Source organism: Lytechinus pictus, chromosome 12 (assembly GCF_037042905.1).
Source record: "Lytechinus pictus isolate F3 Inbred chromosome 12, Lp3.0, whole genome shotgun sequence".
Lineage (NCBI taxonomy): Eukaryota > Metazoa > Echinodermata > Echinoidea > Temnopleuroida > Toxopneustidae > Lytechinus > Lytechinus pictus.
In genome coordinates, this window is record NC_087256.1 from 25,027,162 (window position 1) to 25,148,661 (window position 121,500).

General features: G+C 36.7%; 3 protein-coding genes and 1 long non-coding RNA gene across 5 annotated transcripts; 2 read left to right on the top strand and 2 right to left on the bottom strand.

Annotated features, from left to right (window-relative positions):
- Window positions 1-11,323: 11,323 nt before the first annotated feature.
- On the bottom strand, window positions 11,324-23,799 carry LOC129272312 (uncharacterized). Its single transcript, XM_054909463.2, has 2 exons — window positions 22,068-23,799; window positions 11,324-15,239 (listed from the first exon to the last, which is right to left on the bottom strand). The coding sequence occupies exons 1-2, from the start codon at window positions 23,491-23,493 to the stop codon at window positions 14,308-14,310; spliced, it is 2,358 nt and encodes a 785-aa protein (XP_054765438.2). The 5' UTR covers window positions 23,494-23,799; the 3' UTR covers window positions 11,324-14,307.
- Window positions 23,800-39,684: 15,885 nt separating this feature from the next.
- Window positions 39,685-44,308, bottom strand: LOC135156182 (uncharacterized). Its single transcript, XR_010295325.1, has 3 exons — window positions 44,086-44,308; window positions 40,649-40,752; window positions 39,685-40,073 (listed from the first exon to the last, which is right to left on the bottom strand). It is a non-coding gene; the product is annotated as an uncharacterized LOC135156182 (long non-coding RNA).
- A 2,092-nt stretch (window positions 44,309-46,400) lies between these two features.
- Window positions 46,401-82,195, top strand: LOC129272615 (poly [ADP-ribose] polymerase tankyrase-1-like). Its single transcript, XM_064107196.1, has 22 exons — window positions 46,401-46,446; window positions 47,367-47,591; window positions 48,157-48,365; window positions 49,178-49,272; window positions 49,802-49,939; window positions 51,622-51,737; window positions 53,228-53,349; window positions 54,999-55,090; window positions 55,827-55,905; window positions 57,633-57,804; window positions 59,010-59,092; window positions 59,997-60,148; window positions 60,869-61,034; window positions 61,390-61,609; window positions 62,131-62,240; window positions 62,963-63,085; window positions 63,521-64,069; window positions 65,001-65,216; window positions 65,906-66,086; window positions 66,629-66,815; window positions 67,457-67,613; window positions 78,756-82,195. Exons 1-22 carry the CDS (start codon window positions 46,401-46,403, stop codon window positions 78,813-78,815), a joined length of 3,498 nt encoding a protein of 1,165 aa, XP_063963266.1. The 3' UTR covers window positions 78,816-82,195.
- Window positions 82,196-84,231: 2,036 nt separating this feature from the next.
- On the top strand, window positions 84,232-120,901 carry LOC129272313 (uncharacterized). Of its 2 annotated transcripts, XM_054909464.2 has the most exons (17): window positions 84,232-84,732; window positions 90,415-90,476; window positions 99,981-100,167; window positions 101,536-104,553; window positions 106,191-106,646; window positions 107,293-107,443; window positions 107,989-109,435; window positions 110,696-110,934; window positions 111,322-111,444; window positions 112,827-112,937; window positions 113,353-113,506; window positions 114,928-115,068; window positions 115,826-116,032; window positions 117,751-118,011; window positions 118,698-118,820; window positions 119,843-120,054; window positions 120,369-120,901. In XM_054909464.2, the coding sequence occupies exons 1-17, from the start codon at window positions 84,495-84,497 to the stop codon at window positions 120,595-120,597; spliced, it is 7,359 nt and encodes a 2,452-aa protein (XP_054765439.2). In that variant the 5' UTR covers window positions 84,232-84,494; the 3' UTR covers window positions 120,598-120,901. The 2 variants fall into 2 exon arrangements, with proteins under 2 accessions (XP_054765439.2, XP_063963385.1); XM_064107315.1 differs by lacking the exons at window positions 84,232-84,732; window positions 90,415-90,476 and adding an exon at window positions 95,267-95,623.
- Window positions 120,902-121,500: the final 599 nt, after the last annotated feature.

A 121,500-nucleotide genomic window follows, 5' to 3' on the forward strand; every position in this document is an offset into this window, starting at 1 on the left:
TCATCAGCCTTGGCAATCCCAGCACTCTCTTAAACAGGAATGTTTGAGCCTTGTTCAGAGGGTATAGCACGTCGCCAGTAAGATGTTGAACTTGAATTCCATATAGCATCCTGGGTATGCAGAACATTTTCCATAGATGAGCACATATTGGTGGGAGCAGGTGTAGAGTTCTTTGAGAGAGAAGAAGCTATGATATCCTTTTGAAATGATGTCATTGGTGTGGTCAGTATTGCATCTGCTTTTAACTATGCCGAGGTCTGGATGCATTTTGCTTTCCTTGATCATCCCCCCAGATTCTACTTGGCTGATCTTACCATGTAAACATGTATTTATCGTTCCATTTCCTCTCCCACCAGGGAGGCCGAGGTGCCAAGAGATCTGCCTTGTCCTCATCTAAGATCTTTCCATATGTCCTCTTCCCTCTCCTTGGAAATTCCAGTTGGTAGCTTAACTGGGAGCATCTGAGATAGTATGTCAGCAGAGTTCACCAAAAGGGATAATTTTTCTTCCTCTGCATTGTTTGCTTTCTTCATGTTCCAGTCTTAAAAATGCCATGTTCCGATGCCTCGAATCTGCATGTTTGACGAATGCAAATGAAAAGTTCACCGATATTAATGTGTTATAAAAACAGTCACATTACTCTCTCATTTCTTCACGATTCATAGACATTATCAACAACATAATATTCAACATACATTAACTTTCCACTTTTTGATTTATGTAAATTTTACTTGTATATATTATAATAAAGGTGGAAGTACTCCCTCTCATATTTTTCTATTAAAAATTAATAAGATTAAACTATTGGGTTAAAAAATCCTTCAAAAAGTCATATGAGATGTTCATATTCAAATGTTTAATTTTGATATGTAACTTTTTTATATAATTCTGATTTTATTGAAAAATTCAAAAAAATCACAATATTTAAAAGAAACTTGCAAATAGTTTTCTCTGATCCTTTGTCCAAATTCTATATTTTGCCATTTTTATGGTTCATCATTTTATATTTGTCTATTTTCTATGATTCTAGATTTCATTTACTAGTAAAATTAATTTTAAATCAATATCTTACAAAACGTCAATTAACTGAATTCGTGGAGAAACCGGTTACAACTGACAAGACAAAGTTAAAACTGGCACACTATTTCTATATAGAATATGGATAAAGCATGGAAAGCTACCTGAAGCGGTGGTATTGATGAATCCCATATCAGAGTCTTGAAGAACTGCTTGAATTGCTGCTGTCAGCTATATGTTGGTACTGAGATGTCTTGTCCTCACTGCACTAATACAGTTGCTCTGTGGATCCATGATGTGCCTTTAACACAACAAAATAAATCGAGACCAATTAGTAAACAAATTTTCAGGGTTAAAGATTATTTTGAAAAAAACACTATGTAAGAAAAAAACTTTTCAAAAAAACTTTTAAAACTATTTAAAAAATTATTTTTTATATTTAAAAATATTCCTTTTTTAATTTTTTTGAAATACAAATAAATCAACGAAGTGCCAATTTTTATTTCAAGATCGAATGATTTTGTGTAGAAAGTTTGTAATTTAGCTGTACCAGATGGTAGAAAAAAATGAAGTCTGTTCCAATTTTTTTGTTTTAATGTCCAATTAAAACGTTCAACCAAGCCATTACATTGTGGGTGATACAGAGTCATTGTATCATAGCGGATTGAGAGAAGTCGGCTGACTTCCTTCATTACCTCTGACGTGAATTGAGTTCCTCTGTCAGTCAGCGTTTCTTTAGGGAATCCTAGCCTTGAGTAGATGCTCAACAATGCTTATGCTACTGTAGCAATGTCAATCTGACAAAGAGGTACTGCCTCCGGGTACCTTGTAACGTAGTCTACCAGCGTTAAGATGTAGTGGTGACCTCTTGATGAACATGAGGTAATTGGCCCAATGAGAACGACAGCAACTCGTAGAAATGGTTCCTCGATGATTGTCGTTGGTCAGCGTTGATCCAAACGGGACCTTCTTCACTTTAAGAGAAGGCTCATCTCCTTCAGAGCGCACTTCTCTACGGTCCGAATTATGAGCTGCTGATGGCTCATAATCAAAAGCATAGACTAATAGTTCTGCCTTGCGTATATGAGGTATTGATAAGAAAGTCTCTGGAGTAAAGTCGGCTTCCTCCCTCGCTTGCAGAATGCGAGTACTCAGTAGCGGTGGCCGTACCAACTCGACAAGTACAAATACAACGGCAGCAGCTGCAGCAAATTTGTGATGTTTTTCTTTCACAAAACACCCAGAATTCTAATCACCACAAAACTAATAACATTTGCAGCAGCAGCAGTACAGCGGTCCAAGGAGATAAGCAAATTCAGACAAAATGCATTGTAACTTGGTTCCAACAAAGTTTATTCCAAGTCCAAATTTTCGACGTAAACCCACGTCTTCTTCAGGGATACAATAAAGCTCACAGTGACAAGATATTGAAATATAGATGCATTTATGATTATGGTAGTCATGGAAACGCGCAGGTTAAAAAAGCATCACCATCATAATGAAAGCATACTTGAGGCGCAGGCTGTAAATATTATTGCGTAAGTGAGGACATCATTGTTATGTCATAATCACTTGCTAATGACGCAACCACAAGCATGAAAGCGCATGAAAATTATAAGATAATGGATAAAGGCCTGTATATCATGAAACTAATTTACGATAAAAGGAGGTGACAATGACCTCCAAAATCACTCTGAAAATCAACTGTTAATATGTACAGAGGAGAGTAGAGCAAGAGTAATTAACTTATGAGATATTCCTGAAATTATTTATAAAAATTGTATTTGTCCAGCCAAGACAGATCCTTGTTTAGGCCATACTGGAAATTTGGCTATGAATAATGGCTCGAAGTTCAGCGAGTTTCCTCTCTTCTGCGGATTTATAACTATTTTGAGATCATCGATAGAGTGATTTTCTTTGTTGAAGTGCTCAGCTACCGGGAAACCATCGTGGTGTTGTCGGATAGTAGACCTGTGATTATTGAATCTTGTCCTTAATTTTGTACTGGTTCCTCCAATGTATGTTACACCTGGGCATTTGCTACAGAGGAAGCAATAAAGAATATTGCTTGAATCGCAGTTGTGGTTGGGAGGTTTGATGGCATAACCAGTAGGGAGATGTACTGAGCAGTCAGTTATGATGTGCGGACATATTTGACAACGGGCTTTTCCACAGGGTTGGTTACCCTTAGGTTGAGGGGGTCCTGGTAGCCGACTCTTCATGATCAACCTGTTAAGACTGGGAGGCTGCCTCTGTGCATGCAACGGGGCCTTTGGCATGACCTTAGTGAGATGCTTGTCCGCTGTGATTTCACTCCACTCTATCTTAACCGTCTCGGCAAGATTTTTAGTTTGAGGGTGGAATATGGAAACGAAGGGAATTCTACCTTCATTTTTGATCTTCATTTTGGATTAAGTAGATCTTCTCTATTTTTCTCTTTAACCCTTTTCATTGCCTTCTTTACCATGTTAACGGGGTATTAACGTTCGATGAAACGTTTGCCAAGTTGAATGGCATCGGCTTCATAGATCTTGGGATCGGACGTGATGTGTTTGTATCTGAGGAGCTGGCTGTATACAATCGACTCCTTTATGTGTCGAGGATAAAACGAGTTGAAATTGAGATAGGTAAACGAGTCGGTTGGCTTCATGTACACCGACATTTCAATTTTGTGCCCACTGGTAGAAAGAGTGACATCAAGGAAGTTTACTTTCTCTCTCGAGCTCTCTATAGTGAATTTGATATTTGGATTCTGTGACTCAAATCTGTCATGAAAAGATTTAAGCTCATCAAACCCATGAGGCCAGATAATGAAAATGTCGTCAATGTACCTGAGGTACAGAGTCCGTTGGAGCCGAGAATTTGAGAGAAAGTCTTCTTCTAGAACAGCCATGAATATGTTGGCAGACGCTGGCGCCATTTTGGTACCCATGGCTGTGCCTTTCTTTTGTAGAAAGTATTCATCATCAAATTTGAAGTAGTTATGCTTGAGGATGAAGTTAGACACTGATGCTAAATCGTCAATTTCAGAATTAGAGTACTCAGATTGACGGCGCAAGAAGGATTGTATAGCCTGTATACCTTCTTCGTGAGGTATATTGGTATACAAGCTTTTGACGTCCATAGTTACGAGCAAGGACTCATGAGTGATTTCCGCCGATTTGAACTTGTTCAAGAAGTCAGTGGTATCTCTCACATAACTTCTGATTTTGTTTAGGCACGCCTGAAGTTTCTATATATAGGCCTATAGATATAGATATATAGACATATGATTAATGACTTACATATATATATACATGGATATATAATTGTGATGAGCAAGGACCTAAACATTGCGTGGGTGCTTCAGTGAGTAATATATTGGCGAAGAAGCTCAAAAAGCATTGAAGCTAGAGACGTAGCCTGGATTTCTTCAACTTTTATTAGTACAAGCTTTCGGCCATTTAGTTGGGCCTTCTTCAGGTATCTGAAGATGTAAAAGACATAATGGCTTTACAGTTACCATGCATATATTTGGATTAATTTACTAATTATATATATATATATATATATATATGCCTACATCCTATGAAAGGGTGAAGTCTATGAATGGGTTTATTCCGTCATAATACACATATAGACGTATAGAAGAAGGTATTAGGTGTTCAGGCGCATTACGAACATTGAAAGAAGACCAAAAAAAATGCCTTAAACACAGATGTAGAGAAATATATATATATATATATACATGTATATGTGTGTGTGTGTGTTTGTAAGTCATTAATCATATATTACATTCCTCCTCACCTTTACAACTTTGACTCGTGGTTTTCCTTTGGGAAAATTGTTAAAATGTTTATATACAATGTCAAATTTTACCTTTGTGACATCCTAAAAGAGATCAAACAAAAAGTAAAGGTTATTTCATTAATTATTACAAATTAATTCATTTCTATACTTAATACAATGACTAAAGGGAATTCAACGTTTTGCAGACTTTCTACAACTGTTTCAGCATGGCTCATGCAGTCTGTTCCAACGTTTTTGTTTTAATGTCCCATTAAAACGTTCAACCAAGCCGTTACATTGTGGGTGATACAGAGTCGTTGTAACATAGCGGATTGAGAAAAGTCGGCTGACTTCCTTCATTACCTCTGACGTGAATTGAGTTCCTCTGTCAGTCAGCGCTTCTTTAGGGAATCCTAGCCTTGAGTAGATGCTCAACAACGCTTCTGCTACTGTAGCAATGTCAATCTGACAAAGAGGTACTGCCTCCGGGTACCTTGCAGCGTAGTCTACCAGTATTAAGATGTAGCGGTGACCTCTTGATGAACATAAGGTGATTGGCCCAATGAAATTGCTGGCAACTCGTAGAAATGGTTCCTCGATAATTGGATTGATCGAAGTGGAACCTGAGTCACTCTCCCTTTCGGTATTGCCCTCTGACAAGCATCGCAGGACCTGACATATCGCTGAGCATCGGCTTGCAGACCTGGCCAAAAGAAATTAGAGAGTAGTTTATCAGCTGTCTTATTTGTGCCCAAGTGACCACCCATTATGGATTTATGAGCTATGGTCAACATTTGAACCCTAAACTTCTTGGAACGATCAATTGATCTGTTACGTCCCTCGGCCTTGCCGATACTGTGAATTCCCTGTAACGTAGACCATCATTTCTTTTGAACCTTGACCTATTGCCCTTACGGCTCACCTTAACTTCTCCAGATGACATCGAGTGTTGGGTCCGTTTCTTGTTCCCTTTGGAATTCTTCTGGTGTGACATCTCCGATCTGTTCCCGAACCTTCATTTAACGTAGAGGTCTCCCAGCATCCTTCCGCTGTTGCGTCTCTACTGCTAAGCCTGTAGAAAGTCTTGCCTCTGGTGGCTGTTGAGATTGTGAACCAAATTGGTGGAAAGGGTTCCGTTGTGATTGGGGTCCTAGCAGGGAAGCTAATGGAGATACAACTTGGGGGCAAAAAGTCAGGGCCAAAAAGCTTAAAATAAAACTTGTTTCACCAAAATACTAAAATTTCCAAGATGGCGGTGGCTTTTTCGTATTCAGCCACGCCCAATGCAAATTCTGCAACACAGCGTTGGCGATGGCCAAGTACAAAAGTATATTGTATGGGGCCGGTGAACATTACACATACACACATTCAGTCATCAACATATAATGAAGGGTGTCCTACCTTACAATTGCTCTTACTATCTTTGCTTAGTCTCGACCTTTCTCTAGCATACGTCTACTTCTGTTGAAGGCCTAGTCAGGAATGAAGATTGCGTTGTGTATTGCTGTGTATCGGTTCGGTATGTTCGTGTGTCCTGCCAGTCGACTATTCCTGTGAAGTGTGTTATCATGTGACTATATGTACACCCCTTACACCATAGCACTGAGCATGATTATTAAAGGGATGGTCCAGGCTGGAAATCTTTACAACTCAATAAATAGAGTAACATTCACAGAGCAAAATGCTGAAAATTTGATCAAAATCGGATAACAAATTTATTGAATTTTAAAGATTTGCATTATTCGGGTGAAACAGTTCTATGCATGTCTTTATGAATATTTATTAGGTTGGCTGATGATGTCATATCCCCACTTGTTCTTTTATATTTTATTATATGAAATTAGGTTTATTCAAAACTTTTCTACCAAGAACTAAAACAATTGGATTGACAACTGATTAAGTGCATGAGTTATTTATTGCCGCAACTTATTTTATCATAATGGAGACATGCCATTTACACATGTATGAAAAAATCATGGAGTGTTAATAGCTCTATGGAAAAATGAAACATTTATTATTTCATGTACTAACATTAGAAAAAGGAAAGTGGGGATGTGACATCATCAGCCCACCTAATGAATGTTCATGATGACGTGCATATAACTTTTTTTTCACAAAATTTTGATAAACTTTAAAATTCAACAACTTTATCCGATTTTGATGAAATTTTCAGCATTTTGCTCTGTGAATTTTACTCTATTTATTTAGATATAAATATTTTCAGCCCGGACCATCCCTTTATTGCAAGGAGAGCAATTTCCAAAATATGCTTACTTCTACTTCCCCCCTCTTAATTATCACTTTCATGAGGGATTCTCCTAGATAGATGCCTAGCGAAGGTCTCTGAGACATACATTGTAGGTAGCCCATTCATGGTGGTGATCATGTAGGGATACACAGTTACCCTGTGTCCTCAACACCCCCAGATCATAGTATTGGCCCAAAAGGCATTCACTTTTATAGAGTGATTGTTTTCTTGGAGAGCACATTCTCCCTCCTGCGACGGTCAGCCCTCTAAATGGTGATTGGTCTGCAAGATTTATTATTTTTTGCCTTTTTACATGATGTTCTTACCCTCTGCAGTCTTGCTCTGAGCCCCTGTCACCGCCTTGTTTAAGTCTTCCTTCTTTAGTTGAGCTTCGATTTGTTTAGTTTTTGATAAATTTTTGCATTGTTACTCATTTCCTTTCTTCTTAAATTTTAACAGTCAGTCCGCAAGCCCCTGTGTTAATGAGCAAATGAGCAAGATTTATCCAAGTCCTCTCGTGGCTGAATTCATGTCCCTGCAAAATCTCGTGAATTGTGAGACTTTCTTTCTCAAAGAATTTAACCACTTTCTCCTTGAGTAATATTGATTATTTTTGTACCATGGGCAAGAGTAAATGTTACCCTTTTATATTGGTCATTTCTTTTGAATGAAATATTTTGATAAATAAGTGAATTTTTTACCTGAAAAGATGCATCAAACAAAATTTTCTTCCTCCGTTTTCACTTGCAAATTGTGCAACATTTTGTGTTTTAGGCACCAACATTATTTATGTCATCAGAAAGCTCAAACTTTATACTTTCTTACAATGTCACTCTTGATATGTGGCATCTTTTAGATGGGTCAGCAGCCAGTTATTTCCATCAAGATGCAAGACGAGATTTCTGAAATTTCTGAGTAACATAAAATCCAGAGTTCTGATTGGCTGAATACTGTTTTCAAAACAAACAGGCGCGGGTAATTTGAAGAGATTACCACATGGTGAGTGTGACCTTGCAGAGGCCCAGTGTGGGGAACATTGGAATTTGCGTGGGTGTGTGGTCTATGACCAATCAGAGCGCAGTATTCTTGTTTTTGAGCTGCAAAATGTACTTGGTCTATGAAAAGCTGGCTGCTGACCCATCTAAAATACATCTTCTTATAAAAATTATATCATATTAAAGCTTAGATCTTCAGCTTTATCATGATTTAAAAATCATTTGTGCCCAAACAGAAATTAAGTGTGAAAACAACAACTTTTGTTGCATGAAAAAAAATATTTTGTTTCATGTTTTAGATCAAAAGTTTTTCCTATATTACAACATTCTTTTAAAAATCCAAACACATGACCTAAAAGAATGATTCTTCTTCTTTACAAAGATACCAAAGACATGAAATTTGGTCAATATTTAGAGCAGCAATGGCCGAATAAAAAGAGGTGTTTTGGTTCGCACCAAGCTCATTAACTATGCAAAAACCCTCTTGTCATGAATATCACTTGGATAAAAGAAGCTACTTTTTCAGGGCTTGCGGACTGACTGTTAAGATGAACAATCTCCTCAAGTTTGAAGAATTGTTTCTTGTTCAAATTTTTCTTTAGGATTTGTTTATGTCTTTTGTTCTAGTACGATTCTTATGGTATGCAAATGCTTTATCCTTCTGAACATCGATTTCATTCAAATGAATAAAAAAAATTGTTTGAATTTGTCTTTACTTGTATTGCTTCTTCTCTGTTAGGTGCGGTCTGTCTGATCTGCACTCAAAACGCCAATGCCCAAATTTCCCGCAGGCGAAGCAAGCCCCCTTCTCTGAAGTCCCACTGACTGTCGGTGCTTGGTCTTGCGTTTGATGCCATTGCCTGGGGCGTTGGTTGCTTCTCTGTTGATGTCGCTGGGTAAGGCCAAAACTGGTTTCAAGTGGACATCTTCCTGCTAGGTGTTTTTGACCGAGCTTATGTTTAGCTCGCCCATGAAGTCTTCCTTTTTTCAGCTTCATTTAGTTTTTGATAAATTTTTGAATTTATCATGTGTTGGCCCTCATTTCCTCTCTTTTTTAAGTATGAACAGGCTTTCTTCTTGAATTTGGAAATTTGTTCCTTGTTCAAACTTCTTTGTTTTCATCGCCATGCAGGAAGTCTGCTGTCTTGTTCAGCTCCATGTCAACGTGTCGGCTTGTTCCGTTCTCTCCGACCGTTTAAAGTGTTGTATTTGGGCTGTCTAACAAAGCTAGGATAGAGTACCGAAGTGTGACGTCAGTTGCCATGGTGGGCTGGTTCTAAAAAAGAGTCGCAGCAGACAATCGTCTGTACACATGCAAATGGCTTTGTCTTGTCTGAAAAAATAGGTTGCAAGCGATCAAATTCTGATAGCAGCCATTTTCTCCTCTGAGAAACACACACTTTCATTCGGCAGGTTCATTTGTTTAGAACCAGGCTGCCATGACACCATGTCAACTGACGTCATCTTTTCGGTACTCTATAGCTTACAACACCTTTCATTCCCTTCTTCATGCCCTTCTGAATATTCATATCCTTCACGATTCAATAATTTTAGACTGCCAAAGTTCTTCTAACAATACCTCTTCACAGACCTCAGCCCACCTCAATGTTACCTAATGTTTGTAATATTTGTATACAACTTTTTCTAGCTATACGTTATGCCTCAAGAAAATGCAGTTATTTTGCCAAAATTATTTTCTTCTGAATTTGAATTTCCAAATTCCTCTTTCATCAAACTGTAAAAGAATGGACTAAGAAAGTACATGAGACAAATGACTTTAGGATATCGTCTATTTTCAGGAATTGTTTGTTAGAGAGTGGGTATCCATGTTCCAGGATGTTTTTTTTGGGGGGGAAAAGCAAACCACCCTGGGATTTGTGTGGGATAACATCTTTTACCTGGGATACCTCGGAACCAGCATACAGATGGGCAGTCATGGAACTGCTTACTCAGTTTTCGCCAAATTCTTTCAAAACTTTGCACACACCTTGGTATGGAGTGAAGACCTATAGGACAAATTTATTTTGATGTGTCGAGAACTGCATTGCCATGGTATTGGCATATTATATAATGTTCCTCAAAAAAGGAGCGCCACTCTGAATGACAATAGCCCCTTTAAGGATTGTTTAACTTCATGCAGGATTTAAAAATATTTTTCTCTTGTAGCTAATGCTACAATCATAATGGCATTTCTTTAGGTCAGACAGGAATAATCTGTGAGTTATAAGCTACTTGGTCACTTAAAATGTTGCGATAATGTTGACTCCAGTTAAAAGCATCCATTTCGGATACTTAAGTTAACACTGTAGGCTTTGGAGGGACAATAATCACTTTTTACAGAATTCAAAACATGTAAAAATGCTTGTGAAATAGCATTTTTGGGATTTCCTCTTCAAAACATTATAGCCCCTGTATTCTAATTCTCAAATTCCAATCTTGAATTCATTAAAATATATGGTTTATGTGGCTGTCACATCACAATGTCCAGGGGTGGATCCAGGATTTTCCAAAAGGGGGGGCAAATTTTTCGGAGGAAAATTTTGACAAGCCCCCCCCCAAAAAAAAAAAAGGTATTCAACCACAAATGAAAGATATTTCGTACCCAAAAAGATTTGACAAGCAAAAAAAAAAAAGGTCTTCAATTTCTAAAGAGCAGGCACACTTATTATGTTTGGATGGCATTTTTACATTACAAATGTTTAATTTTGCCCCCCCTGTCTAATACCATCCTGACCAGTGACCAATCTATTAAGATATTTCAAATGAATTTTTATCTATTTGGGGTATAAGCCTCATTGGTGTGGCTACCACATTGCCATTCATTTTTATCATAAGTGTCTTATTAGTACGGATTGTAATGCAAGTCGATACTGGAAATGACATGTCAGGCAGCCTCAAAGTATATCATTTTGAAATTCACAGTATTCAAACTGTTCTTGCCGAGTTTATATTACACTTTTAATATTAATTTCAAAAGTACAATGAATTTTGCGAAATTTTGTTGAACACTGTCCTAGAGCAAATGCGGTTATTAGAAATCGTCTGAATTAGTGTATCATGTCGACTCCATGGAATTACCAAGGTTCAACAGGGGCCTATATGTCATAAAGACTTCCAACTAATGTAACTTTGGCATTACAACAACTACCATGGTAACGGGGCTCATCAGCCAATCACAATCACAGGTTGCCATGTTTGTTACAATAATGACAAAGTTTAGTTGTAAGTCATTTTTTGAACTGGCACCAAATCTTTATCTGCACATTCAAATGAATAAGGAGAATATACATCACTGTTATTTTTTTGTCTATTGTTTATTTGTACAAAACCTTGCAGAATGGGTTTTGCCTGTCACAAAATAAATAGATATACTTGTATTTCTGAAAATATAAAGCATATCATCTGTATTTGCATAATAATTTATAAAATGTTATACAGCTCAACTTGGCTGTCTTCTAGCAATACTCTTTGAGTACAAATAAGAAACTTCTTGCAATCATTATGCAATCAAATTGACTGAAAACAGTTACATTCTTGCAAGCATTTCTGAAATCAATTAAACATGCAATAATTTCTGAAATAATCATGAAAATGACATTCATGCTATCATTTCTAAAATCAAATCAGAATGAAAACTTTCATTCATGCGGTACTTTCTGAAATACTGAAAGATTTTTGGTTTCATTTCTATAACATATTGTCATGCTGTATCTTTTGAGAGTTCAGGAAATACAAGATTTAAATTCAGAAGTTATTTGAACATTGAAGCCTTGTTGAGACATGACAGCAACATTTTTTTTTTATTGTTGAGACATATTAGCCCGAATTCACAAAGGTGGTTTGGAAAACCCACGTTTGAGTCCATGGCTTTTGCAGATTTCCTGTATAAATTACGCTTATTTACTGCGAATATTGAAAAATGTCCAATGTTGATGCGGGCTTTTGTCACTGTGCGCGGAATTGACACCTGTTGCCGTGGTTATCCACACTATTTTATTCATGAGTCCACTGTTTTGAATTAATGAGTCCACTCTTCAAACAGTGGACTCATGAATGAAATAGCGTACTTAACCATGGCAACAGGCATCAATTTGGCGCACTGACAAAAGCTGCATCAGCATTGGACATTTTTAATGTACACGGTAAATAAACGTAATTTATACAGGAAATCTGCATAAACCATGGGTTCAACCGAGAATTAAAAAACCACCTTTTCGGGCCAATATGACCAAAGTCTGATGTTTGCTGCTGAGTTTCTTAGGCTATTCATCCAACGGTATGCACTATGCAGGCAAAGTCATTACATTTTTGTGCCACCTTTCCTATGAACTTGATTTGCACAGATGCAGGAAAATGTCTCATGCGTCTGCGATATTTTTACACACCTCATTTCTGTTGATTACTTGCACACCAAACATGTCGCTGAGCTTATGTTACACCATTGGCCTGTTTTACAAAGAGTTGCAATAGATTTATAATATCAAACTGAAAATGAAATTGAACTCAAATTGTGTACATAAGATAAAGGAAATTATACCAATCTCAATTTGAGTTTGATTTAAATCCATCGCAGCTTTTTGTAAAACAGGTTTCAGGTTTGAACAACTTGTTATTAAAAAGGAAAAGTATATCTGTTGAGTAATGCTCAAAGTAGAAAATTCACAACATATTTCATGAAATCAGCTGCATTGTATATATAAATGATATAGAGAATTAAATATCATTTGAATTTCAAAGAGTAATTTCATTTATAAAGATATTTAGTACATATACCAATTCGAAAGTAATTTCCGATCCATTCTGTGATCATGTATTGTAGGCCTACCATTAAGTTGGTTTGTTGTTATTGTTTTATGAAGATGAATTGTAGATTGATACCCTTTTCTGTGATACTTTCTTATTAATTCATTTGGTTTCAAAGTTTTGTAATGAAACCATGAACTGAAATATTGATAAATAATCTAAACCATGAGCAAGAAATATATACTATTGATGCAAGTGTGCCCAGTAATGACAAATTCAGTGAGTATTTTACATTTCAAAGAAATGTAGTCATATTATACATAAATGCATGTATAATGCATAATCATAAAAGAATTATACAGGTCATTTTTCATGCATAATATGGAGGTCTCAAAATAAACATTGATTTACTCAATAGATGCTTATACATGAAGGAATAATTATCATAACAGTAAAGATTACTTGCCATACAGTTCAGATTCATTTAGATGATTTTGATTTTCAATGAGTGATGTTTGAAATTTTACTATCAACTCATCTTTTTGTTTATGAGTAAATTATTGATTACTGTTCTATTTCAGTGTTTTTAATCTATAAAATATTGTATTTTTTATGGTTATATGACTAATTTAATGAGTAGTGTGTCAATATCAGAGATTTTCCATGGACTATATGTCATATTAAAACCTCCAAAGCAATATATCATTGTGTCAAGTGTCACAGCTTGATGTTCGTAGTAAAAATAATATCATAATGGGGGCATGGTGGCTCAGTGTATATTGGTAAACACCAGATAAGTGTTGAAACAACACTGGTTTGGCGTTAGGCTGACACCAGATGTAGGCATTAAAGCAACACCAATAGTGTTAAAACAATATCAATTTGATTCTAAACTGGTGTTGTTTCAGCACTTCCTTGGTATTTACAGATATAGATACCAGGCTGGTGTTAAATGAACACCCGCATTTTTTGCAGTGCAATGACTTACAGAAATGAGACCCTCTGCCATCTAACTAGACTCTGTGCATATTAGAATGGAAAAGGGTAGTTATCGTATGCATGGTCAGAAAACCACCAGCTAATAAAGTGGTTACCCTGGGTGAATATGCCATTAATGTGAAGAATTAAATTGTAACTCATTTAAATTCAATTCTGATACTAGAGCAATATAAATATAGATATGTTTGGTACTTTTTACAACAGTATCTAGAAATAGAATGTAGTAAATAAATACTCAAGCATTTTTACTGATGAACACGTAAAACTCTTAATTTACATGCAGGTGCCATTTTCCTTTGTTCAACATAACCTTCTGATCTCTCTTGCAATGGTTCAGTTGAAGAGCTTATACTTCTCATAGAGGTCATTTCATAAAATGATAGTTCTGGTTTATATCCTCGAACAATAGTTGGTAGATTCTGCATGTCATCATGCTTATGTCGCCTTCCTCTCTGTCTAGGGTGCATACAGCCATTGTTCGAAGGTACTGTAGATGAATTGACACCTTCAGTACTTTGACTGTTCTGGTCAAGGTTCTTACACAACCGTTGTTAGATTCTGCATGCCATGTTTATGCCGCCTTCTTGGTCTTGAGCGCGATCTTCCATTGTCTGAAGGCACTGGAGAAGATTCACCACCTTCAGTAGTTCCCCTGTTGGACAGTCCCGAGTTGTCCATGATCCGTGGAGTCAACTTCCCAGACCTGTCACTTCCTCGTAAGAGAAGGATCTTGTTGCCATCAAAGTCTGTAGTCTGCCATCTCTTCTCACTGATCGGACTGCAGACGTTTGGCAGAAGAGGAACTAAACTTCCCATATCACCAATCTTGAACTGCAGGATGACGTCCTCCATGGGTTGAGGTGTGTACCCAGACGGCAACCTCTTCAGGGATAATTGTATCTCAAGATTTCTTGTTGGATCGGAGTAGATGTTAAAGAAGCAGAAATCCTCTTTTTGGTACTGGACACCATGTCCAAGTATAGTGGCATAGAGTTGGATGGAGTTAAACCAGTGCTCATCCGATACAAAGAGTTGAAAGCGTAGTCTGTCCAATCCGCAGTGGACCTGACGAACGGCCCAAAGTGGCATGTTGTTGGCATGAGCATAGTAGTCCTGATTGTTTGTTGGGTAGGGTACCGCACTGGGTCCTAACTCTGACCGATGATGCAGGGCCCAGGGTTCTTTCCTTAAGAACCCTTGAGCATCCTCCAGTCGATCCGCTCCCAGTTCCTCCTGGATGAAGACCACGATGGCTAGAGCAGGAATCTTGGTGTGATCATCATCGTCGGGTTCGGGTGGATGAACGCTGATGCTCCGTTCGGCGTAGTTGAAGATGGCGAACTGAGGCACTACGGCTGATGTGATTGGTCGGAGGAAGTTCCGAAGTTTGTCTGCTTGGCCTGGGTCTGTGATGAAATGGACTGTGATGTGGTATGGATCGTGTGATGTAGTTGCATTCCACTGGCTCTCTGGATAGAAGAAAAAATGAGAAGGAATCCAATGAATACAGAATAAAAATGTTGTACTGACTGTTTGGACTCACAGAACATCTCAAGCAAACTTTATTTCATAATTAAATTACTAAAACGGTGGAACAAAGAGAGAAAAATAGACATCTAAACTTAAGAAGCTGAAATTATTTTGTTATCACTATTGTCTGGGTATAGGCAATATTTTATTTGAATTTGTTTGTCATCAGTCTGAAATGAATGACATATTGTCTCCCTAAAATGAGAAAAGCAAAGACCCCCCAATGAAAATAAACAAATGAAGGAGACATGGCGTTCTATGGGTGCACCATTACATTTTCAAATTTTACAGGGTGCGCCTGCACCTTACGCCCCACCCCCCCCCCCCCCCCACCCACCCACTGGATCCGCGCCTGGATGGGGTTACGGTTGTCTGGTTTAATGTCTTTTAACGATTTCAATGGATCTAATTGCTATAGAAAAAATTGGCAAATGAAATCATTTTAAAAGTGGAATGATGTGAATTTCAAGACAAGATGGCGCAGATAGGTTTACAAGAGAGTGGAGGAAGAAGGAGAAGGCGGAGGAGGATAAGGAGTAGAATGAAGAGGAGTTAAAAGGAGGGGAAAAGAAACGAATGAGAAGACGATAATAGAACAATTAGATGGAAAAGAATCAAAAGAAGAAGGACTTGAAAGGGGGAAGATGGAGGATTATAAGAATAAATAAAAGAAGAACCTAACAAGGAAAATAAAAATAAGAATAAGAGGGTGGAGAGGAGAAGGAAAAGATCATACTAAAGAGAAGGAAGGAGGAGAGAGAGGAGAAAATATGATGATGAATACGTCAAGTTAAACAAATAGAAGAGGAAGCAATGAGATGAAGGGAAGAAAATGAAGAGGAGCTAGGAAGATTTTTTTTTTAAAGAAACGGTCCCTAAATAAGCCAACACTTAATATAATCGTTTGAACGATCGAGTCGGTTCAATCCATTCGTATTGACTGGACAATACGATTAAATTAAAAACTGCTGAGAATTCACGGTTTTATATCACGGCCTTGGCGTGTTACCATTACATAACACCATCGATTACTCCGACAATAATGGCTGGCGATAAATCGTTTGTTTCACTCATTCTTTTTTAACTATTTAATCCATAGTTGTTCAGATCGATGTTTACGACTCTCGTCGATAACAGATGAAGGAACAACAAATGTCAGAAATATATTGATCGTATTGGTAACAACTGACTCTTTTTTGAGCTGTTAATGGACTAGTCCAGTCAATATAGGGTTTGACCCACCACTAATTGCAACACGAGATATTCCACTGCAATGCTTTCAAGGAAGGTCCCCTAAACAACATACTAAAAGTCCCAAGAAATCCAAGCAGTGGAAATTTATGAAATTTGCATATTATGCAAATTAGCCATAAAAAGTTAGAAAAATAAGGAAAATAGCCCAAAGATTACAAATTGAGTGTCCAAAACAATTCAATTTGAGCGAGAATTCATGATAAATAACTGTATTCAATGCTTTTTGTCAAACGTGCAAAAAAATCTACCTCATTTGCATAATATGCAAATAAGCATCCTTATATGGAAAAATGTAAAGGTATTGTGATTTTTCTCTCATTATCTGCTTTAAAATTTCATTAATGTTGGAATTTACATGCTGCTATCACTAAGGACGTTGAATACATTTGTATTTAGCTTAGTGTCTGTAGTGTAATTTGCATATTATGCAAATAAAAGTATCTAACATGTTATAAATATTCAAGAAAACACTCTGGTGATACATCCCTCAAAAATTGCAAGTATTTTATCTATTGATATTGAAATATGGCAATACCTTACAGGAAGGTTTCCTAAACACCATATTAAAAGTCCTTAAATATACAATCATATAGGAAAATCACAAAATTTGCATTTTATGCAAATTAGCCATAATAAATTACAAATAAGGAAAATAATCAAAATATTGGAAATCAAGTGCAGAAATCAATACTAATTGAACTGAAGCCCATGATAAGTTTTACAAATTTATTTATTTTTTAAATAAAAAATCGTAAATAAATCTACCTCATTTGCATATATGAGCATCTTTATATGGAAAAAAATCCAGAAATTTTGATTTTTCTCACAAAAACAGTTATGAAAACATTTCAGTCTGGATCAATATGATGTGATCACTAAGAATGGCAAATACATTAATAATCAGCTTAATATCCGAAGTGTAATTTACATATTATGCAAATAAGCATCCGACATTTTATAAATATTCAAGGAACACATAAGTGATACTTTCCTCTAAAATTCCATATAGATTATGTGTATTAACCATGATGACCTTCCCTACACTTCTTGCTTGGTTGATGTTGACTTTTGTCATGAGCAGTTACCCCACTCATATTGTACAATGATGAGTCCATTCTACATAGATCCCACTGCTTGAATGCTTCATTATTTCCATCCAAGTCTTGCTCTCTTCTTGACTTTGTAGAGACTTTGCGTTTCTTGCGAGTATAGTCCACGCTAGCAACTCCTGGATTGCCAAGTGATCAGCACAAGATGTCACACCCGTACAAATAAAAGCCCATTAGCTTCGAATATTTGGTCTTTGTAGCCATGGACCTATTGTAATAGGTCCATGTTGTAGCACACCATTAGCTTATCAACTTGGGGTCCTTGTATTTAAAGCGTTTAACGATAAATCTCCACCCTATACATCTCAGAGCTCTTATCTCAGCATAGACCAACACGCAGTCTCAGATCAGCAGCTCAAGCATTGCTGAGGGAATCTCTCAGCCACACAACCTGGGGTGACAGAGCCTTCTACATCTCTGGACCTAAGTTGTGGAATAGCCTTCCCCAATTTATCAGGAGAGCAGAGACCCAATCAACTTTTGAGTCTTACCTGAAGACCTTTCTGTTCCCCACTCCAACATTATCCCAATACAAGAATAACTCACTTGTAGCATTACTAGGACAGTACTTGAACTGAATGATGATCCTAAGCACTGTTTGAAGACATTGAAATTTGTGAGATATTTCCTATTTTTGAGCAAGCGCCATGAGCGCCCGGCTGTGGCGGATACCGGCGTTTACAAGAACCCATCATCATCATCACTTGTCTTGGTGGTGAATATGAGTACTTGCTTTGATCACAAGATCTCTGGGCATGCTTAATAAGAGTAACAATGGGCATTTGCCTATACGAGCGACATGAAAGCCATAAATTCATGATGAAGGCCTAAAGTGCATTATAGGCATCTTTCTCAGATACAGGAATCGAGATTAGACGTTCTTGCTGAATCCAGTTGCTGCTTCATGATGAAGCATCCATGTTCTGTTCTTTCCTCTTTGATAAATCTCCTATGGCATCCATCTCCAAATATCAAAGCTATAGTTTCTAAGTAAGTCCTGATATTTATGATAAACAGAAATTCCTCAGTGAGACAATGAACAAACCAGATGGAGGACTAAGCCAGATTATTGCCTTTCCAACAAGAGGACACAACATAATGGAACATCCTTAACATCACCATCAAATACCATCCAACATTGATTAGACAGTGTGTACCACTTCCAGGATTTATTTGCCACAATGTGCTACTCATGGGTATACTGTGAGGTTATCCAGAGGAATAAACATTTTATGGTACGACTAAGGATGTTCTTCTGGAGGAATGCTGACTTTAATCACGTTAATAGTGTCATGCAGATGTACTTTGTACAGTCATACAACTCTCTGTACTGAAATCCGATAAGTCGAGCATAGGAGACTGTATGCCAATCAAGAGGACTTTAACAAGAACACACCGTCAACCATGTCTTCTTCCGACACAAGTTGCCTCAATGAAACAATGGACATAAGTTGTGTCGGAAGATGTCAAGAGTTTTAGAGAAAGGCTAGGAAGGCTTGCACATTTTAGAGCTCCAAAAGCATCAGTAAGGTAAAGCTCAGAATTGCTACAATGCATTAAAGAGGACCATAAGAGGGTTTGTAGACAAGCCTATAATACATAATTTGTTGACCGGGTTGACAATGATCCAGGCTGTAACAATTAGCATGTTGGGAGCCCTTAATATCAATAGCTATGACTACATTGGAATATCATTATTAAAGGAAGGCAAAGATTTTTAGTCTTAGTATTCACCACTGATCATGATGATGATGACGCTGAAGTCCTGGGACCCAGTCCTGACCCAAATATGGCCAGATAACATATTGTTTAGTCAAGCAGGTGTAGCCAGACTACTGAAGAAATTGTTAAAGAAAACAACCTGCATGAAGCTACTAGGCCAGACGGAATCTCTGCTGCACTTCTTAATGAGACTACTCATCAGACCTTACCTGCCATAAGTTTGCTTTTCCTGGCCTCCTTTTATCATGTTTATGCGGTGAAATTTCAAGAAAGTCTAAGTCGTTCCCAACCATATATGAAAGGGTTGTCAACTCTAACAAACTACGCACCAATTCAAACACTGTGCTTTGTTCTTGCCAATCCCATCATCTTGTCAGACTAACGCTTAGGAAGCAAAGAATATATTTCCAGTATTTTTCCTTGAATATAAATCATATTAGGATAGATTTGAATGCTTAGTGATAGCAGCATATTAATTTGAAAAACTGAAATGTTTTCACTGCAGTCAATGTGATAAAAATCAAAATTTCTTGACATTTTCCATATAAGGTTACTTATTTGCATAATATGCAAATGAGGCAGATTAGCTAGCTTTCTTAAATAAAGACATTGCACTTATTTATTCATCATGAACTTTTGTTCAAAATTACTTGCTGTGGACATTTAATTTAAGTAATCTTTGGAATAATTTCCTCATTTTCTATTTTTTTTTAAATGGCTAATTTGCATAATATGCAAATTAATTTTCAGGCATTGTGATGAATTATCATGCTTAGTGATATAGTAGCATATTAATGTCAACATTAAATAAATGTTTTCAAGCAGTCTATATGAGAAAAATCACAATATTTTGACATTTTTTCCATATAAGGATGCTTATTTGCATAATATGTAAATGAGGTAGAATTTTTTGCACTTTTGATTAAAAACATTGAATTCAGTTATTTATCATGAATTTCCATTCAAATTAAATTGTTTTGGACATTTGATTTGTAATCTTTGGACTATTTCCCTTCTTTTTCTAATTTTTCATGGCTAATTTGCATAATATGCAAATTTCATAAATTTCCACTACTTGGATTTCTTGGGACTTTTAGTATGTTGTTACGGGGACCTTCCTTGAAAGCATTTCAGTGGAATATCTCGTGTTGCAATTAGTGGTGGGTTACCCCCCTATTCTGGCTAGATTGACTGGACTAGACTGGGAGATAGATGCGATGACCATCGATTCGCTATAGCCTAAAACCTTGACACCTTTTTTCCTTTTGCCCCTTCCACTTCATAAAATGTAAGAAACAGAATATATTTTGGACGTCGCAAACTAAATTTTCATAGAGGATAGTTTTACCGCTGTAACACACTGACTATTCGAGTTTGATCAAGACGGTGGCAGTTTTGTTTCGATTTCCAATGTTGATTTGAGTCTGAGATGAGAGACTACTACCCGCATCCCAATCGCAACAATTGTCTTTTGAGAAAATGATGGAGGCGTTAGTAATATCTGTTATCGGCCGTCCACACAATCGACTTCTTTGGCGAGACTCGATCTATGTTCTGACAATAGTCCGTTTGAAAGTTTAGATAATACAGAATGGAAAGTTTGGTACATAATTATAGGGTTCTAACGTTCCCTTTATATAAATTACACGCCAGTATATTTTTACAACCAAAAGCAAATCGTACTAGGTTATAAATTTTAAACTAAGCACACCCGATCTGAATCTAGATCTATCGGGGAATAATTATGCATCATTGGGGGATTCTACTCAAATATGAATTAACTCACGTTATAGTACCTTATCAATATTATTGCAGAGAGTTTGCACTGAATTGAGTAAAAGGTCATGCACAATTTATATGATCTATTAAGTAAGAACGGAGTATGATCAACATTTGAAAAGAAACTTAGTAAATCCCAGCTTGAATTTAGATTCGCTCCTCTTTTTGTCCAATCTAAATGTATATATACCAACTTATTGCTCCACTTTCTACCAACTTGTCAAAATATTATATGTGCATACAGTGTAGATAAAATACCATTCGGAGTTTTCCTTAAAAAATACATGCCTAAACCATGTTAAAACTTGCCCCAAATTCTTATCTACTTTCAGAAAACTATTGTTTAGTACCTCCATATTGAGATTAAGTTGATTCAAACGAAAGAATTGAAATGAAAGAAACCGAAAGTGAGGATGTTATCGAAATCAGGTGAAAATTGCATATTGAAGTTCCCCTATCTCAGTAAATGGCCGTTTTTGGTGATCATTATTTCGTCACCTCATCCTCGGTGGAGAAGGAGAGAATAACTTTTATTTATATTTATTTATTTGTTTATTTTTCTATTTACTTATTTATCTAGTTATTTATTTATTTATTTACTTATTCATTATTTATTTATTTGTTTATTATTCATTCCTTCATTTATCTATTTGTTTATTTATTTATTTATTCGCTTATTAATTAATTAATTAATTTACGAATTTACTTCTTTATTTATTAAGTCATTCATTCAAACAAACTTATTTAGGATAACAAGATTAGTTTAAGATCTGTTTTACATTATGGTCTTGCAAAATTAGAAACATCAGTAAATATCAATACTGGATCATCTAAAAAATTAGGTATAAAAACCAATACATCATCCAAGAATGAATTCTATATTTCAAAAATTATGTATTTTACCTTGAGGAATTGTACTCTGTCTCAGTAGATCCAAGGTAGAAATTGGTTTGACATTGGGATGAGTTCCAGTACAAGCCCAGGATGACCGTCTCTTGTTTCTCCTGTAAGCTTTCAACCGCTCAGCATGTTCACTTTCAGACAACGTCGACTCGTCCTTGGCTTCTGATGCCGAAGTCGACGCCGACGGCGCGCCCTTGTCATATTCATGATCATCGCTCGCGACGTCGAGTTCGGGCGTGGTTGACGGATTGTAAACCACACTGCTTCTAGGAGAACGAGGGAGATGAAGGCTTGGTAGGATAGGAGCGATGGTCCCTTGGGATGCCCGTCGACGTCGAAGATACTTGGCTCGCTCTCGAGGAGAAGTCAGGTCCACCGACGACGACGAAGTCTCCGCCTTGTTTGCTTCATGGACGTCATTACCGACTTCATTGTTGGCTTCGATGATCGGATCTTCGGCGATTTTACTCTGTAAGGAAATCTGGTGCTGGCGGATCTCTCGGGCAAAGGCTTTGTCTTCCAGCACACTCAAACCCATGTTGCTGACGTCTGCCAAGGAGTAACGCCGTGGTCGTCGGGAATTGCCACTTAAAGAACTGCTTGAAAAGGGACACGGTGGGGTCAGGAGTCGAGGGGTGCTAGGCAGAGATGATGGAGCCTTGGCTTTAATGGGGTCTCTGGTTTCAACTTCCATCAAATTCACCACATCCCGATTGTTGTTTTTCTCTACCTTCTGATCGCCATCCTCCAGTTTTAATTTATTTAACTCACCATCAGCCGAATGATCCTTCTTTACTCTCATTTCATTGGTTATATTATCCAGCGAATGTCTTCTTTCTTTCAAGTCACTTTGTTGATTCTCTGCTATCCTTTCGTCACCAGGTCCGACCCCGTCTAATGAAGCAACATCATTGGTTGCATTTTCATTACTCTTAGGATGTTCAGCAGTTTGTTCGGGCTCATATTCTGATGTGGACTTGTCTTCAACAGTTTCTTTGTCTATCACCACCGTAGGGACCACCAGCTCCTCGTCATGTTGCTTTGCGAAAATGTCCTCAGCTATTACCGGAATGGCGGGTTTATAACCAGACCTCGGTTTCACCCACGATGGCAAGTATTGGCTCGGAATCCAGGTGTTTACAAGATTACAGTTAGGATCCTCTAAATCATTTTCATTTAGGAGATCATCCTTAAGATCTTTATCAACATTGACAATGCCAGTTATATAGTCTGATGGTTTTCCATGATCGGGCGGTCCTATCTCAAAGTCATTTTTATCGTTGTTCGTAGAGTCGGAACCATTATTAGTTAATCCCGCATTGTATCCTGCAAAGATTTTGATGGCCTCATCAAGCGTAGGGGCAACGTCAGCACGATGATCAACATCTAATGAAGTGATGTCTTTTGTTTCAGTAGAGTCAGCCATTTTGCGCCATTAATTGATATGCGTAGTTACGATTAAATTTGTGAAATGATGTTGCTTCACTACCAAACGCTGCTATATATTCCGAATAATGCTCAGCATCGCACCTCTCACATTCTACCACTTTTAATCAAATCTCTTTGACACCGAAGCCCAGTGTTCGTGTCACTTAATTTCAGATGTCACGATGCCATTCAGACAATGCCACTGATCACCTAAACATATCTTGACACGATGAAAGATCGAGAGAATAAGATGATGAAAACTTACAAACCCCGACCGCCAACCTGAATAGGCGCTCTCCTGAGTGAGAATCCTTTGAATAGCGCTTGGTGGCGGAGTTCGGCCCATTGATTTTTACAACCCGGATAAGACGCTTTTAAGAGCCTTTGACACGGTGGACAATTCTGATAGATGGAAGCTTGGAAGGAATGAACAATGAGATGGGTATCGCAGTGGCCTTTACCGAGTCGAATTACTTTCATTTCAACAACTAAATTGAGCACCGTTCTTTTGAAAGAAGAAGTCTGAAACCAGTTTGGCGACGATTGGTGTTATCAGCGCTGGTTTATGAGTCCCGCCTGACTAGTTTTCTTACCATGATTACAAAGTAGAAAACATCATCTCAAACAAAAGTTACCAATCTTAACAAAATGCAAGCAATTCGAACAAATCCCACCGATCGGAACAAATGCAACAAATTTGGACAAATGATGCGATTTTGGTACCAGTGATTTTGTTATCAAAAGACACCACGGTCGATAACAATGATATTCTTGGATTTAAATTGGGTTCAATTAAAAAATGGTAAAGTTTTGAATCCCCTTTGCCACAATGATCTAGATTCTATAGGCCCTTTCTATGAATGGATCACTCAATACTTAAAAATGGTATGCTAGATAGAGATGGCTTGGTATTTTATTTACATATCTGAATCTGATCCTAACATATGTAATCGAAGTAACTTCAGATTTGTCTAGAAATAAGATGATGATGATGATGGTGGTGGGATCTTATACCGTATAACGCCAGCATCTGCCTCTGCTGGGCGCCTGTGGCGCTTGCTAAAAAAAGGGAAATGTCTTCCAAATTTCATTGTCTTCAAACATGACAAAAATCATCATTCAGTTCAAATACTGTCCTAGTAGTCCTACGATTGGAGTGGGACCAGTAAGGTTTTTTTATTTAATTTTTTGTTGATAAGCTCCGAATTACTCATGAATCGTGCGCAATAGGCGCAGAGGAACTCATCGCCCCAACTAATATTTTTTCTCAGATTTTCAATTTTTAGTGCTTATTTTTATTACGAACCCATAATTCTTGTCCCCGAAAAAAAAATTCTGGCATACTTGTGATCTGAATTTAGATATAGGCCTAAAAGAAGGAAACACAGGGGCGGCGGAACGTATTTTTCGTGGGGGGGGGGGGCAAAGCCAAAATGAGCACTTATATGTCAAAATGGGCATTTTGGTGCAAACGGATATTTTCACCATGAGATTATAATTTTGTGTAAAGAAGTTGTGTGTTAGTAATTAAAGGGATGGTCCAGGCTGGAGATATTTATATCTCAATAAATAGAGTAAAATTCACAAAGCAAAATGCTGAATATTTCATCAAAATCGGATAACAAATAATAAAGTTATTGAATTTTAAAGATTTGCATTATTCCGGTGAAACAGTTCTAGGCATGTCTTTATGAATACTCATTAGGTAAGCTGATGATGTCATATCTCCACTTGTTCTTTTGTATTTTTAGGTTTATTCAAAAAATTTCTAGCAAGAACTAAAACAATCGGATTGAAAACTGATTAGTGCATTAGTTATTTATTGCCACAACTTATTTCATCATAATGGAGACACATCATTTACACATGTATGAAGTAATGAAACATTTATGATTTCATGTAATAACATAAGAAAAAGGAAAGTGGGGATGTGACATCATCAGCCCACCTAATGAATATTCATGACGATGTGCATATAACTGTTTTCATAAAATATTGATAAACTTTAAAATTCAATAACTTCGTTATTTGTGATCCGATTTTGATGAAACTTTCAGCATATTGCTTTGTGAATTTTTCTCTATTTATTTAGATATAAATATTTTCAGCCCGGACCATCTCTTTAAGTTGAACAAAGTTTTTTTGAATTAATTTCTGATTGATGACATATAAATTTAGGTTTAATATTTCCGCGAGCGAGCGGTTTGGAAAAAATTTCAAATCTGAAGTTGTAAAACTCGCATTTTGGTCAATTATGGCACTGATTACTGTGCCATAATTACTGTTCCATCCTTGCGAGATGTTGCGAGCGCGAACCACGAGCTCAAAACTATTGGACATTTCATGTAAAAACATGAAGAGTAAACATTCCGAGCAGGTTTTGTAATCATGAAAAAGGTGTGTATCTAACTAAAGTATAAATGAAGTGCGAGTGAGGCACTTACTGAATTCATGCCCCTCCAAGGTGTATAATATCTCTCAGAAGTACATGGTGTCCAGCACGGTCTGGAGTTCCTCCTTGCTGCTGCTGAACACGTACTTGACTTGACCTTAACTCTCCAGACACAGAACTCTCACTGATTAACCTTGACACTGACTGACTCTTAATTGGTCATCGGGGTACATATTTGGGGGTATTGCGGGCGCGCCGTGCGTAATGTTCACTCGACTCATGCACGGAGGTGAGTGCAGGGCTATTAATCGTCTATATGGCCGGTTAAACCCAGGCGACATTGTTTAATGACCCTTTATGCTACATAACTAAAGAAATAACGCGAGCGCGAAGCGCGAGCTGAAATTTTTAATATACTGACCAGAAAAGGAACGTGTTAAAGACTGCATTTAGTGACTCATGAGTAGGATACATATCTCACATATAGAACAATGTGAGTGCGAAGCGCGAGCTGAAAATTAAATTTGGTGATATTCTAACCTGAAAACTGGACATTCTAAGCATTTTTTTTGTAACCATGCAGGATCAGAATTGATGCGAGCGCGAAACAAGAGACAAAAATGTGTGATATTCAAACCTGAAAACTGGACATTCTAAGCATTTTTTTTGTAACCATGCAGGATCAGAATTGATGCGAGCGCGAAACACGAGTCAAAAATGTGTGATATTCAAACCTGAAAACTGGACATTCTAAGCATTTTTGTAAACATGAACAGGATGAGTACCTTACTAAATAATAATTGAGGCGAGCGCGAAGCGCTTGCCAATATTTTTGTGATTTTCTAACCTGAAAACTAGCATTTTTGTAACCATGAACAGGACGAGTACCTAACTAAACATTGTGATTCTCTAACCTAAATGCATTATGTTTTACTTAAAAAAGGGTATTTCATCTTGAAAAAAGGGAATTTTTTCCAATTTGAATATATATATATATTTTTTTTTTGGGGGGGAGGGGGTCGCAAGTGCCCGGTTCTGCCGCCCTATGAGGAAACATGTCTCTGAATAGTTTAATATGCGCATTGAATTTTATTTGATATAGCCTATGGCGGATTGACCTTTATTTCAATTGAACTCACTTTCAGAAATCCGCTCAATCGGACACTGCAAGAAGGTTTACCAAATAAATACGCTTCAAGGTGTAGTCAGAAGGATTATTTATGTTTCAGAAAGCCAAATTCCCTCCGTATTCTGATAGTATAAATGAAATTGATCGGAAGACCGTTGATTGAGCGTCATATTGCTGAAGCCATTGGTTTATCTAGGAACCAGGGCCCCGTTGCATAAAAGTATTATGGTAACTTTGCCATCCAATGGTAACTTTCATGGACTCCTTGATTTTGATTGGCTGTTAAGCATGACTTTTATGCAACGAGACCCTGGGCTCCGTTGCACCCAATGATAATTGCCATGGTAACAAAATCGGCCAATCAGAATCAAGGATTTCAGGGAAAAGTTACCATATTAGTAACTTTTATTATGTCACAGGGCACTAAAAATTAACCTCTGACACCGGGGGCTGCATGGCGCTGTAATAGTCCCCTGCCAATATTTGAAGTCGATGGCTTCATTATAATAATAATAAAAATATGCAACATTTATATAGCGCTTCTAAGCGCTGCATACTATTACCTCGGCTTTAGCACGGCTATCCTGATCGGACGCTCGTGCATTCAAGGAATTCCTTCTTACCGGGTACACATTTACGACACCTGGGTGGAGAGTGGCAAATGTAGATAAACGCCTTGCCAAAGGACGCGAATGCTGAGGTGGGATTTGAACCCCGGTTATGGGTTCATCTTCATCACCATCATGACCATAAACACTTGCTATATATATATATTATTTTTCCTCTCTCTCACCGCCTTTTTTTTTTCTTTTATTATATTTTTTTACATATCCTCTTTTGACATTCTTCTGAATGTGGCGCGTCGGGGGCACATGCCCCCCCCCCGTACACCACTACACAGGTGAAGTCGTAAAGATCCTGCGGTTTCCAAATTTGAAGTCCCGATATAACGGTGTCATTAATGACAAGGTTTATTATAAAATCAATAACACGTCGAAGTTCTCTTTCTTTCAAAGATTCGTTTTTAATTAATTGTGTAGAACACTGAACAATATGATGATTCCCCGCCATGCTTTTGTTTCCTTACGACGGTTTTTAGGTGAACGAACTTTAAGACCCTGCCACTACTGTAATTAACAGTCTCTCCTGCAGGGCGGCAGGGGCGGATCCAGGATTTTCAAAGGGAGGGGGGGGGGGCAAATTTTCTCGGGGATAATTGAAAAGCAAAAAAAAAAAGTTGGAGGTCAATTCGTCCACGGAAAATTGACAAGCAAAAAAAAATGTGTGTATGAACGACGTTTAAAAAATATATATGCTGTGACTCAAAAGGGGGGCAGGTATATAAGAACGGCATATTTACATTAAAAATCTTTATTATGACTCTCAAAGGGGTGGGGACGGGCCGGCCCCCATGGATCCGCCAGTGCAGGACGACACTAAGGTATTTTAATGGGGGGGGGGGGGCAAGAGTAAAGGTGACGTCAACTTTTTTTTCAATTAAATAACAGGGGTATAATACGACCGAGTATCCAATGTCAAACCATCTGATACTGCAAGGAATTTAGGAGTTTATTTTGATACAAACCTTAATATGGAAACCCAGGTCACGAATGTATGCAAATCAACATATTATCTCCTCTATAACCTTCGGCGCATTCGCAAATACTTTGATCAAGAAAGTATCAAACTGGTGGCGCATGCTCTGATTACAAGTAAGCTTGATTACTGTAATGGTTTGTTGTTTGGAATGCCTGATAGTCTCATTTCTAAGCTACAAAGAGTCCAAAATTCATGTGCAAGACTTATCTACCGTGTCCCAAAGTTCAGTTCCACTACACCTCTTCTGAGAGAACTCCACTGGTTGCCTGTACGTCAAAGAATTTCATTCAAAATTCTGTTAATTGTATATAAATCATTAATCGGTCAAGCCCCACATTACATTACAGAATTACTCAAACTTAAAACCCAATCACACAGTCGAAGCCTGCGAAGTTCCACAGATAAATTATTGTTTCAGATCCCATTTCACAAAACAAAAGTCACACTTGGTGATCGTGCATTTGCACTTGCTGCCCCCAAACAATGGAATAGCCTGCCAATTGATATAAGAAGCTCTCCATCCTTGGCTCTCTTCAAATCAAAATTAAAAACATATCTCTTTAGTTAAGAAATTATGCTGTGTAGACATAAGTAAAAAGAGCTCTGAACAAGCGCAGCTGAATATATCCATATAAAAGCTGCGCTATATAAATTAATGCTTATTATTTATTATTCTTTCCACTTTTTCTTTATCTTCCATTCCTTTGTGGAGAAATATAGGAGGGAACAATCAAAACATTATTTAAAAAAATACCTCGGTGAGCCCTGCCCTTTATTATCAACCTACGACCAAGGGCAGGTTATAGCGGTTCGTTCATCAACACTTTTTGTTTGAAAAGTATTCAGATCTGAAAACTGTCCTTGATTTTGATTGGCTGACAAGCACTGCTACTATGGTAACTATGTGATAAAACCTCCGACCAGTCATGAAACGCCAACCAGAGGTTTTCCTTGTTAACTTATCTTTCACGTTAATTCCCCCTCTTTCGTTTCTTTATATTTTTTCAGCGATTATTTCGCCTTTAATATAGATATCCTATCTCCATTTATATTCCTTTCATTCCGCTTTCTTTTTTCTGCTTCCTATCCTTTCTTTCTTTTTCTTCCCTTCTCTCTCTTTTCTCTTCCTTTCCCTTTCCCTATTTTCCTTTAAGATTTCAAGGGGCATGGGCTGGAGTGGGTAAATTGCCGATTCGTCTACTGCCAACTCGTCCACTCATCACATGGTCTACTTTCATTTAGTCTAATGCCATTCCGTCCATCAACATTTCGTCTATAACAACCGTAGTGGTCCAAACATCACTTCGTCCAATCACCATTTCCATTTCAATTTCATTCACTTTTGCACAATTAACACTAATTTAGTCCAACTAGACCAAATGGTATATGGACTAAATGGCTATTGGACCAACTGGTTATTGGACGAAATGGTGAGTGGACGAATGGGCAATTAGACCATGTGGATCGATAGTGGACCAACTGATGGTATAGACCAAATGATAGTAGACGAGTTGGCAATTGGACGAATTGGCATTACCGAATTGTAAATTAACCGCCGGATGTGCCTCCTGCATGCATGATCCGCCACTGAATCAAAATTAAAGGTCACGATGACGTTTATGAAACAAAGTTCAAGTTCACACAAGAAAAATTTTGACTTTAATTAATAGAGAAAAATCAAACAGATTAGCGCTGAAAATTTCATCAAAATCGGATGTAAAATAAGAAACTTGTGACATTTTAAACTTTCACTTATTTTTCACAAAATAGTTATGCACAAATCAGTGATATGCAAATGAGTGAGTCGATGCATGATATCCCTCACTATTTCTTTTTTTTTAAAGTTATTTAAATTATAAAATAATTCAGTTCTTACAGATTTGGCAATAATGACCAACTCGACTGAACCAAAAAAATGTTGAAAAATGGTAATCGCATTTGCAGAGAGGAATAAATCTAATTTGTTTTACATGACAATGAGGAGCAAATTGAAGTATTTTATGTTTCATAATGAAATACAAATGAAATAGTGAGTGGGTGACGTCATTGGTCCATAGGCGGCGTAAGCGGGGGGGGGGGGGGGGGGGGACGTGTCCCCCCTAAATTTGAGGTGAGGGGGACGATCCCCCCTAAATTGTTCGTTGATGGCCTTTTTTTTTTGCTTGTCAAATTTTTTTGTCAGTTCCCCCTAAAATTTTGGTTGATATATAACCCTTTTTTTCTTTTGCTTGTCAAATTTTTTTTGGTGGTCCCCCCTAAATTGTTTGGCTAATTCCGCCGCCAATGCATTGGTCCCCTCATTTGCACACCGACCAGGATCGATGTGTATATAATTATGTGATTTTCCTTCCCGGGGGGGGGGGGGGGGCACTTACATTGACGAGTGGATACCATGCGCGACCAAAAAAAAACACGTAAAAAGGATGTCTTTATGTCTTTTTCAAGATAGGGCACGTTACGTACGTAACGTAATAAGGGTGTCAAAAACACTAAAATAATGAAAAAAGGGTATCTATTTTCGATAGGAAAGCTACGTGTTTAGGGTCAAATTTGCGAGGGTACAAAAAATCAAGACTAAAATGTCTTATAAAGGATGTACTTTTTGCCGGGGGGGGGGGGGGCACTCAGTATATAATGCATAGTGGGTATGTGCCGCGGAGGGGACCCCCATTTTTACACTCAAATTTCCGTTCCAAGGCATAGCATTAGTTGTCTTATTGAGACGAAGAACAAAGAAAGTCGCTCCAAAGCATAGCATTTTCTTCTTATCGAGGGAAAAGAAGAAAGAAATCCGCTCCAAAGCTTCGCATATTTTCCGTTACGCCGTTCCGGCCGTATTGATCTGCTACGATGAGCCGCAATTTTGGTGAAAAGCGGCCGCAAAGCGCTGTCCGACCATCGCCTCTGCGCTAGTGCACCCGGCGCCCGTGCCGCCGGGTGCACGTATGCCCGTTCCACAGGGATGAATACGCACTCACGAGAAGGCGACCCGTTCCAAGGACCCCCGTTTTCACAAACATTTGTAGTTCCGAAGCCCGTTCCGAGGACCCTCCTTTTAACAATAAGCCCGCTCCAAGGCCCCCGTTTTTTGTCTCGCCCGCGGCACAGGCCTACTACTTTTTTGGTCGAGTGCCCCCCCCCCCCGGGACTTTTTGCCCCAAGAGTCAACACTACGTCTTTAGAGTATGATTTGCGCGAGTGGGGCTGTACTAAACCCAACGATGTAGGTAAATTAAGGTAAAACCGATGACCGACGTCCGTAACATAACAATTGAAATATCGCTGTACTTGTTTAGGGGTTCAATTCGGGATCAGGGACTACTTGCCAATTATCGTTTTGTTTCCAATACTTGTTAAGGGTAGGGTTTCACACGCCAATACTTGTTAAGGGGTGCATTTTCAGAGTATGGAAAATACGTGTTTATGGTGCTTTCTGTCATGGTCGCGCATGGTATCCACTCATGATGCAAGTGACCCCCCATCCCGGGTTTCCTTCCTTAATTTCAAACAGCGCGTAAAACGTTCAGGTCATCAAATCAAAAGTTCCATATTTCACTCGCTTAATTGTTTAGAAAAATAATTCCTCGCACTCGCATTATATGTTTATGAAATATCAAATATTAAAGAAGATACTGAAATTCCATGTTAGTTATTATTAAATAATAATTAAATGCCCTCTTCGAACCGCCTCTGAATGTCGATGATTCCCCCCAAACCCCTCACGCCACCCCTATTTCACAAAAAAATAGACTCCTTTTCTAGTTCAGCAGTTCTAGTTTCCCCTTATTTGTATTTTTTTTAATTATCATCACTATTATCATAGGCCTATCATCATTATCATCATCATCGAGTCCCCGGCCCCCGCCCCCACCCTATATAGGCACCACCATCACAAGTATTTTCATTCTCCTCCCTCTTCTTCATCATGTTCATCTTCTAGCTCCTTATTCTACTCCTCCTTCTACTTCTTCTCCTCATCCTCCTCCTTCTTCTTCTTCTTCTTCTCCTTGGCCCTTCTCCCCCTTCACCTTCTCTTCTTCTCCTTCTCCTCATCCTCCTTCTTCCTCTTCTTCTTAATCTGCTCCTTCTTCTTCTTGTTCTTCTAGATTCTTCTTCTCCTTCTTTTCTTCTTCTTCTTCTAATTCCTCTTCCTCTTCTCCTTCTCTTTCTTCTATATTTAAAGCCGTTTGAAGATCAGGACAAATCGAAAGAAGATTACATATATCATTATTTTTTTAGCATCATGATAATGTTTGTTTATGTCAAAAATACCAATATTATAACCAGCAATATTATTGCTATCAACATAATTATTATCATAATTATTACTATCGTTATCATTATTGACATTTTTATTCCCAAATCCTTGCAGTCCGTACTCTTAAAATTGGCATCCCGGGAAATGGGTCAGAAAACATCGTCTTATTTCTTTCATATACCATTCATTTTGTACACAAATTTTTACCATCGACAAACAACATTGGGTGATTGTCAAAATGGCGACAAGAAGAATACCTTTGTCGTCATTTTTGCCAGGTAGTAGCAGTCAGCACGGCGCCCTTACTGAACCGAATCGTGAGCTGTTTGAGGCATGTAGAAATGGAGATTTGACCAGAGTAAAAAAGTTTGTCTCTTCAAGTAACATAAATGCGAGAGATACTGCTGGAAGAAAGAGTTCCCCTCTTCATTTCGCAGCAGGTAAGGTTATGAATATGAATAATGAGCTTGTTGAAACTTGCATGCTCGGGCGATGTCGGGTGGTATGGTGCCGGTGCGGTACCACGGGTGGCCTACCCTAGTACTACTAGTACTGGAAGTCTGCTGGGCCGGTGCAGCGCAGGATCAGGATCCGGCCTCACATTGTATCATGTATGATGGTGGGCCCCACTCACACAACATGCGAGGTTAGTAATTTTAATAGTATTACTAACCTCGCACAACACATGTGATTTCATAGTGCATTTTGACGTTTTCATTCATCACACGAATGTGAGGGACTAAACTACGCCTAGACCAAAAGCTTCGGTCTCTGTTATGTTGGTTGTTCAGCTGAACTCCGTTGGCTTCACTCACCAAATACAGAGACCGAAGTTCTAGCGCGATCTGTACAGGGGACTCAATGGCCATATGTTTATGTACTTAAGATCGGATAAAACGGGGAAGTGAATTTGCGCGACAGCCGAGGTAAGTCACTGTTTTTGTTCCTTTTAACTTGATTTTTCTCCGTTTTTTAGCAATTAATGCCAAGAGGGAATATTAATTTGCATTTTGGTCGCGTTAATTTTCAAAATGTTTATTCATTAAAGACAAAAATTGAAGAGCCCCGACGGGGGGATTTTGCATTGCAAGTCCCCTAATGGTGGCTGCACGCTAGCGAGCCGTCTGTGTACGAGGAGAAATTAAAAAAAAAAAAAAATGTTAAAAAACTCCTCGAAACAGACGGCTGCCAGCTGTCTAAACTACGCCAAGCCTTTCAATATTTGTCCACTATGTTAATCTTGATCGTATTATTCGAAAAAGGAATTATAAATTATTTATTAAGGTGTTTTTATCGCTTACCTCCAAATCTCAACCAGGATACTTCGTTCGATCCGTCCTTGGTCATCCTCATACTGCGGTGGAAATTACGCAAACAACAATCGAAATGCGAAATTTTCCTATCGAACATTCTCGATTCAAGTCGTAGGGGAGGGAGAAAGGAAAGAAAAGAAGGGAAAGGAAAAAGCGAGAAAGGGAATGGAGGGGGCGGTAAAGGAAAGGAGAGACAATGAAAGACAGATCAGGGGAGGGGGAAAGGTAAAGGAGAGAGAGGGAAAAGGAGACCATAAAATAGAAAGAAAACAAAAGAAAGGAAGAGGGGAAGGGAGAGGGAAAGAAAAATGGAAAGAGCGAGAAAAGAGTAGGGGAGGGAGAAAGGAAATAAAAGAAGGGAAAGGAAAAGCGAAAAAGGGAAGGGAAAGGGAGAGAAGAAAAGAAGGGAGAACGAAAATGGGGAAAGGGAGAAGGAGAGGGGATGATGAAGGGGATAGGAAAATGTCAAGTTTGAAGATCTGAATATATTAACACTAAAACAAAATTAGACTCCCATGTTTTATTTATAAAAATACCATCTTTTTCATGATTATAAAGGTTCAACGTCCCTGTTCTAGGTCTAAACTTCAACATAAATCTACTGGCGCTTCGCGCTTGAATTCTGGAGGTCATTCCTCTTTTAAAAGTATAGGTAATCTGTCGGACTTTTCAAATCCCAAATTTAAATCTTAAGCGCAAATGCCGCTCGCATTATTTTTCATTTAGATACAGTCCTGTCATCAATATCAAAAACTCTAAGCGCGAGCTTCGCGCTGGCATCATTTTTGTAAGTGACATTTATGATGTTGTTCATATTTTAAAAATGTCCATTTGTTGAGGTTTAAATGTCCAAAAGTTCAGCGCTCGCATAATTTGTAAGGTAAATAGGCCTACCCTTTTAATTGTTATACAAAGGCGCTTATACAACGGCCAGAATGCAGTTCGGAATATTGAAAATAACTATTGGTCCCGCTATTTCTGCCCGTGCGACAAGCATTTATCATTTTGAATCATGAGATTCACCTTTAAAATATGATGAAAAAGTATCGTTAAGACTGAATTAAGAAAAAAAGAAGCTCACGTTTCACGCTCGCATTTTGATCCGTTAGCTTGTGATAATAATGGTGACTTCGTTAATATATCTTAGCGGACATGTCCACCTTTTGGTGCTTCAAGAAAAATAAACACAACACACAAATAATAATAGAAAACGAACAAGGATAGAATAGATAGTTACCTATCCCACTCATGAATTCTTATTTAACAGTCCCCAAAACGTCTTTTTTTCGTGTTAGCTTATTTCATATACATACATATATATATATATATATATATATTTATATATATATATATATATATATATATATATGTATATATAGGTCTCCTCATCATGGTTATAAAAAGTGCTCAGAATGTTTTATTTTCAAGTCCTTGTATCAGAATTTTCAGCTCGGGCAGCTCTATCCTATTTTGATTACTATCCTGTTGATTTATTTACTTGAACAAAATATTTAAAATGTCCAGCTTTTAGAACAGATATAAAAAAAAGGTATTCACCTTTGATCATAGATGAGGAAGAAGAAAAAAGTGCAAAAAAATAGGAAACAAACTAACGAATTAATGTGACATAATTTTTCTTCATTTCAAGGCGACTCTTTACATTTCATCATCGCTGATGGCGCTACAATAGAAAATACCGCTTGACAGCAAAAAAAAAACAGAAAGAGGAAAATAATGCTGAGCGTCTAAAATGCAGCTAGCAGTACAAGCTGCAGAACCGTAAACAAACATCTTGTGAATAATATCGCGCGCCCTCTTTAAGCAAAAGTTTACAACCACGATTACCCTGCGGTATCTACGTGAAGATCACGAGAAAATGCTTTTTTTTTCTTAAAAACACACCAAAGAGAAGAAGAGAAACGATCCATATGGTTCGGTAAGTGTCATAGCACAATTAGAAACATTATTTTAAAAGCAATGGCATAGTTATTTTAGTAAAAAGGGTGTGAAAAATTCGCGTGCACATGTGCATATGAATCCTTCGCACGCGAGATGCATTGATCCCATGAGTGGGTGGGCCCCAAGTCTGCGCACCTAACAATTTGAGTTAAGATTTAACATGAATTTCTTCTTATTTCACAAAATCTTTTGGTTAATAGTGTTCCTTATATTATTAAGAGTAAGTGTACCAAATTTCTCATTAAAAAATGAAAAAATATAAGATTTTCTTGAAAAACCCCGGGCAGTCATTTTCAGATTGAAAAAAAAATGGTATAGGCCTAGTCACGTATTGTATTACCGGACACTATTATTACCTTTATTACCGGATCTACTGGAAAAATTATGATTCCGGACGCGCATATTACTGCGTTCTAAAACAAATTCGTACCGTAAGACTTCCGCAATTCGATTTCACAGAGCAATACATAGAACAAGATTGCAAAAACAAGGCAAAAAATCCAACTTTTACCTAATCTCGAATTTCAATCTCGTCCACTCCTTCGATCGAATGATGAGGTGTGGTGAATTGTGGGTGATCATTGATGGCTAGTTCTCAAGGTACCCGTGCGCGAGGTTTACCGTGAGTAGAGCCGTCGCTCGGCAGCGCATCGATAGAACTTGATAAGCGTCACGATACGAACGCGAGCATATTATTATTGGAAAGTGCCATGGAACATGCAGCTAACGTTAGACAAAATAAAATAAGTTATCAAACAAGAATTTATTACCAACATCTGCTCAGATTCGATATAAAAAAAAACAAATAATACTTAGAATTTACTCATGATATGATATAAGAAGAAAAAAATCACACAAATTTGCTCTTACATCATTAAAATCAAGGATATCTTTACCCGTCCGGCGCGCGTCCGGAATCATGATGTAATTTGTCGCGCACGAAAATAATTGTTTTTCGTGGAGGGGTATGCGGCAAGTGCGATGCAAAGAAAATTGTTGGTAAATATAAAATAATTTTATCATATTCATAATTTTCATAATATTTGGAATAGCAGGTGTGAATTTTTCTTGATTGTATTTCCTCTAGTTGTCATTTTTAAAGCACTGAAATAAAGGTGTCCGGCAATAGGATACACTGCCATACCCCATGTCTGCGCACTCATTCACAGTGCATACGATTCGGGGATTTTGATAACAAAGGCTGCATTTTGAGGCCGTCACATGAAATGCCCTGAATTCATTATTTTTCCACCATTTTGAGTCAGATTTTTTTATGAATACCTGTCTAAAGTTATGTATTGCATGTGTAAAGTTCGTGCTCGTGGCGTATCTTCTTTTACTAGAATCGCGCAGATACGCGGGTGCGCAGACTTTGGAGACCGCGCAGACATGGGGGAACTGACCATAACTAGCATGACAAAGATTTATATTTAAGTAAACAAATTAAAGAATGATGGGGTGACCATAATTTGCGCACATTTAAGAAATTATCATGAAGTTGATTTTCAATCCAAAATTTCTCACACAGTCACACTCACAGTTCACACAAAATTAGTCAAAATCCACTCACACGTATTGCGAGGTTAGTATTTATTAGTATAGTGAGACCACCACATATCGACCACCTCTTTTGAAACCGACCACCTTGCGCGCATTAAAATGATTGCGTATTACAAACGATACGCGCGGGAGTGTAGGCGCAGTTTCCATAGGAACGGTAAGAATCGATTTTACGAGAGAAAAAGAAGGGAAAAGGGCAAAAATTTAGTAGAATTTATCAAAATTGTTTTGACAAGACCCGAACTCGCCCCGTTTCCGATAGGAAACGGCTTTAGAACAAATATCCGTCGTTAATCGTGGAATCATGCGCCGGAGCTCGCAGTGGAAGTAGTGAGACGATGATTTAGCATTTTGACATCATTGAACTGATTTGGAAGAGTCAAAATATTTCGCCACCGCGACAAAAATCGGCCGTAAACTTAGTGTATGGTGGGTGGTCGGTTTCAAAAGAAGGGTGCAAATGTTAAACCGTCGTATATGTTGTTCGCCGATATATACGCGAATTGAATTGGAGTTGCCGATCGCAACATGGGAATCTGATCTGCTCAATTTTCTGCACAAATGAGACGAAAACTGGGTAAGACTGATAAATATTTTCGCAGATATGATGCTTAGAAAATTAGGTGGTCGATAAGGGGTAGTTCCAACCATATACTAACTAATCTAACTGGTCAAAATCATAGGATGGGGGGTCGGGTGTCCGGACACTTAATATTTTTGAAGCCTTCTTTTTTGTCTTAAGATTACACTAAAAATATGAATTCAATAGTTGTAATCATCTTTTATTTTATTCTCTATAATATTTTCTAAAATTTTGTACTAAAATTTGATGAAACTTCGCTTGTAATTTTTTCCAAATGACTTTCTAAAATTGATCGTCCGGACACACAACTTTTCCGGACACACGACAACTGGGTATACTACTAATGGGGTGTTGCAAGAAACTTGCGATTGAACGCAAATCGAACGCAACTCCCAAAATTGAGCGTAAGTCCTCCGATTAAACGCAAATCTGCAATTGAACGCAAGTTACGTTCAATCCTGTTGCAAGAAGAAGTTGCGTTTGATCAATTGAACGTAGATCAAGCGCAAGCTTTGCGATTGATTGCAAATCGAACGTAACTTATGTGAGATTTTGGAGGACGCGCAAAATTTGCGTTCGATTTACGTTCAATCGATTGTCCATAGGCTTGTGTACTAAAAATTCTGCAAAAAAAATTTTTTTTGTATTTTGTTTTGAAAACTTGTGTAAATTATGCCATTTTCAATTTTCCATGGGTTTTTTTCAAGAAAAACTTGAAATAATGTTATTTTCAATCTTTATAGGCCTCTTCAGCAATTATGCCATTATTTTCACACAATTTCAGTACATTCTCTCCTAATATCATTTTAAAATGTGTCAATCATCAAAAATATTCTGCTCTTGTTATCAGAGGTCATGGAATATTCAAATTGTGATTTCTGAAATAATTTGTATGAAGAAATGTTGAAGAAATAATAACTCTCCATAGGCACAAAAGCCACTCTTTATTAAAACACTTCATGCACTGGCAAATGCTTATAAATATATCTGAGGGTTTGCAGTAAATACAACTCAGAATTTATTTTGCAAGAGCACTAAATTGCTTAAATGCTTTCATTCATACATATCATAATGAATAACATGCCCAATTAAGTTATTTTAGTTTGATTTTCAAATAAAACATACATTTCAGGAGATTGCTACACTTCAAAATCTGAAGCTCTCTTTAATCATAAGATTGCATCGTAGATATATATCACACTTGCATACAGGGATGAGGTCGAGGCTGATTCTTCCGAGTCATGAGGCAGCTTGAGAGAACTTCCCATAGATTCTGTACAGTGACTCGGACCAAGGCCAGCAAAATGTTGCCTCGAGGTCAGCATTGACTACATCCCTGCTTGGACTTGAAAAGATCCATTGATCTGTGCACAAAAAAAGAACACTGCTCAAGACATTCATTATTGATGGACCTTTTATTTTTATTTTTCAATGTTTCTTGCTCCCGAGGAATTACTTCTGAGATTCAGTTATATGAAATAAAATTTCATATCATCTACATCAAGTGTTTCACCACAGAATGTCTTGTTTGAAATTGACGTATCATGCAGAAGACCACAGTCCTTAAGGTTGGCATGAAGAATCCATAGAAGTCCAGTCAGGAAAGCCATAAGCGTCTCTGCTTGAAGGAACAAATCTGGTTTCCAGAAGCAGTCTAATTTGAGATGAATTTGGAGAGCTTCATGGAGTGAAGATTTTAAACAAGCAACGCCCTCATTCTGAAGTCCACTCTAAATGATCTTACTACAGACAGGAGCAGCTCTGAATTCAGTTCTGATAATCAACCTGTCCATAAAAAAATAATAATATAGGAAATAATGCAAGCCCATAACTATACATACATGTAGCTTGGGTTAGTTCAAATTTTGTCCTTTCAGTGCAAAAACGCCCTTAGCAAAACATTTTTGTGCACCCCATTGGTGCAGAAATGCCCCTATGCCTGCTGGTAAGGGCGTTGTTTGCACCGACATGATGATATGATAGAGGGAAAGTGGCTTACTCCTGAGACCATAGTAATTGGCAATTTGCCATGATGTAATCTAAAAAAGTGTGAACTGATTGTTTTTCCCCAAATAAATGAATCATGGAAATTAAAATATGCAATAAATTAAATCAATGAAAGCAAAATACACACTTTCATACAGTACACCTTGGATGAGCACAACAACCGCCCCCTCCCCTCCCCCCCCCCCCCATCAATGGGATGTCTTCATTGCTGAGAAGTCCAGTCAAGATAGAGATTTGTGTTTGCCTTTTTTTCATTTTGCATTATCCTTTGGTCAATGTGTACAGATTTCACCCCCATCCGCATTACAATCATGGTGAATTATTAATAATAATACAGTTTACATGTAACCTACCATTCAAGAGTTGATAAAATGAATCAATCAGCTGGTTGCAAGAACACACATGGTAGCAGACACAGTTATGGTGGTTCGGTTTATTCCAGACTTCCTTGTCATAACTGTAGTAAGCAATTAAAAGCAAAAAGCAAAGAGATAAAACATGTTCATGAAATTAATATACAAGTTAAGCTCAGTTGCCAGTGTGTTAATCATTATAGTAGTCCCAGGGTGTTTTGATTAAAGTCACTTCTGTCCTGGGGAGGGGTACTATGGTTCCTCAGCTATGGGCGGCGCAATAAAAAAATTATGAATCATACCTTTTGCTTTAATTTACTAAAAAAAGCTTGTAATAGAATGCTAAACTGTGGTGTACATATTCCTTTCTAGAGCATTCCTAACAACTTTACTTTAAAAAATCTGGTATAAAAAAAAATCCTTCCATGTTTTTTTTTAAATATTTTTTCTTAACTTCTTAAATGTATTTTTTTTTTTTTTTTTTTTTCAAGACAAAGTTCATCAGTGACATTAAATTACTATTGTCAATAAAAAAAATTACCCAATTAACTTTTTACATGTAATCATGTTTTTGTCTGACATGTACTTAAACAAACACAATGTTGCAAAATTTCCTGACCCTGTACCTGGGAATTGCAAATTTGGTCTCAAAAGTTGCGCGAGACTTGAAAGTAAAACGCCAGTCAGTGGTGCGGTAATAAAATTTTGAGTGGCAGATTTATTCTGAAAAATGTGAAGGGGGACCATATGCCCCCCCCCCCCCCCGAGTATTGTGCTTGATGTAAAAGGATGTAAAAAAAAAATCATGATTATGCATTCAATATTAATAAAATGATAATGATGCACCATATGAGACACCCTTTTACTGCAAGCACCTGGAAAAGCATTGTAATCATCCATTAAACAATTTAAAGTGAAAAAAAATCTGTCATCTATATAGCACCTCATGTGCTTGCATAAAAATCAAGTTAAGACTAGAGTCAGTTAAATAGTAGCCCGGGGGGGGGGGACTCACAAAATAATGCATATGGGGATGTGCCGCTGGAATGGGTCGCCTTTTTGGAAGAAATCCCTAAACATGGGGTATGATTTTATGCTGGAAAATCCCTAAACATGGCCCAATTTTTAGATACTGGCCTTAAACATGGGTCCATATTCTACTCTTGTCTTTGGTGCAAATACAAAATTACCTTACCTTTTGGGCGATAACTTTTTTCTTTTTTTTTTGCTTGTCAAGTTTTCCAGGCGAAAATGTGCCCCCCCCCCCTTGTGGAAATCCTGGATCCGCCCCTGTAATGAATCCCTAATAATGGGTACCTTTTTAGCCGAAATGACCTGTAAATATGGGTACGGGTTTCAAACCTTCAGCCGCACACCTTTGTCCAAACCAAATCTAAGTACCTTCCCCCCGGCATAGTAGACCTCCATATTGAATCTAAAAAATAGATTTATTTAGGCTTACATGTAGGCCCTATATCTTTTTATATTTATATGTGATGGATATTAAAAATGTGACTCATACGGCACATCATTACAAATCAACGACACAAATAGACTGTCCTTGCAAAGAACCTCTTGTGCAATCTCCCCGTAAGAAATTTTAAAAAGAGCCCCGGGCGGGCAACTCCCTGTTCAATGTTAAAACTTCCCAAAGAATGTGGCAGATGTGGCCAATAGGTTTAATAGCCAATAACATCTTTAAAAATAATTAATAATATAGGCCTACATGTAGACCCCCTATACCTTTGTTTGTTTTTTTTGGCCTGGCGAAAAATGTGGAGAACCCCCCCCCCCCCCTCCAAAAAATTAAAAATAAAGGAATAAATAAATAAAATAATATTAAATAAATCTAAACAATTCCTCCAAAGTCAAGACTAAAAAAGAGCAAAATTTTCATTCTATCCCAGGCCAGGCAAAGGAAAGTCATAAAAAGGGAGGTTAGACAGACTCTTAAAAAAGAGAGACTAATGGAGAGGATCTAATAATGGAAGTCTTTGATTTAAAGCCTAACGTTAGATTAAAAATCCTTTAAGTTAAAAACAAAAAATTGCTTTCTGTCGAGTGTTTCTCAAAAGTTGTGGCCATTCGACTGCATTGAATCCATTTACTGGATGGTTATTAGCCGTTGAAACTTATATAACTTAAAAATCATTTCAAATATGAACAATAATAATCTTTTAAGGACGTTCCACAGTTATATTTGTGCGCATTATGATCTGGGCATAGTTTACACTCTGCGCGCTGACGTCACAATGGATGAACAGGTATTAATTAGCTGCGGGTATGAGCTGATTTTTCTCGTCTTCTGCACTTTAACTGCAGATCCGATGCGTTATTTCATGAAGCTAAAAAATTGAATTATTCCATGGACCATTCAAAAAAATATTCTCTACAATTTCAAAATACTTTACTCTGCATCACGAATATATTAGCCCGAGTTTGAATAAATGGTAGAGTGGTTTTGATTTTTTCTTCACATAGATACTAAGCATTCGGCCCATTTTTGGTGTTTTAAAAAGCACATTTGCTCTAATAAAAATGCTGATAGTTTAAAAACAAGCACATGAACCCCTATTTTTTAACGTTTCTACCTCTTAGGTATACCTTCCTCTACAACTCTGCAAATTTTTGTGAAAATGACATGGATTTTGAATAAAGTGCAGCATTTATTGTACGTTTGTATTTTGTTACTGAAATTTTACATTTTTCAGATTGGGATTTTGTTATCTTTTACGCCATTTTTAAGAACTGACAGTGCTGTTAAACTTAAAATTGCAAACAAATAGCACTATTAATAGATTCTCCATTCTAACGATACAATTATTACTCTCTTGCGAAATTTGATGACTTTTTCATGTATTTTGAATGAGTAATGGAGGTTTAAACTCATTGTAGTAATCTTGGGCGGTCTAAAAATGCCAAATTCTTTTGAATGCGCAATTCTTAAGAACATCAATTTGGGTGAACTTTGAAGCTCTAGGCCTATAGCAAAAAATCAAGCACATGGACCTATGTTAATTTTTGCATATTTCGAATATTAAGGTTCTAAAGTATCTATGTGCAAAGTTTGGTGAAAATGACATGGATTTCACTTTAACTGTGGAACGTCCTTAAGGTCATTTTCGATGTTTCATACATAATTAGAGCCTACAAATTTACTTGCTTCAGGGTGATTTTTAACAGCACTGCACCGGGAATGTCCTGCCGTGTTGTTGGTACAACAGTGCATTACCGACACAAAAAGTCAAGTGTGGGACTGGGTTTAAACTGTGTGGTAAAAAAAAAATTTGAAGGTGAAATTTCGACTGGCGATAAAGATACATTTTCACATTTTACAAAATAATTTTTTCCCTGGCATAGGTCTAAAACATATAAATTCTCTGAAAACATACATAATGGAGAAAGAAAGCAGTGAAAAATGAATATTTTCTACTTACTCTCTTCCACAATCACGATTATTGCAAGGATTATTTTGCTTCATCAGCTAGTCTTGTGCTGCAGACCCTGTTTACAGCTGCAAATCGTCTGCAAATCAGCTGCAACTTGCGTTCAATCGCAAGCCTTTTTCTTGCAACGCAAATTGGCGATTGATTGCTAGTTGCAGTCGATCGGGATCGGCTGCAAAGTTGCAGTCGATTTGCAATCAATTGCAACGTAACTTTCTTGCAACACCCCATAAGTCTCATAGACATGATAGACACAGACAGTTTTTTAGTAAAGAAGTGCCCAAATATCGGACACTTAAGCGTATTAGACCAAAACAAAAAATACAATCATTGAATCAAATAAAAATCATGTTTATTTCCGTATTACAAATTATGTGGAATATTAATGTCATAAAAAAATAGAATTGAAAAAAATTATGGTGAACGGAAATTACTTAATACCAGAAGTTTGTTTTTTGCCAAAAATCGGACGCAGTTTCCAAATGTCGGACGCGCAGAGTTGTGCGCTGCGATCAATTTCGGCAATCTAAATCGCATTCTAGACCCCAAAATAATTGCTTAATTGTTGATAAAATAATTTCTTTTAGCTGTGCATATGCTGACTTTAATTAATTTTGATATAGAAATCGGTAAGTAATGATAATTAACCTACCAAACGTACCTCTTTCGGCTCTGAACATCAGTTTGTTTCTCTTGATTTTATTTATCTATAAACCTTTATACGCCTAATGCGTCTGAAGGGGTTAAAAATATGTTATTATAAATATGAAAAATGAGAGCTTTCTTACCAGACCGATCTCATGTAGATCCCTCGATCCATTCGCAGGGACTCGGTTTTATAATTATAAGGGGAGCAATAAAAAGCTCTCCTAGAACTTTTAAGGAGAGCGGTAGAGGAGCACTTCAAAAAGCTCTTCTTCAACATACAAGGGGAGCTTTTTGCCCAATTAACAAAATGGATGGAGGAAATGTATGTACTATAAAATTACAATCAAAGCAACCAAAGGAAGTATTTATAATTGTTTTACAATGTATTGTAATTAGATTGTGTGTTGTAAAACCTGTTTTAGTAAGGTTTTGACTTTGGCTAAAAGTTAAGTCACTGACAATTTTATTTTTATTTTTTTTTGTCAAATTTCGGGGGCTCTTTTTAAATGCTACTTTTTTGTATTTTGAGGAATACCTGTTCACTTATTAAGGAATTATTACTTTTTGTTTAATATTGTATGATTTTTAAAGTTATTTATCATGTTTAGAATCTTGGATGTGGGTGTGTGTGGATGGGTGGGTGTGTGTGGGTGTGTGCGTGTGTGTGTGACTGTGAGTTGGACTTGGATATAAATTAATTCAATATCTAATTTCTACTCCATTTATTCCAGTACAATAGTACCCTAGTCAGCCATGTACATGTAATAAAGGCCCCCTTACCCTAACTTTTCCTGAAGTTCTTTGAAAACGCAGATCTCCATGAAAATTTAATTTCTCTATGGGGGAGTCTAAATTTGGTGAGAATGTATTCATTAAGAACTTAAATATACATGACAATGAAGAAATCATCAAACTTTATTGGCAGTTTTGAATAATATTCCTGAAATGTAAACTCTGTCTGAAACAGAAAATCACCATCATTGAGGCCTTTACTGAGCGAATTGTCCCCCAGAGCTCTGGCAGAGAGACAGAGCTCCAACTGGCTAGCTAGTAAAAGCGCCAATGCGTGAGCCTGCCGCCGTCCTTGTAAAAAAGATGGAGCTTTGTTTGATGATTTATTGTCTGATATAATACCTCATCCCCTAGAAAAAGAAAACAAATGATTTTTTAGTTATAATTGATAAATTAGATAACTTATTTTGGAAGTTAATAAGCCGTTTTGAAAAGCAAAGCCGAATGACAACTCACCAATGCTAGGTTACTAGACTCTGGGATTTATTTCCTGTGTAATTCGAATTATTTTGTCACAGAATTGTGATATCTGTAGGGGAAACATGTGCATTCGAAATGGCACACGGTGGTAGTCATAATGGACCCCTATACATGCAACTCTTTCCCGACCGTTGCGTTGATTTTTTTTCCATACCTGGTACCATGTGTATGGAAATACGTGGTACAGAAAAAATAACGCAACTTCGGAATTTGAAACTGCACTACTCGCTACTTTTAAGGCTTATTCGTGATTTTGAGTGTGGATTTTGGATGGTTTTTAAATGGTAAGCGGAGCTCGAGCATATGGCACTAGTGGGCCGTTGAGTTGTTATCACTCGGCAATAATTTCGGGGGCGACATTCAGATTTTATGTCGCCCCCGAAAGCATGATTTTGGGTGATTTCGAGGGCTACTTTAGGCATTTTCGCGCAGGTCAGCTATCGCGAGGCGCGCTATTAATCGCGCTACCAAAAATGGATTAAGGCGCGCATGTAGCGCGCGATCGCTCTCGCGCGCCTTAAAATCGAGTCCCTGCATTCGTAAACACCACAAATACAATAGGCTTGACCCTTGAACCGCTTTGATGTGACATAGCTCCGATGAGCCATGTTACGAAGTGCCGTTTTGAAGAACAATTCATAGAGTAAAATTATTATTTATTAAATAAAATTTGAATATTGATTTCAAATATTTATTATTTTACGATAAGTATTTTTTTATGACAAACATTCAGGATCAACCAGGTTCTTCTTTGATCGTTCGCGTCATGTTTGTAATACAGCAGAGCGTATGAACGCACCAGCCAATGACTTTCATGTTACCTTTGTCAGTAAATGAATGGAAAATGGTAACAAGAACGTGATTGGCCGGCATGTCTGTACGCTCAGCTGTATTACAATTTACAAAAATGATGGCGAACGATCGAGGAAGAACCTGATCCTGAATGATTTTCATATAAATTCAGTATTTTGCACCATATATTTCGGGCAGGTAACTCTAAGGCAAAGAATAATTTCACCAAAACAAAAATGTAATTATTGAATTAGAATTATATTTTTGTTATGAAAGTTTTGAATATTGATGGCATAAAATATTGAAAAGATATGGTAAACAGAAATTAATTACTTACTACCAGAAGCTTATGTTTTCCCCAAAAAATGAGGACTGATGGGTGGGGAATGAAAGAGACGAAAATGAAAGGCAAGAATGAGGAAGATGAGATTGAGCAGAATCTTTTGTGATATATAAGAATAAAAAATGTGTGCGTACAAAATGTACCCTGTTACTTTAGCATTGGTGGGTGATCATGAATTTTATGTCATTTTTCTTCTTTTCCCTGTGTTTTCATGTAGGATTTGGACGTAAAGATGTAGTGGAACACCTCTTACAGAGTGGTGCTAACGTTCATTCCCGAGATGACGGAGGCTTGATACCGCTTCATAACGCATGCTCCTTTGGGCATGCAGAGGTCGTAGTGATCCTTCTGAGGAACGGTGGTGATGCCAATGCCAGGGATAACTGGAATTATACTCCTCTCCATGAAGCTGCAATTAAAGGGAAAATCGATGTGTGCATTGGTAAGTGTAATGGTGGTGATGATGATGACGGTAGTGATGATGAAGAAGATGATGGTGATTAAGGAGATGATAGTGATGATGATGATGTTTATGATAGAGAAGAAGATGATGATGATGATGATGATGTTGATGATAGAGAAGATGATGATGGTGAAGATGATGATGCGGATGATGGGGATGGTAGTGATGAAGATGATGATGATTATTATGATGGTGGTGGTGGTGGTAGTGATGAAGATGATAGTTCTGGCAATGAGGATGCTGTTGTTGATGATGAAGATGATGGTGCTGATAATGATTGATGGTAATGATGATGATGATGGTCGTGATGAATATGTTGTTGAGGATGATGATGATGTCAATGATAATAATCATAATAGTGTTGACTGAAGTAATAATAAAGATGCATTCTTAGAGAACCTTATTTACATGGACTATCCATCTTCAACTTTTAAAGAAATTTTTAAAAATGAAACAAAATCAACATATTAAAAAAAAAAGTGTAATTCATTCCATCCCCTTCTTCCCCAAACTTACTACCTTTTACTATTATCGCCTTGATCAGTTTTGCTACAGCACGGTGCTGATCCCAATATACGCAACACCGACGGGAAGACACCTTTAGATTTAGCTGATCCTCCAGCGAGGGCTGTATTAACAGGAGACTATAAGAAAGATGAGCTTTTAGAAGCAGCGCGAAGTGGAAACGAAGACAAGCTGATGTCTCTGTTGACACCTTTGAATGTTAACTGCCATGCGTGTGATGGGAGGAGGGTAAGTGATTATGATCAGTGATATCACATAACTTGTTCTAATCAATCCTGAGCTTTTGTTTGTTTTTAATGGGTATTCCAGGCTTAAAATAAAATGATTTGACTTATATCCTGTAATGTGAGAGATCGATTTTTAGCTTTGATTAGATGAAAATGCTTGTATGAATGTTTGACATGGATATGTCGTGACCATTAGGCTTTCTATTTAACTGAATTTGCCTTACACTTTGAGTAAAATATGGCCAGTATAGATTGTTGTATGAAAAGTTCACTCTGATGAAATACATGTAGGTTTAAGAAAAAGCAGAAAAAAAATATTGGTGGTTTGATAAAAAACCCTTCAAAGAATAGTGGATTCATGAATTTTTAAATTTTTGCTTTGTGACGTCACAAACGAGCAGCTTCTCCATCTGTCCTGTGAATATAAATTCCACAAATTGCCATTTTCTCAAAAAATTTAAAGTGCTTTTATTTGTGCGGTGTATATATCATCAGACACATCATTTCATGCCCCTTTCTATAAGAAATATATTTTTATTGATCATGTTCCTAATAAAATGCCCATCATGTCACAAAATGAAAATTTAACAATCCACAACTCTCTTTATTCTTTGTGGATTTTCATCAATTCTTCACAAATATTTTTCTCAATTTTTTCTGCTTTTAAAGAAACCAACTTATTGCCAGGGTTAAGTTCTCCTTAAAAAAAGATATGTGATCATAAAAAAAAATAATAGTGGGTTCAAGATTGAATTTCTTGTGTTTTGTTTGTGATTTACTAAAAACCGAGACTCTGTATTTTTATCTTGACAGTCAACACCTTTGCATCTTGCCGCTGGCTATAACAGGATCTCCATAGTTCAGATGTTACTACAACAGGGTGCTGATGTACATGCCAAAGACAAAGGGTGAGTTAATCTATGATTTTGATAAGGCATTAAGGGTGACGTGAAGTCATCTTGTTAGTTTCAAATTCAATCTTTCTTTTTTTCTACTTGAAGAGTGACATCGTTTCAAACTGATGATATATTTCCCGCAGTTTCAACTTAGAGAAATTTCACCATTGAATGTATTTGATTCAACTTCAATTCATTTTTTGTTTTGCGTGAACATGTGTTTGAAAATCCACAATGTAAAGTTCTATAAAATATCTACCAATAATATAGTCACTGTATGAATCATAATCATCATCATCATTGTCATCATCACCCTCATCATCATCATCATCATTGTCATCATCACCCTCATCATCATCAACATCATCATCATTGTCATCATTATCATCATCATTCATCAACATCATCATCATCATCATTGTTGTCATCATCTTTATCATCATTATCATCATTGTTGTCATCATCATCTTTAACCTCCTCCTCCTCATCCGTCCATCCATCCCGTCCTTCATTGATTTCAACCTTCATATTGTTGTTTCAGGGGTTTGGTTCCCTTACACAATGCCTGTTCCTACGGCCACTTTGAAGTGACCCAGCTGTTGATCAAGCATGGTGCCAGTGTGAATGCGGTAGACCTGTGGCAGTTCAGCCCTCTCCATGAAGCAGCTTCAAAATCAAGGTACGTGTACTCCTGAAGCCATGTCGGGGTAGTGTTTTATAAAGCATGCCAGTTATTTTCACTGACTAATTGGATCTGAGCCAATCGCATACAATCATTTGAGTAGCGTATAACAGTGGCAGTCATAATTACACAGGGATGCCACTTTTCCGTCTTTATACGGAATTCCGGCTTTTTCCCTGCTATCTGCCTTATTTCCGACTTTTCCTGTTTTCTGTGTATTAAAAAACCGGAAAGTCCTCCTTTCCCCCCTCTCTCTCATGCATGTCGATTGACCGAGTGAGAGATTTCCCTGAGATATTTGCTATTATTATAAACGCGCGCACTACCCACTACGTTCATTGAGTTATGCTTTTATCGAGGCTTTTCGATTAGAATAAATCCTGGCCAATCAATGCGAGCGACAAGTTCCGAACGCACGCACATAGACAAGCGCAAAGCAGCGGCACGAATCGTGGTATAATAGCGACTGGTAAATACGTCTGTAAAGATGATGACGTCATCCAAGATGGCAACTTACGATGACCAATGAAGGAATCGTGGATGACTAAGTTTTGATCATCATTTGAAAGGAATTAGCGGTAACTGCGGTCTACGGTACGATGTTTCTAAATTTTATATATTTTCTCGTAAGTTTGGATGTAATTTTTTTTTTTATAATGTGACATTTTATGTACCAAAAACGATCCGAAAATTGGGTTTCCGCCGAATGTTAGATCTAATGTTACTGCTGCATGCTGATACGGAACCCAGGGAGCTCCGGCCCGGAAAGCGGGCCGGAGCTCCCTGGGTTAGCTGATACGTTGTCTTCATGTACGGGCCAACAACTTTTTAGTCTATGTATTGGTGAGTGGAGCCAACACGGTTCAGCTGAACAACCAAAATACAGAGACTGAAGCTTTTGGTCTAGCGTTCTATGAGAAACACACAACAACTAACTACCGTCAGTTTTTCAAACCTAATTGACTTCAAAGTCATCGATCACAAGGTAAGAAGCCACTTGGTCCTCCCCCCCTCCCCTAAATTTGAGGTGGGGGCGGACCCCCCCTCCTAGTTTTTTTTTTTTTTTTTGGCTTGTCCAATTTTTTTACCTGTGTCCATCCCAAAATCTAAGGTGGACCCCCCCTAATTTTTTTTCTTTCTTGGACACTGTCCCGGCCCGCGATAAGTTTCAGTATTTTTGGAGGACATCTAGTGGCATCCCTGATTACAGACTATTTTTCATGAAATCTTCCTGAGATATGGTCTGACAATGCTGAAATTTTCATGATGCTCAAACATGGCAAGACAAATTGCCCGATGTACATGTTAATAAACATGTTATAGCCATAAAATACTGCATGATCTGTTGTGATCCGATTTTCAGAGAAATTTTAACAGACTTTGATATGAACGGTACAACCTATAACATCGTGCAGTCAATGATTTTAATACTGATGTTTAACTACCAGTCCATATTGGCTTTTGGTAACACATTGTGGTCTCGGGATGTTAGTGAAAAAAAAGGCTGGGACGGGCAGAGAGAATCTCCTGAGCCGGGCCAAATGTGCAGCCACTTTGGTTCCGCATTTGGCCTTTCTTTCATTGTACATGGGGTCTATGTCTAGGTCAATGCTCAAAGTTCCTATTCACAGTGTTAATTGTCCTGATTGCTTTGTTTCTCCACTGATTGTGTATGACAGGGTTGAGGTTTGTTCCTTCTTGATGAGCAAAGGAGCTGATCCATTCCTGATGAACTGCCATTCCAAGAGTGCTGTTGATGCCGCTCCTACTAGAGAACTCAAAGACACTCTACAATGTAAGTCATGCTTACTCACAGAAGTTTCACAGAGAGTTTAAGTCTGACTAAAAGTCTTGCTCAAGTGCTTAAAGGAAAATGAAACCTTTGGAACAAGAAAGCTTATGTAAAAACACAAAAATCAAAGAAACATATCAATGACAGTTTTATAAAAATCAGACAAATAATGAGAAAGTTATGAGCATTTGAATATTGCGATCACTAATGCTATGGGGATCCTCCCATTGGCAATGTGACGAAGATGTGTGATGTCACTTGTGAACAACTCTCCCATTTTGTATATATTTCACGTAATCTGCCTCTTCTATCACATTTATCAGTAGATTATGTATTCTTTCTATAGAAGAGCATGTAATATATATATCCAAAGAATACATTATGGTTAAAGGGTTTGTATCACCATATGAAAGAGCAAAAAGATACATTTTTGGGATATTTTAGAGTCCATCAAAGGGAAAGTTGTTCACATGTGACATCACACATCCTTGTCGCATTGCCAATAGCATTAGTGATTGCAATATTCAAATGCTCATAACTTTCTCATTATTTGTCCGATTTTTCTCAAACTTTCTTTGTTTTTATTCTTTGATTTTTCTGTTTCCACACAAACCCACTTGTTCCAAAGGTTTAATTCCTCTTTAAGTGCACATGATATCAAACATGCAAGATCATTGAACAGTATGCGGAAGAGCTCATTCCGTGACCATGATCTGACTTCGCACAACTGGACATTGAAGTGCAATTTTTAGTCACTCTTAAATCTGTGTGAAACACCCCCACAGACCCATTGCACAAATCACATTGATTTATGATCATATTTGTTTGATTGTAACATTTGATTGCATTGTTCATTACATACAATCATTTCAAATCAACTGTTTGATTAATCTCTGCTTTCTTTTTCAAACAAATCTCATATATGAAAACTGCCATGTTTAAGGTGAAGTCCTTCCTTTCCACAATACAGAAAATGGAAAAATGTAAACAGAATTTGGTGAAGGCACCTTACTTTTGTATCTTATCAAAACTTGTATAATTGTATCGTCATGGGTTTTAATAGAAATGCTGTAGTTTACAGATTTGTTAGGAAACCTACTTTTCGGAGACAGACAAAAAAGAGTTTGAGTTTTAAAAAATACAGCTAAAACACTTAAAACTAAATACTATTAAAAAAATTCATGCGGTAGTCAAAAATCTGGGTCAAACTATATAGCGTTTTCTCAAAAGAATATGTAGAAAATGCTGATTTTTTTTGTGCAAGCATTATTGCTCTAAATGATATACCATCAACCATCTAGGTTAATGTAAAACTGGGTATGTGGCAACATCTAGACATGATAAAGTGAATAATGTTTGCAGGTATTTCTGCATCTGAATGTGCAGTGATTTAAATTCTGATATGAAAATAAATCTTTTAACTTAAGAATAGTTAATTATCGCCAGGTTGTGTATAAAGTTTGTACTGATCCCACTTTTCTTTATTCGTTCAGATGAGTTTCGAGGACACCAAGTGCTCGAAGCATGTAGGCAGGCTGATCTGGCCAAGGTTAAGAAGCAATTAACTGCTGACGTGGTCAACTTCATGCATCCGCACACTATGGACCGTCCTTTGGTAAGTTAAGTAGTTGTGTGTAAACACGTTGGCCCGTATTCTGAAGTCGGGTTTAACTTAAACTCAGGTTTAAAGTTGTGGTTTAAGTATGTATAGCCAATTGTTACATAAATCACTAACAGTAGAGATACCATATTTCACCTCATTTGGCTCACAAATCATTCATTATTGTCCAGTTGCAGAAAGAGCTGCTATCAAATGCAACTAAAATAATCTTGCGCAACTTGATTTTCAGCCAATGAAGCACCAGTATTCGGGACTTGCGCTTGATATTTTGACTTGCGTGTAAACGCAACTCTTTCTGCAACAGGCCCCTGGAAGTATAATAGATGATTTTCTTTACCATCCATGAATCAAGAAAGAGCACAGTAAACGTAAGAAACGTACAACTTATTAAACATTTTGACACGTTTGGCTCCCTATAATTTTAGCACAGAGTTAGACCATGGTCTAAGTTAAACCTGACTTCAGAATACGGGCCTTTAGGTGCATCAATAATCATAAGTTATTTTGCTCCTTTGTTAATAACAACAACAGTTGCTGCTCCTTCTGCTGCATTCATGAATATTCTGGGTAGGTTTCAGTGTCATGTGGAAATCAGCTGACCCTTTTATAAGGCCGAGCTCACAGGCCACAACACATCTATATCTCTGGCAACAATGCCATTTTGTGCTCATAATAACAGTCTCGGTTTGGGATATCTGGTGTGTTTACGGTTTTAGAGAATGCACTTGTTTTGAGTTTAATTCACATGACATGTTGCATGTTGGAAAATGTCATGTCTGTTGTGGAACATCATGTCTGTTATGCTTATTAAACAAGGGCATTCTCTATAACTGTTCAATCATTTTTTTAAAAACTCATTGAGTATGTAACTGAATGTTAAATACCCTGATAAACTCATAAGAACTGGTTAGTACTGTAAGTGTGATGCATTGAAAACTGTTCGAATGTTACAAATATGATAAAGTAGTAATCCAGTAATCTATATTTTACGGTTCGAAATAGAAATCAGAAATAGAAATCCTCCAAATATTCATTTTGCCCAATAGCTGGCTGTCTAGGCAGCCACTTAGCAGCCCCAGATTGATGTTGCTCTATCCAACCGAGCCAACGCACCGGTCCGTTACGCTGAAATTACACATATGAATTTGCTGCACTGGCTCCCTATCAAAAATCGGATTATCTTTAAGATTTTGTTGCTTGCTTTTCATAGTATTCTTGGATCAGCACCACAATACAGTCTTTCATTTATCTAATATAATTACTACAGACCAAGTAGGTCTTTGCGCTCATCCACTTCTGGCTACCTTGTTATTTCAAAAGTTTCAAAAACTTGGGGGAAAGATCATTTGCTTTTGCATGCCCCACTTTGTGGAATAGCCTTCCTGAAGACTTAAAAAATGTACCTCTATCGAGACTTTAATAAATCTTCTAAAAACTTTTTTATTTAACTCTTAGCTCTTTATGCGCCTTGAGCACTCTACATTCATGCTACAGAATGACGTACAGTTGTGAATCATGAGTTATCATAAAATTCATAGATATGTTCATCTGCTTTCTATCATTCTACTCTGAGAAATCCTGTGATGGTCCTTCAGATATTTTCATGTCATAGACTGTTCATCTTTCTATATTATCTGTGACAGCATTGCGCATCTGGATCAGTGTTTCCCAAACGCAGGCAGGTCGTCGACCTCCTCATCAGGAAAGGAGCCAATCTTCTTGATAAGAATAGCGAGTGAGTCTATTATCATTTCATGCTGCTATTTATGTTTGCCCTCCTAGTCTATGACCTTTTTGCATAAAGTATACAATCAATTCTACAGTTGACTTTGATTTTATGTCTATGAAAAACCATGCACAAAAAATTGGAATGAAGTCTGTGAATATTGATTGTATCTGATAAATGTTACACAGCCCGAAGATATTCATTCTATAACACCTGATTTGCGGATTTGATGTATATTGTTTTGAAATTATTGAAAAATCAATAAATACATTTAAAAGTTTGTACATAGTACAAATTTGATGATTTATTGCATTGACCAAAATAAACAGTTCATAGATTTCTTCTACGATGCCAAATTTTATAGAAAAAATTGATGGTACCAGTTGTACGATCAGTATCTTTTTTTTTTGTAATGGGACCCACGAAATATGATTCTTTTTTCGCTAGTAATTTTAGACCATATTTTCATTATTGTTAAGATGTAATGAGTCAATATAGATCATATATTTCATATGTATGGGAGAATGATTTGGTCAAAGGTCAAATGTGTGTTAATGTTTTGTTCAAGGATCCTATGATTTAATAACCTCTGTACAAATTGAGCTCTATATTACTATCGTTAAACTTGTTTTACGATTAAGGGAAAATCATATGGGATTAAAAAGAGGGAGTTGTAAAGCGAACATGTAAGTATGTTATTTGGTGAATAATGATTTTCTGTGTTCTTTTTGTACTTTTTGTATAGTGGTTTATCACCTCTTCACACGGCAACCACAAAATCCCACCTTGATGTAATGGAAATCTTACTAAAGCACGATGCTAAGGTGAGTTCTATTGACGATACCAATTTTGGTAGCATGATATTTACATTATATTGGATGGCTCAGAATAGAATACCAGAAATACTCTAAGAGTTTGGGGAAATTTTCCAAGAGTCACAGATGAGTGGAATATTGGCTCCAACGAGTGGAATATTTCTGGTATTTCATGGAATAAAGCCATCCAATATAATTATTATCATCTATCCCATTCCCCCCCCAAAAAAAAGAGGGAGCAATTTAATTTAGCAAGCCATATCACTTATTACATTATGCCATTATCACTTCATAAGATCAAATTTGGTTGTTGACATGCGACTTGCATGTAGTTCATTATGAAGTCATTGAGCGTAGTTGTGCTCTTGCGGCTGCGCATCTCATTGCTTTCATTGGTTACGCATTGTATATTATACGCATTCGTGCACGCGCCCTAAACTGCACTGTTGAATATGCTCTCATATTCAATAGCAAATTTTGTACAGGAGCCTATGGGATATTCGTCGGATTTCAGTCCTTTTTAGGGATACGCTCTGATACTGCACGGGCAATTTATGCAGACCAAAATATGTGTTTTTAATGCATCGCTAAAACACTCTATATAGATGATAATGGATGATATTGGAGGTTGTACCTTCAAAACATGTTCATAATGCTTGATATTTTCATGCCTCTGCACGCCTTTGATAGTTACCAGAGGCATTATATTTGTGGATGTCCATCTATTGATCCTGTTTTAGTTCGTATTAATTTTCAACAACTGGTTGACTGGTAAAGAGGCTTCATGTTTATGTATCGTAGTGCTAGTGATCCAACTAATTTGAGGGATTAAAGGTAACAGAGGTTATCGCATAATTGAAAATTGCATATTAATGCAATATCTAAAGAATCATTTGAGAGACTAACTCCAAGCTTAGTTATTTTATGAATATTGGAGTGACGATCTGACAAGGTATTCAAAGCATATGATTTTATTTTTGTGAAATTAGTTATAATTTCAGATCCATTAATAGTGGAAGCAAAAAATTAGAATTTGTGCAGTCAAGAATCTAACTAGTTTTGATGTTTATATCAGAACTAAATATAGAAGGAAATTTCAACCTATTAGAATACAATTCAGGGTGCCGTTTCATAAAGATGTTCGTAAGTTAAGAGCGACTTTAAGAATGACTGGTGAACCTTTCTTACGCGCTTAACCATCGCCAATGAATATACCATTTTCCACAAGGAAGGATCACCAGTCGTTCTTAAAGTCGCTCTTAACTTACGAACAGCTTTATGAAACACCCACCAGTAACATTTTAAAGATTAGTGCAATGTGATGGCCATGCTACATAGCATGTTTGATTATGCGTGAATTATACTAGTAATATATTTTGATTTTCTGTATTTTCCATATTTCATTTTTATATTTTTTGTATATACTGTGATTTGATTGTTGTATATGTACAGGGCTCTATTGAAAACAAGTTTTTATATGAACAGGTGGCTGTTTCATAAAGCTGTTGGTAAGTTAATAACGACTTTAAGAATGACTGGTGATTCTTTCTTGTGGTAAATGATGTTCACCATAATATGTTCATTGGTGATTATCTAGCACGTAAGAAAGGTTCACCAGTCGTTCTTAAAAGTCGCTCTAAACTTACAAACAGCTTTAGGAAACACCCACCTGGCCTCCCTGTCATAAGAAAATCAAAATGAATAAATATGATTTTCTGAAAATGTTGTTTATTTAGGTGAACTCAACGGATAACCTCGGTCAGACACCTCTCCATCATGCTGCTCGGGATGATTTGACCGAAGCCTGCAAACTACTCTTATCCTACGGGGCCGATACTGGTGCATTGTGCAGGCAGGGACTTTCCCCGAGTCAGCTGGCTTCAGAAAATATTCAAAAGATTCTGCAAGGTATGTCCAAAATGGTCTCCTCAAATCTGCTGTCATGATCAATTAGTTTCTCTCACATTTGACATTTTAAGGCACAGGTTTTGGTCCCTTTGATGCAATGAGGAGGTATTCTGTTAAACTTTAAGTAATGAATAATGAAGTGCAGCACTTCATTATTCCAGGTTTATGTATTTTTTGTTCTGTTAGGCAACGTTTAGGCAAGTATTCACTCAATCTCATGAGCATAATATAGATGTTGAAAGAGGAACCAACATTAAGCAAGTAGACAGTGGCATCAAGAACAAATTCCAGTGGAAGTGGTTGGAGAACAAAGATAATAGTGGAACGTTTCTCTCGGATTATTTTTCATGAATTTATTGTAAGTTGAGGCTCTGCAACATAAAAAAATGCCCAAAACTTGAGCTAAATTTTTGGGAAAATGATCCCTAAAATAGGCTCAGATTGCATCAGAGACCATTTAGAACCCCAGAGCTGGACCCCGGCCGAATGGGACTTCGCGCTTTGCGCTCGTCATGTGCGCTTCCCTTCCAAAAAAAGTTCAGGCCCTGGGACCATTTGCCACTGGCATCCCTGACTCATTCTTAAGAGCCAAATATAGATGTAATTGGCTGCGAGTGCAATTCGATTGGTGTTAAGAAGCTGGTGGGTTGGCAATGTTTTCAACATTGTGATTAAGTTATCATGTAAGCTTTCACTATATATACTGTTCTGCTTTCACAAAAGGAAGCAAGGTCGTATCGGTGAAATTTCTTTTAAGAGCTACTAAAGGTGTATGTAGTCTACTTAGATGCCAAATAGGATATGAACGTCAATGTGATTAGATTGGCACGTGTGCACCAATAAACGGTTGCCTGGCCAGGATACTCCCCAGGGAGTAGAGATGGTGCACTTTATGTGTGGAACAGTGATGGGTCCTATGGATCCTATTGCATATATATGTAACTATTAGTATTATTGTTATAGCATGGTGGTTAACTAGTCATATCTTCTAGCAGGTGTAGCATCTTTTCTAAGAAGTTTGACGTGGAAGAAGGAATAAATTTGTAAAGTGCAAACACATCTAAAATCCAAGTTGGGGTGAATATGTAACTCGCTTTCCCTTTGTCAAAGTGGGGCAGTATAGATTTGAAGTTTATGGTGAATAAGATCTTCTCTTTTTACCCTGAATTTGCATCTTGCTGTCTGTTCATTCATTTCCTATTCAGCTGAGGATCAGAGGATGTCGATGACAGATGAAACTATGCAATTCTTAGAAGCTGCCAAAGCTGGTGATTTAGATAAAATGAAGGTAAAACTCATTGAAAAAAATCATTTCATAACCACTCTTGGACAATTTTGTGTTTTCAACAAATTCTGGCTGGCATGTTTGGTGGTGCTGTTGTACTTAAATCGACCATCAATTGACAAATCATGGGGAAATCAAGGCTAATCTCAAAACAGAGAAGGGATTCAGTCTTTCACTCGGCTGCATGCCTGGGGGTGTTATGTCATAGACGCCTGCATGTCTGGGAGGTCTAATACAGGAGAGCGATAGTTAGTAGACTAACCAACCAGAAGAAAACTGCACGTTTTCACTTTGAGACATAACTTCACAGAGGTTATTTATTTTGGTTTAGCAATCAACAGACCTGCTAACGATCACGAGTTTGGTCAAAGTCGTGCTGTCAGAACTTTCATCGCATTAGTCCGACGGGCTCTCATGACGGATGGATTATATTATGCGAGTCAATTGGCCTTTTGCAAATTTCGTATTGATTCAATTTCCCCATGATTTGTCAATTGAAGGTCGCTTTAAGTGTTCTGTCAATTTGCATTACATTGCAACATATAATCTAAAGCAAGATTATTCATTATGAGGAGAAAGCAGCATTAGAGGGGAGTAGATTCTGTGTGATGGGTCATGTAAAGAAATTTGTTGAATTTCCCTAATAATGAATAATACATAAAATAATAATAAAAATAATTCTCAATTTTTATGTAGCGCAAGTTATAGTTAAGTCTCTTAGCGCTCTAATGCAAACAAAATGAAAAAGTTACAGTTTTTTTATTCTGTTGTTTTTGTAATTCCTATTTTCTTGAATTTCTATGTTTTATTTTATTTCTTAAATGCCTAATACATGGATAATGTTTCATTCCTATGTTCTCGAAGAAATTTTTTAATTTGATTTTTTAATGCAATTTTTTTTTTTTAGACCATGGTGGATAGCAGTAAACATCTCGTCAATTGCTGTGATAAAGAAGGCAGACATTCAACTCCACTTCATTTTGCAGCGGGCTATAACAGGGTAGCAGTCGTCGAGTATCTCCTTGGTAATGGTGCTTACGTTCATGCAAAAGACAAAGGGTAGGTAGATCCTTTGTTAAATTAAGCTTACCATAAAGGTAAACGAAAGTAGTTGCAGCATATAATTATTTCTTGAGAGGGTCTTTATAATCAAGGTTAAATGCTAGCATATTATCAAAGATCTAGTTCTGGTATATTGAAATACACTTGCCTTTATGAAATCATGAAATCTTAGCTGAAAACTGATAATTCTGTTGATCACTAACACAAAATGGCATATGTGGGACAGTGTATTCATATTTGCAAAAATACCTGACTTACTTTGAAATTCTGTGCTTATTTTGCTCATTTCTCAGCAATTACACATTTTTTTCAGAGCCAATTGGCACATATTTTTTATTTCTACGTACAAAAACTTGAGTGGTAATTTTTTTGGATTCTGTTCAAGCTCATTTTGAGATCGTTGCCACAACTGGTATTTATCTTTAATATTATCATATTGCAAATCATGTACAGAAGTATGCAATCAGTTGTGAATATTCTGCATATTTTGCATATTTCTCTATGTTACATCGCCTCCCCTTGCCTTGATTGTCAAATACAACTTACTTTCAATTCAATTCCATTCACCTAAACATTTATTTTCTTTAATTTTTCACAAAATATTTTTCAATATGAATTATACAAAATTATATATGTATGCACATATGGGTTCTTGTGTTGCCCTGCGATCATGCTCGGAATGTTATGAAACATGCATGATTTATTTTTGTCTCACAGTGGCCTGGTACCTCTGCATAATGCCTGTTCGTTTGGGCATTATGAGGTCACCGAGCTACTCCTGAAGAGAGGTGCCCTCGTCAACGCCGCTGACCTATGGAAGTTTACTCCTCTTCACGAAGCCGCTGCCAAGGGAAAATATGACATCTGCAAACTTCTCCTTCAGGTTAGATACGTTATTGTGTTTTACCAGTCTTTGACAAAAATTGATATGATAACTCTTGGAAGCAGGCCATCTTTCTCAAAAGTTATATTCATTACCCCCCCCCCCAAAAAAAAGGAGAAGATATTACATGCTCAAAAAATAAGTGATTTCCATTTCTGAGACAGTCATTTGGCAGGAATGTACCTCATCTGATCTCTCTGCCTGTCTCCACTTCTTTTCACAGGAGGAGGAGAAGGATAATTTTATCAAAAGATAATGATGATAGTAATGGTAGATGATGGTGATTATTTTATTTTAACGACAACAATGATTTCTATTGACATTTCCACGGTATTGGTTTCATCTTGTATTGCAGCATGGGGCCGATGTGAACAAGAAGAACCGTGATGGTCATACCCCACTCAACCTGGTAAAGGATAGCGATCAGGATATCCAAGATTTACTCAAGGGTGATGCCGCCCTCTTGGATGCCGCAAAGAAAGGTTGCTTAGCAAGGGTTCAGAAGCTGGTCTCGTCAGACAATATCAACTGTAGGGATTCTCAAGGAAGGAATTCTACGCCGTTACACCTTGCCGGTGAGTTCTTTAAGCAATTGTCTTTTGTGAGGTGATGATGTAGATTCAATGCAAATATTTGGTTGAGAGTTTGCTCGTAATCAGGGGAGTGTTTCATGGAGATTTTCACTGACAGAGGTTGTGAACTAAATGGAAATTCTGGCATCTGATTAGCTGAGAGCAAATTAGTCGATGAAAGTCACTGAAGAAAGCTTTTCATGTAACTCTCCCAAGGCATTTGTTTTCTGCACATTATTTTTGTTATGCTTGATAGTGACTGGTGGTTCTAAGGAAGAGGACCATGATGGGTGATCGTCTTAAATAGCCCTAAGCCTAGGATGACTACCAAATGAAAACAGATCCACAGCTTTACTTTACTACACATTCCATAGAGACCTTACATGGGCAAATTATTATGATGATGATAATGATGATGATGGTGGTGGTGGTGATGAATATGATGGAGATGTTTATGATAATGAAGGTCATGATGATGATGATGATAGCAATTACCATATGTATTACCCTTTTTTCTCTTTTAGCTGGTTATAACAATGTTGAGGTAGCTGAATATTTATTAGAGCATGGTGCTGACGTCAATGCTAGAGATAAAGGTGGCCTTATCCCTCTTCACAATGCATCATCATACGGGGTAAGTCTAGTTTCTGACATCCATTTGATTACATTGATTTACTGACTGACTTAGGTGCATAGGACGGTGTGTCCCTTCGCTCTCCTACGGGTGATCCTTTTCCATTCAGTTCTACCCTGGGCTAGGTCTTCAGCATCCAGTAGAGGGAGTCCCACATCACGTCTGACTTGGTCCCTCCATCTGAAAGGGGGACGTCCTGGTGGACTCCTCTTTTCAAAGTCATTTCTGTAAGCCTGAACTGGAAAGCGGTTTTGTGACATACGGCATATGTGCCCTAACCACCTTAGGCGTTTTTTTTTAGCTTCCTCACATATTGTGTTTGTGATATGTAATATCCTCCTGAAGTTCGCATTTCTGACTTTGTCCAATAAATGGACACCTAATGTGGTGATTACAATGTACATTATTAACATGATGAAAACATTCCCCTTGAGCGCAGTACCCCCTCCCATCGGCTTCTGAAAAAATTCCCCAGGAGGGCCAGTCTCCCTGGAACATGACTTGCCCAAATTACGGCTTCCCATTCACTGGTGGAGAAAAGAAATTTTGATATTGATGTTGACAAGTGTCGTTTGAAATCATCTGAAAAATTCTCCAACTTTTATACATCTTGTTATAATGAAGAATTTGGCTTGAATTAAACTATGGAAATGCAGATTAAACTATGGAAAGGCAAACATGTGACTTTGAGTTAAAACTCAGAATTCTTATTTCATGCATAGCACCTGGATATAGCAGCCTTATTGATCAAGCATAAAACCTGTGTGAATGCCGTTGATCGATGGAACTTTACTCCGCTTCATGAAGCTGCTCAGAAAGGCAGGACCCAGCTTTGTGCTCTGCTGGTAAGTGACATTGATTTGTTGTATCGAGATTTGAGCAGTCTCATTTTCTCTGAACATTATGATATCTTGTCAAAATCACATTTACTGGAACTACTAATTATTGACCGAAATCCTTCTTTTAAGCCAATATTTTTAAATAACTAGTGGACATTTTACTGTTTATAAGACTCCAAACAAGAACTTCTCATTCTTTAACTTTTTTTTGCAATGTCCAGATGAACAATTTGATTCAGCAGAAGCAATGATAACAAAAGTTTCTGTTTCTTTGATGATTTTTGTGATTTAATCAAGCAGTACAGTTTCTCTTATGAAGTCATTTCTTTTTAGCTAGATAGGATGGCCTGGCCTGCAATTGGATTATTTGTAACTTTTTTTGTGTTTAATGAAAGATCTATTACTGTATTGTATTTTCTATCTTCCCTTACTCCTTTGAAGCTTGCTCATGGGGCTGATCCAACCATGAAGAACCAAGAAGGACAAACTCCTTTAGACCTGTCAACAGCCGATGATGTCCGATCATTACTCCTGGACGCCCTTCCACCTACCGCAATCAAGTCATCCGGCCCTACCACAACGCCCACCACGCCCAGCCCACAAACTCATAACCCCGGTATCCGGACAGCCGGCATGGGGGTCAGTGCCCCACCGCCCACGACAAACTTTAGACCGACGTCGGCTCCGGCCGTCGGGGCTTCATCCATGGGTAATACTGGCCTTCCGGCTCTGACAGGAAGCAGTAGTGCAATGGCAGTAGGTGCGAGCAGCAAGGTGCCAGGCGCCAGTGGTACCATCGGCGGTGTCGGTAAGGGAATCGGTGGTGCTGTGGGTGGTATGGCACCCGTTGGACAGGCGGTTCAGGTAGACGGTGCAATACAGTTTGAACGATTAGCGATAGAAGGCAACAATCCTATGGACATTAGTGTTAGCTCATTCCTCAGCAATCTTCAGTTGGATCACCTTAGGGATATCTTTGAAAAGGAGCAGGTAAATCATAATCCAATCACCCTGTGTGTTTTTAAAACTGATAGATGTTTGTTTCATTTGACAGAAGCCCTGTAAACAAGATCTGTAATAGAATGTTTTGAAAGAAGTGAAAATTAGCATAGCTGTGAGTCCATTATTAAAACTGTCTACAGAATTGGTTTATTGAGTTTTCTCTGGCTTATTAAAATTCCTTTTAATTTGGAAATGGCAAGTATTGAAGTAATTGAAGTAAATTGAAGTAATAACCGTTTAGTACCATTGTGATCATTCACCAGTGCTTGGTACATTTTTTAAGAGTAACTTTGTCATTACTCACTCTCTACCAGTTTATCTTGTTTCTAAAGACAATAAAGTCTTAAAGCTAAATTACAGTAGTTGCAGTAAAACACTAATTTCGTGAGAAAGTCTGTAAAACCAAGGTTAAGTATGACTATATCATTGTGGATCTAGATCTGGTACAGTTACATAAACTGAACTTTGTGAAATCATAAAATCTAAGCTGAAATATGATCACACTGAAGATCGCCAACACAGATAGGCACACGTGGGACAGTGTATTATTATTGCTGGAATAAAGACCCGACGAAAGTGACCGAATCCGCGCTTATTTTTCTTATTTCTCAGCAATTACACAATTTCTTCCAGAATCCTTTGGCACATATTTTTTATTCATGCAAACAGACACTTGGGTGGTCATTATATTAGATTCTGTAAAAAGTCATTTTGAGATCGTTACCAGAACTGGAATTTACCTTTAATGGAAGGCTGTTGGATGAACTGATTTTATTATTCATGCATGCAGTATAATAAACACAGTGCTAGTTTTATGTCTACTCCATAATTGGCTAGTATGCATGACTGTGGCTAGTACACAAGAGCTTGTGAGCTTGAGGGTTACACATACTCCTTACATAACCTCTACCTTCTCCAGATCACGATGGATGTCTTAGTTGAGATGGGACACGAGGAGCTCAAGGAGATAGGAATCAATGCCTTCGGACATCGTCATAAGATCATCAAGGGATTAGAAAGATTAATAGGTGGACAGGGCACCCCTAGTCTACATCTGACCATTCACAACAATCAAGGATCAACTCTCATCGATATGCAACCCGAGATGAAGGAATATCAGTCGGTCGCTGACGAGGTAAGGATTCTTTACATGACATCGCAAAAAAAAAATTTGCTGGGCTAAAGCCGGTGTAATGATATCGAAAGTCCCTTTGAAAGTGCCTACAAACGTTAATTTACAAGATTTGAATATTGTATTACTATTCAAAATAAGCATGTCATTCATGTTTTTCATTTGTATATATCATCTTGGTCAAGTCAGTCCAATGCAAGGGAAACATGATTCTTATACACAGGGGTGGATCCAGGATTTTCCAAAAAGGGGTTCAAATTTTTCGGAGGAATATGTTGACACGCAAAAGAAAAAGAAAAAAATTTCAACCACAAATTAAGGATATCGTACCCGAAAAATTTTGACACGCAAAAAAAATAAATATATAAATAAAATTTCAACCACAAATTAAGGATATTTCAAAAAAAAAAAGGTCTTCAATTTCAAAAGAGGGAGCACACCTCTGTTTTAATGGCATATTTACATTACAAATCTTAATTTTGCTTCTCAAAAGGGGGGCAGGTGCCCCCTTTGCTCCCCCTAGATCCGCGCCTTCTTATACACATAATATTCTATAATGGGATTTCAGTTTTAGTGGTCACTAGAGGCTAATGGGTGGTATAAAGAGGTGGCCGCTAACACAATTTGATTGTTTTGGCCTTTATCAGCGTTTGTGAATTGATTGCAAACATGATTTTTATTTTGTCGTATAGATGCAGACGACGATTCGCGAGCATCGGGATAACGGCCAAGCCGGTGGTATCTTCAACCGGTATAACATCATCAAGATAGAGAAAGTGAGAAATAAGAAGCTTTGGGATCGATACGAGCATCGCAGGAAAGAGGTGGCCGATGAGAACCATAATCATGATAACGAGAGAATGCTATTCCATGGTAAGACTAGCTTTGTCACACTTTAGTAATTTTGATTCCGTTTATGTTGGTGTTAAATGGGTAATTCCATGAGGTTGGGCCCAAAACTTACAAGACGTCCATGTAATGTAGGGACCAAGTATTCCATTACAGTGAAGATCAATTCAAATGTGGCTGTTAAAGATTTAATGTGTCAATGTGAATAAGGTCTTCTGCAGTAGTAATCCATGTTTGATCTTGAAATTATATATGTATTTGTTGTAGTTCAAATAAACTTTAAAAAAAAAATCAAAATTAAATGGACATCACATTCATATAACATTGGCAATAGACTGCCAGGTCTGAAATTGCAATACATCATAATGTATATTTAAGGCTTGTGACTAGCATCTCGAAAATGCAAGAGGCGTGTAAGCTTTGTTATCATGCGCCATGCTATTTTTAAAACAAAACAACATGCCGGTAATTAGCACAAGTATGTACACACTGTAGAGTTCTTTACTAAAATAAAAATCCGTCTTTGGGGAAAGGTTTTCACTCATTACCTCTGTTTGCATTTACAGGATCACCCTTCATCAATGCCATCGTGAATAAAGGGTTCGATGAGCGCCACGCCTACATCGGGGGCATGTTCGGAGCTGGTATCTACTTTGCCGAGGACTCGTCTAAGAGCAACCAGTATGTGTATGGTATCGGAGGTGGGACGGGCTGCCCCGCCCACAAAGATAGATCATGCTATGTATGCCACAGGTGAGTGCACATTGAGACATCATCTTAATTTCTCCATTGGGATTTTAGTTGCTTTCCATCCAAAACAGATATGTATGACACCTTCTTAGTATGATTGGTAGAATATTGCCTATTTATCACCAACTTTAATGTAAAAATGAGGCAATATATTGTCTTCATTAAACTCTCAAACTCTGTTTATAAAGGCTTTGCAGTTTTTTTTGCACACCAGTGACCATATGGGAGGGGTGGTAGTGTTGACGCTCTCATGACCCTTTCCATTTCTTGATGAACTGGAGCGATGCTTTTTTGTGTATTCCATGGGTATCTATCGATGTATTAAAATGTTGTCAGAAGTGTGTCTTCACTCAACATTTCTTTACTATATTATGAGAGATATGAAATATATCATTACCAAATTTAACATTGTTCTTCATTGAAGTTCTAGTGCCACAAGATATTATTGGCATACCATGCAGCCCAAGTGGGGGTATTCCTAAAAAGCAAATTTCCTTGTGCTCAAAATCTGTGTGTCCCTTTCTTTTTTTTTCTTTAACAGGCAATTGTTATTCTGCAGAGTGACCTTAGGGAAGGCTTTCCTTCAAAGCAAATTTCCTTGTGCTCTAAATCTGTGTGTCCCTTTCTTTTTTTTTCTTTAACAGGCAATTATTATTCTGCAGAGTGACCTTAGGGAAGGCTTTTCTTCAATTCTCAGCGATGAAGATGGCTCATGCTCCACCCGGTCATCATTCTGTCATCGGTAGACCTAGTGCAGGAGGATTAGCGTATGCAGAGTATGTTATATACAGGGGAGAGCAGGTAAATAATACAATCTGAGAAACGTTGCCAATTTGAAGAAATTCAAATTACTAAATTTTCCTTAAAAAATAGCCCATGCTCCACTGGGTCACTATTCTATTATTGGTAGACCTAGTGCAGGAGGATTAGCGTATGCAGAGTATGTTATATACAGGGGAGAGCAGGTAAATAATACAATCTGAGAAACGTTGCCAATTTGAAGAAATTCAAATTACTAAATTTTCCTTAAAAATAGCCCATGCTCCACTGGGTCACTATTCTATTATTGGTAGACCTAGTGCAGGAGGATTAGCGTATGCAGAGTATGTTATATACAGGGGAGAGCAGGTAAATAATACAATCTGAGAAACGTTGCCAATTTGAAGAAATTCAAATTACTGAATTTTCCTTAAAAAATAGCCCATGCTCCACTGGATCACTATTCTGTTATTGGTCGACCTAGTGCAGGAGGTTTAGCGTATGCGGAGTATGTTATCTACATATAATGATAATACAATCTGAGAAACGTTGCCAATTTGAAGAAATTCAAATTACTGAATTTTCCTTAAAAAATAGCCCATGCTCCACTGGGTCACTATTCTGTTATCGGTAGACCTAGTGCAGGAGGATTGGCGTATGCAGAGTATGTTATATACAGGGGAGAGCAGGTAAATAGTACAATCTGAGAAACGTTGCCAATTTGAAGAAATTCAAATGACCAAATACTCATTTAAAATAGATATTGGTAGACCTAGTGCAGGAGGATTAGCGTATGCAGAGTATGTTATCTACAGGGGAGAGCAGGTAAATGATACAATCTGAGAAACATTGCCAATTTGAAGAAATTTCAAATGACCAAATACTCATTTAAAATAGATATTGGTCGACCTAGTGCAGGAGGATTAGCGTATGCGGAGTATGTTATATACAGGGGAGAGCAGGTAAATAGTACAATCTGAGAAACGTTGCCAATTTGAAGAAATTCAAATGACCAAATACTCATTTAAAATAGATATTGGTAGACCTAGTGCAGGAGGATTGGCGTATGCAGAGTATGTTATATACAGGGGAGAGCAGGTAAATAGTACAATCTGAGAAACGTTGCCAATTTGAAGAAATTCAAATGACCAAATACTCATTTAAAATAGATATTGGTAGACCTAGTGCAGGAGGATTAGCGTATGCAGAGTATGTTATATACAGGGGAGAGCAGGTAAATTATACAATCTGAGAAACGTTGCCAATTTGAAGAAATTCAAATTACTGAATTTTCCTTAAAAAATAGCCCATGCTCCACTGGGTCACTATTCTATTATTGATAGACCTAGTGCAGGAGGATTAGCGTATGCAGAGTATGTTATATACAGGGGAGAGCAGGTAAATAGTACAATCTGAGAAACGTTGCCAATTTGAAGAAATTCAAATTACTAAATTTTTCTTAAAAAATAGCCCATGCTCCACTGGGTCACTATTCTGTTATTGGTAGACCTAGTGCAGGAGGAATAGCGTATGCAGAGTATGTTATATACAGGGGAGAGCAGGTAAATAATACAATCTGAGAAACGTTGCCAATTTGAAGAAATTCAAATTACTGAATTTTTCTTAAAAAATAGCCCATGCTCCACTGGGTCACTATTCTGTTATTGGTAGACCTAGTGCAGGAGGATTAGCGTATGCAGAGTATGTTATATACAGGGGAGAGCAGGTAAATAATACAATCTGAGAAACGTTGCCAATTTGAAGAAATTAAAATGACCAAATACTCATTTAAAATAGATATTGGTAGACCTAGTGCAGGAGGATTAGCGTATGCAGAGTATGTTATCTACAGGGGAGAGCAGGTAAATGATACAATCTGAGAAACATTGCCAATTTGAAGAAATTTCAAATGACCAAATACTCATTTAAAATAGATATTGGTCGACCTAGTGCAGGAGGATTAGCGTATGCGGAGTATGTTATATACAGGGGAGAGCAGGTAAATAGTACAATCTGAGAAACGTTGCCAATTTGAAGAAATTAAAATGACCAAATACTCATTTAAAATAGATATTGGTAGACCTAGTGCAGGAGGATTAGCGTATGCAGAGTATGTTATCTACAGGGGAGAGCAGGTAAATGATACAATCTGAGAAACATTGCCAATTTGAAGAAATTTCAAATGACCAAATACTCATTTAAAATAGATATTGGTCGACCTAGTGCAGGAGGATTAGCGTATGCGGAGTATGTTATATACAGGGGAGAGCAGGTAAATAGTACAATCTGAGAAACGTTGCCAATTTGAAGAAATTCAAATGACCAAATACTCATTTAAAATAGATATTGGTAGACCTAGTGCAGGAGGATTGGCGTATGCAGAGTATGTTATATACAGGGGAGAGCAGGTAAATAGTACAATCTGAGAAACGTTGCCAATTTGAAGAAATTCAAATGACCAAATACTCATTTAAAATAGATATTGGTAGACCTAGTGCAGGAGGATTAGCGTATGCAGAGTATGTTATATACAGGGGAGAGCAGGTAAATAATACAATCTGAGAAACATTGCCAATTTGAAGAAATTCAAATGACCAAATACTCATTTAAAATAGATATTGGGAGACCTAGTGCAGGAGGATTAGCGTATGCAGAGTATGTTATATACAGGGGAGAGCAGGTAAATAATACAATCTGAGAAACATTGCCAATTTGAAGAAATTCAAATGACCAAATACTCATTTAAAATAGATATTGGTAGACCTAGTGCAGGAGGATTAGCGTATGCAGAGTATGTTATCTACAGGGGAGAGCAGGTAAATAGTACAATCTGAGAAACGTTGCCAATTTGAAGAAATTCAAATTACTAAATTTTCCTTAAAAAATAGCCCATGCTCCACTGGGTCACTATTCTATTATTGATAGACCTAGTGCAGGAGGATTGGCGTATGCAGAGTATGTTATATACAGGGGAGAGCAGGTAAATAGTACAATCTGAGAAACGTTGCCAATTTGAAGAAATTCAAATTACTGAATTTTCCTTAAAAAATAGCCCATGCTCCACTGGATCACTATTCTGTTATTGGTCGACCTAGTGCAGGAGGTTTAGCGTATGCGGAGTATGTTATCTACATATAATGATAATACAATCTGAGAAACGTTGCCAATTTGGAGAAATTCAAATTACTGAATTTTCCTTAAAAAATAGCCCATGCTCCACTGGGTCACTATTCTGTTATCGGTAGACCTAGTGCAGGAGGATTGGCGTATGCAGAGTATGTTATATACAGGGGAGAGCAGGTAAATAGTACAATCTGAGAAACGTTGCCAATTTGAAGAAATTCAAATGACCAAATACTCATTTAAAATAGATATTGGTAGACCTAGTGCAGGAGGATTAGCGTATGCAGAGTATGTTATCTACAGGGGAGAGCAGGTAAATGATACAATCTGAGAAACATTATGAGGCGCCGAATGTACCATTATTATATAGAACAATTATTTGTTATATAATCATTATTTATTAAATAATAACTATTATTTATATATAATTTACATTTTATTTGTAAATAACTACTATTATATAAAATATCATTTCTAATTATTTATATATAATTCCAAGTAATACTTCATTATTTGTAAATAATAATAGTTCGACATTCCATTATTTATAAATAATGATTATTTGTTTTTCATTATTTATAAATAATGATTATTTGTTTTTCATTATTTATAAATAATGATTATTTGTTTTTCATTATTTATAAATAATGATTATTTGTTTTTCATTATTTATAAATAATGATTATTTGTTTTCATTATTTATAAATAATGATTATTTGTTTTTCATTATTTATAAATAATTTGTTGAGTTTTCCATTATTTATAAATAATGATTATTTGTTAAATAATGAAAACGTCTACTTCATTATTTATAAATAATTTTTTCGAGTGCACCATTATTCTCATTATTTATAAATAATCATTATTTAATGTTCGAGTTTTCCATTATTTATAAATAAAGATTATTTGTTAAATAATGAAATATCTACTTCATTATTTATAAATAATAATTTTGTTTCAATATCCCATTATTTATAAATAATCATTATTTATAAACAATTTTTACAGTTTGCCATTATATACAAATAATCATTATTTATATACAAATAACCATTATTTATTAAATAATGCCATTATTTATTAAATAATGCCATTATTTATTAAATAATGCCATTATTTATTAAATAATGGAAAACTCGCTATAACATGCAAATGTGGGACCGCCCATGATATGAATATTCATGATGCGATTTCCTTTTTCGTGATTTTTCTTCACAAATTTTTGTCCATTTCCTCTTCATAATGACATTTCTTGAAGCAATTTTCTAGGGATATGGTCTGATTGTAATATTCTTCATTTTCTATATAACTTCGTCTTCGTAGAAATATCAAAAAGTGTAATTTTATACGATTTTTCCTACAGTTCACAATCCCCATAGGCGCGCGTGTACGGTAGGGACAACCGGTGAATCGACGGAGTGCTCTTCATCGAAATACTACGTTGGTTGGTCCCCGGAAGTGGCGGGCGGAATTTAGCCCGAATCCTCGATGGAAGTCGATCAAGTGCATATGAGCTGAGAGAGTGAAATATCAGTGTACTTGTACAGGCCCTTCTACTTTTTATAAATATTTCTTGTTGCTTTTTTTGTTAAGTTAATTTTTCCTGGTGTAGAGATAAGTTTCAGTTCTAATAATGCACTTCAAATACATTTTGGAGTGTCTGTTTGAGGCGTTTGGGGCGATTTCACCCTGGCCCCAAAATGCTCGCAACGACAATACGGGGGCATGATGACCCCTAAATTTTTAAAAACTTATTTTTCTATTGAAAATTATCACAAAATTCACCAAAAGTGTGCACGAAAGCCTTCGTATTTCACTTTTAAAACTCCGAAAAGTGCCCAAATGACAAGCTTGGTCGCTTCGCTGTGTCGCTTTCAACTTGAGAACGTACGCGTCTGCTCCCCCCCCCCCCCCTCCTCCGAAAGAAATTCTGTATACGGCCATGCTCTAAAGAGCCTGGCACATTGATTTATGTATACTTTCATTTTCATTATTTTTATCTCATTATCAACGTGGCCTTACGCAGAATTTTTTCCAGGGGGGCCGGGGCCGGAGCATGACGCGCGTAAACTTTCTCAAAAAAATCTTGAAAGCGAGACAGCCACGGGACCAAGCCCAAATGACAAGCTTTGTCGCTTCGCTGTCTCGCTTTCAACTTGAGAACGTTTACACGCGTCTGCCCCCACCCCCCGAAAGAAATTCTGTGAACAGCCATGCTCAAAAGAGCATATGGCACATTGATTTATATGTACTTTTCATTTTCATTATTTTTATCACATTATCATCATGGCCTTACACAGAATTTTTACCGGGGGGGGGGGGGGGGCAGCTAGGACGCGCGTAAAGTTTCTCAAAAAAATCTTGAAAGCGAGACAGCGACGCGACCAAGCTCAAATGACAAGCTTGGTCGCTTCGCTTTCTCAAGATTTTTATGAGAAAGTTTACGCGCGTCCTGCTCCCCCCACCCCCCCCCCCCCGGAAAAAATTCTGCGTAAGGCCATGATGATAATGAGATAAAAATAATGAAAATGAAGTATACATAAATCAATGTGCCAGGCTCTTTAGAGCATGGCCGTATACAGAATTTCTTTCGGAGGAGGGGGGGGGGGAAGCAGACGCGTAAACGTTCTCAAGTTGAAAGCGACACAGCGAAGCGACCAAGCTTGTCATTTGGGCACTTTTTGGAGTTTTAAAAGTGAAATACGAAGGCTTTCGTGCACACTTTTGGTGAATTTTGTGATAATTTTCAATAGAAAAATAAGTTTTTAAAAAATTAGGGGTCATCATGCCCCCGTATTACGTTGCGAGCATTTTGGGGCCAGGGTGAAATCGCCCCAAACGCCTCAAACAGACACTCCAAAATGTATTTGAAGTGCATTATTAGAACTGAAACTTATCTCTACACCAGGAAAAATTAACTTAACAAAAAAAGCAACAAGAAATATTTATAAAAAGTAGAAGGGCCTGTACAAGTACACTGATATTTCACTCTCTCAGCTCATATGCACTTGATCGACTTCCATCGAGGATTCGGGCTAAATTCCGCCCGCCACTTCCGGGGACCAACCAACGTAGTATTTCGATGAAGAGCACTCCGTCGATTCACCGGTTGTCCCTACCGTACACGCGCGCCTATGGGGATTGTGAACTGTAGGAAAAATCGTATAAAATTACACTTTTTGATATTTCTACGAAGACGAAGTTATATAGAAAATGAAGAATATTACAATCAGACCATATCCCTAGAAAATTGCTTCAAGAAATGTCATTATGAAGAGGAAATGGACAAAAATTTGTGAAGAAAAATCACGAAAAAGGAAATCGCATCATGAATATTCATATCATGGGCGGTCCCACATTTGCATGTTATAGCGAGTTTTCCATTATTTAATAAATAATGGCATTATTTAATAAATAATGGCATTATTTAATAAATAATGGCATTATTTAATAAATAATGGTTATTTGTATATAAATAATGATTATTTGTATATAATGGCAAACTGTAAAAATTGTTTATAAATAATATGATTATTTATAAATAATGGGATATTGAAACAAAATTATTATTTATAAATAATGAAGTAGATATTTCATTATTTAACAAATAATCTTTATTTATAAATAATGGAAAACTCGAACATTAAATAATGATTATTTGTAAATAATGAGAATAATGGTGCACTCGAAAAAATTATTTATAAATAATGAAGTAGACGTTTTCATTATTTAACAAATAATCATTATTTATAAATAATGGAAAACTCAACAAATTATTTATAAATAATGAAAAACAAATAATCATTATTTATAAATAATGAAAAACAAATAATCATTATTTATAAATAATGAAAAACAAATAATCATTATTTATAAATAATGAAAAATAAATAATCATTATTTATAAATAATGAAAAACAAATAATCATTATTTATAAATAATGAAAAACAAATAATCATTATTTATAAATAATGGAATGTCGAACTATTATTATTTACAAATAATGAAGTATTACTTGGAATTATATATAAATAATTAGAAATGATATTTTATATAATAGTAGTTATTTACAAATAAAATGTAAATTATATATAAATAATAGTTATTATTTAATAAATAATGATTATATAACAAATAATTGTTCTATATAATATTGGTACATTCGGCGCCTCATAAAACATTGCCAATTTGAAGAAATTTCAAATGACCAAATACTCATTTAAAATAGATATTGGTCGACCTAGTGCAGGAGGATTAGCGTATGCGGAGTATGTTATATACAGGGGAGAGCAGGTAAATAGTACAATCTGAGAAACGTTGCCAATTTGAAGAAATTCAAATGACCAAATACTCATTTAAAATAGATATTGGTAGACCTAGTGCAGGAGGATTGGCGTATGCAGAGTATGTTATATACAGGGGAGAGCAGGTAAATAGTACAATCTGAGAAACGTTGCCAATTTGAAGAAATTCAAATGACCAAATACTCATTTAAAATAGATATTGGTAGACCTAGTGCAGGAGGATTAGCGTATGCAGAGTATGTTATATACAGGGGAGAGCAGGTAAATAATACAATCTGAGAAACGTTGCCAATTTGAAGAAATTCAAATTACTGAATTTTCCTTAAAAAATAGCCCATGCTCCACTGGGTCACTATTCTATTATTGATAGACCTAGTGCAGGAGGATTAGCGTATGCAGAGTATGTTATATACAGGGGAGAGCAGGTAAATAGTACAATCTGAGAAACGTTGCCAATTTGAAGAAATTCAAATTACTGAATTTTTCTTAAAAAATAGCCCATGCTCCACTGGGTCACTATTCTATTATTGATAGACCTAGTGCAGGAGGATTAGCGTATGCAGAGTATGTTATATACAGGGGAGAGCAGGTAAATAGTACAATCTGAGAAACGTTGCCAATTTGAAGAAATTCAAATTACTAAATTTTTCTTAAAAAATAGCCCATGCTCCACTGGGTCACTATTCTGTTATTGGTAGACCTAGTGCAGGAGGATTAGCGTATGCAGAGTATGTTATATACAGGGGAGAGCAGGTAAATAGTACAATCTGAGAAACGTTGCCAATTTGAAGAAATTCAAATTACTGAATTTTTCTTAAAAAATAGCCCATGCTCCACTGGGTCACTATTCTGTTATTGGTAGACCTAGTGCAGGAGGATTAGCGTATGCAGAGTATGTTATATACAGGGGAGAGCAGGTAAATAATACAATCTGAGAAACGTTGCCAATTTGAAGAAATTCAAATTACTGAATTTTTCTTAAAAAATAGCCCATGCTCCACTGGGTCACTATTCTGTTATTGGTAGACCTAGTGCAGGAGGATTAGCGTATGCAGAGTATGTTATATACAGGGGAGAGCAGGTAAATAATACAATCTGAGAAACGTTGCCAATTTGAAGAAATTAAAATGACCAAATACTCATTTAAAATAGATATTGGTAGACCTAGTGCAGGAGGATTAGCGTATGCAGAGTATGTTATATACAGGGGAGAGCAGGTAAATAATACAATCTGAGAAACGTTGTCAATTTGAAGAAATTCAAATTACTGAATTTTTCTTAAAAAATAGCCCATGCTCCACTGGGTCACTATTCTGTTATTGGTAGACCTAGTGCAGGAGGATTAGCGTATGCAGAGTATGTTATATACAGGGGAGAGCAGGTAAATAATACAATCTGAGAAACGTTGCCAATTTGAAGAAATTAAAATGACCAAATACTCATTTAAAATAGATATTGGTAGACCTAGTGCAGGAGGATTAGCGTATGCAGAGTATGTTATCTACAGGGGAGAGCAGGTAAATGATACAATCTGAGAAACATTGCCAATTTGAAGAAATTTCAAATGACCAAATACTCATTTAAAATAGATATTGGTCGACCTAGTGCAGGAGGATTAGCGTATGCGGAGTATGTTATATACAGGGGAGAGCAGGTAAATAGTACAATCTGAGAAACGTTGCCAATTTGAAGAAATTCAAATGACCAAATACTCATTTAAAATAGATATTGGTAGACCTAGTGCAGGAGGATTGGCGTATGCAGAGTATGTTATATACAGGGGAGAGCAGGTAAATAGTACAATCTGAGAAACGTTGCCAATTTGAAGAAATTCAAATGACCAAATACTCATTTAAAATAGATATTGGTAGACCTAGTGCAGGAGGATTAGCGTATGCAGAGTATGTTATATACAGGGGAGAGCAGGTAAATAATACAATCTGAGAAACGTTGCCAATTTGAAGAAATTCAAATGACCAAATACTCATTTAAAATAGATATTGGTAGACCTAGTGCAGGAGGATTAGCGTATGCAGAGTATGTTATATACAGGGGAGAGCAGGTAAATAATACAATCTGAGAAACATTGCCAATTTGAAGAAATTCAAATGACCAAATACTCATTTAAAATAGATATTGGTAGACCTAGTGCAGGAGGATTAGCGTATGCAGAGTATGTTATCTACAGGGGAGAGCAGGTAAATAGTACAATCTGAGAAACGTTGCCAATTTGAAGAAATTCAAATTACTAAATTTTCCTTAAAAAATAGCCCATGCTCCACTGGGTCACTATTCTATTATTGATAGACCTAGCGCAAGAGGATTAGCATAAGCAGAGTATGTTATCTACAGGGGAAAACAGGTAAATGATACAATCTGAGAAACGTTGCCAATTTGAAGAAGATAAGAAAAGCTATATCATTTGACCAAATTTAAAATGGGTCATGCTTTCATCTGTCATTATTCCGCTATAAGCCAGTTCGGAGTTCCGTTCTGCGCATGATCAGAGGAATTTCATTGATACTAAAGTGACATGGTGGTTTAAAATTCAATAAGATAAGCACCAACTTTGATGTCATGATTATTCATATAATCTTTTGAATTGTGTTTTTCGTTTACATCCACAAAAAACAACAATGCCTCCACGAACGAACGGTATTTCACAGTTTGCCAAGTACATTGTACAACATGCTACAAAGTGCATTCAAAGTAGAAATGCAACAAATACCTTCATGGAGTGTTCATTGATGTTCTATTCTAGTCTTCTGTACCGACCGCACAGAAACGTTGTGAGTGCTAACAATAACAGAGGTCTTGTTGCAACCAGTTATTGTGGAAGCGATGCTACAATGCATTACTTACACATTGAAATAAATGTTTTTACTTCAAAATCTGAAAGATGTGACTGGGCTTACTATTAGCGCTCTGTTAGGCTAACAACGTTTCTGTGTGACCGGCACAGGTCTATTCAATTTCTTCATCCTGCTGTGTTACATAATATCTTGCTTTGAAATCTGCCTATCATAATGAAAGAAATGAAAGGTCATTTGACTAAAAATTTGTCCATGTAGTAACTACAAACCGGTCTATTGGTAGATCTAGCATTGGGGGTTCGTCTGCACAGAGTATGTCATTAACAGGGAGGAAGAGATTAATAACAAAACCTGAGTTTGTTCACAATTTTTCTTTACAGTACCATCTATTGTTATTTCCAGTTTTACATAGTTTTTTTTACGATGGGCAGAATTCTGATGACTTCTTTTTAAATTTGCTCACAATCAATCTGCTTATGGGAGATACATTTTTTTAGTTCATATAAAAGGTGTCTATGTTATATGGTTGTGGTAATGATCTCAAAATGAATTCAAACAGAATGTAATGAAATGACCGCCCAAGTGTTTGTATGGATAAATGAAAAATATGTACCAAGTGACTATGGACATAAATGTGTAATTACTGAGAAATCAGCAAAATAAGCATGGAATTCCATAAAATGTCAAGTATTTTTTCTGAACAATAGTAATACACTGTCCCACATATGCCTTTTTTGTTAGTGATCATCAGCATTATCGGTCTTCAGCTATGATCTCATCATTTCACAAAGATCATTTCAATGTACCAGAACTAGATCGATGATAATATGGTGGCAATTTTAACCTTTATTTTAAAGACTTTCTTATGAAAGAATAGTTTGCTGCAACTGCTTTCTTCTGCCTTTAATCATATTTTAAAAATATTTTTTCTTTATTTTTACAGGCATTTCCAGAGTACCTCATCACATTCCAGATCGTCAAACCAGACAGCACAGAGAAATGATGTGGAAACACCAACACACATGCTACCAAATGAACTTAGCAAAATGGATAATGCAGACGAAAGCTAGAGAGACAAGACTGAATGAACGTTCTTAAAATGGCTCAGAAAAAAAAAATGATGCAGGAAGATTGCCCTTAAAAGCAACACGTAAAGGATGACACAAAGAAATGACATATGAAAAATGTTCTTTTAACCAAAGCACAGAGAGATTATGCCTCAAGAGTACACTTGTTGCCGACTGTAACCCGTTGCCCCTGTTTAAGCCTATATGGGTATCTCAGAAGTCAGTAGTTAACACATGTTACCCTTTTGCATGGATCTCAAAGGGTAATTTACAGGAGCTATTTTGGATGAATTTAGGACACCCGCCTCCCTTCCTGTGACTGGTCAATTGTTTTTTAATGATTTGTCAAGTGAGACCCCAATCTCATTACAATCCTAAAACTAGTTTAGTGGAAACCTGTCCAGGAAAATGGTTTGGAAGATCGCTTTACTAGCGTTCCCATCTGATCGCCGAAAAGTGGTTTTCAAAACCACTTCACGTTAAGCGGTCTTGTTGCTACAGGATCGCTCTCAGTGGGGGGACATGTTTCGTTTGCAATTTGAAACAGCAGCGTAGACATTCCCCACACAATGTGTGGAGAAGTGTGCCAAAATCGGTTGTGAAATAAGCAAGTTAGGGACGTTGAAAAAGTCGTGTTGTACTTTCTATGGGGATCCTCAAATTGGCAAACCTGCTTCAAAATGGCTGATTTTGTGAACAACCCTCCTTGTTTTTGTACACAATTTTTCAGATTTTCTCCATTATTTTATATATTTCACATCGTTTCCTCCTGACCTTGACATATGTGGTGTGAATTATATTTCCCATGACATATATCGTGCTCAGAATGGGGCAATATGCAATTTGAAAGATAATGGGGAAAATCTGAAAAATTGTGTACAAACAAATGGCGAGTTGTCCACAAAATCAGCCATTTTGAAGCATGTTTGCCAATTTGAGGGTCCCCATAGAAAGAACAAGCCCTTTTAAACGTCCATAACTTGCCTATTTCACAACCGATTTTGATGAAAATTGTTTTGAATTGTTCCTCTCATTTTACTCTTTCCAATAAGATTGCTTCTTTTCTTGGGTTTTTGGTTTCCTTTAAAAGGTCATATCGTGTTATCGCAATAAATCAACATACTCAAAAACCATTATTGAATATTCAATATTTTTTCATTATGGCATAATTTAGATAATATTGAAATATTGCCTAGCACTAATGTGTAACTATAAGCTATCAACAAAAAAATGTAAGATTTCATTAACTCTAATGTATTCATTTTATATAAAACCAAATAGTAACGCCAGCACCAGGGTAAAATCCTTCACCAACTTTAATATGTTAACATGTATACTAGTAACTTCTCTTTGATATGAGCTAATACCCGTTAATGAATCATCAAACCAATGTGAATAAAACAAGTTAAAAGCACTGCCCATCTATCCAGTACCTTTTTATTTAACAAATATTCATGAAATTGCTGTTTTGCTTGGAGAGTAATCCTGTAAACCAGTTCATGGATTTTTCTGTGTATTGAATGAATTTGGCAGACCTAACATAAATCTTAATCATCTGCAACTAGATTTTTATCTGAAATTCCAGTGAAGAATACAATTCAATTTCTTTTAAATATCTTTGCTTTGTTCTTACATCTTGCTGGTAATTTTTTTGGGAATGAATATTTCTTATTTATCACAAGAGTGCGCATCTTCCCTGTGGAATATTGCTCAGTGTATTTGGAGGGTATCTTTACGTGTGCAGAAACTCTTGGGAGCATGTTCAGTCTCGCATCGTTGTCGTGGGCTCGTTGGGAGCATGTTCAATCTCACATCGCAGAATCTCTGTAAAAACTGCTTATCTTTTCATTTTCATTTTCACTTTGATCATGTCATCTCTCTTATCTGCTACATATTATTCTAGTGACTACCTATTTCAGAGGGAAACAGCCAGTGAAATATGAATGTAAACTTTTAGATAACAAAATATGAATTATTATCATTATTCTGAATTATTTGTATGAACTAACAATTTGTTACTTCCTATTCTACCTACCTACTCAAAACCTCATCAAAATGTGTCTTGATATGATCTGCTCATTGCCATTTGATATTGAAAAGATGTAAATAGACTCCATATTTAAAGAGATCGTGTAGGTTTATGCGTTTTAACGAGCTCCGAGAAACGATCAAACAAAGCCGCTGAGCTACATGTGGTATTTTCATTACAATCATTTTAAATGTATTTTATTATAAAGAATCATGAATATTCAAGCAGGAATTGTGTGTGCATTATTAATGTGATTTCATGAATATTCAAATTGTAAGAATTGAATTCCACATGGATTTCCATTGTAAAGTCGTTATTTATTTGTATCGGTGACCTCCAGACGGTATGGGGGTCAAATTCAAAGTAAAATACTCCATTTTGGAATCAAGTTGATTTAAATCAAGAAAAAAAAAAATGGGATTCAAGGGAAAAAAGTGAGAATTTAATCAAAATTGGATAAAAAGTAACAAAATGACAACAGTTTTAATTGTTTAAAAACAGTGAACGGTCCAAATTATTAGTTATATGATGTCACAAGCAGATTTCTTATGTATTTATAATATGAAATTACAAATATGTCGCTTTTCTGATCCATGATTGTAAAAATATAGTTTGATTCAAATATAATTTATTTAAAATCAGTCTCACTTTTAGCTATGTGTAATATTAGGGAGAGACTGTTTAAATGCACCTGTCAAGAAATATATATTTCAGGTGCTTGTTGGAAAAAAAAGAGTAATAATTTTTCTTAATGGTTGAAAGTCATCTTACAAATTGTAAGTTTATGATAAACTTACAATCAATTTTCAACATGACTTTCAACCATTAAGAAACATCTATTTTTTTTTTCAATTTGATTAAAAAAATTGCACAAAGAGAAAAACCAACCAAAATGTGTTCAAATAAAATCTTCACATCTCTGAGCCTCACTCATTCTGAGTTTGGTTGAAGGTATCTTGAATTTTACCACTCAAACCTGTTATTCAAAATAGATTGTCCTATTTTTGTAAATGCAAAATCATCCTTATCTTATTTCTTTCAGAAAGGTTAGGAGGGCTTCTGTTCCACACTATAAAACAAAACTTAAAAATTCTACGACCTTGTTACTCTGTTTTTATGAAATCCTCACTAATTTGGTCATAAATTTCCATTTATTCATTCAAATCAAATTGATTTCAGAATGGAGTATTGTTTTCGCAGTATTAATTCAGATGAATTGAATCTACAGCAACGTGATATACTGTTGATATGCCAGGCCAATTCTATTAAAAATCATATAAAAATGTATGCAGTATGTGTTCATTTTATCTGTAGGTGTATATTTCCATGCTCATCTAATGTGAAAGTAATTATGGCATAATTTTTGTGACATAGTAGTGGTTCCAAATGAGGAATCCTTTCACAAGGGATGTATAAGTGGGTTAGAGCCAGAGACGTGTCTTATTTGCAACATTTGTATTCTGACACACATCAATTCAGAGAGAGAGAGAGAGAGGGGGAGAGAAAACAAGAGAACGAGAGAGGGAGAGAGAGGTGGGGGAGGGGTGCCGGTAGATGGAAAGTACAATTTTATCTATACTTATGGAGAGTAGTTTTCAAAACATTCTCAGAAAGACATCCCTTGAAAAGTTAATAAGAAAATGGATGAATAAAGAATAATATAGGTCTATACTTTAATATTTTTAGCATAATGTTAAAATACATGTTTATACCAAGCTGATCCTATTTCGCCTCCAGTATTATTATGACCCCCCCCCCCGAGGCTGCTCCAGGATTTTCCAAAGGGGGGGGGGCCCATTTTACCCAAAGAATATTTGACAAGAAAAAAAAAGAGGTTTTCAACCAAAAATTAAGGATACTTTATGCCTGAAAAAATTTGACAAGCAAAAAAAAAGTCTTCACTGTCAAAAAGTGGGGGGGGGGGGGGGCACACTTCTGTTTTAATGGCATTTTTACATTTCAAATTTTAATATTGCTTCTCAAAGGGGGGGGGGCATGGATCGGCTGTGCCCCCCCCCCCCCCCCTGGATCTGCCACTGCCTCCCATCCATCTTTCGCTCTTGGGAAATTCTGCACTAATCTGAAGAATATTGGTCTGAACCCTTCAATAGAGATATGTTTGTTTTATTTTCTTGTCACCATTGAAGATATATTAGATATCACTTCTCTTGATTATTTTCAAAGCCCTAACCTGCAGTTGGGTCCCGTTTCATGAAGACATGTTATAATGACAAATGCATAATTTCTATAACAGGTTTACTGTTAGCCAATCAAATTGAAGGATTTCAGTAGCTTTAAACTGTTATTACGAATTTGTTATTACAACAAGTTTTATGAAATGGGCCCCAGGTTGTTCAAATAGTCTGTACATTAAAATTAATATTTAATACAAAAATAAACATACAAAAACACATTAAAGGCAAATAATACATTGAATAATAAATTTGGGATGAATTTACATAACATTGGATCAATTATTATTTTTGATTAATAGATACAGTTTACTTTTTCCAAAGTAGCTAAATGTTTTTTTTGGGTCAAAATATGCCAATGGCTTATCAAGCTGTCGTGAGGATTAAAAAAGACTAGATGTGTCAGGATTATTTGTTATATTCTGACTTTATATGATATGCTTTCTTCAGTTGTATAGACAAAACAACAATATTAAGTTTTGTTGAATGTTTTTCAGATCACATGACTTATGAATAAAATTTGAAATATGCTACTGTCACAAAAACTATTTAATATTCCACACAAAACGTTGCTTTATGATTGGTAAAAAAAAAAATCATGTGATTGTAGATTTTCCACCAAACACAAGTTGGAAGGTTCAAAAGTACACCATGATCACATTGACAGCACCACAGTATTTTGATAGGGGGTGGGGGGAGATGACCTAAAGTTGAAATAATTGTTATCTCACTTGAGTAAAGAAATAGGTGTAGTATAGTTACACAACCCCGATGTTCTGCACTCAAACTTCTTTCTTTTTCTTCCTCTTCTTCCTTACTTCTTTCCCCTTATTTCTAACTCTCTCAATCTCACCCCCTTTGCGATCTCCTCATATATTTTATCTCCCTTTCTCTCCCCTCTTAATTTCTCTCTCTCTTTCTTTCTTTCTTTCTCTCTCTCTTTCTTTCTTATTTTCTTTCTTTATTTCTTCTTTCTTTCTTTCATCTCTCCCTAGCCCCTTCTATTCTGTCTCTGAGCCTTTTTTACCATCTCTATCCCCGGGCTCTATCCCAACACGCCCCCCCCCCCTCTACCAACCCTCCTACCCAGTAGTCCTACCAGTAACCCCAATACCTTCTCAAGTTCGGATCGGATTCATGGATTCGATAACACGCGTGGGTAACAACAATAATCAATTCCATCCGATAGTTCTCAAACAGGTATCTGCGTTCTAGATCTCCCGGGAATGTGAACCATGTCGGTGCCTGAAACTCTGAATTCATCGTGAATCGTCTGCTCCAAAAGGAATATATGTGAATTATAATTGGAATATGTCACTTTGTCCAACCAATGGAATTCTTCTTGCCACTTGTTTGATGTTTATTAACATAAAAATCTGCCACAAGCGACGAGAATGGACGACGACGCAGCGAGCGTAAATCTTCCACTTTCGCTAGCTCAAATCACGGCGTTCCGTGCGGGTAAACAACCGTACAATGGATTCGGTGAGCGAGAAGTTTGGGCCATTTGCAAGGAATGTTGTTCGGCTCTCCAACGGGTTTTGGAATCGGGGAATGGAGATGGATTGATGGTGGTCTGCCCCGATTCCTTCATTCTGCATCCGAATGGGAATATCACATTTATCAAAACAGGTATAAAAATAATTCTTCTTGAAAATGGTAGACTCTTCAGAAATGGGAGGAGGAGGAATGAGAGAGTGGAAGAGAAAGGGGGGATGATTCTAAAAGAGGATGGAGAACAGAACAAGAGAAGGATCAGTTAGAAGAACAATATAAATGAGGAAGGGAAGAAAAAAAGTAGAAGAAGATCGACAGATAACAACAAGACAAAGAAGAAGGGGGAGAATTAGAGGAGGGGAAGAATAAGAAGAGAACAATGAGAAATATGAAGTAGGATGAGTGGAAGATGAAGGCAAATGTGAGGAGAGGAAGAAATAATTTGTCAAACGTTCAATCAACACATACATGTACAAACCCCAGCAAGTTAAGAAATGATTAAGTGGTTACATTTAGATGACTGTTAAATTACATTTAATAAAAAAGAAATTTTCATAGGAGTAAACTGAGAAATTGAACCATATATGCCTACATGTATGTATATGCTCATGAAATATTAATGTTCAAGCAATTAAAGCTATAACAACCCCCCCCCTCCCCATTTTATTGGCTCAATTTTCAAAATGGTATCAAATTTATGAGAGGAGATCTACTATTTCACATTTAATGTGAAGAAATCATATTTCTTAATGTACCCCATTACTCTAAGTCTCTAACCCTAAGACATTACTCTAGTCTCTCATGATAATTGAACAAGGTATACATGGATGAACAGAAAATATCCATTGATGTTTTAAAAAAAGAAACACAAACTAGATGCTCTGCTTTTCCCAATCCCCATTTTTTCCAATTATCTAACTGCATAATAATGATAATAATAATTAACAATATTTGTACAGCACTTATAACAAAAAAATGTCTAATATGAAATATAGAAAGAGAAAAGGAATTTTAGCCAAAATTATGTACATGTAATAGTAGACACCATCTTCAACCCCTGAATCTGAATTAATGATGCCATGGAAAATAATTCAGTGTGACTTTTGTGAATGATTTTCATTATCAATATCAGGTTTAGATTCAACAATTTGAATGATAATAAAAATTGTTACTTGATCGAATATGCTCAGCTTCTAACTGACTAAAGACTAAATTCCTATTGTACTTGATGAATCCAATAGTGATAGGCTAATTGTACTTCAATCTACTAAGCTTGAAAAGAAATTTACCTTGAAATAGAAAAGAAAAACTATTGATCAGTTCTCTGTGTCAAATTTGTTCACACCATATTGATTTACATGTAGGTCACAGTTCCAACCGTTTGAAAGACCATATCTCCTCTAGCGATTCTTTTGTTAGGATTGATTTAAAAGCAGTTAGTCTTTGCCACACTCTCATGTTGTTGTCAAGGAAACCGAAATAACAAATCTGTTTTCACGGTTATGAATATTTGATGAATGAAAAGAGTACATATTGAATGTGACAGACAAAGAGACTGTATGCAAGTTCAGCTATGTATGAATTCTCTTTTTTAGAAGAACATACAAACCCAAATACCCCAAGATTAAAGGTGACATCTATATTGTTATATTGTGTACATGTAAGAATTCATGGAATTCATAAGGGAGTACAATCCCAGGGTAACTTACAGTTCATTCATTATTCATATGTTAATGGGTCATTGCAGTGCTCGATACTGGCACTGGTCCGATGGTACCAGACCAGTAAAAATTGCTGTCGGGCCAGTAACTTTTCAGAAATAGCCAGATTTACTGACCAGTAAAAACATGTCAAACTGATACAAATAATATTTTCTCCTCTTTTATAAATTATGAAAATGGCTCTGGCATCTTAAAAAATGAGTTATGTTGTGTGTGTGTGTTTGTATGTTTTTTTTTTTTTTTTTTGGGGGGGGGGCAATAAAAGTGGTAGAAGACAACAAAAGTAACTAAAGTCTTTTTTTATGTTTTTCTTTATTTTGGTGGACCAGTAAATTTTAGGTTTGGACCAGTATAAATGGAAAAACTGGGTATCTACTGGTCCAACATGAACAGGTTGGACCAGTAGATAAATGATTTACTTATCACAGATAACCAAAGTGTATATATGAAGCAGATTTATCTGTAGATTAACAAAAAATTAAGATTCTTAGGAATAGGTAGAGAGATATTGGTATTTAGATTTCAACTTTAAAATGTAGAGGGGGAGGAGTGCTTGGTATTTAATAGGGGAAAGTGCATCAGATTTGTTGGAAGTGGTCTGATTTGTAATCAATGTCTTGTTAATGAACTATTTCCAAAGAAGAAGGGGAGCTTGGAGGAGGAGGGAGGGGGGGAGGGTGAAATAAAGGTGTTCAAGAGAGAGTGCCCTACAGCCACTTTCATTGGCATACTGAGTATACTTGATGTGTACACTGTGGATGTCATTTGAAAAGCCTGCTGTGATCTCCTTTTGTCAAGTTTTGTATGTAGAAGTTATTACCTGGTGGCCAGGAGAAGGAGAAGAAAAGAAGCAAATCAGTGAATGGTTAGCCATGCATGCGTGTTCTTTCCGCATGATTAGAGCTTTTGTGATTGAGTCTACATTGTAATAGACCCCTACTGCCAAGAGATAAACATTAGCTATTTTGGTCTAGACTGAATGGTTTTGATACTTGGATTTTGATGAAAAATAAATAACATTGACAAGTTTTAATTTTGGCAAAACGATTAAGGGTTATATTTCAACATATTTCAATATAGTTCAACTTCAAAGAACAAGTGACATTGAAGTTGTAGAACTACAGTTTTACTCCATTTATGAGTTCAACAAGTAAACTTGAGATACTGTTCAACAACACTTGATTTTGCCTTTGTCATAAGGGCCGTCTGCACCATCCCGAAGTTTCAAATTAGCGCGCTATTTCTGATCCGGCAAATTATCCCGATCTGAAAAATCTCGAGATAGTTGGCGGTGCAGACGCAATTATCGCGCTAGTTCGTAGGATTAATCTCGAGATTGCAATCCCAAGTCAACTCGGGTTTATTTGCAAAATAGCGCGCTATTTTACGAATTATCCCGCTAATTCGTCGGTGCAGACGCACTCGAGATTGGACTCGGGGTAATTTATTCATGACGTCAGTCCATAATGCAATTCGCGTTCCACTTCCGCCTTGGTCAAAACATAAACACGTGCGAAAGTCAACCTTATACATGCGAATAGCGTTCATAAGCAACGATGGTGTCCCCACCAGTGAATGGATTTTGGGAGGGACCCCGGGAGAGACCAGACCGAAGGGGGAAGCGCTCATCGCATCGACGATGGTCATATTCAATAACAACACTGACAGCGTGTTGTCTTATTCCTTCGCAAAATGTGAGCAAATAGCATTTCTTTCCTCCTTCTCCCTCTCTCTCTCTCTCTCTCTCTCTCTGTCGTTGCCTCCTACTCCGCCATCATATTTCACGAAGAATACATCACTTCTTCACTCGCTGAGCTGAAAGGATTGTTGCATAACACCGGTTGAATTCGGCGAAAGTACTAGTGAAAGGAGTTCATTGCTTGCATATCGCGGGAAGTTATTCAAAAGCGCGGGCCGTTGAAACTCCAAGATCCGAAAGTGCGCATGCCCGGAATATCGGGCTTGTTGCCTCGCTCGAGCAGATATAGCTCCTCGTGGGATGGTGCAGACGGGGTTTCTTGAATCTCGAGATTAATCGCGAAGAGGGCTGATCGGGCTAAAATCTCGAGATTGAGCAAACTCGGGATGGTGCAGCACCGCCTATTGTGAAGAAGCTATTGATGGGTGAGGGATTAGAGACCTACATGTACTGTGATGAACCAATGATGTGGAAAAGTATTTGAATTACGGTAATTAATGGAGTGTGAATAATCTTGTTAAGAAGGTAAACATGGTTTTAAACTTGGAGAAGAATGAGAAGAAGAAGGAAGGAAGGAGAGGAGAGGGAGGGTGAGGACAAAGAAGAAAGAGAAGAGGAATAAGAGGAAGAGGAAGAAGAAGAAGAATAGAAGAAGAAGGATTAAGAAGAAGAAGAAGAACTTGAAGAAAAAGAAGGAGGAGGAGGGGGAGGTGGGAAGAGGAGGAGAAGGAGAAGAAAAAGAGGAAAGATAAAGGGAACCACAGAATTGCCATCTTGTTTTTTAGAGAGAAAAGTTCTTTTAATATCAGAATTCTCACTTAAATTTCCATGTACCTCAATTCCTTGTTTTTTCATTGTCCATTATTAAACTTTTTACCAGGGTGGGCTTTCCTAAAAATCAGCATCTTGTTCTGTATGGAAATTTTCAATTTCTGACAGTTTGGAACTGTGTGAAATTCACGATTGTGCAGTGATCTATCCAAAATGAATTGATAGACATGCAATGAATAGAATTTTCATTTGTTAGTCTTTGGGAACAAGTTTTCGCATACATTCGTAATTCCGAAGCTTCGGATATTCAGAAGGTTCGTTATTCCGAAGGTTCATATTTCCGAAGGTTCGTAATTCCGAAGGTTCGTTAGTCCGAAAACGAAGTGAGGTTCGTAATTCCGACGGTTCGTTAGTCCGAAAACGAAGTGAAGTTCGTAATTCCGAAGGTTCGTTAATTCGAAAACGAAAATGAGGTTCGTAATTCCGAAGGTTTGTTAGTCCGAAAACTAATGATTAACGAACCTTATTTCGTTTTCGGACTAACGGACCTTCGGAACAACGAACCTTATTTCGTTTTCGGATTGACGAACCTTCGGAACAACAAACTTTATTTCGTTTTCGGATTGACGAACCTTTGGAACATCGAACCTTATTTCGTTTTCGGATTATTGAACCTTCGGAATAACGCCACAAATGTTCGGATTAACGAACCCTTTTACGTTTTCGGAATTACGAACCTTCTGAATTACGAAGTGTAACCCAAATTTCAGATACTTAAAGGCTGAGTCCAAGCCAACAGCAAATTGATTTTATCAAAAACAGAACAAGCAAAGGACTGAAAACTAAAAATCAGATGTGAAATAGGAAAGTTGGTATTTATAAGTTCTGTCCGTTTTTAAAAAACAGATAATAATGCGCATCCTAGGGCCCATAACACAAAAACTTAGCAATGATCATAGAACATTTTTCTACGATTGATTCCATTGACTACAATGTACGATCAATCTCTAACCTTTGTGTTATGGAACCCTGGTCAGTATAAAAATGAAAAGCTATATAAAGATGCCAAATAGGGTCTACTAATTCTACTTTAATATTCAATTTGTGTATGTCTATATGAAACATGAAATATTTCATTTTATGTATATTAGGCCTAATATTTTTCCAAGAGAAATCGAATGAAGTTTTACATTATTAGGGGAAATGTTGAAATATTTTATAATATTTTATAAAATACAAAAGAAACAGTGAGTGTGCCACTGGTCCCAGATTGTGAGATTGTCTATTAAGTGCATGATACATGGACATATGTATCTTCTATCTTTGCATTGTTCAAATGAGCGGAACTTTAAAATGTCGCAACTTTTCTTTTTTACATCCAATTTCAAATTATCAACAAAATTTTTAGTTTCATGCTTGTTTGATTTCATTATCTATTTATTCAGATATCACTTTTCTTGGAGTAGACTCAATCTCTGAAAAAAAAATACATCTCTGATGAAGGATCATGAAGCAGAGTGGGGGGGGGGGGGAGAATAGTGACTTTCATTAACATATTTGTTGTCATAAGTCTCTGAATTAGTTATTTAAATTCATTTTTGTTTTGTACTTATTCTATTCACACAGAAGGTGATGTTGGTTCTGAGTTCCAAGCCCCCGAGAGTCAAACGATGGGATATTCTGAAAAGGTTGGTACCTAGTCTAGAAGTTGTTAATGGTACGTTTATTGGAACCAAATTTATTTGAGAATGAGATCAAAGTATTTATTCTGAAATCCTGACAAATGCTTTGCCTTCGGTAAAGGGTCAATAATGTCAGTACACTATAATCGAACAGGACAATTTTTTTAATCAATTTCCCAAAATAACTTGCTGGTTTGCAATTCCTAAATTAAGAAGTTTTTGAAGGGTTTATCATGTTTAAATCAAGAAATATTGTCTTGCAATGTAAACTATTTTAATGTTTTTTATGGACCCCATGGAAGAAAAGAGTAATTATGTTAATGACTCTGAAATGGGCAATCCTTTCGATTATTTTATCTATTCAACATATTTGCAATTCATTTTGTTTCTTTCTATTGATGCCATCTATGTTTTTATTTGTATTAATATTATATATATATGTGTATTGTGTTTTTAATAATTGGAAAATAAATGAACAAACAAACAAACAAATAGTGACTATGCCACCGACTTGCCATTGAGGGAGGTTCTACATCTCAATGGCTATTTTTTGTATTTTATTTTACAAACAGACAAAGAATCCTATTTTCATAGCGGTTTGCTACACATGCTTAAGATTGGAATGTTTGAATGATGTTCCAATAACTTGCATAATTGAACCATAACCAAAGTGTTAGGCAGGCTACATAAATTTTGAATCATGTGAAATACATGTATGTATATCGAATTACAGATTTCTTTAGTCATGTGACAGATAAAATTTCAGATATTTATCAAAACTTGACATATTTTTGGCTGGGGGAGGCCAGGGTCCCGTCTTACAAAGAGTTACGATAGGTTTGATCAATCTTAAATATATGGAAATCCATCATTGTCATAATTTTTTCTTCTGGAAATTTGCTCAATGTCCTTTGAAAACCAAGAGAAGCATACTGAATTGTCAAGAAAACCGTGAATCTATGGATATATGTCATTTCTAGAAAATATTTTGAACAAACATGTATTTTAGATGTTGATGTTGCTGGCTTTCCATAGTTGCGATTGATTGGATCTATCGCAAATCTTTGTAAGACGGGCCCCAGGTGTATTAACTTTTTTTTTCCAATGATGTTAATATCAGTGTTTCAAACATTTTGATAGCAAAGACATCTGTGAGTTTTGCATTGATGTAGTCGGACTATTTGAAATTGGCAAGCATTAATAGTCCCCTCAAACCTTTAATTTTTCTGTGTCAGGAAAATATAAGTGCATGAGCACTATAAACTAGGAATTTAAAAGTACAGAAAAATTATCGCTGACTGTGAGTGCATAAACCTGCAAAAGTCATATTGTTAAAACAAAAAGCATTCTTAGTTACGGTACTGAAAAAGCATAAATGAACCATATGAGCTACAAAATGCCCTCTTAAAATTTACATTTTGGGCATTTTTTCTCAAATATACCAATAACTTTCTTTAGAAGAAAATTACATTGTAATGTTAGTTTCTTGAGATCTGTTGAAGTTTGTGAAATATATTTTTGTTTGAAAAGCTGGATTAAGACCCCTCCATCTCAGTTGATCTCTCAATGTGATTTAAGGCAGAATTAAGTCTGGACTCAGTCCTGCAACAGTAATACATGTATGTGTTTAACACCACATTGGACTCAGGCCAGGTTATGATTTGAATGTTGCATGACTCTGACCCATCAAATTAGTGGATACTTTGCTCAGATCACAAATTTGAATTGTTTTCTTTGAAAGCATGAAAAATAGTATCATATCAAATGAAACATACAACTAGCTGCCAAAAAGTCTGATTGCAGTGTTCTAGCTAGACCCATTTTAGTGGTGGTCGCTATTTCACAGCATTACATACTTTTTTCAGGCCGAGTTAGTGATCTTAAAGCCAAAAGTGAAGGAACATCTATGTAATAACAATCGTGACATTATCAAATCTTTGAAAACAAATTAATATTTATCAAATATAAGACTGTTTGATGAAAATTGTGCAAATAAAACAAGATTAAAGATGGAAATGAATGCAAGTGCAATTCTTCTTTGCAATGAGTTTTTAAAGTAATTTTCATTTGAAATTAGTGGTGGACAGAAGCAGTGTTTTTCATCATGAATCGTGGTTTAAAATCTTCTGGGCCTGACCACCGCCGTCCACTGTAGCTTTAACACTGCATGAGTGTAAGAAACTTAATTATTCATGTTTTAGAATTTAATTTTCAAGTTGAACAGAACAATATTTATCATTAGAAATTGTTGCACTGTAGAATGTCAGTTCATGAGAAGGCCTGTCATTAGGTGTATTCAGACTGCCTCGATCACCAAAATACAGTACCTGTTAAATTATGTGAACTTGTTCAGGCTGAAAAATACCTGAATTATTTTCCACATTCATACCAAACCAATGCAGATCCTTTTTACGGGAAGTTCTGATTCAAAATCACTAGCTCTGCAGCCCTACAACACCCGTGCCCAAATGCTCGCTGGGTTGGGAAAGACCTCATAATTTTGACAAGTACCTACTATTTAGTGAGTATTTCTTTCAGAAATGTTAGAAGTGTTTTGCTATTACATTGGCAAAATACCTTTTATTTTCTGATGGGGTACAGGGTAAATTTCCCGATCAGAGATTATCTATTCCCGAACTTCGAGGCAGTCTGAATACGCCTTTTGTGTTGGCACAAATTGCTGCCCGGGGATATGTTTTTATTAGGGGTTAATGGCTTCGATACAGATTAGTAATTCGTCTCTCTTCCAAATTACTTACTTTTGATGGTACTTGGCTATCCATCCATTCATCCACCAACTATCTTTCTTTCTTTCTATCTACCAGTATCTATCTATCTATCTATCAATCTATCTATAGTATCTATCTATCTATCTATCTATCTATCTATCTATCTATCTATCTATCTATCTATCTATCTATCTATCTATCTATCTATCTATCTATCTATCTATCTATCTATCTTTATCTATCAGATATCTATCTGTATCACCTGTCATTCTTTGTTTCTTTTAGTATTTTTCCGTCTCATTTTCTTTCTTCATTCTCCCATGATAGGTACCCCTCCCTTCCTCATGTTCTCTCTCTTTTCCCTCCTGTTCTCCCTCCCTCTGTTTCATTTTGAAATCTCTTTTTTTCGGAGTCTTGCATTAGCTTCTACTTCTTTCCCCCTTTTATATATTTCATCATTCTCTTTGCTTTGCTTGTAACAGATATATGTATCTGAATCCGATTTGGTTATTTTGTGGTTTCAATTATTCAAAGTTTAGGGTAGGGATTCTAGGGAATAGGGATTATGATACCGGAGAGTATTACAGAGATGCAATGTGGTCAGCATCATGAACAACTGAAATCAATATTTGTAGAGCAAAAAAAAAAAAAAAAAAAAAAAAAAAAAAATGCAGTGGGAACAGTTTCAAAGCTGTTCAAAACAAAATTGTTAAGTTGCATTGTGTTGTAACTTTTTCTTGCATTTGAGAAAATCAAGCTGCATTGCCCTACATGTAAGTGATGTCATTGTATTATGTTGTGAAAATGAAGCCATTAAAATTTCTAACTGCTAATGCATCACATGAAGTGCTTTTTATATAGGAGATATTAGGGTTAAAAGATGCTTTCTCTCCACACACTTTAGTGTTAGACTTCGGATATGTTCAAGCGATGTTCTTGAGCTAGAAATCCTGGCAATGTCTTAAAATTAAAAGTACATGTAATTCATAAAAAAAGCATTTTGTTGTAAAGTTACACTATTGCATTTCCATCAAACAAACTTCATTCAAATGATTTGATCATTTTTGTTACTTTTATTGATATCCTTATCATTCCCAAATTGAATGGCCTGCTGTATTATACCATGTTTTTCTCATGGGCCTTTTTTACCATGTTTTTCTGATGATTTTGCATGCACAATGAATTGAATCGTGTAAAATCATGCAATCTTAATGAATAAGGCCATATGAAATTGAGTACTAGTATTCCTAAAAAATCCTCTTCTGTCAGGAAATATGATATTATATAGAAATATTCAATATTGTCAGTAATATCATTGTAAACTTTATTGTATGCTATTATGGACCCTCTCATATGAAGACTAACATTCAATTAATCAATTAACTGGGCGTTGTGGCGTGCGCCTGTAATCCAAGCTGTGTGGAACTTACAAATTGATGCAGAGGTTCGAGCCCTGGTCAAGTCTTTCGGATGGTGACGTTAAAGGTCGGTCCCAGACGTAAATAATCATATATGATTGATACACGTCTGACAAAACTCAAATACACACACACACAATTCCACCATGTTGAGATCAATCTAAATTGTGTAGATAAGAAATGACAGGAGCAACTCTAATCCCAATTTTAGATTGATGTGAATTTATTGTGTGTGTGAATGACCTGTATACATGTTAGATGGGGAACACATTAAATGATTACATAATCAATATGTAAGTGGCATCATCATAAAAGGTGAATAGACCGGCTTTTTAATGGCTCTGTCAGATCTTCATATAAATGTGAGGAAGAAATGTATCATTCATGAGCTGCACTACATAAAACTATAAATGAAGAACCTTTTTTTGGAGGGGTGGGGGATAGATATATTTAGGTTACAATCGCTTGACCTCAATATGCCTCTATCTGATATGGAAAGTTGATGACAAACATGTCCACCGCGGTGTCACAGTTATGCAAATGAGACAAGCAAACACACAATGAAGGCATTACCCCGGCAGGTTATCACCGGCTTTACGCTTGGGTGCACCACCTGACTGCCCCATCTTCATCCTTTCATCCGTGCTTTAATGGCAGGGGAAGAACCAGTTCAGTAAACAGCTATAAGAAAGACCCCCTCTCTCTGTGGTGGTAGCGTACCGCAACTATTGTTACAACGTACAAGGGGCTTTGATGAAATATGGATTGGTACACCGCTGTAACAATCATTAGCGGATTCCATACCTCTCAGCTCATGGTATAATTGAAAAAAAAAACTAAACAGCGTTGGAAAGTTATATGAATCATGATGCTGGAACACTGGTTATGTTTTGATCTGATTATGTAACCAAGGATTGATATCATATTGGGTTGGAATTATGGTGGAATAAGGTGCTGGTAAAAGGAATGTTCATAATCAATACCTAGGAATAACCACTTGAGTAAGGTGAGTTATCTTTTTGCTGACCACAAAAGGGAGTAAGTACAGGTATAAACAACGAATGTATATTTTATTTATATTATTATGTTCATGTTGATATCCATGTTGATTATTTGTTTATTTACATACATGTAATGCTCATAAAGACATAAACCTATGTGAAGTTATTGAGTAAAGTACAAATTACAAATAATAACCAAATTATGAAGATTTGTAACATCAAACAACAGTTTTTGATAGTGATAACTTGCATGTACTTCTTATTTTATTGATTTTTGGTCAATATAAAAATCATCTTGCTCACCAGAAAAAATGAGAAAGTACAAAAGAAAATGGAATTTAAAGTAAACTCAGCAATATTCTGTAAGAAGTTTGGTATGTACACAAAAACTTATTGTTACTCTAACAATGCAATGTTCCTATTTGCAGTCCATTGATTAATTGATCAAGTGCTATTTTGAAATAAATTGATTTTCCCAACTCCATACATTGGAGCTTGGTACTGTATGCCATATTTCCAATGCACATATGTAGTTTTAATCACTTTGTATATATTTATCTTACATTTTGTTTCTCTCCATTAAATACAATTAAAAAATGATAAATCTGCAACCAAGCCCAATGGCCATATGTAAATAAACAGATTTGTATTCAAATGTACATGTATATTTTACTAAAAATAATACAAATTATGATAACTAGTAACTTCTATAGAAAAAAAACGACTTGAAATTTTAGTATAAAAAAGGGAAAGAAAAGACTTTAAAGGACAAGTTCACCCCAACAAAAAGTTGATTTGAATAAAAAGAGAAAAATCAAACAAGAATAACACTGAAAATTTCATCAAAATCGGATGTAAAATAAGAAAGTTATGACAATTTAAAGTTTCGCTTAATTAAAAAAAAACAGTTATATGCACATCCTGGTTGGTATGCAAATGAGAAGACTGATGACGTCATCCACTCACTATTTATTTTGTATTTTATTATATGAAATATGAAATATTCTAATTTTCTCCTCATTGTCAAGTGATACAACGATTGATTCCTCCCTGAACATGTGGAATTAGCATTGTTTAATACTATATGGTTCAGTCAAGTTGGTCCTTATTGTCAAATCTATTAAAAATGAAATATTGTATAATTCAAACAATAAAAAACAAAAGAAATAGTGAGTGATGGACATCATCGACTGAGTCACAATGTTGTGTATACATATCACTGTTTTGTGAAAAATAAGCGAAACTTTAAAATGTCATAACTTTCTTATTTTACATCCGATTTTGATGAACTTTTCAGCACTATGCTAGTTAGATTTTTCTCTATTTATTCAAGTCAGCATTTTCCTGGGGTGGACTTGACCTTTAATAGTCACTTACAACTGCTCAAAAGGCGAAAAGGAATAATTTAGAGAAATTCATTAAAAAGAATATGAATTGAGTCAGGAGAGGAGAGGAGGGGGGGGGGGCATCAGTCTTTCAAACTGGCTGAAGAAAGTGTTTATAGTAACAAAGTTTACCTCTTTCCCTCTTTCCCAAAAGAAAAATACTATGTAAATGAGAGGTAGTGGGAATTATGAAGTGGCTATGTATTTAATGAGACTATATATGCATATTTTGTCTGAATGAAGGCTCGTTGTACCCATTATCAGTAGCCAGATCAGCATTGTTTACATGCAGCTTTCCAAAGTACCCCTAAAAACTCAATATAGAACATAACCATAATAATAAGTTTGAGGAAACTGTTTTTTCAGAAAAGTATGAGAGTTATATGATTACTCAATGTAATGAAAGTGTTTAGCATCAGTAATTTATGCACATGAAGTGTTGATCATGTAATGCAAACACTTCACTTTAACTTTATTAATGCTTGTTTTTCCCTTGTATTCTTTTGTCTTTGTATGTTCTATTTTGTATACCTTCTTTTTCTTTCTTTGTTGGGCTGGAACTTCTAAGATCCTACAGATCTTTCATGCCAGTCCACACTCAAAGCCTGTTTTGTACACTATTTACTGTATTATCATTTTTGTTACTTTGTTTTGTTCTTGTCATTATGTATTTCTTATCTACCTGTATGTTATTTTTATCGACTAAAATAAATGAATTGAATTGAAAAAAAAATTGCATGGACCGATATGTTACAGAATTTGTGAAAACAATGCCGGTAACCAGTGGCGTACCTAGGATTTTCCACAGGGGTGGCAAATTCGTCCGCCAAAACAAGGATTTCGTACCAGAAAAAAAATTGACAAGCAAAAAAAAAAAAAAAAGGTCTTCAAGACTCGTCAGGGGGGCAGGGATATGTCCCTTGCATGGGTTGTGACTCGTCAGGGGGGGGGGGGGCAGTCTGCCCCCTCTGCCCCCCGTAGGTACGCTAGTGCTGGTAACGATAATGATAGTAGTTTATTTTTATTGAGTGAATAATTCCACTCAACAGAGAGCTCAATAAATTCATAATAATTTTTAACCTACATGTAACTCTGGTTCTTTGACAATTTTGACACACAGACATTGTTTTTCTTCTTATTTTCTGTTACAGTAAATGCTCATATAAATGTGATGTGAAAGTTACTAATGAAATAGAAAGGTTTTTTTCCAATTATGGTAAAATTTCGATTTTTTTTGTAAGTTATATTTTTTCTCTCATATCAATATTTTTTCATTAGTGTGTATATTCTCTTGATAAGATGCTGCTGAATCTGAAGAACAGCTAGCCAGCAGATAGTATCATCTTCATCTTTTCAGGCTTCAGAATTTATCCTAAGTAGAGGATCACCGTCAAAGATCTCAATCTGCATTGATAGAAGTTGAACTACTCTGGAAAAACTCACTATATTTTGTTTTTATTCTTATATCTTTCAGTCCTGTGTATATTCTCTTGGGAAGACTATGCTGAATGTGAAGAACAACTGATCAGCATATAGTACCTGAATATAATCTGCTTGAGAATCTAACATCAGAACATCCTTGCCTGCCAAAGAATTGCATTGGCAGAAGTTGAACTTCTCTTGAAAAACTCACTTATGTTTTGTTCATATCTTATATCTTCCAGTCCTGTGTGTATTCTCTTGGGAAGACACTAACTGAATCTGAAGAAGAGTGGATCAGCATATAATACCTTGATATATAATCTGCTTCAGAATCTAACATTGGAAGATCCTTGCCAAAGACTCACATTGGCAGAAGTTGAACTATTGAAAATCTCACTTTTATTTTTTTCTCTTATATCTTTCAGTCCTTTGTATATTATCTTGGGAAGCTTCTGCTGAAACTGAAAACAATGGATCAGCATATATAATCTGCTTCAGAATCTAACAGAAGATCCTTGCCAAAGACTCACATTAGGTGGTTTCAGACTGCCTCGAAGTTCGTCAGTTTCAGGTATTTTCTGATCAGGAAATTTACCCGATCAGAAAATACCAGGTAATATTGGCAATGTGAAAGCAAATTATGCGTAATCTCCCCGAAAGAAAATACCCACTAAATAGTAGGTACTTGTCAAAATTACGATAACTTTCGCTGGGATTTTCCAAGGTCGCAGGTATTTTGGCAATGTGAAAGCAATTTAGGGGAACTTTTAGCCCAGTGTGTAGTTGGGTGCGGGCGCTGTGGGTGGCTGCTGAGCTAGTGATTTTGAATCTCGCGCCTCGATTGCTTATCAGACCATACTGCGCATGCTCCTAACTTTAGGAACTTATCCCGAAGGCTATGTTTTGGGGCGGTGTGAATGCAGGGATAATTAATGGGTATTTTTAAGCCTAAAAAAGTTCTCATAATTTAACAGGGATTCTTATGATCGAGGCAGTTTGAAACCACCTATTGGCAGAACTTGAACTATTGAAAAACTCACTTGTGTTTTTTTTTCTTTATATCTTCCAGTCCTGTGTATATTCTCTTGGGAAGACTCTGCTGATTCTGAAAAACAACAGATCAGCATATATAATCTGCTTCAGAATCTAGCATCAGAAGATCCTTGCCAAAGACTCACATTGGCAGAAGTTGAACTTCTCTTGAAAAACTCACTTGTGTTTTGTTTTTTTCTCTTATATCTTCCAGTCCTGTGTATATTCTCTTGGGAAGACACTACTAAATCTGAAGAACAACTGGTCAGCAAAAAGTACATTATATCACCTGCTTCAGAACTTGAATTATTGAAAAACTCACTTGTGTTTTTTTACTATATATCTTCCAGTCCTGTGTATATTCTCTTGGGAAGACTCTGCTGATTCTGAAAAACAACAGATCAGCATAATCTGCTTCAGAATCTAGCATCAGAAGATCCTTGCCAAAGACTCACGTTGGCAGAAGTTGAACTTCTCTTGAAAAACTCACTTGTGTTTTGTTTTTTTCTCTTATATCTTCCAGTCCTGTGTATATTCTCTTGGGAAGACACTACTAAATCTGAAAAACAAATGGTCAGCAAAAAGTACATTATATCACCTGCTTCAGAATCTAACATTGGGTGATCCTAACCAAAGACTTGCATTGGCAGAAGTTGACCTACTATCCAAACACTCACTTCACAGACTCTCAGGACAATATAAGGAAGGAGGTATGTATCCCATCTAAATAAGTGTGCCTATTTCAATTTAATTGGGAAGAAATTTGGTAAAATGAATGAAAAAAATGAGAAGAATCATAAAACTGTATGGTTTCTAGCAAGTTGGTTTAATCTGTAGACCATCTTCATGACATGTCCATCTAACAACACTGTGGTTATAGATATCTACAGTTGTGCTCAAAGGTTAATGAACCCCACCACAAAATACACTCCTTCTTGCTGAGTGTTGAATGTAAAAAACAACACTAATATGTTTAGCGAGCCCAGAGAAACAAACTTTATTGTTCACATGGAATATTTCATTACCTGACTTTACAATTAAATATCTAAAACAAAACATGGCAGAACCTGAACACTTTGAAATATGTTTATTTTCTGGTGGGGTTCACTAACTTTTGAGCACTACTGTATTTTGTAAACATATATGTGTCAGTTTACTTTATTAACACTTGTCTAATTAATGAGATAGTCCTTTAGGCCAAAGTGAGTATTCGATGACATAAACAACCGTGAATCAGCTTAAATGAAATTAGGCCAAGCAGTATTAGATGAACTGGGATAAGACCACTTGGGATGGGACCAAATGCCCATCATACAAAATGTGAGAAGACTTGGTTGGTGTGGGTGTGATAGAAAAACAGTTTTACTGGTCAAATTTCTACCTGGTATAAAATACACATCCTGACCCTGCTGCCACCGCCTCAATGATGAATGTCACAAGGTCAAAACTTATTCGTCTACATCTACATCCAAGATTGTCTAATATGACAATTGGTAAGGCCATCCTTTACATTATCAGTTTGGTAATGTACATTGCTAGTTTGTCTCATTAATTACACTGAATGTAATATTCAATTAAATGTTCGACTGGAAATTAGACTGAATACATGTAACTTGGAGTGGTACAACCTGTATTTAGATCAAACACTATCGGGTGACCAGGTATAAGAGATAGACCACATAAGATGAGACCAGCGAGAGAGCATTTCATGAAAGGACTTGTTGGATGTCCGACAGTTAACAGTGCTTCTTTATAGTCAATCAAAATCAAGGAAATTGTCAGATTTGACAACTTGTTGAACAAAAAATGTTGATGAGAGGCTCCCCTTGCCTAGATGAGACGAAATTGTCATAAAAACAAATGGGACCAGACTCGGAGTGGGTGATGGCTAAATAAAATCTGTTAGATGTTATGCATCCCACTGCTGCCACCACCTTAAGGATGACAATTTTGGGGGGGATAACTTTTGGTTAAATACTCACTGGTCTTATTCCCAGCTTGTCTGAGACAGCCATAGTTAACTCCATGAAATTTTTAAGTATATGTCAAGGTATTTGTTTTGATTGTTTCGTATGCAGATAAACACTATGGATGGAACATTGTACCAGAAACACAGGATGCTACTAGTAGTAGGAAAGAACGAGTTTTATCAGAAGATGAGCCCTTAAACCAGTCAACCAAAGATAGCACCCAAGACTCATCCTGTCCTCTCACCTCGAATGAGCTTATTGAGCAACCTCGGGAAGGCAGAATTCTTGTCAAACTTGTTCCTTCACAAGGCAAGATGGCATCAGGCGGCAATCTTGGTCCCCCAAGCCTTGAGGCATTTGGGAATTTATCTACAAGAGCTCAAGAAATCCTGAAGAAAATCTACTCATCAGAGAGCTTACCTAAATCAGAGACTAGTGGAATATCCAAAGGAGGTTCTGATTCCAATATTTCCAGCAATGAAGTAAAATATTTTGGATTTGATAGTGAAGGGAGGTTGGCTCATTCAAATCCACCTTCAAAACGGAACTCTTTAGTGTCAATGAGTGATTCTCTCTTAAACCCGCTTAGTGGAAGTCCAAGGGAACATAGTCTTTCAAGAAGATACAGTGATACTGATTCTAAAATATTGGGTATTGGATCTGGGACTGCATCATCACCATTAAACGTGTCCCCTGTTCCAATCATCACAGTGTCCAGGCCTGAATCTGAAACGCCTCCCCTTCAAATGTCAAATGACAAACCGAGAGCACGATCTCTGGACTCTGCTGTAACCGCTCAGGTGTCCAGTGCATTGACAAAGTTCATCAAGTCTAGGAAAATTAGTGGTGTTTCTAAACCTCTTGAGAAATCAACGGATGCACCGCAGGATACTAAAAAAGTGTCAGAAAGACTCCATAGAGACAGTGTGGACTACTCAAGTTCTTTTGGAGGAACAGATGATGAATGCTCCAGTGGACACAAAACAGATTCTGATTGGTTTATGCTGGATGACCCTTTTGCGGAAACAGAGTCGGAACCTGAGGGAGACACACTGCTTTCAAATAGAATACGTTCAAATAGTATCGCGACTTGCAACCTATTCAACTCTAAGCCATCAGCATTTAGGGCAACCCAGTTAAAAACTGTCAGAAAGCCAACAACAAGTCTGTCACTTCTATCTGAAATCCAAGAAGAGGAAAATAAGCCTTCATCAGGTATAACATCATATATTGTGGAGAATGATACTTCAGCATATTCAAATATCAAAGATCTTGCACAGCTTCGATATAAGAGAGCAAGTGAGGTCCGACCTCCTGAATCCCATGATCTTTTTTCCAGTACTACAACCCATTTCACGCCAATTGTACTAAGTTCTACAAAACCTGAAGGATCTGTTCGTTCACCTGTAATGGATATAGCAAAAGTAAAAGCAAAGAAAGCCATGGAGCTCATCAAATCAGACCTTAAGGTATCCAGGAAAGAAAAGCCACCACCATCAATGCTACAAGATCTTGAAAATGATGTAGCTGATTTTGCTCTAGTAGATCAAGGAAACAGTTTGCAGCCTGTTAAAGAAATGGCTGAGCAAGAGGGGATGAGTGAAAAAAGCAAAATTGAAAAACAAACTTCAGAAAATGTTGAAAGTCAGTCTAAACCAGAGCTTACTACTGATCAGAAATTAAAGTTGTTATTTGAAAAACATGGCCTTGCATCCCCCAATCCATCTCCTTGCTCGTCGCCAAATCCAGCAGGATCATCAAGACTTTCAAGGGTTTCTAGGATCACACCACTTCTTGAAGAGAATGAGAAGAAATCAAGTGACGCAGGAGAAGTGCCAGTTAAACATTTAGCCAATGAAGGAAGAGATACCATGGACAAACAGGAAGTAACAAAAGAAACTGATCCAGTAGTGGATTTGACAGCAAAGAGAAAAATGTCAGGTAACCATAATGTTTCTTCCCCAATCTTCAAAAGAGAACCTGTCACTGTGGTCCAACATTCTCCGTTGACTAAGGAAGTAGGATTTGCTCCCATATTCAAACCTGAAGAGAAATCTGCATCAGATGACTTGCCTAGTAGTTTATCAGTAGACCAAGTCTCAGCGAGGAAGAGTCCTTTAGTATTCCTACACCGGTCTTCCTTGGAAAGTGATGAACCACAGGAGACTACGCCAGTATGCGACAATGCAAGTGTTCCTTCTAAATATGGAATGAATGAAAGGGGGAGAATAGCGAACGTAAAGAATGAAGCAGAACATCCAGTGAAAAATGTGGAAGCAATGAGACTAAAGGAAGAACCTGCTGATATTGAGAGAACAACTGATCTCAAAGCAATGAAAACAAATAAATCGGCCACAAAAGTGGTTTCAATGCCACAAGTGGGCAACATATCTAACGAATCAAATACTCAGGAGAAAACAACCACAGAATTGGTTAAGACAGGATCCATATTGTCTCTGGGGACTTCTGTAATATCAGATCCAGCTACAGTAACTTTAAATGCAGCAGAGGAACAAGATACACCAAACAAACTTGCCAATAAGAACATTCCAATTCAGGTTCAACTCCAGCAAGATCCTGAAACTGGACTCTACAGAGTTCTACCAGTGGGAGCTCCCTTGCAAGGGCTACCCATGCATATTACTCCATCCTCGTCTACTCCAACATCTCCTGTGCAATCCGTTACAAATAGCATTACTGCAATTATTTCTCCAGGTATGACGCACACCCCCAGCCCTAGTTCTTTGGTATCAACCTCACCGGGTCTAAACAAGCTCACCCCAAGAAAGAAAAAGTTTGTGGACACCAGCAGCGATCCAGACTCTTCAGTGCTTTCCCATCGGTATCAACATAGAAATCCTCCAGAGCGCAGGAAAGAACACACCAAGAAGAGGACTGAACGGTCAAAGTACTCTGTGTCTCCTCACAAGAAGTCGTTGAATAAACTGTCCAACTTGATAACGGATTCCGAGAGCAGCGAGTCCTCTTTCTCTAGTCCCGTTCCCGTCCTGGGTCATGAGAAGAGCCAGGCGCATGTCCGTCCACATCGGAAGAAACCCACCAGGTCACCGGCTAGTTCCTCTCATGGAGATTCTGATCACAGAAAGGAGAGGCACAAAGATCAGGGTGAGCATTTGTTTACATCTTTTCAAAATCTCTGTCTCTTTCAGAAAACTGTAAACTGTCAAGATTTTCCTTTGTCAAACAAGTTCCCAAAATATTTTCTTAAGAGAATTAAACCCTTGAAATTATTTGCATTGTATATAAAATAATAAAGCATTTGAATATTTAGATTACTAGTTTTACTATTAGCAATGCATCCAAGATGTTTTATGTTAAACATGAACAACTTCCCCATTAATAACATCCTTTTCTCGTGATAACTGAAGAACTATTTGAGGGATCACCTTCAAACATTTTGGGTTACAAAGTCAATGGGAAGATGTTGGAGAATTCATGATATACATTGAATTATCTCAGTCCTCACCATAAACAAAGGACAGTATTGGTGATCAACTTCAAATTTGATGCACATTATTCATATGGATGTGACAACATTTGGGTCATGAGGTCAAAGATCAAGGTTCATAGATTTCTGGTTCTCACAATGACCAAATAACTGTTTAAGGACGTTCCACAGTTAAAATGAAATCCATGTCATTTTCACCAAACTTTGCACATAGATACTTTAGAACCTGAATATTCGAAATATGCAAAAATTAACATTGGTCCATGTGCTTGATTTTTTGCTATGGAGCTTCAAAGTTCACCCGAATGAATGTTCTTACGGATTGCGCATTCAAAAGAATTTGGCATTTTTAGACCTCGCAAGATCACTACAATGAGTTTAAACCTCTATTACTCAGTCAAAATACATGAAAAAGTCATCAAATTTCGCAAGAGAGTTAATAAGTGTATCGTTAGAATGGAGAATCTATTTATAGTGCTATTTGTTTGCAATTTTAAGTCTAACAGCATTGTCAGTTCTTAAAAATGGCGTAAAACATAACAAAAACCCAATCTCAAAAAAGTGAAATTTCAATAACAAACTACAAAAGTACAATAAATGCTGCACTTTATTCAAAATCCATGTCATTTTCTCCAAAATTTGCAAAGTTGTAGAGGAAGGTATACCTAAGAGGTGCAAACATTAAAAAATAGGGCTTCATGTGCTTGTTTTCAAACTATCAGCATTTTCATTAGAGCAAATGTGCTTTTTAAAACACCAAAAATGCGCCAAATGCTTTGTATCTATGAGAAGAAAAAATCAAAACCACTTTACCATTTATTCAAACTTGGGGTCATATTCGTGATTTTTGGCAGCACTGCAGAGTAAAGTATTTTAAAGTTGTAAAGATGTTTTTTTAAATAGTCCATGGAATAATTAAATTTTTTTAGCTTCATAAAATAACGCATCGGATCTGCAGTTAGAGTGCAGATGATGAGAAAAATCAGTTCATACCCACAGCTAATTAATCACCTGTTCATCCATTGTGACGTCAGCGCGCAGAGTGTAAAATATGCGCAGATCATAATGCGCACAAACATAACTGTGGAACGTCCTTAAGGGATAAACTTAAGGTGGCAATTTATGCATATGGGAATGATGATCTGATTATATTTCAGTCTCAAGGTCATAGATAAAAGAGTCACAAAGGTCACCACTTGAAATTTTAGAAGCTAGGTATGTAATATATTTCTGATTTGGCATTGCAGCCGAGAATCCATCTGTTGTATTTCTAATATATTTTGAAACCTTTCAGTGAATGCTACGAGATCCCCTCAAGTTGAGAAGGTTTATCGGGAGCATGGTCACCGGTCTCAGAGTAAGCCAAGAGAAAAGAGCTGCCCTACCCCACCTTCCAACAGTTCTACCCCAACAGGGGACCACAAATCACATATGAAACCATCTCACCACATCCGCCCAAGGTCCACACAAGCTCGCCTCACCACCGACGACATGGATGATACCCGACCAGTGGACCATACCTTGATGCTTAGCTCGCCGGTATCGGTATCGATGTCGTCACCGTCGAGGGATAGTGGTGTTCACCTACGCTATGCGACGTCAAGCGGTGAAGACCTCCCGTTGATCCAGGAGGCTCATCTTGCGGATGCCCTTCAGGGTAACTCTAATCTCAAGAAAGTCATCAAGCAGATCAGACAAGCCTTTGCCTTTGACGGGTATCTTGAGAATGGTGTGGAAGATCTCCAGATGGGTGGGTTTAGAGTCTTCTCAAATCTTCATTATTTTTTTTGCAATCTATCATTTTGTTATCTATCTATCTATCTGTCTCTGTCTGTCTGTCTGTCTATCTATCTATCTATCTATCTAATCTTTTCACTATCTATCTATAGATTGTATATCTCTCACTCTATCAATCTATCTATTTACTTAAATATCTTCTATGGATTAAGAGATTGCTTTCATGAATCTTTGTCCTTTTACATTATGGTGTCCCCTTGCATTTTCATTTCACTCCAATTCTCTTTATTGTTGGCCTAGGTTTCCTGTTACACTTTTCCTCATTCTGTCCTTGCGCCTGTTTACGACACCACCTTACTTTGGCTGTCGTTTGTTTAATGTATTCTTTAAGGTTATACTTTTATTGTCATTAAACATGCTTTTGTAGATTCCTCTGATAATTTTCCTTTATATTCTTATCATTCTGTGCATGGAATCATTTCAGATAATGCAATACTATTATCTTAATTTTTTTTTTGCTCCATACAATGAACTTACTTCATAATTTTGACAAAACCTTAATACAAATGTGCTTACATTAAACTTGTTAATTGTTCTGAATAGGGATTTAAAATCATACCTATTAATTTTTGTATTATTACTTTTTGTTTGTGTTACAGCTGAATACATCTCGTCCCTGGCCAGCGTGACATATACAACCTTCTCCAGTGCAGTTACTGAGAAGTTCTGTGATCTTTATTGGGAAGAAGAACTCTTAGAAGGATTATATGAAGCAGTCAATGGGAAAAAACCTACTCAGCTTACTACCAAGTAATTAAATCATCAATTTATTTGTTATTGCCATTTCCTTGCCTTTTTAAATATTTGTACTAAGATCTGCCTTCCTATTTTCTTTATTTCTTTAAAAAATTAAGTAAAAACAAGGAAGAATTTAGAATATAGTGGAAAGTTACTGGATCATATAACTATGTAATGATAATTAAAAAAACCTTTGTGCATAACACATACCACAAAATAGAGAATTTAAGTCCCATTGTACTTAGAAGAATGAAAAGAAGAAAAGGGTCAGTTATGTATGAACAAAGGATCATTGCATAATATCATTTAACTTACAAATTGAATAATTATATTGTCAAAATATTATGTAATACTCCTAATTTTCTTTGAGGAAAAAATGAAGTCACCTTTATATCACTTTTTATTTCATCATTTTTCTTATTTCCAAACTGTTATATATCTGTAATATCCATTCTTTAAGATGGGAAAATGTCAAATATTTTTAACTTGTAATGCTTCATGATTAATGTGGGCTTGATGAATTCATATCCATTTGGAATTGTTTTATTGTTGTGCAGGAGTACACCAGCATCACAAAAGTCCAGTGAGGTCAATAGGAAGTCCAAAGAAACCGCTTCAGCAGCAAAGGACTTGAAGACAGGGAGAGATCAATCTAGGGGAAGGAATGAAACAAAGAGAAGCTCCTCCGAGAAGACCTCTGGTGAGAGTGCAAGAAAGATGGCTTCCAAATCCAATGAGCCAAGAGGAAAACATGAAGTCGGAGAAGGAAAGAGTAGAGAAAAGGTAGCGGAAAGGAAGTCGGCGATGAGTAAAGATGCCAAGAGCCACAGAACAGGGTCAAAGACTGAGGGAAGCAGGGAAAGGAAGACCTTGTCTCCGGAACCACCGAGACCAACATCCTCTAAGAAGCTGGTGAGTGAAGGTGACAGTGAGAGAGGCAGTCAACAAGGACAAGGTCGGTCCAGTGCAGGTGAAACAAGACGTAAGAAGTCCACAGAGGATATCAAGGCAGATTCTAAACGGGTACAAAGGCAAGGACAGGCTAGAGATAAAACCGATGTGGAAAAGAAGGAGACCAGGGTTAGCCAGAAGGATGAAACCGAGAAGAAGCAAGAACATATTGGTGGACATGTCCAGAATGGTATTGAGGGTGGAAAGGAAAGCAGGCGAACTCGAAGTGAAGAGGCTTCGGCTAGTCGGTCTCGTAAAGTTAGTGCTGATAGCAAGGATGGTAGAGAGAGTAGAAACAGTAAAGATGGAAGGGAAAGTAGAAATAGTAGAGATGGGAGGGAAAGTAGGAATAGCAGAGATGGGAAGGAAAGAAGAGTTGGAAGAGTAAACCAGGAAAGGAGAGAAGATAGTGTGCAGAGAAGAAAGTTTGATGCTACAGAAGAAGAGGATATCCAAATGCTTTCACCTCCAAATACCAGTAAAACTAGTGTGAAGCCAGGCATAGGGAAGCTGCAAGAAATGAATGATGAGAATGGAAATACAAAATCCCAGGAGTCTCTGCTATCATCATTAAAAGACTCTTCTCATGGAGACCACGACAGTCACGACTCATTGCTACATCATCTGAACGATAGTTCCTACCTTTCCAGTACCAGTGATCTATCCTCAAGCCTACCCTTGCCAAAGCAACAGTCAACACCATTGCTTAATAAGACTCTCCCTGTAACCAAAACTGAAGTGATCCAATCTAGGCTTACACCGGTTGGTAGACACTCCCCAGGTGGTATTCAAGGCCCTCTTGGCTCTTCCCGACGTGATAGCATCGCCTCGTTCAGTAGCACATCATCGGGAACATCTTCACGTACGCACCAGAGTTTTGCAACCGGCTCATTAGCGGACTCCATGCTGGAGAGTTCTATTGAGGAAGGCAGGCTTGTCATGCCCAGCGGCGTTCTATTCAGTGGGGATAAAGTGGATCCATCGGTTGCAGAGTATGCACAGAACCTGACTGGATGTGGAGAAACCCAGAACTCAATAGAGAGCAAAATATCTGTAAGTTTTTTTTCAATTCAATTTATATTTCTTTGTATAAAAACAACAATATAAATATTACAAACATGACGTAAATCAAACAGAGACATAAATAAAGTATTAAACTGAAAGGGTAGCAGCCAAAAAGAAATTAAACTTATGTACGGCCGTATGTACAACCTGTAAACGGGTGTCTTTTAATTTCAGTTGGAAGAAGATACTGGATATGTTGTGCAAGTAGAATTTTATATCTTGCAGTTTTAGAAATGTGAATAATATTACAGAAATGAACCTGTTAATTTAATTTGTTGGAAATGTCTCAAATTAATTGAAAATGTGCTCTAAGTCTTTCTGTCAGCATTGAATAGAGTCTGGTTTATAGCTTTATGTTAATATATGCGTCTTCAAGCACAGAGAAGACGCAAACAAATTCTTAGGGCTGTGAACTTTGAACCAAAATGAAGGGTAACATTTAGCATAATCATTGTTACTTAGCTTGCTTGTATTGTTAATAACCCGCTGATATTCAACATTCATTCACTCTTATCAATGGGGGCGTTGTGGTCTAGTGGTTACGATTCTCGTCTTTTAATCAGAGGGATGTGGGTTCAAATCCAAGCCGTGGCATGTTTTCCTTCAGCAAAAAATTTTCCCACATTGTGCTTCACTTGTGAGGTAAATTGGTACCCAGTAGGATATTTCCTTGACGCTTTAGCACCAATATGGCGGCTCAGCTACAGCTGCGGTAAAAATATGATACCATGTATCAAAGCGTAGTTGAGTATATGCACATAGTAACAGTGCTATATTATTATTATTATTATTATCATAATTATTATTAGCTGTGGAGCGTTGTGGCCCAGTGGATTAGTCTTCGGACTTTGAAACAGAGGGTCGTGGGTTCGAATCCCAGCCATAGCGTAATTTCCTTCAGCAAGAAACTGATCCACAGTGTGCTGCACTCAACCCAGGTGAGGTAAATGGGTACCTTAAATTCCTTAAAAAGCTGTGTGCGCTATGAACGCCTAGCTTAGCCGGGTAATATAGGAGCGCCTTGAGCACCTAATAAGGTGGATATGTGTGCAATATAAATACCCTATGTTATTATTATTATTATTATCATTATTATTATTATTATTACTATTATTTTGACTATTATTACTATTATTACTATTATTACTATTATTATGATTATTATTATTATTACTATTATTATTATTATTATTATTATAATTATTATTATTGTTATTATTATCTATTTCTTTTGTTTATGACTGACAGGAAGTAGATCAACAGCTGACCCTAGAGAAGCGATCTCAGAAGAAGACAGCAAAGTTCTACCGTAAGCTTCAGGAGAAGGTTACGTCTGAGAACAAGGGGATCGCGTCCAAGGTCAAGCAAGAGCTCGCAGAAACCAACCAAAAGATCGAGTTCTTAGAATCAGCCAAAAGACATCTTGAGATGTTATATGCTGAACAGTGGGGACTGGACTTTGCCTTGCTATATTCATTTGCGACCATGTAAGCGTTGTGAATGTACTAAATTCAGTTTGCTATTCGTATCTTAAGTTCCTGTGGTGAGCAATTACAAGAATTATTCAGAGAAGAACTCATGGTCAGTTCCCCTTGTAATCTTTTCATGCCTCTGTGCACCAATGTTGTGCTAGACTCATTATGTTGTTGGGTCGTCTATCTGTTTGTCAGTCCAGTCTTTTCCATTTTCAGTTCCAAACTTGGTCCAGTATATATATAGATGATCTGATTAGTTTGAATTAAATTAAAAGGTAGTACAGGTCATTATATGGAGTGGAGACAAGTTAAGGTATTTATTCATCTTTTGTATACATAAGTCACAAAGATCATTCCATTCAAACATGAAAAATGTATATTTTTTTCATATGCCCTCAGCTCTGGTGATGGAAACCTTGTCAGGCAAATGGAGAATCCACTACTCACGATGCATACAGTGAGAACCAATACAACTCTTCAGGCAGGAGAACCAAGAGGGCTCTTCTCGTACCTTTATGCAAGGTAAGAAATATTCTAGCGAGCACTCCCATAAGGGCAGTGGTACAAAAGGGTTCCTTTTGTACCTCTATATGCAAGGTAATAAAGACTCTAACTGGTACTACCATAAAGCAGGGGTACCAGAGGAACTCTTTTCATATTTCAATACAAGTTATATGTGTGCTCTTGTACCACCTTATAGGCGATAACACAAAATCAGCTATTTTTCATACCATTATGGAAGAAAATAAACCTTTTTACTGGTACCACTTTAAAGGCAGCGGTACCAATGGAGTCCGTCTTGTGTCTCTATGCAGTGTGATAAACATCCTTGTTAGTACCACTGTAAAGGCAGTGGTACCAAATGTGCATTTCTCATACTCCTATGCAATGTAATAGACATCCTTGCTAGTACCACCATGATGATAGGGGTACCAAAATAGCTCTTTGATACCATTAGAAAAGGTACTTATCATTCTTTTTGGTGCCACCATGAGGGCAAGGGTACAAAAGAGCTATTCAATACCATTACGGAAGGTACTTGATTTTCCTGCTGGTACCACCATGAGGGTAGGGGTACCAAGTGGCTCTTTAACCATTTTGAAAGGTAATTTACATTCCTGCTGGTGCCAGCATTAGGGTAGCGGTACCAAAGTGGCTCTTTAATACTATTCGGGAAGGTAGTTTACATTCCTGCTGGTGCCACCATGAGGGTAGGGGTACCAAAGTGGCTATTCAATACAATTTTGGAAGGTACCGTACTTAACATTCTTGCCGGTACCACCATGAAGGCAAGGGTACCATGCATCTGTGCATGGTAATAAACATTCCTGCTAGTATCACTATTTAGACATTTGTTGGGAGCATGATCTTTTTTATGTGCGTTTTTTTAAATGATTTCCATTTCTTGACATCCATTCATTGGAATATCAGATGTTGATGTGGAAGACACCATTGTTAATCGGAAAGAAAAATCTCAACTCATTTGGCTCCACGCATTGGCACCTATCCCATGTTATTTATTTCACTGTCTTTAAAAAGGCATAGCAAAATTGCAGTATGATGTATTAATCATATTTTCTCTCTAAAAACTGTTAAATACTTTTAACTATTATGTTGGAATTCTTATCATCCTCTTTAGTGATAAAGTTTGTTAAACAAAACTCTGCAACATCGTCATGTCAATTTGTACCATTGTAGAACAATATGATGATTCATTTCATTTTCATGACTGTAAGTAATTGTAAGGCAATACTAATTTTTCTTCAATATTATGTAACACATGTTTTGTATGTAATTGTCATTGATTTATAGCCAATAAACATGTGCAAGATAATCAAAATTGTTATTTACTATTTTCACGTATCTTATCTGTTCTTTCTATTTAATTTTCTCTTCATTTTCAGACAAGCATTGTTAGATGGATATTTGCCTCATTTCTTCTACACTTATCATTATTTCGCCACATCACAACAGCTGCTAGACTTCATCACCAGTCGCTTTTTGTTCGCTTCCAAGTAAGTCTGAGTACTGATAATTGTTATGAATTAATTACTGTTAATACACAGTTTTTTTGGCTATTTGATTGCAGAATAAAATCAAGTCATTTAAATAATAGCAAATTATATTCTAGTGGTTCTGTGTTCTGTTAGAGGTGTTATGATCTAGTGTTAATGTCTCCGGGCTATAGACCACAAGGTTTTGGGTTTGAATCCTGTCGCGGCACTACCATCTTTTGTAAGGTGTCAATATACATTTGCCAGACTAAGGTAACTGGGTATCTGGCAAAAATTAATTCCCCTGCAGGAAATTATTCCTTGCTATGCTAAAGCTGGGGTAGTAACTATGGAGTGTTGGGAGTGTCATATCCAACATGGCCACTGTACAAGTATCCAAAACTATCATTACTGTTAAAATGTTTATTTCTTTCAGGCAAAAGTTGAGGAATGGAGAAGATGATTTGACAATGTCAATCATCGCCAGAACAATAGACATTCTTCATGTATGGGTGGAAGGGTTCTTTGATGTGGACTTCAAGCCTTATCCACAGTTTCTTCATGAACTTCTGTTGTTTGTGTCTGACCAGGTATGGAATATGAAGTAGTACTAATTACTTAGCATTTGTTTCAAATAAACAAAAAGGCCCGTATTCTGAAGTCGGGTTTAACTTAAACTCAGGTTTAAAGTTGTGGTTTAAGTATGGGAAGCCAAAAGTGTCAAAATTTTTATTAAGTTGTATGTTTCTTATGTTTACTGTGCTCTTTCCTGATTCATCATTGGTGAAGACAATCATCTATTTATACTTCCTACACAATTATGAATGCTTTGAGAGCCAAATGAGCTAAAGTATGATATCTCTACTGTTAGTGATTTATGTAACAATTGGCTATCCATACTTAATCCACAACTTTAAACCTGAGTTTAAGTTAAACCTGCTATCAGAATACGGGCCAAAATACTTAATGAAATGTATTTTTAAAGAAATCAAATTGTTTAGACAATGTTATTCTTTTGTTTTGCAAGATAACAATTGAAAGAGATAAATTAATTTATGGGTAATTCTATCAAGTATCCATGTGTGACTCCCTACTTGCGAACCTTCCTTAAAATCATTAATAGGGAGTTTTAGAATGAGTGAACAAGAATGGTGTATCAGTCCACTGATCTGGTGTGTCAACATAGTTGTCTGTCTATGTTCAGTACAGATATGATTATTTTAGATTTCACTTGACGTGTACGTACGTCCACATGAAACAGCATGATAGCGAGCAGGTCGTGACACGCTGCCGAACCCAGAAGATCTGGTGTACCATCGTGTCATGACCCGGTCAGGTGATACAAAGGTGCAACTTGTACACACTTGCTCTTTCACTTGCTTTCATTCTTTTTTACCTGAGTTACGAGATATAGCAATATATATTTTGGAGTTCAGAAAACAATTTCATATGTGATAAAAAAAATGCATCGTACAACTTACATTAATTTTGTGAAAATTCACTGAAAATTGTGTTTTGTGAGGAAAGAGTTCCATTGCAATTGACCTTCATGCTGACCTTGAGCGTTTAAAATGATGTCACACACATGCACGTTGACTGTGATTTTGGAGAACAGCAGAATGAGGTGGCGAGTTTCTCAATTCTGATAGTCGGCGAGGCTGAGGACTTGACGCATGCGCAATGCCTTAAAATGATGTCATCCCGTACCAGTCGTCTACATATGATTCTAAAGGTGCTTTATGAACATGATTTGAGCACTTTATGGAGGTTCATAAGAAATGAAAAAGAAGACAAATGGGGGCCAGATATATAGAAGTTTTATTAGGTATATGGAATTGCCCTTTTCATAAAGAATGTGGTAATGCAAATGAATATATAATGTTGAACAATTGAACAAATTAATAAGATATGTAAGTAATTAATGTTATAAAAAACAATGATTAATAATAAATAAAGCCATTACAGATTTAATGATAAATATGATGAGAACATCAATATCTTATTTGAATAGATGGTACCTGTTGAACAGCAGAGCAGGTTTCTGCTTCAGCTTCTTGAGCGCAGGCAGCAAGATGCGTCAAATGGGTTGACGTCAGTTGCTGCTAGGGTTCAAAACTCAGAGAGCAGTCTACCTACAATCACCAAGCCTTTGGTAAGTCTTCACATCCTTTATACAACCACCAGACTTCAAATACCTTTCAGTGTTTGTGTTACGGATAGTATTTATTTGGTTGTATGTATGTAATCGTAATCTGTATTATTGTTTATTGTAATTATTTAAAGTTTAATCTTAGTCTTTGATCTTGGTCTATTTGTGCAATTCTAAAACAAAGTGCAATTTATAGTTTGTTTGAAAAAGTGATTTGACCAACATTCTATTGTCTGAGAATTTTTATTGTCAAAACGCTCAGGCATCTTTGGATGAAAGAATTAATAAGGTCTTTTAACATGATTTTTTTATTTCTTAGTTTTTCCTAGAAGTTTGATTGATACATTTGTTGAACAGTTTAATGATATCAATCCACTGTATTTAAATAGTGGATTTAGCCCATTATGTGAACAAGCTGTTCACTTTTACCTTTACATTGGTGAATGGTGTTTGAATTATTATATACATATTGATAATATCACTATCATGCTCTGTATCATAACTATTTTAAGATTTAATAGGTAGCTTCTAAATTTCTTCTTGTTATCTTCTTTTCCTTCCTTCTCCTAATTGTATTCTTCTCTTCTTTGTTTTTTTTTTGTATATTCTTTCTCTGTTACTTTTTCCTCTTCATTTTATTCTTTATCTTCTTTTTTCCTCTTCCTTATATTTTCCGCCTCTTTTTTACCCCCTCCTACCACTTTCATGCCTCTTCTTCATATTCCCTTTCAATCTCCTCCCTACCTTTCTCATGCTACAGCCTTTACCATGGCAAGTACCCAACAGCTCACACAGTGACAAGAGCGGTGGTTTCAAAGCCAGTCTAATGGCTTGCTTTGTTCGCAAGCCCAGCAAGCAGCAGGAGCCGATGGCCTACACCCCGGCACCCCATGCTCCAAGGGAAGGTTTTCACATGGGTGACCATACCTCGCAGACCATAGCTCACGTCCTAACTCTCATTCAGCAGGTAATGTCTACAAGTTAAGCTCTTTACTTAACCCTAAAAAGACTGGGGGGGGGGCTGATTCAGCCCCCCCCCTCGACATTTTTCGCGATAAATCTGTTACGCGAAAAGCTGGCGCCGCGCCGTTCCATGACTTTTTTCTTTCAAGTCTTGCGCAACTTTTGAGACCAAATTTGCGACGCTCGGGTACGTGGTTCCGAAATTACGCAACATTTTGTAAGTGCATGTCGACCCAAAATTGCTCAAAAACGTGAATTTGTGTACAAATCCAATGCAAATTGTGTTTTTAGCCAAAATTCATAAATGTATCATTATTTTCAATTTTTCTAATCAAACTCAATTAATTTCATCTTGTTTATGGTCAAAATAAAGTAGCGGACGATTTCCATTGAAAAAACAATAAAATACAAAAAGTCGAAAAACAAAGAAATACATAAGAAATTTGAAAAACAATAAAATACATAAGAAAAGAATTGTGATATTGAATTTTCTTTTAAGTACATTTGATCAGAATCCTTCAAAGAGTCTGTGAATAAAAAATTAGCAGTTTAGAGGCGTTATTTAGTTAATTAGAGCAAATCTTGGATTTTACGCATAAATTAGCATAATTAATGAATTATGAGATTTTTCGGAAAAATTGATCCTACAGACTTGGAGATTATGCCATGGGTAATGCACGTGCCAATTTTCGTCGCGATCGCGTGGTCGACGGCTGAGATCATAGGGGGGGCTGAATCAGCCCCCCCCCAGTCTTTTTAGGCATCGAAATAGCCCAGTCTATTTAGGGTTAAGGGGATGTTGCAAGAATCTATTTGCAATCAATTGCAAATATTATGTTGCAATTTTACAATTGATTGATCACTTTTCACTGTAGCAAATCAGATTTCATTCCTTGTTTCAAGGAAGATATTAGCAATCAATTACAAATTGGCAATTAATTGCAAGATATATGATTGACTGAGGTACCGAAAATAGACTTACGATGCCCCATTATCTAAGTCACATCAGTAGGGCAATTGATTTTAAACTGTCCTGCTTGGGTAACTAATATGGTAACATGGTTGAATAATTAATAAAGAACAATGTGCCCAATGAAATTTCTTTTGCTCTTAAAGTTATATCAATAGTACTGTAAGATCTTGTGAAAAAGAAATTTAGGAATGCATGCATTGCTGAAATATTTTTAATTTCAGCTTTAAAGAGTACAGTAACAAATCATTTCAGTTATGTTTAGTAATATCCACACGATTGTTCAGAGTTAATTAATAGATGGGCTTTTAAAATATTCAAAAGGTTTTAAAATCAATTTATGGGTAATTTCCTGAGCCGTATAGAACTGGCATTCCATTATAGTTGCTGTGTATGATTAATGGATTGGATTAGTAGACTTGTAGATAGAAACCAATCTTTCTTTATCTTCATTCAATAATGAGTTTTTGGTTGGCCAGTCTAGACTTATGTGTTTGTGAGGGTGGGTGTGTGTGCGTGCGTGTGTGAGGCTGCGTGTGTGTATATTGATGATTAATGAACATATATATAGTTTATATTTCTGTTTATTAATATATATCTCATTTAATAGAGCCCTCCTCACAATCTTCGCTTCTTAGGGGTAAAAAAAATGTTCATGTGTATATATGTTTTTGGTATCAACATAGATCTTCATCTGTTGTCATATGTCTTTTTAATTAAACTTGAACTTTACTTGAACTTTGTTATTTCAGACTTTATTCATCCAAGTTCACCCCATCCACTTCCTGAACTCCCGCTGCCATAGCATCAGCGTCAAAGACACAGCAAAGTCTCCTTACTCTCTTCAGCTCCAGCCAATCCCTTCCTCGAAGACCGATGGTGACGGAGTGGAAACGAAGAGCCTCTTTGCCGAGAAGGTCTTTGAAGGAAAGGAGATCAGGGACCTGCTGGACCTTGGCCAGGTTGTTTCTCATTGGGTCTCAGCAGAGGTGGTGTCTTCTTCTTCAGCCAAGGTTAGTCAGACATCTTGTTTCATGAAACAGTTTCCAATGGAGTTTCTGTTTTAAGCTACTGAAATTTTCCATTTGTTGAGTTGAGAGAAAAATTTATATTATTCATTCTTAATTTAATAAAAATTGTCTTCACATAACCTGTCTACTGTCATATTGATTATTATCTTTTTAAACAATTAAAGGGTGCTCTTGACAGCTTGGCCATTTAAATTTACCTGACATAGCAACATGTAATATATGTAGCCTGATATCTAAGTGTGTAGTTGATTCGATAGTAACAGGTTAATGGAATACCTCATAAGTTGGATCTCTGGAAGAATATCCACAAGATTTGAAGATTTTACTATCCCACCGCTGCCACCAAATATTGAAATGTTTTGTTTGTTTTCCTTTTATTCTGTGGAATTGGTTGTTTCATTTTTTGAATTGGTCGTTTTCATTTTTTTCTGTGGTAAACTTTTTAAGGCTATAAAGGTTTATAATGACAGACACATGCCATATTTGCAAGATCCATCGTTTTGATTTCTTGAATTCCATCTTCACACCTTATTGACCAACTTATATGTCCATAATGAGAGGCCCCCTTTCTCCCCTCCTCTTTTTGTCAAAATTTTCCACCTATGGAAAATGTTGTATATATAAAAAATTGTCAATTCAATTCATTTGTTCTTAAATTTTCAATAAAGGTTCAAGTGGCTCTCTTGAGCAAGTTTCTATCTGCAGCCAAGACGTGCTTTGAACTCCGCAACTTTGCGTCCTGCGTTCAGATCTTGGATGGCTTAGACAATGTCATAGTGAGACAAGTGCCAGTAAGTAGTGGATCAACCAATTATTTTCATGTATGTCGAGCTTTGTGGCCTAGTGGATTAGTCTTCCGACTTTGAAATAGAGGGTCATGGGTTCGAATCCCAGCCATGGCGTAATTTCTTTCAGCAAGAAATTTATCCACATTGTGAGGTGAATGGGTACCCAGCAGGATTAATTCCTTGAATTCACTGAGCACTGAAAGGCTGCTCCAGCTAAAGCCGGGGTAATAATAGTTATTAACAGTGTGCTGCGGAATAGATTATTTCTAGATAGATGGCCCTATATAAATGCCTTTTATTATTATTATGTAATACTTTAGAAAATTAACATATATCCAATTATCTTGATGTTATATCAATTGTTATTATTTGGAGTATATTGATGTACAGTACATGGTACCTCACTCAACAAGTGCTCAGACATCGCTCTATTGTGATCCCCATGTGCTTTATTTTACACATATAATAATGTTTATGTGTGGGTTTTTTTTTGTGATAAACTTTCAACGTCTTCTTTAAAATGGAGGCACTTGTAAACAGATTTCAAAACCTGGTGAAAATTAATGTAATGAAACTTAATTACAGATTTCAATATATGATGAAAATCAATGTAATGAACTTTACATGATGTTAATTGCTTGATGTTCTTTTCATAATTATGTGATAATTAATTCAATTGATTTTTTAATAAATCACATTTTGCATTAAATGTGAAAGTTTCATGAAGTAAAGTTATTATTTCATTTGAAGTTCGGCATAATGTTAGGAATGGGCTTGATGTGACCTGCTCTCAAATATAACCATCTATGAGGAACTTGATCCTTCCACGGTTCTCCTCCATGGGGACAGTGAATACCTATGTATAAAGACAGCCTTCTTTTAAAAGCAATGTACCTTCATATAAAGAGAAATTATCCATTTTCCCTGTAGTTTCTCCATACCTACATTGTAGGTTTCAGTGTACATTATGATTATGCTAGGGGCATTACTCATTTTTCATTTCTTTAACTTGAATTGCTTCTCAGGCGTGGCGTGACCTGCCTTCCAAGGTAGTAACCATCTACGAGGAACTCAGTGCTTCCAGGGTTCTCCTACAAGGGGACAGCGAATATCTGATGAAGGGTGAGAAGACCAGTCCGACCCTCCCGGCTACCCTTCTCTTCCTGCTTCATGTACAACAGCTTGAGATTGGTGGATTCCAGCTCACCAATGGAATGTTCAAGTGGAACAAACTAAGGTGAATATTATTAGATTGCTTTACTTTTTCATATTTTTAATTCATTTTCGTGATTTCTGTACCTTGCTTGCTGACATTCTTGTGCCACTTCGAACAGACTCTTTTATTCAGACCATGGAAAGTGAAATACAGTTCTAGATAGAATGGTCACCGCAAAGCATGCATTTGGGGGAAATTTTAGGGGCAATTTGGATAGCCATGAGGGCGCCATCACCCGTCTACTTCATGTATTTCCCACGCTAATGGCAACCCTGTTGAAATCATATCCAATCACAAACCAAATCAAGTTTAATTTTTTTTCTCCAATTTACCAGATCGATAGCCAAGCTTGTTGATGAGATCCGTATCTTCCAAGAAGCCTCGTATTCCTTTGATGTAGAGTCAAGCTTACCAGGACAACTCAAACAACGAATGGACGAGTTCAGTAGTCAGGACATACACGTCTTGGCTGCACGGCATAGCTCTAATTATCATCAACTCTCGTCTGATAAGGGGCGCAAGTTTACCTCCACGTTTCAGAAGATGAGAGCTGGTCTTCACTAGATTGTAATTAAATTGATGCAGTTCTTGTCATCAACTCCTGTCTGATAAGGGTCGCGAGTTTACCTCCACGTTGCAGAAGATGAGAGCTGGTCTTTACAAGATTGGGAATAAAAAATATTTCATTGTTACCATCAACTCTCATTTGAAAAGGGTCGCGAGTTTACCTCCACGTTTCAGAAGATGAAAGCTGATCTGGGCCCCGTCTTACAAAGAGTTACGATTGATCCGATCAATTTCAAGTATTTGGAAATCCATCAATGTCATAATTTTTCCTTTAGGAAATTTGCTCAATGTCCTTTGAAAACAAAGAGATGCATACTGAATTGTCAAGAAAACAGTGAATGTATGAATATATATAATTTCTAGAAAATGTTTTGAACAAACATGCATTTTAGATGTTGACGTTGCTGGCTTTCCATAGTTGTGATTGATTCGATCAATCGCAATTCTTTGTAAGACGGGCCCCTTGACTAGATGGTAATCAAAATGTTGTAATTCTTGTCATCAACTCTCATTTGATGAGGGTCGCAAATTTACCTCCTCATTTCAGAAGATGAGGGGTGGTCTTTACTAGTTGGGTACCAGTATTCAAAATGATGTCATTCTTGTCATTAACTTTTGTCTGAAAAGGGGGCACAAGTTTACCTCCACGTTTTAGAAGGTGAGGACTGGTCTTCACTAGATGGGGGTAATAAAAGTGATTATCATTATTATCAACAACTCCCTTCAGATAAGGGTAGCAGATTAATTTAATCTAATGTTTAAGAAGATGAAATCTGGGCCCCGTCTCACAAAGAGTTACGATAGATCCGATCAACCTCAACCCTTTGGAAATCCAAATTAGGGTTAATACCAACATGCATGATCTCATAAAATGATAAGTGGCAGCGCACATTCCACAGG

What these genes read in the sequence shown, in the direction of transcription:
- LOC129272312 (XM_054909463.2), bottom strand. Translation starts at nt 23,493, where the DNA reads ATGGCTGACTCTACTGAAACAAAAGACATCACTTCATTAGATGTTGAT. An exon ending in ACAGAGTACAATTCCTCAAG is followed by an intron (nt 15,240 to 22,067) that starts GTAAAATACATA and finishes TCTTCTATCCAG; the next exon opens with AGAGCCAGTGGAATGCAACT.
- LOC129272313 (XM_054909464.2), top strand. Translation starts at nt 84,495, where the DNA reads ATGGACGACGACGCAGCGAGCGTAAATCTTCCACTTTCGCTAGCTCAA. An exon ending in GGAGAGGCACAAAGATCAGG is followed by an intron (nt 104,554 to 106,190) that starts GTGAGCATTTGT and finishes GAAACCTTTCAG; the next exon opens with TGAATGCTACGAGATCCCCT. An exon ending in CTATATTCATTTGCGACCAT is followed by an intron (nt 110,935 to 111,321) that starts GTAAGCGTTGTG and finishes ATATGCCCTCAG; the next exon opens with CTCTGGTGATGGAAACCTTG.
- LOC129272615 (XM_064107196.1), top strand. Translation starts at nt 46,401, where the DNA reads ATGATTTTGGGTGATTTCGAGGGCTACTTTAGGCATTTTCGCGCAG. An exon ending in CGAGAGAATGCTATTCCATG is followed by an intron (nt 66,087 to 66,628) that starts GTAAGACTAGCT and finishes TTGCATTTACAG; the next exon opens with GATCACCCTTCATCAATGCC. An exon ending in TTATATACAGGGGAGAGCAG is followed by an intron (nt 67,614 to 78,755) that starts GTAAATAATACA and finishes TTATTTTTACAG; the next exon opens with GCATTTCCAGAGTACCTCAT.